The sequence below is a fragment of the Emys orbicularis genome, chromosome 23, assembly GCF_028017835.1.
Source record: "Emys orbicularis isolate rEmyOrb1 chromosome 23, rEmyOrb1.hap1, whole genome shotgun sequence".
Classification (NCBI taxonomy): Eukaryota; Metazoa; Chordata; order Testudines; family Emydidae; genus Emys; species Emys orbicularis.
In genome coordinates, this window is record NC_088705.1 from 16,681,001 (window position 1) to 16,825,179 (window position 144,179).

The following is a 144,179-nucleotide window of genomic DNA, read 5'->3' on the forward strand; positions in this document are numbered from 1 at the left end:
TTTGTGGTTTGAAACTATGTGGAAACATTTGGGAAGATTGCACAATACATGAGGATAACCATAAGTCTTGGTGGGGGGGACACGACTATATTGCCAGGGAAAGGGAATTACTGCTTTAGATGCACCCAAGACACACAAATGTAGAAAGAGTCGACATCTTGCCAATAGCTGGTTTCCCCCTTTTGGTTTTGGCAGCGCTGGAGACATTAATTCTGACAAATTTTGAAAGAATCAGTACTTGGCACTAGTTTCAAAATATTAGTTTACTAATCACTTTTCACACCAGTGCGTCAATTAAATCACGACCGTGTATAGGAACTGAAAGTAGCAGAGAGTTTTTACACTAATCCCAAGGAGTCTCTAGATACATACAGCGTAATCCGACTTCACAGCCACAGACACTGAACAATCTTGAGGGTCTTCTTAGTGAAATGAGCGAGAATTCAGTTTTCTGGAGTTTTGCTTGTGAGGTTATAGGGTTCAGTTCATTGTACGTGAGGAGAATGTCTCCTGCACTGTAAAGCGAGAGGTGTAGGAAGGCTCTTCCCACAGGCAGTGTAGGTCTCCTAGTGCAGTGTTTTTCAGCTTGTGGTCTGCAGACCCCCGGGGGCAGTAGCATTGGAACAGTTTTGGGGGGTGGGGGCTGAATGCCATTGAACGAAACTGTAAACTCTGTATATGATGGAAACCACTTCAATCCGGGGGTGTGGCAGCACCCCTGCTTGGGGGGCTGCAGACTGTCTAAGGGGCCCACAAAAGGTTAGCGTAACCATGGAACAGTGGTTTTCAACCTGTAGTCCACAGACCTCTGGAGGTCCGCAGACTGTATCTAAGATTTCCAAAGGTGTCCACATCTCCATTTGATAAAAAGCTTGAAAACTACTGTCCTAATGGGTAGAGACCAGATTGGGACTCAGGAGATCTGGGTTCTATTCCCGGCTCTGTCACTAGCAAGCTGGGTGACTTTGGGCAAGTCATTTCTCCTCCCTGTGCCTTAGTTTCACCAACTGTAAAATGGGATAATGATGGTGACTTCCTTTGTAAAGTGCTTTGAGATCTACTGATGAAAAATGCTATATAAGAGGTAGTATGTATTGTGACAAAGTTCCTCCTCTATCTTGGTGGGTCCTGCGCTTATTGGCGGATTTTCTTGCCTCAGAGATTCACCATGTGGGTTGGGGAACAGCCCAGAGACCTTCCCCTCTGGAAGAACCCACAGTCCAGGTCAATTGGGAGGTTTGGGGGGAACCTGGGCCCGCCCTCTACTCCGGGTTCCAGCCCAGGGCCCTGTGGACTGCAGCTGTCTATAGTGCCTCCTGTAACAACTGCATGACAGCTACAACTTCCTGGGCTACTTCCCCATGGCCTCCTCCAAACACCTTCCTTAGTCTCACCACAGGACCTTCCTCCTGGTGTCTGATAACGCTTGTGCTCCTCAGTCCTCCAGCAGCACAGCACAACGTCTCACTCTCAGCTCCTTGCGCCTCTTGCTCCCAGCTCCTCACACTCACACCACAAACTGAAGTGAGCTCCTTTTAAAACCCAGGTGCCCTGATTAGCCTGCCTTAATTGATTCTAGCAGCTTCTTCTTAATTGGCTCCAGGTGTCCTAATTAGCCTGCCTGCCTTAACTGGTTCTAGCAGGTTCCTGATTACTCTAGTGCAGCCCCTGCTCTGGTCACTCAGGGAACAGAAAACTACTCATCCAGTGACCAGTATATTTGCCCTCTACCAGACTCCTGTACCCCACTGGTCTGGGTCTGTCACAGTATGTATTTATTGCTGCAGGAGCCTGAATTCAAATCCCAGTTTAGCTCAATAATGGAAATTATTTTAGTGGAGTTTCATAGTCCCAAGTGAGTGTTTGTCCACCACCGAATGGGGCAGCCTTGGCAGAGGGGGATGGGAGTGCACTGATGGAACTATCGAAATGTTCCAGTGCGGGAATAGCAGTGTGTGCTGCCAATCAGGATTGAGATGGATGGGCCAGAACTGCGTATTCGTCTAAGGCTAGGTCTACACTACAGCGGGGGTCCGACCTAAGATACGCAACTTCAGCTACGTGAATACCGTAGCTGAAGTTGCGTATTTTAGGTCGGCTTACCTGGCGGTGAGGACGCGGGAAAGTCGACCGCTGCCGCGCTGCCGCCGACTCCGCTGCCGCCTCCTGCCGAGGTGGATTTCCGGAGTCGACGGCAGAGCGATCAGGGATCGATTTTACTGCGTCTTCACTAGACGCGGTAAGTCGATCCCCGATAGACCGATTGCTACCCGCCGGATCGGCGGGTAGTGAAGACAAAGCCTAAGATGACAAGTCATTCATATTGTGCTCCTAGGACCAAATTAAAGGCAGGTATCTGCCAGTACCTCTCCTAAATCTGTGTTTGGGGGGAGGAAGCCTGAATTCCAGGCTGCATCACCATCACATGACATTCATGGGGCTGTTGATAATTTGTTCCTTTTTCTTCCAATTTTAATGTTTATTTTTAACTTTTTTTAAAAAATGCACTTTTGCAACAATTAGTCTGTGTGACTAAAAAGCTTCTCTGTTTGGAATAGCTGCTCGAGGTTATGAAAAATTTTCGGTTTAGTGTTTACACATGCTGACAAAATGCTAAGTTGCTTTTCTTTATCAGGTGAGACTTCATTTTTTGGCGAGGCGAGAAAGAAAGTTGATGAGCCCGGGTGTAAAACGAATAAAAACTTTCCTTCAACAGCAGGCGTTCCCAAATCATTTCTTAATGGCGATTACATTCTAATAATAGAGGGATTGTCTCCCAAACACCTCTCCTTCCATTGGCAATTATTTGTTGCAGTGTTGTTTTAGCCATGTCACTCCCAGGATATCAGAGAGACAAGATGGGTGAGATAATATATCTTTTATTGGCCCAATGGCTGTTGGTGTCCTGCAGAAGAGCTCTGTGTGAGCTTGAAAGCTTGTTTCTTTCACCAACGGAAGTAGGTCCAGTAAAATATAGTACCTCCCCGACATTGTCTCTCTAATTGGCAATTATGTTGACCATCTCCCCTCTCATTCACTCTCCCATACCATTCCTGTGACAACTACAGGAATTGCTTAAATGGAAAAGGGACTTTACAAAAGCATTTAATCTATGTATCTGTCTATGTACTTGTATGGCCCTCCTCAGTGTAGTATCTCAGTGCCTCACAGTTGTTGATGGATTTTTATGCTTACAACACACATATATTATCTCCATTTTATCACTGGGAACTGAGGCACTTTGTATATTAAATGACTTGCCTGACTTCTCACAGAAAATGTGTAGCTTAGCTGGGAACTCCCGGAATTCCCCAGGTCACTTGAGTTGTAGTCCAGTGCCTGATTTTGACCTCATCTATGTAAATGCAGAGTAACTCCATAGAAGTTACATCAGTGGGAAATTGAGAGGAGAATCAGGCCGATTGCATGTTTCTGGACACTTGTGTTTGTGGCTTTAAAATACATATTGATTTGTCCTTTGTAAAGAATTTGTAAAGAGACCCATAAATGCCCCTTTCATTTTTTGTATGCAGTGCTGCTGTTGCTGTGTTGATCCCTGGATATTAGAGAGACAAGGTGGGTGAGGGAATATCTTTTATTGGACCAGTTGCTCTTCATGAGGGTGACAAGCTTTTGAGCTTACACAGAGCTCTTCTTCAGGTCTGGGAAAGGTACTCAGGCCAGGTCTACACTATAAACTCACATCAGTATAACTATGTTGCTCAGGGGCGTGAAAAATCCACAGTCCTGAGTGATGCATTTATACCAACCTAACCCCCCATGTAGACAGCGCTTTGTCGGCGGCAGAGCTTCTCCTGTCGCCATAGCTGCCGCCTCTCAGGAACGTATCTGAACTATGCCAGCGGGAGAAGCTCTCCCATCATAGAATAACAGAATCATAGAATATCAGGGTTGGAAGAGACCTCAGAAGGTCATCTAGTCCAACCCTCTGCTCAAAGCAGGATCAGCGTCTGGTCGTCTTCACTAAAGTGCTACAGGAGCAGGGCTGCATGAAGACAAGCCCTTAGAGTGTGACAGCTAAATGCAAGATGGAACAGATGGTTTAGCTTAAGTAGTTATGCTCAAATAAATTTGTTAGTCTCTAAGGTGCCACAAGTACTCCTGTTCTTTTTGCGGATACAGACTAACAGGGCTGCTACTCTGAAACTAGATAACACATATTTCAGGTGACCGTTCAAGGTGAAGTGGTCCATTAACACCCCTCCAGTCATAGGAAAGAAAGAAAGTGGGGGAGGGGTTGTAGATTGTTGTAATAAATGTCTCTGTCAGTCCGTGATTTTTAGTGGCTAGCGATGTTATGAATTTAAGCTCCCAGGCTTGCCTTTCTGAAGGTGTTGTGCCGGGTTCCTATGAGGCTGAGGTCAGTATAGAGTGATTACTTTGTGAAAAGTGGTCATCCACAGGTGATGTGGCGTTTTTGTCTTTCATCATGTTCCTATGTGAGTTCATTTGAAAACATAGTGATTGTCTGGTTTCACCCACATTGTTGTCATTGGGGCATTTAGTGCACTGAATGAGGTACACCACATGTTGTGATAGGCATCTGTAGGACCAATAGATCTTGAAAGGCGTGTTGTGGGGAGTGCTGATCATTGTAGCAGTGGAGATATGTCTGCAGGTTTTGCATGTTATTCTGGCAGGATCTGCTGCTACTTTTAGTTGTTGTGTCCTGGTCTGTGGGCAGCTTGCTTCCGATGGCGAGGTTGGAGAGGTTGGGGAGTTATTTGAAGGCTAGAAGACCGGGTTCAGGAAAGATTTCTTTCAGGGTGGCTTATTATAACAATCTGTAACCCACTGACAACCCCCCCCCCAGTTCTTTTCGCCTCCCCCCCTTTTTTTTCCCTTCCTATGACTGGAGAGGTGTTAACGGACAACTTCACCTTGAATGGCCCTTTGAAATATGTATTAATTACTTATGCTAAACAAGCTGTTTCATCTTGTATTTAGCTGAGACTCTGAGAACAAGGCTACACTACAAAATTAAGTCGACCTAAATTACGTTGAGGTACAGCCACCTCAGTGATTGATCCTTGTGTCGGTGGTGCATGTCCTCACCTGGAGCACTTGCACTGATTTAACTGCCAGTGTGGGGCATTGTGGGATGGTTTCTGAAAGGCAGCAACAGCCGATGTAAGCAATGAAGTGTCTACACCGATGTTGAATTGACCTAGGCCAAGTCTACACTAAAAAATTAAGTCGATGTAAGTTATGTTGAATTACAGCCACTGCAGTAATTAAATTTCTTTTGAATGTCCACACTACGCTCCTTGTGTGGGCGGTGCATGTCTCCACCAGGAGCACTTGCACCAATTTAACTGCCAGTGTGGGGCATTGTGGGACCGCTTCTGAAAGGCAGCAGCAGTCGATGTAAGCAATGCAGTGTCTACTTTAACTCTGCATCAACCTAACTACACTGACTTGTCTTTCTCATCAACAGAAGTTGGTCCAATAAAAACTATTACCTCAGCCACCTTGTCTCCCTTGTACTTTCTAACAATTAGCTGTTGCTAAAGAGGGATAAAATCCAACAGAATTTGTAGCCCCCCCGACACGTGGGATGAAGTTTGAAAACTACATTCTAGCAGGACAAATTCATGACTGCAGAGTGCATGTCAGATGGCGCTGAGGTTCAGATGTGCAAAGTGAAATGACTGGCCCCGACCGGCACGTCAAGAAGCCTCCCACTGTGTTGAGCTTCCTGCTAGCATGTGCTGTCGCGGGTGCTTCCTGAGCTAGCGATTCCCACACCTTTGTAATTGAACACCCCAGCTTCGCCTGGCTGGGGCTGAGGGCGCGTTGTGGAGCTTTCATGTGCAGAACCGTTTCCCTCCATTCTCCTCCCTGCCTCCAGCCTTCTCACACTGCCGCTTCTCCTTCTTTCATTTTAAGAGAAACAGAACATGTGGCTGTGGTAAGAAGAACGTGAGAAGCTGCCAAAGCAAAGGGAAATACAGCTAACGGGGGCTGGAAAGGCACCCTTTTGTCTTCACTGTCCACACTCATTTTGTGTACTGGACAATGGATGGGCTCCCCTTGTACGTTTCACTTGGGCTCCCTTGGCATCGGAGGGCATAGTTCCTTCTGTCTCTTGCCCGCTCCTTCATTCAGCTGCATCTGCTCAGGGTGCTGCTGAGTCACCAACAGAGGTTCAGGATTAGGTGAGTTTTTTCTAGTGGGGCGTCTCCAGGGTTCTATGTTCACCCCAGGCTGGCCAATCAGCTCTGACACATCCCAAGCGTCCCTCTGGCAGCAGCCTTCCGGCTAGGAGAACCCTTGGAGTCCTCCCTTCTCCAGCAAAGCAGATGGTGGAGTGGCAGTAGCAGCATTCTTGATTAATGCCCTGTGGAAGAGAGGCTGGGGAAAGGCTGGAAAACCCTCTCCCCCCCGCCCCAGCCAGCTCCTGGAAATCCCTTCCCTCCCAGTGCTGGCACCATGGTGCTGTTGGGAGTGCTGTAAGGGACTCTCTCTTTTGCTGTTTGCACAACAGAACAGCAGGGAGTGGCCTGTGGACTCTGCCCAGTGCTGGCACTAGGGAGTGGATATGACCTGGATGTGAACAGGGTGGTTAGGAGCGTGAAAGGATCCACTGTGACTTTCCTCCACCACTACTTCTGTGAAGCACACAAACATTCTATGTTGCATGCCCTCCCCACTGCAGCACCAGACCCCACCCCTAACTTCTCTCATTAACCTCTGCCTCCCCTGGGTCTCTCAGTGCATCCCATCTTCTCTGGGTCTCTCTCTTAGGGCGCGTCTACACTTACAATAGTGCCCCAGTGCAGCTGCGCTGCTGTTGAGCTTCCATGAAGACGCTACTGTCCCGACAGGAGAGCTTCTCCTGTCAGCGTAATTAATCCACCTCCGCGAGAGGTGGTAGCTGTGTTGATGGCAGAAGCCCTCCTGCCAACACAGCACTGTCTATGCCGGGGGTTAGGTTGGGGTAACTGCGTCGGTCGGGGGTGGATTTTTCACACCCCGAGCAACATACTTATACTGATGTGAGTTTATAGTGTAGACCTGGCCTTAGCCTGTAAGCTACTTTTATGCCATGTATAACACTGAGCACAGTTGTCACCTACCAAGTGAAAAATAATAGTTTGCCGAAAAAAGCGACTTCTGGACCCAGGCAGCTCAGAGATTGCCTCTATGAGCAGGACACAAAAAGATGCGTCGTATTGCCCCAGCCCTTTTTCTGTTGGTAACTGCTGCAGTCACAAATGACAGAGTCTGGCAATACCTGGAGCCATGTATCTCAAACTCCATAAACCATGCCAAGTTTCGGCGCAGCAGAACTATAGAACTTAGATCAAAATTGAGCCTGCTTGGAAGCATGGGCCATGTGTGTGCCACACTCAGCATTATCAATGCACGGTAACACCCTGCTGTTTCAGTCCTGGACCTCCCCCTGACCCCCCGCTGCCTCCCAGTGCTGTTGATGCTGCTCAGTCTTGAGCAATACTGAAGGCTTGTCTACACTTGCCATTTAAAGCGGAAAAAGTCCCATTTTTGTGCAGAAACCGTGGGAGCGTCTAGTTGCCAATGACTTTTTGCGGTGAAACTCAGAAGTTTCACCGCAAACAGAAAACCACCTCCACAGGAGGCGTACAGCTCTTACCGGTGATACTTTTGCGGTGATGTGCAAGTGAAGACATGTTCGTCCTGTTTACAGAGCTTTTAGCCTCCGCAGGATATCCCACTGTGCCTAGGTGACCACTCTGGCCAGCAGCTCTGCTGCTCTGACACCAGGTAAACAGACATCCGCCCCTCCCCCGGTAAAACCCCAGGAACTTTGAAACTCCCCTTCCTGTTTTCTTGGCAAGTGCTCACTTATCATCAGGCCAGGTGACAATGGCTGCTACAGGGAGTAAAGGATTCCCTGCTTGGAGCAATGCTGAGCTACTGAGCTGATCAGTGTTGGGGAGAGGAGGCTGTGCAGGGACCCAGGATGCCCCGCGATCACCCTCCTCCCCTCCCCCCCCCCAAGACCTGTCGTCAAAATGGAGAGAACTGCACTATGTGGGATAGCTGCTCTCAGTGTGCATGTGAACACTCCCTGATGCCTGTGGAAGTAAGTGAATACACAAACCAGCCCTTTTCTTTCACCGGTTCACTATCACCATTGAAACTGACAGCGCAAAAACGCCGCAAGTGTAGACATAGCCTGAGGCACTGCAAGTCATGTCCACGGAGTGCTGATCTGGGCCAGATTTGGTGATGATTTGGGGGTGACCCATCAAACTCATTTTTACTTGTGATATAACCAAGGGTTGGACTTGGATTTCCAAAGGTGAAAGACTAACGCACTCAGCCACTGTAGCACCACACCTGTTCCTGCTGCAAACTTCCTCTGCTCAGGGCTCCCACGAGTCTTCAGTTTGCCTATTTTCAGTTTTATAGTAAAACTAGAAAGCAAAGGGTGAAGGTGGAAAAAATACCTTTCTCCTGTGGCCTCAACCTTCAGCCACTTGGCTCAGTATGGCATTCAATTTAGTGTACATAATAACTCGCCTCTGGACTTTTAAGTGAATAGCTGCCTGTGAGTAGTAGATACTCTTGTATAAATGTGTGCAGCTCCATTAAGAAGGGCAAGCATTAGGATAGACTGAGAACGCAAGTTAAAACCCAGTGGCTTGTGCTATGCAAGTAGCATTGTCGTTAGCAGTCAGACATGGAGGGAGCAAGGTCTCATGATTAAAGCACAGTGTGGTGAGTTCTAAGTGCTGACTCGCTGTGTGACCGTGGGCCCAATCATTCTGTCTCTGTAAAATAGAGACAAGGATAGTTCCCTGTGTGAGAGAGGCTGCTGTGGAGCGTCTTTCATATTTATCAGGTGCTTTGAAATCTTTAGTAGAAGAGCCACTATGTAAGGAAGTAAACAGCATTCCTTTGCTATGGCACAGTATGTGAGGGAGAGACTAGATCTGTGATTTTATTTTCAGGATTTGGCAAACTGAGGCACAGTAGATGCAAGTGGAATAGCACTGGAATGCGTTACCTAGGGAGGTGGTGGAATCTCCTTCCTTGGAGGTTTTTAAGGCCCGGCTTGACAAAGCCCTGGCTGGGATGATTTAGTTGGGAATTGGTCCTGCTTTGAGCAGGGGGTTGGACTAGATGACCTCCTGAGGTCCCTTCCAACCCTGATATTCTATGATTCTATGATTCAAGTCACAGTCTCTGTGCGGTATTGTTTGTGGACCATTATTTAAGAATTAAAATGTGGTATAAAGTTTTATTTCTTTATAAAAATGTGGGAGCTCCTTGAAGGTGCACTTGTAGCAACAGTTGATGCTGTCTTTACATTTTGACTTTAAAAAAAAGCGACCCTCTGTCGACTAGAATCATGCGTTAACAAAAAATTGTTTAAATTAATTTGTAACTTGGAGGAATTTATTTCCTGTGCTGACATCATTTGATTGTTCAGCCTCTCTTTTGGGGATTTCCAATATGAGAGTAAATGCTGGGAGACTGTCAACCTGATCAGACACACCCTGCTATTTCAGTCCCCCGCCCCCTCTCCCCCACCCCCATCCCTGGCCTCCCAATGCTGCAGATGCCGCTCAGCCAGGAGCAATGTTGAGGCACTGCAACTCATGTCTGTAGAGTGCTGATCAGGACAGATTTTGTGTTGATTTTAGTGTGTGTTTAAAAGAGGACGATGTAACCCACCAAACTCATTTTTACTTGTGTTATAACCAAAACGCCAGTGCTGCAGTTCTGAGCTGCCAAATGAGAACCCGTTTCATACAGCTATGTGTTGATTTTATAAATCACTTTTGAAGTTGGTCTCTTTGATTTTATCTCATACTGTTAGGGGTTTTGGAGTATCCTTGGGACCTCCCTGGCAATTTTGTGTGGAACTAGGCTCCTAACCCAGATCCACAGATCCAAAGCATCTTTAGGGCCAAATTTCTAGAGTGGCCTCCCTTTGGTGAGCGCTTACTCCCTAACTACTCACAAGCCTAACTACCCAACTGCAGGCGCAAAGTCCTCTGGCTTGCTCCCACAGTTCGTTCAAGAGTGCAAAAATGTGATTGCAAATTTTGTAAGTGCAAATTTCACCCACAAAAGGGGATGTCAAGCCTTAGCATTTTGAGGACTGAGCATTGGCAGCATGGTTGGGGGACTCAGATCTGTGAAGCTGCAGATCTGGTATACACTGCATCAGCAGAGCAGGATGTGTGTGTGTGGGGGGGGGGTGGAGGGAATGGAATATCTGGAGGTCCAGATTAATGTGCATTGGTAGAACAGTGTGGGAGAAGCCAATGCAGCACTTGTATGCATTGATCCTTATTCAAGACTTAGTTATCATTCACTGCCTTCATTAGCATCTATTGTAATTTAGCTGGAAATTAAAATATAAATAAATAAATAAACAAACGGAGTTCCTATCCTCAGACATTCTACTCAACAGCACAGCGAGTTGTGGTATATTGTAGGCTAGGGACAACTGCCTCATGGTGGCCCAGTATCACATACAACTGCAGTATTATCGGATGACATTTTGTCACTACACTGCCAGCGAAGTGAAAAATCAGTTCTCAGAGCTGTGTGAGTGCTGTATGCTGATTGCCAGAAAAAAATGTTATTAACAGAACCAACACAACTATGGGAGAGGGCCCTGTATTCCATTTTGACTTGGGCATAGTTTATAATTGTATAAACGAAACTCCAGTTGCAGGATGAAATTCCACTTTCTTGAAGACAATTGGTTGTGCAGTACAACTGACGGCACAATTTGAGGGCAGTGGGCATGGGAAGTACGTATTGTGGGCTAGGGGAGGCTATGCCTCTCCAAACAGCCCGGCATGGCCCTGCCCACGCTCTGTCCCAGGCCCCCTCCTGCTTGCCATTCCCCCTTGACCCCAGCCCAGGAAGGCTGCTCGTCTTCCAGCTGGGAAGCGGGCTGGGGCTAGGGCGGCTGCAGCAGGCCTGTGGCCAGGACTTGGGGTGGCTGGGGTCACCCAACACTGGGGGGGCCCCCTGGGTGCTGGAGCCACACTGGCTGGCACTGGGGGGTGGGCTGTCAGTGCTGGGGCTGCCCGCCCTGTGCTCGGGGGGACTGAGGGCACTGGGGCTGAGGGCCACACCGCCTGCCCGGTGCTCGGGGGGGGGCGCACACCACCCACCTGCCTGTGTGGCATTCGGGGGGCTGCACGCTGCCCACCTGCCTGGCGCTCGGGGACTGGAGAGGGGGGCTGGCGGCCGTGGGGAGGGAGGGGGCTCTGGGCTCCGGCAGGAGAAGGGGGTGGGAGAGGAGGGGCCTCTGGTGGAAGGGGCGGGCCCAGCTGGCCTCCCCGAGCCGGCGATTCACCTGCCACTCATGGCAGTGGGTTTGTGAGGTCAGAATTTAGCCTGCAGATAGTCATATTATTGGTGAGGACTGAAATGAACCTCAAATTCCAGAGGGAATTTTTAGTGCTGGTAGTTAGGAAGAAAACATCTCTATATTTGAATGCAGAGCACATTTGGCACCTGGAAATGGACTCCGCTTAATTTACTCTGAGCCAGAGAAGGGCTCAAACAAGCCCTCCTACCCCAGTCTAAGCAGTTTAGGGGAAGAGCTGTGGAATTTGAACCTTTGATTTGAATTGTTGAAATCCAGATCTGAACTGTGAGGCTCATCTCAGCTCTGCTGCACCCACCTAGAGCTGTGCTCTCCCTGATGCCTGCGTGGCTGACGTAAAGAAGCCTGTGATTTCCCGCATGCCGTCACATAGGCAGAAGGGAGAACCTTCATCATGAACATGCATGTCACCATCTTAGTGAACCTGCCGAGTGAGGTTAACCAAGCCACTAAGGACTTCTCCACCCGTTGGGACTGGGTTTGTGTACTATTTCTGTTACCAGGCAAACTGCTCCATCAGGGCACCCGGGGTCAGTCCTGTGCTAACACTGCTGAGATGGCATTTTAGTATATTCATTTAATAATCACAGTGTGTTGTTGTTTTTCAGACTGAATTAAACCCTGAGCAAAAAAAGGAGGCAGCCCATCACAATTAAAGAAAATCAGTTCCACTGTAAGTAATCTCTGTTTTGTTTTAATTATTTAAAGTGGGTATAAGTAGAATATATATTCTGCCCTTCATACTGAAACAGTAGGACTTGTGTTTCTATTTGGTTGGTTGCTTTAGCTCTTTGCTCCAATATTTCTAGAGACATTTGCCAGATAAGCTTACCAAGAATGTAACTAATTCAACATCACGTTAGCTTGTTTAACTTATATTATTGAGTCCAGTTACAAAAAATAATGACAGAAGCTGTGCTAAAGCTGTGCTAATGCTCAGGATCACTGGTAACATTATAATTCCCTCTTGGTCACAAATATTTCTCTTTGAAAGTCTATGGCAGCACATCTTCTGTCACTCAAACTCATGTGCAAGAACTAGTTATCAGGAACATACAATACAGGAAGCAGAGAGTACTGTACTTATGACTCCATATGCTTTATTCATAGCTTGTGTATTGCTTTTGTGTGGAAATATCTTACCATGTTTCACAGGGAAAAAAGAGACAAGGTCCTCTTGCAGTATATTTTGTTATATACGGGGAAAGAACTCATTGACCTTCTGTGAACTTCATTCAGAAGCAAAGATTGTTTGTTATGATTTCTCAGTGGGAATACATATAGCAGAGGCAGAGTTTCCACTGGAAGAACTTCAGACTAAGCAGGATGGATCTTGCTCTAGTGGAAACGCACCCTAATATATGAGAAAATAATTCCTTCTGTAGGGGTGTTCCTGACAGCAGAGTTTTGTCACCTACAGCGTTTTGAAGAACAAGTTTCATTAGGGCTTTCAGTTTAAACTGAAAACAATTTATAAAACAACACAGGTTGCAAGTTTTCAAGAATCACTTTTTCAAAATAAACTTGGGGAGAAAAAAAAAAAACAAAACCCTCCCAAAACAAACCAACCAACCAAAAATAAAACAAAACAAAAATCCTCAAACTCAGCAGAAAATGGTCTGGCTCCTTTAAAGGTACTTTTAATGTAATTCCCATCCCGATCATAAGTCAGCTGTGAGTTACAGCCTATGGCACTCCTCATGCTGTGGGTCTCACCCCAAGTGCACCTTGTCTGTGTATTGGAGTACACACATAAGATGACATTCTCCCCTGTGCTGGGGGCAAGCACCGGGTATAGGCACTACTCAAGTCCTGCTTAAGCCCTATTTTGAAGGCTTGGATGAGTTTTTAGTGGTTTATGGACCTTGTGACTGGCCCTCTGCACGGGGTGAGTTCCAGCCACATGCAGGAATGTAGGATGCAAACAATACATGAGACTGTTTAAAAAAGCATTTATAAGTACTGTATTTTGTAAGGTTTCAGAGTAGCAGCCGTGTTAGTCTGTATCCGCAAAAAGAACAGGAGTACTTGTGGCACCTTAGGGCAGGTCCACACTGGGGCGGGGGATCGATCTAGGAAACGCAACTTCAGCTACGAGAATAGCGTAGCTGAAGTCGACGTTTCCTAGATTGAACTAAATTTACTTACTTCGGGTCCACGCGGCGCAGGCAGGCTCCCCCGTCGACAGCGCTTCCTCCTCTCGGCGAGCAGGAGTTCCGCAGTCGACGGGGGAGCGCTTCGGGGATCGATCTATCGCGTCCAGATGAGACGCGATAAATCGATCCCAGAAGATCGATCTCTACCCGCCGAATCAGGCGGGTAGTGTGGACCAGCCCTTAGAGACTAACAAATTTATTAGAGCATAAGCTTTCGTGGGCTACAGCATCCGAAGAAGTGGGCTGTAGCCCACGAAAGCTTATGCTCTAATAAATTTGTTAGTCTCTAAGGTGCCACAAATACACCTGTTCTTTTTGTATTTTGTAAAAAATTCTGAGTGGAATTCTGGTCCCATTGAAGTCTGTGGGAATTTTGTTACTGACTTCAGCGAGGACAGAACGTCACTCTTTGTGTTTGCCACTGCTAATGAAGCAGCCGATTTCTCTTCAAATATACCTGTTCTTACCTCGAATAAACCTATCTAGGGAGATACAAAGTTCTAATGCAGCCAGGCATTTTTCAGATACGGAAAATGAATAAAAATAACAACCAAAACCCCTAGCTTGAATGTCTGTGTTTCGTATTTCCCCAGAGACATTCAAAAGTAGCTAAGAAGTAGGCGTCATCAGATCAAAGGCTTCTTAAAGTTCTGTTGATGTAGTGGCAATACAGTGTTCTGCTTTGCAGTAGTGTTGGGAAATCACAAAGGGAGTGAAGGGAAATAGACCATGTACCACGGGAGAAAGCAGAGGGGTGAACAGAGAGTTTGGGGCAAATAGAAAAGACTGAGAGGAAAAGAGGGGCTGCTTTTCAAAGAACGAGAGGGGAGAAAATTAATACAAAACAGATTGAATAGTATAGCAAGATCAGGATAAAAAAGAAAATGGCATAGTGATGGACAGTATATGTTGGAGAATGGAAAGAGTTTGGGATAGCAATTTGAAGAAGGGACTAATCAAGAAAATAAATCTGACCTGATTCCCCCTTCCACTGTGGCCACTGGGGTACAAAGCAGCCACATTCTGTCTGGAAGTGGCCAGTGGAGAATTTCCCTTGTGTATGGGAATTCTCTGCTGGTATTAAGTTGTCAGAGTCAGAATATCCACCTCCTGCACCAGCCACCTCCTTTTCTCCTCCAGCATAAGTGCCATGTTGGCAGAAGAAGAGAACATGAGGGAACAGAACTCTGCTACATTTCTTCTCTACTGGCATAATGTAGAGCAGCTCCTCGGCTGCTCTAACTTATCTTAGAGCTAGGGAGTGGAGGGTCAGACAACCAAAACCAGTTCCTGAGAGGCACCCCACACACTACTTTATCCTGTGCCAAGCAGAGTTCAGACACGGGGAAAACCTTGCCCCCTACTTTTAGGTTAATGAAATTTGTTTAATTTATTCTTGCTCCTTTATTTATTGTTCTTTCCCTGGAGAATTATAATTCTAGGGCATGGGGATTGGTTTTAGAGCTTTTTTGTTCTGTTAACATTGCCAACTACTTTGGATACAGTCATTCAGTAACTGAAGAAAAAGGTAGAAAGTATCTTTAATTTCTCCAGAATGCCCACACGTGATGAATTGTCCATTGATTGGTTTTTTTAAATGTTAACTGCCATGCAAAGATCCCAGCAGAAACAGCTGGGCTCTACTTCATTGGAGGAGGCTAGAGATTTTGTTTGAGTTGACACAACGAATCATCTCAAAACCCCTCCCCCAAATCACAAAGGTGTCATTGTCAATAAATAAATAAATGGAGATATCCTATCTCCTAAAACTGGAAGGGACCTTGAAAGGTCATCGAGTCCAGCCCCCTGCCTTCACTAGCAGGACCAAGTACTGATTTTGCCCCAGCTCCCTAAGTGGCCCCCTCAAGGATTGAACTCACAACCCTGGGTTTAGTAGGCCAATGCGCAAACCACTGACCTGTCCCTCCCACACAGAGTTGTGATCATGGAGGCCATAGGAGAAAGCAAAATGCAGACTTCTTTTTGGCCTGTTGCAAAGTGCTGTAGCTGGCAGTTTTTAATGCATGGGGTTGAGCTTGTGGGAGAGAGAGAGAGAGCTCACAGCTTTCTTTAAAAGTCTCTGCTTAGATCCATTTCCAGCAAACTAAAGTAGTAAGAAAAGAAATGCCAGACTGCTTCTGTCTTATCTTACTGGTGTGCTGAGCAAAGAGCACTGATTTTAAACAAAAAGTAACACTATCACTTCATTTACAGGACAGTTTGAAATCTTGTAGCAGCACCATGTTCATGATGCAGAATGTTCACTAAATCAGAGAAATGATGCTGAAGTTGATTCTCTCCATTGGAATCTGGGGACTTGGGTCTGTCACATCCCAAGTTCTCCTTTCACACTCCCATGATCCATCTGTGCACTGTAAATGTAAATATGACTAGAAGCTGGTGGCTAAATTAATGTTCTGTTCCACAGACTACTGCTGGCATGAGGGCACCACAGAGGGGCAGATGTGTCGAAACTACAATGCACTGGTGTAAGTCTAGAAATGACCCCAGAGCAGGGTACTTCTTAAGATTGTGACAAGCGTGAAAAGGACATGCGGTTCATCATCAGTGTTGAGTGTTCCGCCTCAAGCGGACTGGTCCTAGCTGGTGTTAGTCAGACATTTGCTGGGAGCCAGGACCGTTTAAAAAGGTTTCAAAACTATAATGAATTGCTCCTTTTAGCAACAAACTTGTGAATAAAATAAGGCAGCCTCTTTAGCTTGCTGTTGCAAGTCTGCGAGGTGCTCAGCAGATAGTGGAAGGGCATGAAGCTCTAGGACAAATGTGAGCACCTAGCAGAATCCATGTGTAGACGAAAGGAAGGAAGTCTCAAGTGCGGGTTCACAAAGGTCCTGTCTACACTAGAAAGAAAGGTGTTTTGATTTTGTTTAAATGTGCTAGCTTTAAGGGGTGTTTAAAAATGTGCTAGCAGCTAGTGTGGATAGTGTTTGACCCTTTCCAGAACAAGCCAGCTGGTTGTGATGAATGCTAGGATGTGCTACGTTTTTCAGCTCCATTAATTAAAAATGGTAGCTGGCAGGTTTTTAAAATAACACCTTTGTTTTCTAGTTGAGACAGGGTCTCACTCACAGAGACAATGGGATGGTCAAACACAACCATCAGCTAAGCAGCATGTTCCCCTGTTGAGCCTCACTGCTGTTATTTGCAGTAGTGAACTGGGGACTGTGGAGCAGTACTCTCAGTAGCACAGGATGGGGATTCCTTGTACTCCGCATCCAGCTCAGCACCGTTCACCTCATGCTCACGTATAAACACATTTCATCTGGACGGGATCAAGCTCTTAAGTAGCAGCATTTTTATTAAGATGTTTTATTAAAATCAATTGAACCCTCTTCACAGAATCATAGAACTGGAAGGGACCTCGAGAGGTCATCTAGTCCAGTCCCCTGCACTCATGGCAGACTAAGTATTATCTAGACCATCCCTGACAGGTGTTTGTCCAACCTGCTCTTAAAAATCTCCCATGATGGAGATTCCACAACCTCCCTAGGCAATTTATTCCAGTGCTTAGCCTTGAGGCTCACACACAACCATTAGCATGCAAAGGCACACCCAGCAAGGTTACAGGAATGCTCTCCCAGCCACTCAGGAACTGTTTACAGGGCGACACCCGCAAATCCCCCAGCCCCAGCCTTGCACCCCAGAAATGTGTATATTACACTATTCAAGACCGTCTTGATCAGTGTAAGCTCATTAATTAGTTCATAATTTCATCAAAGGAAATTTTCATGCCACAACCTTTGTTAATCTGAGTAGAGATTCCCCCAGACCTTCAACCCAAAACACACTGGTTGAGATAAAATATTAAAACAAGTTTATTAACTATGGAGTGACTGGGATCCCAGGGGAGCCGCACTGAGGTTTCTCAATTAAGGTGAACTGCAAAGAATGGGGCAGACAATCCCCAAAATGGTGGATATTCCAATACTTAGATTTACCAAAACAGCTTCTGTATTACCTTACTGGTTACCCAGAAGCCAACAACATAGTTCCCTTAAAGCAACCCAGCCTCAGGCCTCCACCCAGACACCCAAGTCAAATATGATGAGGATCACTGAAAATCTTATTCATCATATAGGAAAGTTCTACCGGTCCCAACGGATTGGACACATTACCTCCCAAGTTAATTAATATTCCAGTTTTTACCCAAACACATGCTTACAGCCAATTCTTATTAACTAAACTAAAAATTATTAAAAAAGAAAAGAGAGAATATTGGTTAAAAGATCAATATACATGTAGACATGAGCACAGTTCTGATATCAGATTCATAGTAGAGATGATGAGCTTTGTAGTTGCAAAGAGTTCTTTCAGGATTAGTCCATAGGTTATAGTCCAATGTTCATATTCACGGTGATGCAGATAGGAATGGAGATCTCAGTCTTATGACTTAAGCTTCACTACATGAAGCATCAAGCAGATCTGAGCTAAAAAGGATCAGGACCCAAAGGTTTTTATACAGTTTCAGGCCTTCTTTTGACAGCTTGAAGTCCTTAGGCGAACAATAGGCAATCATGGAGACTCTGAAGTAGACCTATTTCCTAAGCATCACCAGTAATTAGCTATAGGGATTAACATAAGGCAATTACCTATTTTCTACCATTCACAGGTGATTTGCTATACATTTCAAAGAGAGATGAATACATTGATATCACTCTGTCTACAGTTCATTTAAATGTTAATATTTCCTTTTGATCTCTGAATTAACAGAATACAGCATAGACAGGGACTGTTTGACTACATTGTTAACGTCTAACAAGATATGAGTACACACATACAATTAGTATCACCTCTAACTTCTAATAATATAGGTTTGCATTTCAAAGTTCTAGCCTATCTGCCATGGAATGGCTCTAATTACCATTTGCATACTTTTCTAACATGTCTCTAAAGGTTGGCTCGGGGTTATTTACCCTGCAGGATGCTTAACCCTTTCTGGCCATGCGTCACACTTTGTGTAAGATTCGTTGCAATTATATAACAGTGGTAGCAACAATGATTTGCATGATCATATTCCAATCAGATAATGTCACATATGGAAAGATAGATTTTAAGTGATTATAAGTGATACAGGCATAAAAAGTCAGAATTGGTTACAAAAGGAAATAAAATGATAGAATCACAATCTAATGCCTAAACTTTACCAAGATAAGTAAAATTTGAAGCAAGCGACTTTCTCACCACACCAGATGCTGCAGGCAGTTTACAGTTCATAGTTCTTAGTTTGCAGGCTGGATCCCCTTACAGCCTGGGACCATTCCTCTAGTTCAATGATGCTTCTTTGTCTTTCAAACGATCTTGCTCTGTGAGTAGAGGTGAGGGGAGGAGAGGTAATTTGTGTGTAAGTGTATTCTCCCTTTTTATACCCCAACTCCTCGTACTGGAAAAATCCTTGCTGTGTCATGGGGTTAGGCAGTCCTATTGCCTACGTGCCTTACAGACAGTCCTTCATATGAATTGCAAATTCTTGCTTGCACCTTCTATGTATGTGCAGCTTGACATTCAAGGCCTTTGTTTATTGTCCTTTGTTACCTCTGAGGGGCTAGTCTGTGGGTCTTTCCCAGACTCACAATATGTTTCAGTAACAAACCTATAGCAAAATCTCATATTTCCATATACAATGTTGATGCACAGATTTTAACAGGACAACGATGTTCAGCAAATTATGACTTTTCAAATGATACCTCACAAGGCATACTTTGTACAAAATATATCATAATGCCATATAAAAGTGGTGAATGTGGGGGTTACGGGTATTATTTTGAGGTACAGTGTGTCACAACATTGTACTTGCCAATTGTTCCTACTTAAGAGACACAATCCCTGTTTCTCACAAGACACTGGCCATCTTCCATTCCATCTCTCTGAGAAGCTCTCCTATTTCAGTAAAGGCTGAATATGTCTTCCCAGACATTCTCTTTAAAAGCTTTTGGTTTGTTGACTGACAGTAGGTTAACAGCGTCTCATATCCAAGTTCACTGTAAGTGCATTGCCCTATATACGCAATTTACCTGATTTACTTCATTTGGAGTTATGGGTGCTGAGCACCTCTGAAAATCAGACTTTTTATTTAGGTGACTAAATTTAGGCACTCAGGTTTGAAAATTGCAGCCTACATATTCAGAATATGCTCTAGATAAGGATATTGCAGATGGGAGAGAACTGTAACTATGCATATGTTTTAAAAAAATGTGATATAATACCGTTAATGTAGTTAACTCCAGTGACTGGAGAGAGTCTCAGAGACATGCTCCAAAACAGCTGTATTATTCCTTAAAGTCCTTTAACATGCTGAAAGCTCACGGAGCTAAGTTCCTCTCTTATACTGACATGTACAGGTATCCATTGCAGGCAGGGCCGGCTCCAGGCACCAGCCGAGCAAGCTCATGCTTGGGGCGGCAGATTCTATGGGGCGGCATTCTGGCCAATCCTAGGGCGGCACGGCCGCTTTTTTTTGTTTGTTTGTTTTGTTTGCCGATCCGGCCGCCCTGTAGGGGGCAGCGGCGCAGAGGAGGGGAGCGCCCTGCTTGGAGCGGGCTGCGCGCTCCGATTGCCCCAGCCGGTGCCAGGTCTGTAGCAAGCCCGGCAGGGCAGCCTGTGTCCTTCCCTCCCCGCCGACCGGAGCGGCGCGGAGCCCTCCCGGCAGGCGGCGAGGCAGTCGGGGCTGCGTGGCGAGCGCCCCGCTGAAGCCCTGGCCGCCCCCCTTCTCTCTCTCCCCCCACTCCCTCCCCCTCCCCCCGCTAGCCGGGGCACATCTGCAGTGCAGGGAGTCCCCCTGCACCCTGGCTCCAGCCGCGCCGCAGGGTTTTTTTTTTTTTCCTGCTTTGCCGCTCTGGCCGCGCTGCAGGTTTTTTTTGTTGTGGTTTTTTTGCTTTGCCGTTCTGGCTGCCCCAATTTTTTTTTTTTTTTTTTTTTGCTTGGGGCGGCAAAAAAGCCAGAGCCGGCCCTGATTGCAGGGTGGTGGAATTCCAAAGATTCTGGGAGTTGCCGTTCACCGTTGCCACGTGCCCCCACACCTGGCAGACAAGTCCATGCACTTAGAAATCAAAAACTTGTGAATTACAGCCAGGTTATAAGAGGAATGGAGAGGCTGAGAGCAGTGGCAATGGCCCTTCAGCAACAGAGGAAGCTAAATATTGGAGTCTGATGAATATGCGAGATGTCTAGGATTATGAAAAGCATTGCAATTATATTGTTTAGGTGCCTAGAGTAATGACAAAAAAACAAGTGAGGTGTCCCCACTATTCTGAATTTTAATCTCACTGTAGTTCTCAAAGATTAAGTGTGAATGACAGTTATGATAATGTATACTGATCTGAGAATGTGGTATACCAGTCAAGGGGTCAGTTTTCAAATGTGGTCATGTAAACAGGACATCGCAAGCCCACACGGGGTTGTTAAAATCAGGGCCGGTTCCAGGCACCAGCGCAGCAAGCGGGTGCTTGGGGCGGCCCAATGGACGGAAGCGGCATGTCCGGGTCTTCGGCGGCGGGTCCCTCAGTCCCTCTCAGAGGGACGGACCGGCCGCCGAATTGCCGCCGAAGAATGAAGCGGTGCAGGAGAGCAGACGCCGATTGCGTCTTTTTTTTTTCTCTCTTCGCCGCTTGGGGCGGCAAAAAAGCTGGAGCCGGCCCTGGTTAAAATGGTAGGCCCATAAATCTAGCATTTACGCGCACAGTGCCAACGTGAGCAACCCCATATTTGAGATATGGGCATCCGACAGGAGCAGCACTAAAATAGGACTCCCTGTCATTATCTATTAGGGAAAAAAAATGATAAACTCAGGGAGCTTACTTAAAGGGACACAGTCAATTTAAGAAAATATTCTGTATGGTTTTTTTTTACATACTGTTATAACTAGTGACACCTAAGATTATTGCAGCATTAAGAAACTTAGAAGGAGAGAGATTGTTCTCTGTTTTTCAGTGTGTTTACTTGGTGCATTTGGTAATACTTTGTATGTACTTAGTTCCATGGTTTTCTTTGTATAGTCCATTAAATTAGGTAGGAAAATGTGATTGTAAAACTATAAAAATTGGCAGGGGGTGAGGGAGAAGTCAAGCAGGTGTGAGATCTGAAATTACTTTTAACTCATTTTTTTTAAATACTGTGACTAGATTTCAAGTTGTTTGTATCCCTCTAGCTTTAGTTATTGTTACAGTGCCTGGGTATGCATGTATTGAAAAGAGAGTAGATCCCTGAGTTTTCACAGCAGTAATATTTAGGTTTGCATTTTCACTAAAAATGTTTAAAATGGTAAGAATTAGTTGAACTATTATGAATTTTCTTTTGTATAGAATGTTGTTATCCTCTATAAAAATATAACAGTATTTAATTGGTGAAATATGAATGCTGCAGTAATTTGTGTGTTTGTTTTTCTGTCTTGGTTGTTGTAATTACAGAAATGTGGAGAATACTTTTTCAAGGCCTTTGAACTCAAAAGTGGAAGAGCAGGAAGACACGGGGAACACACACCATTCAGTGTTATTTTCCTTGCAAAGGAAAACGATGATTATGAGATGAGCACTAAAGTCTCAAGTTTTCAAAGGTTTGCATAACAAACAAGAGACACATTGTGGGTTGCTTCTTGACTTTGAAGGCTTGCCACTGTCAACTGAAATAAAATGGCAAGATTTAAAGCCTTAACCAAGTTCACAAGGAAAACATTTGGACTAAAAGTTTTGGAAAGTTTTCTCTCTTTGAAGTAGTTTGTCATGCGTTACCAATGTGAACTTTATTGACCCTGAAATTTTTTTTTGAATCAAATAGCAACTAGTGATACTTTAGTAAAATCTTATATCAACAACCATCTCTTGGTAGCTCCAGCTTCATAGCAAATGCAGGCAAAGCAGGGAATCTACAGAGGAGACCTTTATTATTCATAAATGAAGCCTGCCAAAACCTGCCCAAAATAGCATTCAAAGACCCTTTTAAGGTCATGGATCCTGAACAAAGCCAGAAAAGCACAAAAAAGGCTGAGGAAAGTCCCAGAAAGAGGCTTACCAAAGGAGAGGCTTTCCAATCCAGTATTTCATCTGCCTCTGTGTATCAGGGCAGCTCTGCTTCTTCGCAAGCAACCCCTCTTCGTGATATCATATCACAGCAGCACTTTTCTAGCTCCTTGCCAATTCCAAGAGAGGAATCTCAGGAGAAAACTGGACATCAGAAGCAACCCAAGCATTCCTCTTTTGAGCACTCTCCCCACGTTTCACAGCTTCAGCAGCATCCACTATCACCAGCATTTATGTCTCCTGGAAAACCAGAGCAGATCCTTGAAGGGCCCACATGGCAGCTAGTCGATCCAGTAAGACCGGGTCCTTCTGGCTCTTTTTCATCACCTGGGCTTCATTCTCATCACAGCCAGCTCATACCTTCCCATTCACCAATCCTTCCTGGAGAGGACATGCCATCCGTTCAAAAAGTCTATATCCCTCGACCTTCCCAAGTTTCCTTAAAACAAACTGAGGAAGTGCACAAGAAGGAGAAGAAACCTCAGAAGCCAGGCAAATACATTTGTCAGTACTGCAGTAGGCCTTGTGCAAAGCCAAGTGTCCTCCAGAAACATATCAGATCACACACAGGTGAGCGGCCATACCCTTGCATTCCATGTGGCTTTTCTTTTAAGACTAAAAGCAATTTGTATAAACACAGGAAGTCTCATGCTCATAGAATAAAAGCGGGGCTGGCCTCAGGAATTGGAGCAGAGATGTATCCTTCCAGTTTGGAAATGGAAAGGATCGGTGGGGAGGAATTTGAAGAACCTACTGAAGGAGAAAGCACAGATTCAGAAGAGGAGACAAGTGCAATGTCAGGTCATTCAGTAGAACTATCACCCAGGCGACAGCACACCCTGTTATCTAGTAGTTTGCATAGTCTAGGAAGCCAAGGTTCCAGCCACGACCGGTGTTCATTATCCCATTCCAGTATGTCTCAGTCTCTTGAGGACAACACGCAGTTTGTGGAGCCTTCATCTGATCATGCTTTGAGCCACAAATCAGAAGATACACATACTATAAAACAGAAGCTTGCACTCCGATTAAGTGAAAGGAAGAAAGTGATAGATGAGCAGGCATTCCTTAGCCCTGGCAGTAAAGGAAGTACAGAGTCAGGCTACTTCTCGCGATCAGAAAGTGCAGAACAACAGATCAGCCCGCCAAATACAAATGCAAAATCTTACGCAGAAATTATTTTTGGGAAATGTGGGAGAATTGGGCAAAGGACAGCAATGTTAGCTGCAACCACAACCCAGGGGTTTCCGCACGTGTCCACTGAAGATAAACCTAGCATGGTACCATTGTCTGTGCCTAGAACACAGGTTATTGAACACATCACTAAGCTAATTACAATTAATGAAGCTGTTGTAGATACCAGTGAAATAGATAGCGTGAAGCCTAGAAGAAGTTCGTTATCTAGACGTAGCAGCATTGAATCTCCAAAGTCTGGTGTATATAGAGAACCATTTCAGTTTGACAGCAAGTCTGGTTCCAGTAGCCAGTTGAATGCATCAAAATCATTGACATCCCACGGTGAAAAAATTAAGCCTGAACAATCATTGTTATCACTTCAGCAATCCCACAGTGCCACAGAGACAGTGCCTCTCCTAAGAAGCCACTCAATGCCTTCTGCTGCCTGCACTATAAGCTCCCCTCAGACCTTTAGAGGTAGTTATTCATTTGATGACCACATCATGGAATCTGATGTCATAAGCCGCAGTCAAGTGTTTTCTTCACATCCTCGAATGCTAAAACGACAACCAGCTATTGAGCTACCTTTGGGAATGGAATATGGTTCAGAGGAGGTTAGCTCAGTAAGCAAAGAAACCATTTCCAAACCTGCCGAAGAACAAGAAATCAAGGAAAGTGATCTGACCAGAAAGTCAAGGAAGGGTCCAAAAGTTAAAGGGTTCATTTATGAGTGTAATATCTGTGGTGCTCGATACAAGAAAAGGGATAATTATGAAGCGCATAAGAAATATTACTGTTCGGAACTTCAGATCTCGAAGCCTCGTTCTTCCAGTTCCCATACCTCTGCAGATGCTGAGAAAAGTCTTGTGGATCCTGATACATGGCCGCAGATGATGCATTACAAGCTGGGGACCGGTTTAGAGCTTACTCCACTCAGAAAAAGACGAAAAGAGAAGAGCCTTGGTGATGACGAGGACCCTCCAGCTTTTGAGTTGCCTGAAACTCCCTCATCCAGCATGAGGCCAGTAAGTCAGTTTACTAACCCAGCATCATCGGATGTTGCTTTGAACTTACCCCGTGAGTCCATTAAGTCACCAGCCGATACAGGTAAAGCCATGCCGCTCACCGAAGTCAGTGCTGGCTTTCACTCCAGAACTACAAAGCCAGCTTCTAGTACAGAAAGCAAAGAGAGAAGAAAAACTTCAAAAGAGATCTCTGTCATCCAGCATACAAGTTCCTTCGAGAAGTCTGACTCTATAGAACAGCTGAGCAGCTTGGAAGCAGAAGAAAAACCTATATCACAGTATTCATCTCAGCCAGCAATGCAGCACAGTAGGCCATCTCATTCCCTGCAGCCAAAGCTGGTACGCCAACCCAACATCCAGGTCCCTGAGATTCTTGTCACTGAAGAGCCCGATAGACCTGAAACCGAGCCTGAGCCACCTCCTAAAGAGCCAGAAAAAACTGAGGAATTTCAGTGGCCTCAGAGAAGCCAAACTCTCTCCCAGCTTCCTGCTGAGAAACTCCCACCAAAAAAGAAAAGGCTGCGGCTGGCAGAAATGGCTCAGTCTTCTGGAGAGTCCAGTTTTGAGTCTGTCTCCCTGACGAGAAGTCCAAGTCAGGAAAGTAGTATATCCCATGGCTCCAGCCATTCCATTTCATTTGATCGTGAAGAATACAGTAAATCCGAGGCTGTCAGCCAGCCCTCCGAATCCCATACTAAACCCCTTGGCATTGGCTCACATATGTTAATGGTACCGAGCCACCATCATCATTCCAGGGAAATGCGAAGATCTGCTTCTGAGCAGACCCCTAATGTGTCTCATCCTTCTCAGATGTCGGAGCCCCGTAGTAAATCATTTGACTATGGGAGCTTGTCGTCCTCTTCTGCTTCAACACCTGGCCCTTCACTTTCCTCGGCTCCACAGGAGAGGAGGAAGTGCTTTCTGGTTAGGCAAGCATCTCTCACCAGGCATCCAGAGCATGAGACAGACTCAGCCCCAAAAGGAAGGCAAGAGACAGAAGAACCATTGCCTTCTTCCAGTAAATCTCCTGTCACCAGTTTGCCCCATCAGCCTACATCTTCGTCGTCCTCATCCTCACATGGAGATAAGAGTCAGCCAAAAGATAGCCCTCAGCATGTGTACAGCCAGCCATACTCTGAGGCTCTGCAGGTGTTTCATCATCCAATGCCACAACTAGCCCTGCATGAAAAACAGCGTATGTCCCCACAAGTATCTCTCTTCCCTTTCCAGCACCTTCTGCCGCAGCCGGGACAGTCTGCAGAGCTCTTCTCCACTCATACGATGTCCGACATCCTCTCTGCTCAATTTCCTATGCCACAGATTCCTCCCTCTATATTTCAGACACCACCACTTCCTCTCCAGCAGGCTCTTCTCCACCCAGGCCAGCTTCACGTTGTCCCTCCGTTAATGTCACATCCAGCAGAAGTACCATTCAGGCAGCACTCTTCATTCTTACCTGTCCATTACCCGGGCTCCTCACCACTCCCTTCTGCATTTTTTCTACCTCTACAGTCTCCGTTTGCTCTCCAGTTGCCGGGTGAGGTTGGTGGCCATTTACCGCAGATCAAATCCAGTGTCTCTCCACCAGCAGGGGCCTCCAGCCTTTCTCCATGCACAGAATACAGCTCCGACAGCAGGTTACATCCTTTGACCTGCACAGCCAGCCCTTCAGCCTCAGTCTCCACATCTCAGCTGATGGTTCCTACATGTCCGGATCCTATGGTATCACTTGTAGTCCCCGTTCGCATTCAGACTAACATGCCAACCTATGGGAGTGCAATGTATACTACTCTTTCTCAAATCCTAGTCACTCAGTCCCAGTGTAGTCCATCTTCTATTGTCCTTCCAAAGTTTGATGATCGCCAACCCAAGGGTGCCCTGGTGTGCAGCTCTGATGTTCATGGAATAGGCTTCGATTTGGCACAGATGATCACAGAGGATCAAAGAAGCATCTTCCAGACTCCGTATCTGAGAGTGCCATTGCCATTACCAGAAAGGAAGGGCTATATGCCACTCACCTCCCCATCAGAAAGTGTCCTGGGATTGGAAGGGGGCTCATCAACAGTTGGTGGAAGCAAGCGGATGCTCTCTCCAGCTGGTAGCCTGGAGCTGACGATGGAAACACAGCAGCAGAAAAGAGTGAAAGAGGAGGAAGTCTCTGAAGTGGAAGAAAAGTTGGAAGTGGTGAAGCCACCCAGTGCAATAGAGGAGGGGAAAAAGCAGGATAGATCTCACTTTCTGGCAGAGAGCCAAGGCCGGCTTGAGGTTGAAACTCCACCTAATTTGTCCTCTGAGCAATCCGAGCCAAAGGAAATCCCAAGTACTATGCCACCAGCCTTGCCATATTCAGGTGCTTTGAGCTTTGAGGCACTGGAGGAATACACACCACAAGCTGGCAAGCAGTTCCGAAGCAAGACACCTTTGCAGACAGTAAAGAAGGAAGACTCCAAAGAGCTGGCGGAACACCCCTTACCAAATCCTCCGAGCCCAGCACCTCATTCTGATGTCACACAAAGTGCAATGAAGTCTCGAGAAGGTACAGATCTGAAGAAGGTATTTCAGTTCCCCAGTCTCCACACAACTACTAATGTCAGTTGGTGCTATTTAAACTACATAAAGCCAAATCACATCCAGCAAGTCGACCGAAGGTCCTCAGTGTATGCCAGCTGGTGCATTAGCTTGTATAATCCCAACCTCCCAGGTATATCCACTAAAGCAGCCCTCTCACTCCTGAGATCCAAGCAGAAGGTGTGCAAAGAAATCTATACCATGGCTACAGCTCCACGTCCAGAGACAGGCAGGCTTGTCCCGTCCAGCTCCAGGAAGCCAAAAATGACGGAGGTAAGAAAAGTGTTGCTTTTCTCCTATCTGTGTGTATGGGGGTGGGGGGGGCAGAAATGCAGGGAGGGGAGGTGTTAATTTAGTAGGGGCTCCTTGTGCATCCCTTTCTCACGCTGGTGAGTGCTTACCCTCAGCGGGAGTGCATAAGGACACAAAAGACACTATTGGCCAAAAGACATTGGCAAATCTGCTTTATGGCAGGATATTATATAGTTCAGTGTCTACTTGTCTGGTAATCAGCAGAGCAGTACGTGATCGCCTCCTTACTTTGAATTACCAGTACTGAGCACAAAAGATGACACTTACATTTGCCTTGATATTTCAATTTAAAAAAATTATAAAAGTTCTCATAATTTTTGTTTTGTTTTGTGCAATGTTAATAAAAAATAAACTAGTAGGGATGTTTTAAGTAATGGGATTCCATCTGTAAGTCTACCTACCTATCCCAGAGTCATCACCATGGTATCTGAACAGTCAAAAGTACTCAGGGCAAGTTTACAAAGATATTTAGGAACGTAAAGATGCAGATAGGCAGGTCGTGGGATTTAGTAAAGCACCTAAACAGCTTGGGCACTTAACTCCCATTGAAAAATCAATGGGAGTTAAGCACTTAACTCACTTTGCAGCTTATATGCCACTAGGTGCCTAACTGCATCTTTAAGGGCCTAAATACTTTTGTAAAATTGACCCTAAACCCCGAAAAGGGTTAAAAGAAGTAAGACAAACCTGTTTTATATTCTTAACCATCCATGCCACAGTCATGCAAGCTGCTTCACACAGGCAGAGCCCTGCGACTGCAGAGCTCCACTAAAGTCACTGGGATGCCATGTGGGCCTATGGGTCTGGGAGAAGCTATTGGGTACCACGCAGTGCTTTCCCCTTCATTTTGGTGGTGGGGAGGGGAGGGAGGATTCCAGAGCACAGCACATACTGTTTTCAGTTCATAGGGAACTATACAAATCCCTAATCCAGGTCATGATTATGCAGATTAGCAAACAGAATTGCTCTGAAGTTTTTGCAATTTGATACTCATTTCAACCCAATTTGTATTGCCGGATTGTTCATTTTATTTCTGAATCGCAAAATGAACCCTGAAGATTGAATTTATTGTCATGTCAGCTGCAATTGCTGCTTATAAATATGTCTTAAAATACACATAGTTACCATACACAAATACACATAGTTACCATATTTCTCTTCAGCAGTTCCATCAATCTCCTGCAGAAACCCCCAAGACATGATTTCAAGGAGCTAGGAGACACATACTATGTGTGTTATAATAACAATACTTTACCCTTATGCTGCATCCTTCATCCCAAAAGTCTCAAAGTGTATTACCAACTATGAGCCTCATTCTGAGAAATGCTGAGCCACCCGCCCGCCAATTGACTTTGTCATGGGCTGTGGGTGCTCACACGTACACAGAGTAGTGCTTTTAGGCTGTGCTGGGGAAGATGACCTAAACTTCAGGTTTAAAATATCTGGTTTCCCTGTAATCATAGGTTAGCATCTAGACAGGGATGACACAACTCTCAATCCTCAAGACAGAGATATTTCATTACATACAGTTTCCCCCAAATGGATTAAAGATCTTTTTGCCAAAACCGTAAAAAGAAAGCCCCGGTGGATATTAAAGTGGTCATGATGCATTTTGCAAGAGTAGGGGATTTGTCCTGGTGTATCTACAAAATTCACCTCCCCACACTGTTGTGCTCTCTCTTATATATCTGTCTCCTACTCCAAAGCCACTACCATTTACTGGTGGTATATGTATATATTTGTAAAATGTTTCATGATGAAAGGTGCTGTGTATGTGTAAAATATAGTTTTAAGTTTACTGTATTCAGCTGTGACACACTAAATTGGGATGGCTGCTTTATTGATGTGTCTTCTAAGAAAATGGTTTTCCTTAGTTTATATTAGTAACTGCTGCTTAAATGGGATCGTATTAGCACAAATCATGTTTCATTCAATGGAGGAAAAAAAGTGATTTTTAGTCAAATGTTCAGTAGGAGTGACATTCTAAAGCCTGCTCATTTACATGTTATTGAGAAAGATTCCCAGGGACAGTTTCCTGGCTACCCAGGAAGCTGTGGTCAACAATAGCTGGGTTCCAATGGCCTCAGTCAAGGGGCTGAAAGTTCAGGCTTCAGTCCGCACCTTTGTAATTATTTTCCTTAAAAATCCTCTTTCTATAACTATACATTGTCAGTTAATACAATAGAAACGTTCATATAAGCCATAGTCTTTAATACAATAGGACATACCGGTAGTTACCAGTAAGCTGTAGTACATTGCATACAGTCTTCAGACTTGGCTTGATTTTTCAGTCCCAGGGAGATTTACCAAGCAGGTCAAGTTTGAAGCAAGAGTAGACTGCTCTGCAAATAGCTGCCTGGCTAACTAAATTGCTTAGTGAACATGCACACTTGGTAAATGATGCAATTGTATAATAGTAAAATAGCAACTGTATAATTTATTTTACATCTGTCTAGGGCCTTCCATCTGTCCATTTATATCTGACCCTTTCAAAAACATTGAGATATCAAGCCTAACCCTACATCTGTGATGGCATATATTATTACTGTTCTTTTACAAATGGTGAAACTGGGACATAGAAAAAGTTAAGGTGAAAAGTTGCAGAAAAGTTTCATTAACTTTGGATGTTCAAATCATGACATCTAAGGTTTGGTTTTCAAGGGTGCCGATCATCTGTGCTCCCACTGACTTCATTCAGAGTTGTAGGTTCTCAGCAGCCTACAATCCCCGCAAAAAATCCCCACAGCTGTGTGTCTCAGAGCCTGGGTTAACTGACTTGGGCTTGTGCTGCGGGTCTAAAAATAGTAATGTAGACATTTGGGCTTGGACTGGATCCTGGGCTCTGAGACCCTCGGCTTTCAGAACTCAGGCACCAGCCCAAGCCCGAACATCTACATTGCTATTTTTAGCCCCACAGCACAGACCCTATGAGCCTAAGTCTGTTGACACAGGCTCTGAGACTCACTGCTTTGGGGATTTTTTTGCTGTGTAGACGTACGCTGAGTGTCTCAAGCCAGATTCCCAAAATTAGTGGAAAATTTTGAAAACTTTGCCCTAAGTGATTTGCCAAGTGTCATATCACTAATCTGTGGTAGATCTTCCTTCCTTTAGTAATCAGATTGTAGTTTGCAATAACATACAGTAGTAAAACTTCTCACAAGCCACTCCCAACCTTCCCCCAAGAAGTGAACTGTTGATCATCTGGGACACAGTTTAATGCTATGGATGATACATTGAGCATCTAATGGCAATATCTACAAAATGAAATCACTCTGTACTGCTGTGTACACAGAGTAAATGTAATTCAGGTGAAAGCTAACTTGCCTTGCACTTTCAAACCTTTGTGGATGATGTGAAAGAAAATGTTTTGTTAACTCATAACTTTGTAATGTCACCAAATGTAATGTCATGCAGAGCTCCTTGCAGGAGCATAACGAGGTCCAGATGCAGAGTCTTGCTCTTCTTAGAATAGATTGAGTCACATAGCACAGAACATAATGATTTACAGTCATGCTAGATGGCATGTCACTGTGTGACTGTCTTTATGATTGGGTCTATGACAAAGCAAAGAGCCTCATGCTTAGCAGTGGGAGGAAGAGAAAACTTCACTTTTAGAACCTCTCGGGGGAGAGGGAGAAACAGTTTTTGTTGGCATTATATTTGTGGCGGTGGGGGTGCTAAGCCCCGGCTAGCTTTGTTCTTCCTGAAAGGAAGTCACCCAAGAGCTTTCAGTAACCATCGGTTCATACAAAGTTTAGAGGGCGAAAATCTAGATTTCTGAAGAAAGATACCAAAGCTGAGGCCAAACTCCTACATTTTAAAACTATTTCCTTTCTAGGAATTCATACACTGTCTGAATCTATCAGAGAGAGTGTATGGATATATAGGAGATCATCTCTAACCGCTGGAGCAATGCACTGGGAACCTGGTCTCCTGGTTTCTATTCCCGACTGCCACTGACTCACTGAGTGACCCTGGACAAGACACTTCACTTGTCTATGCCTCAGTTTTCAGATTTGTAAAATGAAGATAACTGTATAGACCCACCTTACAAGAGGGATGTAATTCTTAAATATTTGTTAATGATTATAGTTTTTATAATAATATATGTAAATTGTTATTAATTTACATGGTGCTTTAACACATTCCCCACCCTTAAAAGTTCAGTCTAAATAAGACATATCAAACAGAGGACAAGATCCAGAATTAGAGATCATGTTTGAAAATGTAAGTCCTACTTACTAGGTACAGTCATCATAGTCAGCACCACATGTGGTAGGTTGCCTTCTCTATCAGAGGGAACCCAGTGTATATGGTCTGTGTGTTTGTTAGAGCCATTTGAAATGTAATAAATGATTGTTTTGCTCTTTTGGGGAGGTAGGTTCATTTGCCTTCACTCCTTTCCAATGAAGGTCGAAAAGATTTAACTAGAGCTGAGAAGGAAGAGGATAAAAGAGGCAAATCAGAAGAAGAGGCTCCCATATCCAAAAGAGGGGAGCCAGCCAGGATCAAGATCTTTGAAGGAGGGTAAGTATCTCATTTTGTTTTCAGACTTTTATTACAGCCTGTTGCATAAGAGCTATCAGTAAAAACAAAGTCAAGTCAGTAAAGGTGTCTGGTGGATATCAGCAGGGGCTGGCCAGGTATAGATCGACATGAGCAGTTCCCTTTTACTTTTCTACAGCCACCTTAAACTAAACACCCTTGAGATTTATATATAATTCAGGCTGGATTCAGTTTCTTTCCTGAGTTGGTCTTCAAGTTAGCAAGCACTTCATTAGCACCGCTCTGCAGGTGGTTCAGTTGAGACAGCTGAAGAGTGCAGATATTTCCTGCAGCTGTCTCTGTGGAGGAGATGATGGACTGCACCATATTTCCTAGTTCTTTTCAGAGTCTTCAGCTCAAAATAAAGTTCTCATTAGTTGTTTTACCTGTATGATGAAGGAATTGGAATGATCTTTTCTGATCCTGGGGTTTTTTTGCTGGGGAGTTGAAAGGATAGATTGCATAGGCTTAGCAAACTGGTCAATTGACCCATCAAATAATGTCAGTTGACTACTTATGTATTATTTGGCCATCATGAAATGTTGTCAAATATTCCAAGAATGTCCTGATATAAGCAACAGCCTATCTTTTGTATGGTGTCATTCTTTCATTTTTTTAGAACTTCATTGTTTTGCATTTTTCTGAGTTAAAGTACCTTGGTTAAGTAACTTACTTTTTGTAATTACGCATAAGTATCTAATGCTAAGTCTACTGGCGACCATAATGTCTTGCTCTTTTTTGTTACTTTTGTTACTGTACTAATAATACTGTACTAATTAATGCTTTAAAATATTTGACAATTTTTCACATTATTTCACAATATTTGACTGGCCAATTGACCAATTGTTTTTACACAGGTCAAATGCCCAACAGTAGGATTGCTTTATATATACTTGTTTGGGCTCCCTCCCAATTCTCTGATTTAGCTACCAAAGTAGTTCCAACCAAAAGCTCTACATTTGCTCTATAATCTGTTCTTACTTCATGGTAATTCATCACACTCTCTTGCACTCGCTTAATATTTCTGATTATCTTTTGAAAAATAAAAATCAGTTAACAAGTAATACATCAATGGGATACAATTAAGAATCCTACATCCTATGTATTTCAAAGGGGGCAAAAAAAACTTCAGAAGCTTGTAGCAGGATAGGTCGGTCCTGCTGGGAGATGGTGAGTCCTCTTGGTTTTGTCTGGTTGGAAAAGACTTTGTTGTGTCAGGGGTGTGGTTTTCTCTTTTCTATTACCTGTGTAAATTTGTTTTTCTTTTCAAATGTTGAATTAGCATACAATCAAAATATGTAAACCAAAAGAGGGCTTAATGAAAGTCTGCCATTAGGTTCAGTCTAAGCAATCCCTCTCTTGCTTAGATGTATGCCCTCAAATTTACAAGTCAACTCCGCTTGCATAGATGTAGGCAATGGCATTGAGAGTTAGATCTATGCAGAGAAGTATAGAAGAGCAAACAAATAATAACATCTCATCTTGAACTCTGTGGCTAGCAACTCAGTATTTATTAGCTAGCACCCTTCAGAATAAGTGAGTTCCCAGGATTTAGGAGGCAGGCTTGGGAATGGGAGCAAAGCCACACTTGGAAGACACTGTGCAAATACTCTTGTTTAGGCAGGTTGGTGTTACTTCTGTGTAGCGAATGAATTTCCCATGGACAAATGATCCTTGCATTTTATTGTCTTTAAACACATGAAGCACCTCCATTACCCTCATATTGGTTCCTCTTGGAACTAGGAATCTCAGAGGGAAACTCATATTCTGGGAGTTAGATACCTTGTCATCTGTGATCATGTAGGAGGACAATCTGATGTGGCTGAAATTCACCTTACTTTACACAAATCAGCACAGGAGTCTCTCTCCCAGAGTGGCCCATTTTAAGAGAATTCTGCTCTAAACAGTAGGGAAATGAACTGTAGGTGTCCCACTCAGGGCTTAACTGAAAAACCTATGTTCCCCAGTACTGAGCAAAATCCAGTCTCTTAACTACATTTTATTAAACTTTACACCCTTTAACTCTTTTTAACATGCTCTGTGTGTAACATAACATCAATGAATGTATTACTCATCCTGAAATAACCTTACATTTTATTTCAAAACAGCAGTAGAATTGACCAAAAAAAGCCATACTTCTGTATATAGAAGAGAAGATGACAGCTGCTTACTGCCACGCATAATCACTGATGCAGCACATCAGAAATGGGTGCTAAAATATTACCTCCAAATTATAGAGTAAAGGCTCCACTCAGAGCTCTGATTGTCAGCACAGGGAAGGTGGTTCACCAGAGATACTATGGGAACACTTAGTGATCAATGTCTTATCATATCAATGCAGCTATTGATATGGAACGATTTAGCCCGTAACACACTTTACATTCTTGCTTGGCAAAGTGACTCTTCTCAGGACACTTTCTACCAGTGAAGTGACCAGCCTTCAGAGGGTTCCACAGGGACTGCAGTACTTTATAAGTGGTTTCATACTCAGCCTGCTGGGAATATTTTTCAGAATTTGGTTACCCACTCCCCCAAAGAAGTTATCTAATTGTGTTTTTTTCATAGGGACAATACCCTCTTTCCCTTATTTTCCCCTTCGTCTCTTTGACTCACCCTGGTCCTGTAGTATTGGCCAGACCCATCCTACCAACCAACTATGGTTGGTCGCAGATCTTTTGGGAGCCTTTTAATGCTTCTTGTGGGTCAGCCAGAGAGAGTCACTGCAAAGCAATTCAAGACGCTACTCCCGCAAAAGCTCAGCTTGCTGCATCTCTCTCACTCCAGCTCCTTCTTTCTCTCTCTCCGGCTCTTTCTTCGGACTCCTCTTTCATTCCCACTGCTGCTAGCTTCACTCACCGCCCTCCATACTGCTATTACGCTTTGGCTTCTCCATTCAACTTCTCCCACAAGTACCTCATTTACAATGCTGCCGATACCAGCTGCTGTCCAGCCTGCTAACAGGGGAATAAGAGCTATACCTCAAGATTCCCATTGCACCCATTAGCCAATCTTAAAGGACAAGAGTGATGATCCTTACAGTGAATCTGTGAGAGTCTACAGATGTGCCCACGTTTGACTGTCAGACCTGCCCCACTGTCACTCATTTTAAAACATGTAGTGTTGAAGCCATACTTTAAAATATCTCTCTGGCAGTTCTGAGAGGCTGATGTCTGGTTTTGTTGTGTTTTACCCTCAGGGGACTTTTTAAACAGAGATGGTCCTGACCTGGAGCTCCAGATCCAAATGCTCTTGAACTACCGAGAAGTTCTGATTCAGAACCCAATTTTTGTTGATGCTGAACATTGCCCTGAAGGTTTCATTCATGACTGTATTCAAAATCCAGAGTTAAGAGACAGAAATGTTCCCATCTGGATCACAGCAGCATGGTGGTAACCAAAAAGTGCCTGTGTGAAATGTTTTGGGTCTCAGGCCCATCCTCTAATAAGTAGCTCTTCATATCACCACAAGGCTATTAATTGGACCCCTGTTGGCTGTCTCAGCAGACAAGATAAGAACTAAGTGAGCCACAGAGTCTGGGCTATGGCAGTGATTTTTAAATGAACCTAAGGGAGCAAAGCGCCCAACTCCCATTGAATTTTGTGGGATTTAGGCATCTAACTCCCTTAGGCTCCTTTGAAATCCCAGTCTATGTTTTCACCATGTCAGGGTTCAGGTCTATTTGGGAGTCTGAGCGAAACTTGTGTGGTTCTGCCTGTACTTTACCTGGAGATGAACAAAGGACTTGTCCCCAGAGCTGTCAATCAGAACTTTCAAACCAGAACTAATTCCACTTCAGAGAACAAACTCCAAAACCGAAACCCATTTGGCCAGTAGTTTCAGCAGCTGGATTTCACTCTTAATGCTGAAAATTCTTAAGAATTTATATACAACCATGAATCTGCAATTGCACCAAACTTTCATCCAACACACACGAACCTATCCTATGAAGGGCCTTACTGTAAAACAACTGGTGTCATTCATTTTTGTTAGCTCAGAGACTGCCACTGTGTGTATTTAGCTCTCTTAATACAGTGTCTCTCGAGTGGTCATTGCATGAAAAGACCATGCCACAGCTGATACTTCTTCCAGAGATAATAAAAACACCCACATGGTGTTTGACTGAGGGACATTGAAGTGATTTTGAACAATGAAAATGATCTTTAAAGGTCAAGTGGACCAATGCTAGTTTGGGAGCAGTGTCATGATTCCTCGGTGATTCTGTATCATCTTCATCAGTATACTTCAGTGTTTCAGGGGTGTCATCCCCATTTTGAAATCTTACATCATGAAATTGTAGATTGATATTGACTAGGTTTGAAAGAGGGGAGTCTGTCATGGTAGAAGAAACCTGGCCTGCTTACTATGCATTAGTGTTTCCAAGATGAAATCTAATATTCTGGGGAGTAGTTACAGTCAATATATGTTCTATTGTTTCATGGCCAACCCCTCTGCGCTTTCACAATACTGCATCAATTTGTTCATTGCACTGGGGAAGGTAATGCTAAGATCTAAGCAGGTTGTCACTGATAGTTTCACTTATGCTTCTACAAGACTATCACGTACAATTGGTACTTCATAAAAGGGGAAGGCAGGGGTGCATTCTCCAGAAAGCAGACACAAATGTCCTGGCTTGTCTGTTGTTGTTAATGGTAAAACTTCATTTTTCTTTGTAGGAGGAGATGCTTGTTACGACTTTGGGCTGAATTCTCCTCTCATTCACGCCTCTTTTAAAACAGTAAAACTCCATTGACTCCACTGTAGTTACTCCAGATTTACACCAGCATGTGTGTGTAACTCCACCAGTTTGACCAGTTTCTAGTCTCATTTACTCTGGTTTTACACCAGTGTAATTTCATTGACTTCAGTTGAATTGCTTCTGATTTACACTGGTGTGAGTGAAAGAAGAATCGCCCTAATCACATTTCATTTTTGCACCTCTTTGGTTGTAAGGGCAATGTTGTCTGGTTTCGTTTTGCATTAGAGACTTGTGGTTGATTTGGGGGGAGTCAGAGCAATATTCAGGCCCTTACTAGGATCACTCTTCTTCTTGTTCTAATTCCTTCATCCAGCCTCCTTAGTAAAACTTCGCCACTGATGGCTGTAGTGTCATCAACCCTAAAGTCCTTTGAATCAAGGTTATGATTTCAATGTAAAAACACCATCCCACCCGGCGCTGCCTTGAGCAGACTAAATGTCTAATTGAAAGAATTCAAAACCCATTGCCTTGTCTTTCTAGTACAGTACAAATAATCAGAGGACTAGATGAGATCTAGGGTTGAACTACAAGATACTCTGCCTTGTAGTGCTGTTTTCCAGACCCCATGCTGCAAGCTTGTAGATGGGATTGTAACTGAAGTGGTTCACACATCTGCCTAACCCAGCCTGCTTGATCTGAGAAAGTTTCCTTTCAGTCTAGGGGAAATGTAGAATCCTTGGGGCTGTTTCTTCAACATCACTACTAATTAATGTATACATGTTTAAAAAATCTTTTTTGGAGCACATTAGCTGCCTCCAACTGCTTTTTCCCCTGTGATTTCTCACCTTGGTGGACAACCTAGAATCTGTGGTTGGCTTCTCCTTGATGATCTCATCCCCTTTCTATGACAGGCTGCGGAAGTTGCAGTTCCAGACACTGGCTGACACTCCTCATGGAAAATCCCTGGCACAACAATGCAAATGTTTCACTACCCCAGAGAAACTCTCTTCTTTAAGCAAGCAAAGTTTCGCAACGTGCAACTCCAAACGGAACCCAATTCACTAGGTTTCCTTTGCTACGTAGGTGAGCTCAAGGAATTCGCCAGTTTTATTTTTAAAGTAATTTTTCCCAGAGACATTGGCTTGAGCACATAATGAGCCATGTAGCAGCTAAGGAGGACTTTGACACGGCTGACGTCAGCATAACACACAGAAATGCTATTGTGGCGGGGGGAATTCATATCTGCATGGGAGAGAATGTTGCTAATTCTCATTCCTTCCTCTGCAAACCTGCTCAGTCTCTCATACGCACCACTTCTCAGCACAGCTTTGTGGTGAGGTACTGTATCTCTCTGAAGCACTTATAGTGTTAAATGTTAATGTGTTTGTCGTGCATACACTCTTTACAATTACAGCTGGAGGAATTCCTATTATAATATTTTGCTTTTCAAATATTAAAGGAAGTGGCTTCCCTAGCTTTCACCATTGTGGGGGCACTTCACCAGGGAAGGGAGTGGTCCCTGCGATCAGAGAGCTCAACAGAACATCACGTTAGCTTTTCAATTAGCCGTTGTACAGCCAAAATGATCAGTGTCGTTAATTTGGGGTGCCTCCAGTTGTTGAGTGCTGGACCCCTGACTTTCAGAGGTGCAGAGTTGCACAGCTCTGAAACTGTGGAAACACAGCACCTGTGAAAATCAGGCCCTAACTGTTTCAGGTTGGCACTTGAGACATAGCTGGTGCACAGATATTAATCCTGCTTCTTTTAAGGCAGTTTTTTTTAAAAAAAGAAGTTTGCGCTGTGCTTGCCACTTAAAAAGAGAAAAGAAAAGAAAAAATGTGTTGGGGCAGGGCTTGACCCAAGTCTCTAAAATCTGGACATTTCTGTCTATTAAGCATTTACTTTAAAATGTGGGGAGTGGGAGCATTTTGATCTTTGGAGCTAGAAGGGGTGAGATTTTCAAAACGATGCAGGGGACATAGTTGCAAAATCCCTACTGGACTTCATAGGGGATGTGCATCAAAATGCCCATGAAAACCCCAGCCATTATGTGTAAGTGTTTTTGTGGGGGGTTGGGTTTTGTTTTTATTACTAATTTCAAAAAATCATATCAGTCCAAAATGTTGGAAACTCTGCAACAACCCTAGCACAGCCTCCATTTCTCTGTTGCAAGAATTCTCCCATACCCCCCTTTTTAATAAATGAATTGAAGTTTGGATGTATTCTCAAGAATCATGGTGCCCAGATCCTCCCCTATGAGTAATGATGGGATGGAGGGTGAAGAGCTGTATGCTACATTTGGTGGGAGGAGACAAAACATTATTGCTCAGACTCATTCAGAAATGATAAGGCCGCTTCTGAGCACCATAAATTTACACTATGCTTTACCGAATATAAGCAAGGCATGTTCTCTGCTCAAAGAGCTTCCAGTCCAGACAAGACAAGACACGGGGCAACGGTTCTGGCAAGGGGAGAGTCTGAGTTACTAATGCTGAGAGGAATGGAGGCAGGATTGTTTCAAGAGGTAGATTTGCAGGTGGGGAGAGAAGGCACTTGGTGGATGAATTCAGGAAGACTCTTCTAGGAATAGGAATCAGCCTGGTAGAAGGCAGGAAGTAAAGTGCGAGAGGAAAAGGAAGAGAAGAGATCTGGAAGAGAGGAGGGGTACAGAGAAATAAGAGAAGAGCTGTGACTTGTTTGGAAACCAGCTCTGTACATCTCCGTGTATGTCTGTTTGTTGTAAGTAGCTGGCTGGATTTGTCAGATGAGAATTACTTTGTCTTGGAGAGCTAACGGTTTCCCTTTCCAGTAAGAGCGTGGGATAGCTCTCGCTGTAACACAGTGCCGCTTACCAAACCTGCCACCCAACAGATGGTGTCTGCATGCCACGAGCGCTTGTGTAAGAAGTAACCTCAGGTTATTAGCTTTTAAAATAGGTTGTTAATATCTGATGGCAGTAACTTCATTGCATAAGTGTTTCCATACTCCAAAGTCCTATAATTTTCTGTCAGAGCTTGGAGCTGGAATGAAGTCTGCATTTTCCTTGCATGATGGACATTCCCAGTCATTCTGTAAGTGAATGCCGTTAAACAGCTGGGAATTGACACCGTTTTCAGTAGGCTTCTTAGCATCAAAGCAGGTGGATGCCCAAGTACACGTGTGCATGAGTACACACATACACAGGAGTGTCATTCATGACTTGAGTGCTGTGATGCCTGACACTTCCTCCATCTTCTCCTCCGGGCTATGAGAGTGAATAATGTCCTCATGTGCTGATGGCTGACAGTGCCAAGGCAGGCTTTCCTTCAATACCCCCTGTGTTTTCACTGAGCAGTTCCTGCACAGGCATATTCTAGAGACAGTGCACTCTAGTGGTTAGAACAGATAGCTAAGTATTGGGAATCTTGGATTGTGCCCAAGACACACTGTGACCTTGGGAAGTCACTTTCCCCTCTGAACTTCGATTTCCTTGTCTGTAAACTGGGGGTGATAATGCTTACCTACGTTGTGAGGCTTCATTCTTCAATGTCTTTGAAAGGGCTTAATGTTCTTTGATGAGGACTGTTTTCTCCCTCTTTTCTGTTCTGAATATCCACTCACTTAACTTGTCAAATTGGATTCACTCTGCTGTGTATTCCTGTTTCCCCAGGAAATTAGACAAATGCAGAAGAATTTAGACTGGGTTATTGTCTGATTTTATTTTTTTTAATGCAGTAACAATGTCTCCGTTGTACGGCCAGTCTGCCTGCCTGCCACATCCTCTCTGGCAAAAACTTCAAAGTGCAGCTCACTGTTAATTTTCCACAAGCATCTATTGAGAAATATCATGTACCGTTTCCTGCCCAACCTGGCGAGAGAAGCTCACCTTCTCTGCAGTGATTTCTCTCCTCCTGAGCGGTGACTCTGACACAGTCACTTCAGCAGTCTATACTGGCGGCTTCTGGGAATTTCCTGGTGATCCACTGGTGGTGGGACAGGAGGCTAAGCAGTAGTCTGTCTAATAAGGGCAGTCCATGGAGGATTACACTCAGCTCCTCATGAGATTTTGCCCTTTAGAAGCCCCATAAAAGTGAGCTGGGGTATTTGCTTTGGGTTAAAATGAGGGGAAATAAAAGACTGAACAGGCCATGAGTATTGAGCCGGGGAGAGCCCCCAGGTCATTGTTCAGGCACTATGGATGGATGGAGCCAGTAAGCTTGCATTGCTAACAGCTCTGATGTTCCCGATCAGGGGATAAATAGAGGGCTTGGGCTCCGGGGCTGTCAGTCACCTGTCTCCAGCGCTAAGTTAATTAAATTAATTAAAACAGTCCAAATAAAATGTGTGCATATGTTGTTCCAGTTACTCAGTGTGTGTTTATGGTAACACCCCCTATGTACTAGTGCAGTCCACATGGATAAGAAGGAGCAGTCCCTGCCCCATGTGCTCACAGCTGAAGGACAGAGAGATCGCCAGGGAGACAGAGATGAGGGAGAGTAGGACAACAGCATACTTCTTTCCTTTCTTCTCATGTAATATACAGGTCAGCTCAGTTCACTATAAGCAGCATGGCAGAGAGGGTCTTCAAAGGAGGCCCCAAGATGGACAACAGAGAGTCCTTGCACAAAGGTCACACCAGGCCTATGGAGTCAGAAAGTGGGCATGCAAGTGTTTGTGTGAGGAGCTGCCAACCGGGCAGTGGAGTGGGGGCTGAGAGATACACCCTCGAGCTGAGGGATCCACCCCATCCATTCTTTATCCCGTCACTCAGCTCCAGTGACTGCTCAAAACACAATCTGATCCAGAACAAAAGATTTAATCTTCTGGATATGGGAAAGATAGAGAGTGTTCCCTCACATGAAAGGTTCTCCAGGTTCTACTCCATCTTCATAGTACAGAAGTACATAGGGGCTATCAGAGCCATTCTTGACCTCAAAAGGCTCAGTAGAATATGAAAATGAGGTTTTGGATAGAGACCCTGACTTCTACAGTGTCATTGCTGTCCTCAGGGAACTTCTTGACTTCAGTAGATGTAGCAGACGCATATCTCCCTATCCCTATCAGACTGTGCTGTCACAGACTTCTGAGGTTTACCTCCAGCAGGAAATGTTATCAGTACTGAATACTCATGTTCGACCTGTCCTCGGTCCCGAGGGTTAGTGATAGTGATAATAATCAGACGGAGGTAGCAGGGAATTTACCTGTGCTCCTTCCTGGATGACATCCTGTTCAGAGCTGTGTTGTGATCAGCTGCACACAGGGCCATGTCTCAGATGTTGAATTTCCTCAGGCACATGGCTTCATCATCAGTGCCAAGAAGAATTCTCTGGTGCCATCCAGGAATTTATTTTCTGGAGGCCTACCATAGGATGGCGCCTCCAACTGCTAGGAGTCCTTGTGTCATGCATAGGGATCACTCCATGGCACAATCACACATCAGATGCCTTCAAGTTTTCATACTAAAGGTTTGAGACCACTCCCTGGTACACATGAAAGATCAAGTTTGGGTTCCAGGACAGGTGTTCAACTTCTTACAATGGTGGTCAACCCATTACAATGTCCACAAAGGCATCCCAAGCTGTCTTCCATATACTTTAACCCTCACAACCAATGCCAGCCTGGAGGGCTGGGGAGCTTACTTGGGGACCCAAACAGCCCAGGGCCTCTGGACTTATGAGGAAAAGCCTTACAGCATAAACCTCAGATACCACAGTGATGAGTGCTGGCTGGCTGGCTAAATAGACTCATAGACTTTAAGACCATCATGATCTAGTCCAAAGGTTCCCCAACTTTTCTTACTGTGTACCCCCTTTCAGATCTACCAGCGTACCCCTACCAGAATACAGGTTTTATATTTTAATCCTTTTAATGCCCAAGCATTGTACAAAACATACAAATTATAGTACACATAAACACACAATCATACAATACTACAATAATAATAATACATCTCATTTACGGTTTTAGTTTTAATGTACGCTTACTTTTGACCAACTTAAACAATAGCTTAATAGTACCACTCACCATTAATGTGACGGAGAAGGTTGTTTGTCCATGCACAGGCACATAGTGTTTGGAGTGATAGGTGATCGTTTGAGTCATAAGTTGTTTTCTATACAAAGGTGCTGACAATACTTTGATTACATTCCAGTGAGTGATGAAAATCCATCTTCACACAGGTAAGTTGTAGCAAACGGCGTCAAAACCTGGACAGCCCTGTCTGACAATTTGGCAAACTGCTCGCATTTGTATTCAAAACTCGGCCAACTCAACTTTTGTTGGAACTCAGTCTTGATTCTGCCATCAGTTGAGATATCCAGGAGATTTTCTTGTTCTTTTATTGACAAATTTTGTGATGTGGGTACTGCAGAAAATTTTGTGAAAGTATAGCGGACCCATCTGTTTGCATTTCCCATTGAGGGAAAGTACCACGTAATTGCCTCGCCAGTTCAGTGAGATATTGCTTGATGTCACCTTTAACACTGTCCTGCAACTGTAGTTCATTCAGTGTCAGGAATTCATGCATGTTTGGGAAAATGTCAGTGTTGTTTTCCTCCACACAGTGAGCCCAGAATTCCAGCTTTTTTATCATTGACTCATTTTTGTCCTGGACATTCAGCCCTTGAAGTCCTAGAGAATATATCTGACAAGTATCCCAGCCATGAGGGCCAGTCTGTGTCCTGCAGACAGTGAAAGAGAGGGAATGGATAGCCTGTAAAGAATACCTTGACCTTGGCATGAAGTTCAGAGAAATGTGCCAAGACCTTGTCCCATGACAGCCATCGAACTTCGGTGTGGAGCAATAGATTGACGTGCTCACTTCCCATCTCATTAGAGAGTGGAAAAGAGTGGAATAGAGTGGAAAAGATTCTGGAATTCAAGGGTTGAGCTTTTATAAAGTTTACCATCTTCATAACATTATCCAGCACCTTCTTCAAGTTGGTGGGCAAGTGCTTCCCTATGTATACTGCAATGCATGGGCAGCACGTGAACCCCCCCCCCTTCAGGGAGGCTAGCCTCCCGGCCCCACCCTTTCCACCCGAGGCCCACCCATACCCCAACTCTTCCACCCCCTTTTCTCACAAGAGCCCCCCATCCCCCACCGTGGCCTGAGCTGAGCCTCTGCCGGCTTCGGGGAGAGGAGGAACCAGGGTGGGGCCACGGCCACGGCTCCATAATATCTGTGAGAGTAAGGGGGAGACATTTATGGAGGGGTGGGCGGTTGAGGCAAATTGCCTGGCGGCCAATTTTGAACAGCCAGACACCAGGGCGATTAGAAGAGCACAGCTAGGCGTGCTGCACATCCGAGAGGCTTTGAAAACCAGTTTCATGACTGGCCAGGCTACAGTGTGACAGTTGTGTGTGTTTCTCCTTGACGCAAACCCGCCCCCTTTGTTGATTTTAATTCCCTGTAAGCCATCCACCCTCCCCCCTTTGATCACAGCTGGCAAAGGAAATAAAGTAACTATTGTTTTGAAACAATGCATTCTTTCTTTATTAATTAAAAAAAAAGTGAGATAACTGACAAGGTAGCCCGGGTGGGGTGGGGTGGGGTGGGGTGGGGTGGGGGAGGAGGGAAGGACAAGGCCACATTGCTTATTGTAGCCACACTACAAATCAAAACTGTTTGAATGACCCAGACACCGCATTCTTGGGCGTCTGGGTGAGGAGGATATGGAACTTGGGGAGGAGGGCAGGCGGTTGTACAGTGGATGCAGGGGGGGGTCTGTGCTCTTGTTGGCTTTCCTGCAGTTCCACCAGACGCCTCATCATGTCCGTTTGCTCCCCCATTAGCCTCAGCATCACCTCCTGCTTCTGCTCATGGCGCTCACTTAATGCTTTCCTGGCCTCTTCCACTGAATGCCTCTGACTGATCCACCTAAGCTCTGCCAAGTAAGAAAAAACCCACCACATACCCCCTCCCCCAAACTGCCCTTACCAACTCCCATGCAACCCCCATCCCCCTGTTTACAGCTTTGTTTGCTGGCTCCTGTGCTGCTGCTCCCATACCACTGGCCAGTTGGGTGGCTGCCTGTAGACAAAACAATCCCACTTAACAGTACAGTTTTCTGCAGTCTTCACCACAGGATCCCCTTTGCAGCTGATTGTGCTAATTGTTTGAGTTTCTACTCTTGGGGACTTTAGCAGATGTAATTAACTGGATTGTGTCCTTTGTATGGTGCAGGAGAGCAGTTCAGTAGAAGGGAACAGCTGATGTCTGTGCTGCTTGTAGAGGTTTATTTACTAATTTTGCCAGGAAAGACAAGTTGAGATTACATAAGCTTTTCTTCAAAAGGGACTCAGGCAAGATAGCGATAGTCTGAAATGTGCAGCTCATCAAATCTTTTTTTTTTGATGTTTAGATGACTGCAAAATACTTTTTTTTTTTAAAGGAGCAGTAGATGCAAAGTGAATTAGCGGGAACACAACGTATAAGTTAGAGGTGATCAATAAGATGCTCCAATTGTCTTTATCTTAAATGGACTGACCCTTAATACAAATTAGTGAATTACCATACAGAAAATGGAATATCAAAATCTCCAAGATTTTACCTAGTTTTTTACCTTCTACCTAATTAGGTTCTATAGCATTAAAAAAAACAACCAGACAAACAAATGCTTAAAATCGATGCTCTCTCTTAAAAAGAAACAGGTGGTTTCCTCCCAACACCATGAAGATGGAAGATGCCGCTCTGTATACCCACGTTTGTTATTTATCGTTCATTAAGGATTGGCAGTATGCATGGTGCTGTGTGCAACAAAGATAAAAGCTAGCTCTGCCCAAAGGGTTTACAGTCTTCAAGACTGACATGGATGAGGCAAGAGGAGACCCAGAGATGTTAACGTAGAATGGTGAATTTCTTTTATTGTTGCGGATTAGTGTTTTCAGGAGGGATTGGAATTGGAAGAGGAGGGGAAAATGTCTGGAATGTGCTGATCCTAGAGGACAAATTGGGCTACAAGGTAAAAGGAACAGAGAGAGGAGAGAGAGAGAGAGAACCAAGGGCTGTTTTGAGTCTATTATCACTGGAGTGACAGATGACAGAACAAGGAGCAATGGTCTCAAGTTGCAGTGGGGGAGATCTAGGTTGGATATTAGGAAACACTATTTCACTAGGAGGGTGGTGAAGCACTGGAATGGGTTACCTAGGGAGGTGTTGGAATCTCCTTCCTTAGAGGTTTTTAAGGTCAGGCTTGACAAAGCCCTGGCTGGGATGATTTAGTTGGGGATTGGTCCTGCTTTGAGCAGGGGGTTGGACTAGATGACCTCCTGAGGTCCCTTCCAACCCTGATATTCTATCATTCTCTGATTCTAAACGAGGCTATTGGGGAATAGGACAAGTAATGAGATCCAAAATGTTGGTGGAGCACGATTGCACAACACCTTGAAGGTGAGCACAAGAAAATTATAATTGATACGGTACATTGGTACTGCATTGAAAAATGCAGAGTACACATTGATCATGTGCTTCATTGACTACTCAAAAGCATTTGATACCATCTGACATGAGTGTCTTTGGAGGATACTGGCAGACATGGGAAGTGGTGCTGGAACCAGAGGTGCTGGGGGTGCTGCCGCAGCCCCTGGCTTGAAGTAGTAATAACAAACACCAGATATGTGGTTTCCATCATCAGCACCCCCACTATAAAAATTGTTCCAGTACCCGTAGACATGGAGATTCCAAAGTTTCTCATTGAACTCATTGCAAGTCTCTGCCACCACCAACAGACCATGGTGTAAACAGCAGTAGGTGACAGGGAGTGGTTTTCCACTGGGCAGGGTATGAAACAAGGGTGTATTTTGTCCCCAAACCTCTTTAACATATATGCAGAATTCATTCTGAGACAAGCCTTGGAAGGTTTCGACAAAGTGGAAGGAGCTAGGCTCTCCATTCATTGGACACCTCTTCATCGACCTCAGATATGCTGCTGATGAAACGCCCTTTATACAACCATTGATGCAGTGCAACAAATGTTGGTGTCTGTAAGAACAGGGAGTGAGTAATATGGACTATTCTCGAATGCAACAAGACGAGTGATATGAGTGGACATCACAATTAACAGGCAAGCTGTAGAGGTAGTAGATTAATTTAATTATCTGGGATCATACATAGCCAACCAAGAAGCCTGTTCCAAAGGAATCAGAATATGACCAGGGATAACTCACGCCACTATGCCTCCCTTAAGAAAGCATAGAAGAACTGTGGCATCTCAAAATGTACAAAGGGCAACTGGTGAAAAGCCTACTATGTGCCATAGTGATTTATGGATGTGAATTCTGAGATGTTAATGTGGCTGACAAGAAAAAAAACAAGCAATTGAAATGTGCTGCTGGCGAAGACTCTTGCATATCTCCTGGACAGAAAAAAAGATGAATACCTATATTAGAAATATTATTGAAGAGAAGTAGACCCTGATGTTGAAAACCAACAAACACAAACTTATGTACTTTGGTCACATTCAGTGTAGAGACAGAAATAATCCTGAGAAATTTATTTGGGAAGGAATGGTGGGGAGTCATCATATTAGGGGAGAACCAGCAATGAGTTGGATGGGTGGTGTGCGGCAGATCATTGGAAGATCAGCTGCAGAGTGCTTGAAGTTAGCAATGGATCATGATGTCTTTAGAAAATTGTTACAATGTCACTAATATTCAAACACAGATAAATTGATTTACTTACTCATTTAATGTGGGTAAGAGGATGCCGGTAGATGGATTCAAATAGAAAAGAGGTCTACTCAGATGCGTCAGATCATTTTAGCAGCTATGTTTTGTAGGGACTGAAGGAGAGAAATGTGGGAATTCTGGGGAGAGAAAGGTTGCAATAATCGAGGTGGGAGATGACCACACCTTGGAATAGCATTTTAGCTGTAAGAACAGAAAATAAGTGTGTGTGTTTTGCTATAGTACGGAGGAAGAAGTGGCAGGAGAAGTGACAGCCTGAATGTGAAGGGAAAAGGAGAACGAGGAGTCAAAGATGACCTCAAGATAGAATGATGGTGTGTTCATAGTAATGGCAACCAAACAGACACCTACAAATGCTGAGTTAACGGGGGGGGGGGGGGGGGCGGGTGTATTTTCTATTCCGTACATGCCCTCAGCTTTGTAAGAATAAACGTTCTTTCCAGTTCAATAAAAACTAATAGACTAGTTGGATACTCTCCCTTGTCAGGTCTTCCAAAGCTACAAATGTAAAAAAAGCCTTATTAAATACTTAAATATGTCTGTGATCACTCAGGCTGTCTTCCTACATTTCTAGATTCACAGACTTGATAGATTGTGTCTTATTCTGAGTCTATTCAATAAGAGCCAAGTGTCTGGAATGACAAGGTCTTCATGTTTGCAGACTGCTTCATGGGCTCATTGCAAACATTGGGATTATAGGCTTTTCACGTTATCGATTCAATGACATGATCTTTACAATCAATTCAGCAGAAAATTTTAGAAGGCAAATGTCTTTACCAGGTTTATTTAGGATTAGCCAACTCCTAACATCTGCACATCTAGGCAGCCTGTTCTATATAGAAGTGTAATTTATAGGAACCCTTTAATAGATTCTGAGTACTGTGCAATCAGTTAGAAACCTGACATCCAACTAGACAGTCCCAGACCCAACCGGCTGTTACTCAATCCATAGTCCAGTAAATTCTCTGGTAAATAGGAAGAAGAGGACTTTGAAAATGTAATTGTGAACTGGATTTTGTGGGACTTCTTCCTCTAGCCTTTTGTCTTTATAAGAATGGAAAAATTACTAATGAAATGACGCATCTGTTCTCAAGGCAAATGTTAACATGATTGCTTGTTTTTTTAATCTTTCAAAATCTGATACTTGATTTTAGAATCTGTAAAGAAAATTGAAAATTGAAGAGTCCCAGTGATGAGATGTGATGTGAAATTCTGGGGAACAATCCTGCATTACTGAGGCAGTAGGAGACTGAGATAAAATGTAATTTAGGAGCCTAAGTGCCATTTTCAGAAATTGGTTTAGGCACGTAGGAGCCTAACTCCAATAGAAAGTCAATGAAACTTTGGCTCCTAATTCACTTCAGTCCTTTTGAAAATGCTACACATTTTGATTAGTTCCGTTCCTGGTAGAGGCACTCATATACTCCAGTGGCAGAACATGGGAAATGAACATACTAATTGTAATGAGGAGGGCTAAGAGCAGATTGACTGAACAGTTATAGGCAACTCCATTACTTCCTGAAGGAGTAAGAACTGAGAGAGACAGGAGTCTACTCATTTTTTATTTATTTTTTTAAATTTAAAACTTTGGGAAATACTCTGGATATGGGTTAACTTTCTATTTTCCTGTTTCTGTTTGGGAAATGTCTTCATTTACTACATCTCACTGCTCTTCCATAGCTTTCTGTAGAAATTCTTCTCAGTAGATGACAACCCATATTCTGATTCAGAAATTAGCACTATACAGTATCAACAGGGCATGTGATAAATGGATTGAAAACGTGATAAATGGATTAAGAACTAGCCAATTGACAGATCTCAAGAAGTACTGATCAATGGGGAGCCTTCATCAAACGGGAATATTGCTTAGTGGGGTTCCCAACACTATTCAATATTTTTATCAATGATGTGGAAGTAAATCTAAAATCACTGCTGGTAAAATTTGCGGATGTCATTGATTGTTGGAGTGGTAAATGATGACAGGACGGTCATAGAGAGCGATCTGGATCACTTGGTAACCTGGGACCATTCAAGCAAATTGAATTTTAAGACCACCAAATGCAAAGTTATACACCTAGGAAAAAGGAATGCAGGCCAAACCTTTAGTAGTGGGAGGGGAAGGAGGCTGTATCCTGGAAAGCAGCATCTCTGAGAAGGATTTAGGAGTCAGAGTGGACAGGAAACTCAATATGAGCTTCCTTTGTGATCTATTGCAAAAAGGGGTAATGTGATCCTTGGATGTATTTAATGGGGAGTAGCGAGGTAATTTTACCTCAGTATATGGCGTTGTTGAGACCAATACTGGAATACGGTGTCCAGTTCTGGTTTCTGCTTTTCAAAAAGGTTGTTGAAAAATTGGAGAGGGTCCAGAAAAGAGCCACAAAAATTATTCAAGGACTGGGGAGAACAACTTACAGTGAGAAACTTAAAGAAATCAGTCTGTTTATCTTATCATAAAGAAGATTGAGAAATGACAGCGTGTAAGTACCTTCAGGGGAGAAAATACTGGGTACTAAAGGGCTCTGTAGTCTAGCAGAGAAAAACAGAACCAAAACCAGTGGCAGTAAGATGAAGCCAGTCCAATTCAACTTAGAAATTAGGCACACATTTTTAACAGCGAGAATGGAACAAACTGCCAAGGGAAGTAGTGGATTCTTCATTTCTTGTGGACTTCTAATCCTGACTGGATTTGATACACTTTCTGGATGATACACTTTAGCCAAACAAAAGTTATGCTTCAGTCAAACACAAGTTATAGAGCCCATTACAGGGATAACTGGGTGAAATGTAATGGCCAGTGATATACAGAAGGTCAGACTAGATGATCTAATGGTTCTTTCTGGCTTAAAACTCTATGAATCTGCTCCGAGGGGATTATTATTCCTCTTTCCTCAGCAGTGGAATGGTGCCATGTTCACAGTGTTGTGCTGAAGACGATGTTTCTACAGCGACCTCAAGAGATCCTGTGCTCACTGTCTATGGTGAGAAATCTTTACCAGTGAGGAGGATCTTGCATCATGTTCTAAAATGGGTCACTTTGTGTTAGTCTGATTTACCCTGGTATTTCATTCCACAGACAAACTCTCAACTGAGACTTGCCTCATCCTTGGTTTGGTTAGTTGCATGGTGCTCTGGCACAGATGTTTGGTGGGTCATGGATGGAGATGCAGTCACTGATGGAGCTGAGTCATTTGATGACTTTGAACATCAAGTCAAACAAAGGCCTTGAATTGGCAGAGAAAGTGGCCTGGGAGGCAGTAGAGGGATCAAAGCACAGCAGTGTGCTTGCAGTGGTTTGTCCTACTGAGGATGTGGGCTGTCCTGTTGGACGTTCTGCATTAGTTTCACCTTCGACTGCAGATACAATGAAATACATTAATTGGGACTAGAGATGACAGATGCATGGATAATTGTGCCCAGGATTGTATCGTATGGGGTAAAGTATCCTAGGAAGAAAGCATTCTTACTGCTCTCCCGCCCTGATCATCCAGGGTTAGTGATAAGTTCAGAAGGACCATGAGACTTTGTGCCACTTTCACAAACTGGCAGCAGGAGGGGAGGTCATCAGGCTTCAGTGGAAGGTTGGAGGCCAGTGCCCTGGCTAGTTCATCTAATCTTATAGACAGGTTCTGGAAGGACAGCACATAACTATGTGTGCAAATGCATAATTCTGCACATAGTGCTATAGTTTTGTGGATATGCCACAGGGCGGGGCTCCCTCACCCTGGATTCCTTGGTGCAAACACTCCTCACGCATTCCTTTGGCAAGTTCAACACCATTTGCTTTATTTAAAATGTGCAATAACAGTACAAATTCCCCACAGCACAAGGCTCTTACCTTCTCCCTTGGCACAGTGGGAGAGGGAGGAGAGAGATCACCTCCCTGAGATCCTGGGCTTCTGTGGCCCTTCTTCCAACCTACCCCTCTTCCCTTTCCTGTCTCTCCTTTAGCTGTCCTCAGCAGATGAGCTGTGCCACACTGTAAATTGGTTAATCGTTCAATCCTTAACCATTTATCTCCATAATTTGCCCCATGAGAGGACGCTTACCAAGTGTCCAGAGTGGTGAGTCAGCTGTTGTCTGCTCATACCACTGTCACCGGGTACAAACGGAGGTCTATGGATGTAACAAGGACAGCTGCTAACTTTCCAGGCAGAGGTTGGTGCCATCCTCTCAAAACATTACTCAAGGCACAGTCCTAAAACTGCCCAACTACATAGAGAATCTGTGGGCAAACATTTTGCTGTAAATTACCCAGTTTCCATACACTCTTCTGATTGGCTTTTTCTGACATGATTGACCTGCTTTGTGTGACTTTTGGCTTGGTTAACAGCACAGGAGCTGAGTGTTCAAAGCACAGATCTTTCTTGCAGATGTTCAGATCAGCTGTTAAACCGGCGGTTTCCAATGTTTGTGAATTTCTTGCCATCCTTATTTAAACAAACTATTTAATAGCTGGGATCATGTGGTTTTTCAAGGTTGCAAGAGACTGAGCACTTATGCCTCTCTTCTGAGGTTCAGCTGTATTGATTCCAAGCCCTTAGAAAGCTTGAGCGGGATTTCCAAGCCATGGATTATTTGGAAAGTCATTTGGCCGCAAGATGCCAGAGCCGCCCATTTCCATAACTTGGTTTGGAATCTTCCCCTAAACCTTTGCCTAAAATGTGACTTGAACCAGGGCTGTCAGTGCTAAAAACACAGGCCTCTACCCACCTGTAGGAGAGCTGCTTTAGTGGTAAGAAATTAGCAGGCTGTATGGTTGTTAGCATTAGCCATTATTGGGAGACAGACACAATCACCTGCACTAGTGACTGTTTTGGGTACCATGGTGGCAGGGGCATTAGGAAGCTGGAAAAAATAAACAAAAGTGGAGCTTCATACGCATAATTCAAAGGTGTGGCTTTTGTTGCCAGAAGCAATGTGATTGGTTGGAAAGAGCATGTCAGATTTTACCCAAGATTTGTGAAGGGATAAAGGTGGCTGGGGGCTGGGGGGGGGGGGGGGGAGAATGTGTTCTGGCTAGTGACTCACTGATGAACTCCCATTTCCTCAATACTGGAGCAGATATTAGTGGTTTTATGCTCACCTTTACCATTGACTTGCTCCAGGCCCAATTTCCTTCTTGTAGAAAAGAGAACAATGCTCAAGATTGCAAAGAAAATGGTGACCATAACAGTATAGACCATCACAAAACTACTATGTGTTTTTATTGTGTATGTGAGCACAAGACAAATAAAAACTAATAATGATATTTACTCAATTTGTAAAGCACTTTGAGTTCTATAGATAAACACACTATGTGACTGCTAAGTATCTCTTACTACTACTGCCACTACTAATTTGTTGCTAACTATGAGTAAGACTCAAATGTTGACTCTTGGGTGCGCAGGTGGGCACTTACGTAAGGTTCTGCAGCACCCATGGAAGTCAGTCAGAGATGTGCGTGCGTGGCACCTTTGAAAATCAGGTCTCTTATGTAGGTGCTTTCATGCAGATTCTGTTTGCTCAGATTAGGCGCCCAAGAATGATAATGGTGGCCTAACTACACCGTTCCGCCATTGAAATCCATGGCAGCATGTGGTATTGCTTATACACTGCAAATAAACTGCATCACGGTAGGGCTCACTGCAAGTATTAAAACAAAAGCTTACTACAGTAAAAACAACTAGGAGTCCTTGTGACACCTTAGAGACTAACAGATTTATTTGGGAGTAAGCTTTCGTGGGCTAGAACCCACTTCATCAGATGCATGAAGTGAAAAATACAGGAGCAGGTATAAATACATGAAAGGGTGGGGGTTGCTTTACCAAGTGTGAGGTCAGTCTAACGAGATAAATCAATTAACAGCAGGATAACAAGGGAGGAAAAATAATTTCTGAAGTGGTAAGAGAGTAGCCCATTACAGACAGTTGACAAGAAGGTGAGAGTAACAGTAGGGAGAAATTAGTATTGGGGAAATTAAGTTTAGGTTTTATAATGACCCAACCACTCCCAGTCTTTATTCAGGCCTAATCTGATGGTATCCAGTTTGCAAATTAATTCCAGTTCAGATTCACATTGGAGTCTGTTTTTGAAGTTTTTTTGTTAAAGAATTGCCACTTTTAGGTCTGTTATTGAGTGACCAGAGAGATTGAAGTGTTCTCCTACTGGTTTTTGAATGTTATGATTCCTGATGTCAGATTTGTGTCCATTTATTCTTTTGCGTAGAGACTGTCCGGTTTGGCCAATGTACATGGCAGAGGGGCATTGCTGGCACATGATGGCATATATCACATTGGTAGATGTGCAGGTGAATGAGCCCCGGATGATGTGGCTGATGTGGTTAGGTCCTTTGATGGTGTCCCTTAAATAGATATGTGGACAGAGTTGGCACCGGGGTTTGTAGCAGGGTTTGGTTCCTGGGTTGGTGTTTTTGTTGTGTGGTGTATAATTGCTGGTGAGTATTTGCTTCAGGTTGGGGGGCTGTCTGTAGGCAAGGACTGGCCTGTCTCCCGAGGTCTGTGAGAGTGAGGGATTGTCCTTCAGGATAGGTTGTAGATCCTTGATGATGCGCTGGAGAGGTTTTAGTTGGGGACTGTAGGTGACGACTATTGGCGTTCTGTTACTTTCTTTGTTGGGCTTGTCTTGTAGTAGGTGACTTCTCGGTACCCTTCTGGCTCTGCCAGTCTGTTTCTTCACTTCACCAGGTGGATATTGCAGTTTTAAGAACGCTTGATAGAGATTCTGTAGGTGTTTGTCTCTGTCTGAGGGATCGGAGCAAATGCGGTTGTATCTTAGAGCTTGGCTGTAGACAATGGATCGTGTGATGTGGTCTGGATGAAAGCTGGAGGCATGTAGGTAAGCATAGCGGTCAGTAGGTTTCCGGTATAGGGTGGTGTTTATGTGACCATCGCTTATTAGCACTGTAGTGTCTAGGAAGTGGACCTCTTGTGTGGACTGGTCCAGGCTGAGGTTGATGGTAGGGTGGAAATCGTTGAAAACTTGGTGGAATTCCTCAAGGGCCTCCTTCTCATGGGTCCAGATGATGAAGATGTCATCAATGTAGCGCAAGTAGAGTAAGGGCATAAGGGGACGAGAGCTGAGGAAGCATTGTTCTAAGTCAGCCATAATAATGTTGGCATACTGTGGGGCCATGCGGGTACCCGTAGCAGTCCCGCTGACTTGAAGGTATACATTTCCCCAAATCTGAAATAGTTGTGGATGAGGACAAAGTCACAAAGTTCAGCCACCAGGTTTGCCGTGATGGTATGCTATTCCTGATGGCCTGTAGTCCATCTTTGTGTGGAATGTTGGTGTAGAGGGCTTCTACATCCATAGTGGCTAGGATGGTGTTTTCTTTCCTAAACTTAATTTCCCCAATACTAATTTCTCCCTACTCTCCCTACTAATTTCCACCTTCTTGTCAACTGTCTGTAATGGGCCACTCTCTTACCACTTCAAAAGTTATTTTCCCTCCCTTGTTATCCTGCTGTTAATTGATTTATCTCGTTAGACTGACCACACACTTGGTAAAGCAACCCCCATCCTTTCATGTATTTATACCTGCTCCTGTAATTTTCACTTCATGCATCTGATGAAGTGGGTTCTAGCCCACAAAAGCTTATGCCCAAATAAATGTGTTAGTCTCTAAGGTGCCACAAGGACTCCTTGTTGGTTTTGCTGATACAGACTAATACGGCTGCTACTCTGAAACCTACTACAGTAAATGTACTGTACTGGTGAGAACAGTACATTTCTCCCTGAAGGGGAGTGTCCAGATGTCAGCATTATACTTAACTTTACTCACACAAGTAGACCCACTGACTTCAATGGGATTACTCACAGTGGAAAATTGAAGCATGTGCATAAGTGTTCGCAGAGTCAGGGCCTAACACAGCACTGGAGCAACCGTCAGAGCTGTGATGTGGCAGGGAGGAAATCATGGTGAAAAAATTACAGGATGCACGTGTGGAAAATGCTTTTTTTCTGGTGCAGAAACATAGGCACGTTAGTGTAGTTCCAGCTGTAAATCAATCATATTTTTATATAAAAAGGCTTAAATTCTCCTCAGCTGAATTACGATTATTACTTTTGGGGAGTTCTATTGTTTATCACTTGGTATAAGAGTGACTTAAAATAATTTCTAATTTCTGACGCCATTCTTGGGAAAGAGACGACACAGCCCTCCCTTTTCTGCATGATCCCCAAAATGCTGGAGTACATGAGAAACAGCAGGAAGAACAGCTGGTTGTTTTTTCACAGACATTCTCTGTGGCCTTCCTGCTTGCTCTTAAAAACTATGAGTCATGAGTCTAGACTATCAGATCGCTGTAGTGCCAACGGTCACATCTGGCGTGATGGGTTCATGAACAGTGGCTTTAATCATGTGGCTTCCAAGTCCACAGCAGACAGTACTGTCAAGGGAATTCCCAGCTGGATAGCAGTGCCACCAGTATCTCTGGTTGCTGGCAGCATTCTACTAGTGAATGTTTGACTCGGAGGAAGGCAGATGAGTGGTCTTGTGGGATTAGCGTCTCCTCGTCTTCAGGCAATAGCACATCTTCAACAAAATCCCATTTAGAAGCAGGCCCAAGTGTCCCTACTTAAGATGTGCACACACTGCAGACACAGAGAGGAGTTTCTCTGCATTCCCCCAGGCCTGGCAGAAGGGCTTCAATGTGGTTTCCCTTCAAGTGCGCTGTCATAGCAAGGCCTGGGATGGTTTGTTTTTCTGGAGGGGGGGAAAAGTCTTAGATATTTTTTTTGATTCAGCAAAATCCAGTATGATGAATCAGAGAATGACTGAAGTGGCATGAACCTCCTTACCCAAATGAACGGATCAATGGTGCTCACAGAGGCTTCTCAAATCAGATTTTTTTCACTATACAGTCCCAGTAAGGGTCCTGTTTCTGTTTGGGTATGTGAGTATTTCCCCTGCACAGTTTTGTTTTAATCAAACCCAGCAACTTCATAGTAACAAACAAGGGCCTGGATGTAATGAAGGAAGAGGAGAACAAACGTATTTTAGTTTCAAGCTGCCACAGGGTTCTTATAGAAAATATAATGGGGGATGTGACCGTAAAAATAATGAAAAATACTTTGAATCTAGTGCTCTTAAAATACATTATTCTTCATCTGGAATAGGACTTGGACACATAATTTCTGGATATACCCACAAATGTGCTGCTAATTACAGATGTACAGACAGGGGGAGGGATAGCTCAGTGGTTTGAGCATTGGCCTGGTAAACCCAGGGTTGTGAGCTCAATCCCTGAGGGGTCTACTTAGGAATCTGGGGCAAAATCAGTACTTGGTCCTGCTAGTGAAGGCAGGGGACTGGACTTGATGACCTTTCAAGGTCCCTTCCAGTTCTAGGAGATAGGATATCTCCATTAATTTTATATTTTTTTTATATATTTTATTATTTGTGAGTGAAAATTTTATCCTACAAAACCAGAGACTGCTTTTCAAAAATCAAGTCCTTAATGTTCAGCCATTTCAAATGCTTTCTGATTTTTGTGGCAGGATGTGCTGTTATGTTTGACAGGGTCTTGGGTACATGTACAGTACATGGAGGGACAATTTGTAGAACAGGGATTTTCAGAGATGTTCAGTCAGCAGATATATTTTAAAATAAAATACTTTGTCCTGAAGTGTTAATGCAAAGAACATTTCTTTAAGGATATGGGAAATGGCCTTTACTTTCCTTGACAAATATTCTTCATGCAAGCAATTCTCATAGACTCTGCACGTGGCCTTTACTAAGGGACGTGCTGCTGATTGCCGGTAGCTGTGTCATTAGACTGCAGTTCACAGTGAACCAGGAAACTAACACCTCTCCTCAAAGCTGGGATCAGCTCTATAAAATGGTTTTCTAGACAGTGAAAACTGATGGAGGATGAGATGGGGTAGGAAGACTTTATTCAAGAGGAAGCTCAGAACTGTAGTAGGAGATCTGAGCTTCACCCCTAGGCCAATCTTGTTAAGGATGTTACTTAAGATGTGCAATGTTGCCCATTCTAGATATAAAATAATCCTATTTACAAAGGGGAGAGACTTTCAAGTGAGTGCATCTAATCTCAAGTGTGAGGCGCCTCTGTGAGATTAAAATCTCTCTTTTGGTCAGACTGTACTTCACATGCTAAAGTGTGTGTTTAATAAAAAGGACTTGACACTTGTAGCTCCAGGTTCTCCTTTCACTTACAATAGTTTTACACCAGTGTAATTCCATTGATTTCAGTAGTTACTCCTGAGTTACACCCATATACAAAGGAAGAATTAGGCCCTTATTTTAGCCATACATTTCATCCCTCAAATAGTGAAGGAAAATTGTGAATGTCCTAGTGATCCAAAAGCCTTCAGGATTAAAGTGACCAGGAAATTGGTGTGAAATGGAAGTTAGAAAAATAAGGTTTCCAAACTAAAATCCTGGCCTGTGTCTCTGACATCTCTTTGTGGATGTCACACTGTCAGTTCCAGAGCTCTTATCCTCCTCCAAGCCCTCCCCACCATCTCCTTTTCTCAGTCACTGTGGACAATACCACCATCCTGCCTGTCATCTTCGAATCAGATGTCTCTCTAGGTCCACCCAGCTATGCTATGTCTAAGTTGTGCAGATCCTTTCTGTATAACATCTCTAAGATATGGCCTTTCCTTTCCAGCCACACAGCCATAACTCTTGTCCAGGCTCTTTTCTCTCACCATCTCACAGAATTTAGTTTGCATAAAAGTTGCTGGACTGACAGCGCTGGGGCATGGAGTCACTCATTGCCCTGCCAATGTTCATCAGCAGTGACCTAGGAGAACACCTATAGGGGTGAAGAGTGGTGTCCAGTCAGCACACATCAGTGATGGTAGTGGGTTTGTGATAATGATACTTGACCATTAAGAACTGAACTGAGACTGCCAGCTCATTTCCTATGAACAGCCAAGGGCATCAGAGGGTAGCAGCTTTCAGTGACTCCCAACCTGGGCTGAATTTTGAATCAGGGACCTAAGCGAAAGGCTCTGAATTCAATTATCAAACCTCTGAGCCATTGCGGGCATTTTTTCTGGTTTAACCCCCCCCCCCCCCAACCCCAACCTTACATCACTTGGAAGAGCTGGAAAGTTTTCTCCGTGTGTTATCGCCATGAGATTTCCATGGGAAACCTTCCAAGAGGAACATTTCACAGTCCTTGTCAAGCCACAGGGGAGGTAGCCAGACCCAAAGCATTTTCCATTCGTAATGAGGGAGTCATTCTTCTCCTTCCACCCACTCAGCATTCTTTGGAGACAAATTCCTGCTGCCGGTGTTCCTCTGCATAAGAGCTTTAGGATTGCATCCCTGCCTTGTTAGCTTCCCAGCTGCTTTGTGGCTTGTGTCTCTGATCTCACCCGCAGGCGTGGCATAGTGTCTGGGAACTGACAGACAAGCATGATCCCGCGGCTCTCTCAGGAATGCCCTGGGGAGAGGGTAGTCAGCATATCTTAGAGAAGAGGGTTTTTTCCAGCTATATGGGTGAGACCTGCATGGGATATGTGTGTTAAATAGCAATCTTGTGAGAACCATTAGCTGTAGCACTGGAGTTTACAAAAACATTTTGATGTCATGTCTGAAGTTGTTACAAAACTACTAAAACTAAATATAAAACTAAAATCTGTGGAATTGGTTTCTAAAATTAGCAGCCTGTAAATTAAAATACCTATGGCTAAAGAATCTTTTGGGACTTTTAATAGCTCTTTCTTAGGACATGCACAGAAACTCATTATGCTGCATGAAGGTGTTTTACAGTGTCTTTATTATTATTAATTATTATTATTATTTTATTTATTATTATTTATTATACAGTGAAACTTCTCTACAGCAGCCACAGAAGACACCGACTGAAAGTAGTTGCCTAGTAAGAAAAGGGCCTTTCAAGTTCAGTTGGAGAAAAGTGACTGAAAAAATGTCATTACAGGATTTCCAGGTTTATTCTCAGTAATTTCAGTATCTGATAATAAATAATGATCATGGCCATTTCCTATATAGCACTTTTCATCAGTGAATCTGAAAGCACTGCACAGTCTTTACTGTATTTATCGGCACCACACTGCTAGGAGGTAGGGCATTGCTACTATCCCTGTTTTGCAGTTGCAGAACAGGGAGACCAAGAAACTTGCCTAAGGTTATATGGGAAACCCAAAGCAGAGCAGGGAGTTGATCCCAGGTCTCATATAGCCTAAGATCATGCGCTACCCGCTGGACTATCCTTCTGCTATGTCGTGTATGCTGTTTCCAAGTAAAAAGATGAGGATTTGAACTGTAGCATCCAGCAAACGTAATCTGGGATCTGCTTTCCTTCTCACATATCATCACCTGTAATAAATGCTCTGCCCTTTGTGATACTTGTGCTGTCCGATTGCCTTCAATAGGTTTGCACAAGTGACTGGAACTTCCTGAGCAATTGCGTTGATGTGCAGGAAGAAACAGAATCCAGCTCCCTCTCCCTGAGTTGTGCTTGCTTTGCAGGAGTAAGGCAAAGAGGGCAGTAATAACCCTTCATAGTAGCTCAGATCAGAAGTTCTGACTCTGAATATGCGTGGGGAGGCAGATGTGCTGAGTGAGAAGGAGCCATTTTCACATAGTCACTCCACAGAGTAGAACCACACTAACTACAGGTCAAACAAAAACGTCCTGGAAATCTTGGACCTTGAAAGTGGTTGCTTAAGACAGGATGACTATGGGAGGGGATTCTTGGGGCACGTTTCACTTGATACATATGAAAAAATGGTAATTAATGAACTTCATAAAATGATCTTGACTAAAGGAGAAAGCTATTAGCTGGCAAATAAATATTTAGATCATTGATGCCTTTGTTATGTCCTACTGGGCCAAATTCATGGCTGGTGCAGCTCCAGTGACTTATCTAGAATTACACCAAGTTCAATTCAAGGTTCAATTCCGCTCTCAATGAAGTCAATGAGAGTGCTTTCATGGAGAGGTGGATCAGTCCCTAATTTGGCCCATGCCCCATAAGTCTCACATTTTGAACTCTTTGTATAAAACTCAGCCTACTTTCTAATAACACTCCAGGGTGTGCAGATTTAGTGGCATCTGTCCATTGCTTACACTCTGCCTTCCACTCATAACTAGAGCATAGCAAATAACTGGCCTCCCATGGCCCATTATACCCGCCACCCATGGGGTTACAATTATTACTTGTATAATTCAAGATGGGTGAAAAGGAATGAAAGTCTGATGTGATAACTCCAGAATAAAGCTCATGCTATTTGACCTTCCAGGACTTCAAGACATCATGGTAGCATGAACACCCTTGGGTATTTTGTCAGTAACATTCAGGGCTCTAGAGGAGGGGCAAAGCACTCAGGTACGCAGACCCTATGCTGACAGGTGCAGTATTAGAATAGAATAGAATAGAATAGACAGTGCTACTCATTGTGCATTTGGGTGTAGGGTAAAACTTGTTCTCCAGCTTGGCTTGCTATGGCATTTGTATATTAGCACATTATCTTTGGGGTTTTTAAGCCTTGTGCTTATTTACATTTTTTATACACCCAGAAGTTTTCTGGCTTGGGATACTGTAGAAATAAAGCTGGGCTATTATATAATTATTATTTTATTTATTAAGGGCTTTGATTATGGAGTTGGGCCCCATTTAGGGAAGCATCAGATTCTGTGGAACAAGCATATTCCACTCAATGTTCCGAAAATCAACAGTCCACAGAGCCAAGGTGTATAATTTAGAACAGTTAGCTGACAAGAAAATCCCACGATCATGCTAGCATGGAAAGGGATTGAAACATCATGAGGTCAGTAGTGGGTTAGCCCAGGGAAATGCATGGTGCATTGATACACTGTGTAGGATAAGAAAGCTAGATGAAAAGTCAACACAACTTTTGTATAGGGAAATCATGCCTCACCAATCTATTAGAATTCTTTGTGGGGGTCAACAAACATGCAGACAAGGGTGATCCAGAGGTTATAGTGTACTTGGACTTTCAAAAAGCCTTTGACAAGATGCCTAATCAAAGGCTCTGAAGCAAAATAGGCAGTCATGGGATCAGAGGGAAGGTTCTCTCATGGATCTGTAACTGGTTAAAAGATAAGAAACAAAGGGTAGCAATACATGATCAGTTTTCACAGTGGAGAGGTAAATAGTGGGGTTCCCAAGGATCAGTACTGGGACCAGTGCAGTTCAACATATTCATAAATGATTTGGAAAAAAAGGGTAAACAGTGAGATGGCAAAGTTTGAAGATGATACAAAATGACACAAGATAATTAAGTCCAAAGCTGACTGCGAAGAATTACAAAGGGATCTCACAAAATGGGATGACTGGTCCACAAAATGGAGATGAAATTCAATGTTGATAAGTGTAAAGAAAGGCACTTTGGAAAACATAATTCCAAATATAAATACAAAATGATGGGGTATAAATTAGCTGTTACCACTCAAGAAAGGAATAGTTCTCTGAAAACATCCGCTCAATGTGCAGCGCAGTCAAAAAAGCAAACAGAATGTTAGGAACCACTAGGAAAAGAATATATAATGAAACAGAAAATATAATAATGCCTCTATATAAATCCATGGTATGCCCACACCTTGAATACTGCATGCAGTTTCGGTTGCTCCGTCTCAAAAAAGATATATTGGAATTGGAAAAAGTGCAGAGAAAGGCAAGAAAAATGCTTAGGGGTATGGAACAGCTTCCACATGAGGAGAGATTAAAAATACTGGGACTGTTCATTTTAGAAAAGAGATGACTAAGGGGGGATATGATAGAGGTCTATTAAATTATGAATGTTGTGGAGAAAATGAATAAGGAAGTGTTATTTACCTCTTCACATAACACAAGAACCAGGAGTCACCCAATGAAATTAATAGGCAGCAGGTTTAAAACAAACATAAGGAAGTACTTCTTCACACAACGAACAGTCAAGCTGTGGAATGCATTGCCTGGAAGGCCAAATGGAAGGCCAAAAGTATAACTGTGTTCAAAAAAGAGTTAGATAACTTCATGGAGGATAGGTCTATCATTGGCTATTAGCCAAGATGGTCAGGTCCGTAACCCTGTGTTTTGGGTTTCATAGAATCATAGAATATCAGAATCTTTCCCAAAGCTCCCCCATGAGTTTGAAACAGATCAAAAACACCACAAGAATCATAGAATATCAGGGTTGGAAGGGACCTCAGGAGGTCATCTAGTCCAACCCCCTGCTCAAAGCAGGACCAATTTCCAACTAAATCATCCCAGCCAGGGCTTTGTCAAGCCTGACCTTAAAAACCTCTAAGGAAGGAGATTCCAACACCTCCCTAGGTAACCCATTCCAGTGCTTCACCACCCTCCTAGTGAAAAAGTTTTTCCTAATATTCAACCTAAACCTCCCCCACTGCAACTTGAGACCATTACTCCTTGTTTTGTCATCTGCTACCACTGAGAACAGTCTAGATCCATCCTCTTTGGAACCCCCTTTCAGGTAGTTGAAAGCAGCTATCAAATTCCCCCTCATTCTTCTCTTCTGCAGACTAAATAATCCCAGTTCCCTCAACTTCTCCTCATAAGTCATGTACTCCAGCCCTCTAATAATTTTTGTTGCCCTCCACTGGACTCTTTCCAATTTTTCCACATCCTTCTTGTAGTGTGGGGCCCAAAACTGGACACAGTACTCCAGATGAGGCCTCACCAATGCCAAATAGAGGGGAATGATCACATCCCTCAATCTGCTGGCAATGCTCCTACTTATACAGCCCCAAATGCCGTTAGCCTTCTTGGCAACAAGGGCACACTGTTGACTCATATCCAGCTTCTCATCCATTGTAACAAAACCAGCCCCAGGACCGACCCTTGGGGCACTCCGCTTGATACCAGCTGCCAGCTCATAGACTCATAGACTCATAGACTTTAAGGTCAGAAGGGACCAATATGGTCATCTAGTCTGACCTCCCGCATGTTGCAGGCCACAAAAGCTGACCCACCCACAACAGAATCTTCCAGCCTGCGACCCCTGCCCTATGCTGCGGAGGAAGGCGAAAAACCTCCAGGGCCTCTGCCAATCTACCCTGGAGGAAAATTCCTTCCCGACCCCAAATATGGCGATCAGCAGAACCCCGAGCATACAGGCAAGATTCTACAGCCGGACCCTCATTTTACCCACGATGGCACGTTAATGCCTAATTGACTAAAATCACGTTATCCCTTCAAACCATTCCCTCCATAAACTTATCAAGCCTAATCTTGAAGCCAGAAAGGTCTAGACATGGAGCCATTGATCACTACCCATTGAACCTGATGATCTAGCCAGCTTTCTATCCACCTTATAGTCCATTCATCCAGCCCATACTTCTTTAACTTGCTTGCAAGAATACTGTCCTTAAACCTCTGATGGACAGAAGCTGGGAATGGGTGACGGGATGGATCACTTGATGAATTACTTTGGTCTGTTATTTCCCTCTGAAGCATCTGGTATTGGCCACTGTCAGAGACAGGATACTGGGCTAGATGGACCATTGGTCTGCCCAGTATTATGGCCATTCTTATATTTTTACTCAAAGTCCGGTGGTTCCAGTTCCATTCACACCTCCATCTCTCTCAGCTCTTCCTAAAATAGCTGCAAACTGCTGTCCCCTAGGTACAGGGCCATTTCCCCCATAAATACACCACTGTTCTCTAAACAGTTCCCTGACTTCTGCTTCCTTTCTGAGTGGGGTTGGCAAGAGGGTTGTCTGGACTCTGCTGTGAGGACGTTTGGAAGTCAAATATTTGTCTTGAAGAAGTTATTCCATAATGTGCAGCATATCGGGTTCACTTCCAAAATTCTTTAAAATTAAGGTGCTTCCTGTTTCTTCAAATGTAACTGGGTCTCCATTTGAATGGGGTTTGCATTATTGTAAATGGCAATCAGTCTGATACTTCATGTGTATAGTGCCAATAGTTTATGGATGCGTATTCATGTCACTGGTTTGAAGGACCAAATGAAATTCAATATTTCCCCACAGGACCCTTGCTGGAGCCTTCCGCACTATGGGAAAGCGTGTTTGGGTTTGTATTGCTAAGTAACATATGGCTGGAAATCACTGGCTTAGCGGCGTGCCAAAAAACATCTAGTGAATGTCATCTTCCTCCCAAACCCACACACCTACATAATCAGCTGGGCTAAACAACCCACTTTAATCCAGACTAAAAAGGGAGAGAAAGTGGCCTGTATTTCCCCAAAGGGTAATCATCTCAGTCAGATAATAATCCCTAGGGAGGAGGTGGACAAAGGGAAAGGGAAGCATTCTTTTCATCAGACAATGCTCTTGTCTTCCTGGGTTCTGCCGATGTCATTCTGAAATTAATTTCTGATTGGGAGGCAGGAGTGAGGGGTTTGGAGATCATGCTAACCCCCTCCCTACACGCACAGCCTTTCAAAGCTTATGTGGTTGGGAAGAAGGACCAGAGTTCAGGAGGCTGGGAGAGGAAGACAGACCTGACAAAGCAGACTGATTCACCAGTGGAAGGGGGTTGGTTTGCAGCATTTATTGTGTCTAATTTCTGTGGGGGGTGTCAATTTCCTCGTATTTCACCTACGGACATTTGTATGGCAACAAAATTATCATTAACCCTAAGAACGGCCATACTGGGTCAGACCAAACGTCCATCAAGCCCAGTATCCTGTCCTCTGACAGTGGCCAATGGCAGGTGCCCCAAAGTGAATGAACAGACAGGTTATCATCAAGTGATCCATCCCGTCACCCGATCCCAGCTTCTGGCAAACGCAGGCTAGGAACACCATTCCAACCCTGTTGCTTAATATTGTGGGTGGAGCTGGTTTCAGTTGCCTAATACTTTCCATTATAAAGGATTCTTGCAACCTTTTTCTGAGAAATTCTTACACCTCCATTGTTTGCAGCAGGCCTTTGAAGTTTGCAAAGGGAAAGCCCGGGGGTTGGAAAAGTGCCTTTTCTTTGTCCCATGAAATGACATGGAGGTTTTGCTGAAATACGAACTTCTGAAAATCACCATTTTTCTTCTCTCAATTCCATTGCTCGGTGAAATTTGGGCACCTTGCCAAAACAATAACTAAACACGAACGTTCTAACAGGCCAGCTACAAACTGCATCCAAGCAGCAGCAGGCGGCTCTGAGTTGGGGCCTATGGGAATAAATAGCTTCTCCTTCAGCCAGTTAAAGTAGTTCTGTAGCGCAAGTAGCAGAAGCTGTAGCTCTGGCTGCAGTGCTGAAGGTTCAGCGTTCACCCGTTGCTGATGGTGTATGATTTAGGGGGGTCGTTACAGTTGGGCATAAGGGAATTTGTTTTTACCCTTTTTCTTTAAAAAAAAAAGCTTAGGAAATTGCATACAAAAAGTATGGTGAAAGGACATTATTTAGAATGCAAAATCAAGCAGATGAAAATTAAGGTTGCACAGGCAACCTTAAATCTAGCATTTCCTAACCTTTGAATGCTTGAATTTGCAACCTAAATAAAGTTATTCTAACATGGTATTTTTATATGTTATATATATTAAGGCTTGTAAATAGAGCACAGAACTTGGAGTCAAGACTCCTGGATTTTATTTCCAATTCTGCCAGTGATTCAGTGTAATTTTGGGCAAGTAATTTCCACTCTCCATGTCTCAGTGCCTTCATCTGACAGAAGGTGCTGCTTCCTTAGCTTTGTAAAGTGCTTTGAGATCTATGGCTGAAAAGCACCATAGGAGTTTCTAAGTATTACATGCATTTGGGAATCAGCAGAGGTTAAATTATTTGGCTCTGTTGACTTAATGGTTCTTAATATTATTAGGCATCTTTATTTCATTTACTTAATCTCTGTTCACATTGTAGCTGTTTTGCTCATCTTTTCTTTGTACCTGAAGAGCCATTTGTGTCATCTATTGAAGTGTAGATTGTAAACGTGAAGAATATGAGAGAGCAGGTGGGAAATTTTCCAAGGGAATGTTTTCGTCAGAATCATCGAATGCAGTGCGTTCCACAGAAATGTGTCACATTTGACAAATCTTTCGAAGGAAACTGGAAACGTTTTTCCTGCCAGCTCAGCTGCCCACCGGTCAACCTCCTGGGAGGCAGGGGAGTATATTTAGTTTCAGAAATACTGAAAGGTTCCTGCAGAGGGATTGTTTGATGTTTCTGAAATGAAATTTTGTGAAATTTCAGATTTGCAAAAATTGTAGAGATTTGGCTTTTTTGTCCTGATTCAGGACAATTTTTTCCCCAGAAACCTTGACTTTTTTCACAGAAGTGAAATTCACTTACCAGGCCTGATCTAAGATTGATTTATTTGTAGTGAGTTGAAGCACAGGAAGCTGTGTATCAGGTGTGGTGCTGGACTATAGCATACATTACTATGACAGCAGCCTCTGGAGTCAATGGTTACTGATGTTGTCCCATGAAAGAAACATTAAACTTTTAGAACCTTGATTCACGCTAGGTAACTGGATTGTGTGTGATACCCATGTAAGAAATAACTATCTCAAAGCAAGGTTACTATGAGAAATTAACTTCACTTTCACAAGGTTACAAGTTTGATGGTAAAAGTAATAGTGTTGACATAGTATCAGAGGGGTAGCCGTGTTAGTCTGAATCTGTAAAAAGCAACAGAGGGTCCTGTGGCACCTTTAAGACTAACAGAAGTAGTCTTAAAGGTGCCACAGGACCCTCTGTTGCTTTTTAGTGTTGACATAATCTACTTAGACTTCTGTAAGGTATTTGACTTAGTGCAACACAGTATTTTGATTAAAAAACTAGAATGATATAAAATTAACATGGCACACGTTAAATGGATCATAAACTAGCTAACTGATAGGTCTCAAAATGTAACTGTAAATAGGGATTTGTCATCTAGCGGGTCAGTTTCCAGTGGGGTCCCACAGGAAATGGTTCTTGGCTCTATGCTATTTAACATCTTATTAATTAACTGGAAGAAAACATAAAATCACTGATAAAGTTTGCAGATGACATAAAAATTGCAGGAGTGGTAAATAATGAAGAGGGCAGGTCACTGATTCACAGTGATCTTCTAGATCACCTGGTAAACTTGACGCAAGCAAACAATATGCATTTTAAGATGTCTAAAGGTAAATGTGTACATGTGGGAACAAAGAATGTCGGCCATAGTTACAGGGTATGGGACTCTATCCAGTGACTCTGAAAAAGACTTGGGGGTCATGGTGGAGAATCAGCTGAACATGAGCTCCCAGTGTGATGCTGTGGCCAAAAGAGCACATGCGATCCTGGGATGCATAAACGGGGAATCTTGAGTAAGAGTAGTGCAATTATTCGATTTCTGTATTTGGCACTGCGGTGGCTGCTGCTGGAATACTGTGTACAGTTGTGGAGCCCACAATTCACAAAGGATGATGATAAATTGGAGAGGGTTCAGAGAGGAGCCATGAGAATGATTCAAGTGTTAGAAAACCTGCCTTGTAGTGATAAACTCCAGGAGCTCAGTCTGTTTAGCTTAACAAAAAGAAGGTTAAGGGGTGACTTGATTACAGTCTATAAGTACCTACATGGGAACAGATATTTAATAATGGGCTTTTCAGTCTAGCAGAGAAAGGTATAACACAATCCAATGGCTGGAAGTTGAAGTTAGATAACTTCAAACTGGAAGGAAGGCATACATTTTTGCTTACAGTTTTGTTATAGCTGTGTTGGTCCAAGGATATTAGAGAGACAAGGTGGGTGAGGGAATATCTTTTATTGGACCAACTTCTGTTGGTGAAAGAGTCAACTGTGAGAGTAATTAATCATTGTAACAATTTACCGTGGATCGTGGTGGATGTTATTCTGAAAGTTCTGTTCCAGGAACTATTTGGGGGAAGTTCTATAGTCTGTACTATACAGGAGGTCAAAGTAAATGATCACAATGATCTGTTGGAATCTATGAAGAACAATGAATTTTTTAAGGGCTAGTGAAAATTTTGCTTCCCAAATGAAAACATTAGCAAGCAGTGAAAGAACTAATTAGGAGTGTGTAAAGACTGAACCCAAGAGTCAATAAACAGCAGAGACAATATTTGTTTGAAATAAATGTGGAGATCATTATAACATGAGGATGTTCAACACAAAGGGTTTAGTGTTGTGTATGCAGTAAAAGCAACCATTTAGCAAAAGTGTATTGCTCTTGGCACAAATAGCAAAGAAATACAAAACCAAACACAGTCATGGACCTTAAGATCATGGTCCAAACTATGACAGTGATACAGAAACACAGGGTTCTACAACAGATTGTAAATATGCCCAATGGTCTGTGATGGGATGTTAGATGGGGTGGGATCTGAGTTACTACAGGGAATTCTTTCCTGGGTGCTGGCTGGTGAGTCTTGCCCACATGCTCAGGGTTTAATTGATCACCATATTTGGGGTCGGGAAGGAATTTTCCTCCAGGGCAGATTGGCAGAGGCCCTGGAGGTTTTTCGCCTTCCTCTGCAGCGTGGGGCACAGGTCACTTGCTGGAAGATTCTCTGCACCTTGAGGTCTTTAAACCATGATTTGAGGACTTCAATAACTCAGGCATAGGTTAGGGGTTTGTTACAGGAGTGGGTGGGTGAGATTCTGTGACCTGCATGGTGCAGGAGGTCAGACTAGATGATCATAATGGTTCCTTCTGACCTTAAAGTCTATGAGTCTATGAGATTGTGAGACTGGAAATAAAATGAAAAAAAGTGAATTTCAAAAGACACTGGAGCTATTTATCATGTAATCACAGCAAGCATAGTTGGAGGATTAGTGGCAGAAGATGTTAATGTAGAAACGTAAGGTTGTTTTATATAGTAGACACATACGAGATTATGTGACAGATGACATTCAGTAGAGTATGAAATAGCAAAACAGGAAGTCCCGTGTATGCTTGAATGGAAGAGCAGTCTGCAGATGACCAAATGGGTGCACAACTTGTAATTGACCAGGATCCAAAACATTTTCTGAAAGAATTTGATGTGGTGTTTAATGGACTGGGATTCAGTCAGGATATGGTACATCACATTAATATTGACTCAGAGTGTCTCCCAAACTACAGGCACACGTAAAATGCCATTAGCACAGAAAGAGAAATCAAAACGTGAATGATAAAATTAGATGTTATTGAGAGAATTCAGAACCTGAATGAGTGGGCTAACAGCATGGTTACTATAATACAACCAAACATGCTAAGGATTGGTACAGATCCAGAAGATTTGAATAAGGCCATCAAACAGAAGTGCTATCCCATGACATTCAACCCTATAGGAGGAATAAAAGCCTCCTGAATGGAGACATCCACAAGCTCCAGACAGTGGATCAATCTCAGCAGCTGAAGAACCTACTGCAGAAGGAACTGTTTTCAAGACAGGAAGTATCAAATGGTTTTCCTTGTCAGTCAAAAGCCACTGAGGGTCAGATACTGAGGATCATCTCATCTCTTGTGGGTGGGGGATGTCACCCCACCTGTCCTGGCCTCCATCCTAGACTGTCTCTATGTACAGTTTATCAGTTGGTTGTGCTAGTTTGTGGTGGTTATTTTTGTCTAATATTTTATTTTATTTGTGTTTGATTTTTCAAAAAGGAAAGGTGAAGCTGTAACAGCACTCCTGGAATCAGTGGATACTGACACTATCATACTTTTGTAACACTGACCCAAGTCAGCTTATTGGTGCCAGGAAATAAAGTTAAATCCTCAGCTAGCTTTTGTGCAGCATCCATTTAGTACAATGAATCCTCAAAGTAAAGGAGTGTATTGGGAGGGCAGGGGAAGCAGTGGTGTCTGTGTGTCACTCTAGGATCTCCAAATTACATCATTTTCCTTGTTATTATTTATAGACCTCAGTGCCAACTTGGGTTGCGTCGGTGTTCAGATCACGTGTATTCTGCAGTAGTTGTTGCATTTCTGTATATCGTCTTTTGGACATAGGGATAGACTGTTTCTCCAAAAAGAGAACAAAAGACAATAGTGGGACAAAGTAGTACTGTAGTACTTCTCTGCTCTTGCAGTGGTGTTTAACTGAAAGGAGGTCCAGAGGGAGACTGTTTAACCTGTACACAAAAGCAATATTCAGTCCTTCTCAGCTGCAGCGTGCTCTGTGTAGGAGACTGAAGCTGGAGCTGCCTTGTAGTGAGTATAATGTCAGGTTTGCAGTGTGGTTTGAGCTCTGAGGAAGTTTTTATACCATAGGGCCAGATCCTCATCTGGTGTAAATTGGCGTAGTGCCACTGAAGCTATGCTGAACTGGACTGCGTTGCTTGTGATGACAATTAAATGACATCAGTGGTGACAGAGACCAGACCTGGTACCTCTGCTGAAATATGTCCCCAAGATGCGGTCCCTAGGATGGACAGTTCACCTTATAGAAGGAAAATATCTTTATCTTAGACTTTGCTTGCTGTGCCGTCCGTTAGTGTTGGATAGTTTTGTGGTCAAGGTAGCAGACTGGGAGTCAGGACTCCTGGGTTCTCTTTCAGGCACTGCCACTGACTCGCTGTGAGACGTTGGGCAAATCACTTTCTGTGTTCCAGTTTCCCAGTCTGTAAAATGAAGATAATAGAACCTACCTCACCCTGGACTCTGAAGCCAGATTCACTGAGTAACATTATGCCCTGACTTGAAGGTCATTGCTTTTAATGGAGTTGCATTGGGTGTCGTCAGGGGAGAATCTGGGCAATCCCATTGCTGTTTATTAAGTGCTTTGAGATCTTTGGATAGAGTATAAGTGGAAAAGATTCTTATGACTGATATTATTCATGGGAACCTCTCTTGTCCAGGGCTAATAGGGTAGCAGCGTAACCTCTTGTCCTCTTTCAAATGCCCATGAAGGTTTCCCAAACAGCATTTCAGCTTTATCTGTTTCTTTTTCCTGCATATCCCAGACATGGGAAGGAGCAACTTATTGAGTCATAGGCTATTTGAGGGTCTGTCAGTGATGTAGTAATAACAGCAAACAAAACAGCTATAGCAAGCATCACAAAAGGGTCAGGTGCCAGAATTACACTGAGGATCAAGGAATGTTCACTGAAGCATAATAGTCAGAGGTGGAAAAGAACTGTAAGGTAAATCTAGTCCATTCCTGCTGTCCCATTTGGGAAACTGCCCTATAGTCTGTTTGCTAGTGGTTTGTCCACTCCGGCTCATATTAACTTAGGCAGTGGGGCGTCACTACCTTTTCTGGAGAGATTACTTAAAATTCTAAGGCCTGGCCTACTCTCAAAAATGTAGTATAATGGTATAGCTACCAGTGAACCTTCCTAGTGTTGATGTGGCTTATACTGCATCTATTGCCAGTATCGCTTATACTAGTTCCCCAAGTGAAATAAGCGATACTTGCAAAAGCACTTTTATGCCATTATAACTTCATCTACACTAGGGCTTTTGCTGGTGTAGAAACGTTGCAAAAAAATCACTCCCCAACCAACGTTACTCTACTGGCAAATATTTCCAGTGCAGACCCTGCCTAAGGGCTTCTTTATACACTTTTCAGTTTGAAACCAGTATCGATACGTGGTACAAGCCCCTAATGTGGATGCAGCTAGACTGGCATGAAGGTGCTTCTACTAGTAAAGCTTATTTCCATAAATGTACAGGAATGAGCTATACCTGTTTAAGGCACCTTTATACCATTGTGACTGTGCCCACACTAAGGGCTGGACTACTTAAATCAGTACAAAAACTGTGTAGAACACACCAAGTAGCTGTCACTGCCCGGAGTTTTAGCTGTTATTCAGCCTAAATTTTCCCTTTCGTAGTTTCACCCCATAATTTCAAAGCCCCCCCTCCCCAAATAACTTCTCTCCATCGTTAGCATCCATGAAATATTTTGAGACAGTTAACATCTGCCCACTCATCTTGCTGGCATTGAGCCATGCTAAGCAGATCTAGTTGTGTTAATCTTTCCTCACCGCTCAGTCCCCACTACCCCCAATAAATATTTTTCTCTGAACTTCCTCCAGTTTGTCTACGTTGTTCTGGCCATGAAGTGCAAAGAGCTAAACACAGAATCGCAGGTGTGATTAGACCGAGAGAGACTACCTGCTCCTGGATGTGGTGTCTTGGTGCATACACCCCCAAATCACACCGGTTTGGTGCATACACCCCCAAATCACACCGGTTTGGTGCATACACCCCCAAATCACACCGGTTTTGGTGCATACACCCCCAAATCACACTGGTTTTGGTGCCCTATCACATTGCTCACTGGCTCAAGCTGCTGCTGTGGCTTTTTGAAGCAAACACAGCCGCAGCTAGTGTCATCTCTAATTTGTTTATTTTTGCTGGCGTGCTGGGCAAGCATTAATCTGCTTTTAGAACAATGTCCTAACCACTGCTAGTATCAGTTCTGGCCTACACCCACTCAGCCAGTCAGCGGTGCCAGCGTCATTCTGACAGCAGCTGAAGGAGTCTGTGACCATGTAGACTGCAGTGTAGTGATGCTCTCATCCGCCTGCCGTTTCACATCCAAAGAAAGGAGGGACATTACTGCAGGTGATCTGCCTGTGGGACACAAATCAAGGCTATTGTAAACTGCAGGCAGTAGCTTTTCCTTATCTCACAGCCATCTTCCACAGCAGTTTCTTTGCAGTGCCCTCAAACTCCTACCCTTTCTACTCTGCTCAAGCCCAAGAGAAAATGAGCTGCTTACATTTCTTTTTAAAGTTGTCTTTAGAGATTTTCAAACTCATGGTTTACAGGTTGCAATATGGTAGACCAGCTGTTCTCAAACTTTAGCAACCCAAGGACCCCATTTTGATTTTAAAAATTTTGTGGACCCCGAAGCCAGCTTGTAATTTTCCTCGGGGGTGCTCAACCACCACTCAGCCCTAGGCCCCACCCCCACTCCACTCCTTCCCCCAAGGCCTCACCCCCGCCCCACCTCTTCCCACCCCTGACCCTCCTCTTTCCGCCCCTCCCCCAAGCACGCCCCCTCCCTACTCCTCCCCCTCCCTCTCAGCACCTCCTGCATGCCACTGAACAGCTGTTCTGCGGCGTGCAGAAGGTGCTGGGAGGGAGGAGAAGGAGTTGACCAGTGGGTCCAGTGGCCCCAGGCATGCTCATGAACCCCCTGAATTACCCTCGCGGATCCCCAGGGGTCCATAGACCCCAGTTTAAGAACCGCTGCAGTAGACAACAAAGATGAGAAATCTAGAGCGAATTCTGTTTAATGGGAGCTATTAGTCCGTCAGCAACCATAATTGTCAACTAATGCCAGTTTCTAAACTGGCAGAAATGACTTCATGTGTTTTCACTATGTCAGGAGCAGTGTGACTGGCTAACAATGCTGCTGACTAATTAATGAGAATCCCATTACATGGAAGCATAGAGGAGGCCCAGAAGTCAAGGATTCTACAGAAATTCTAATATTTCCCTGCTTTCAGTACACTTCTCCTCCTAAATTGTTGCATAGAGTTGTTCTGCCCTATTAAACAGCGATTACCTTCAACCTTAGAGGTGGCTGCATTTCAATGGTGAATAAAGCAATTCCTCTGTAGAGTGCTTTGGGAGCCTTCAGGATGAAAATGCAATCTACAATTAATATCACTGAGTGTAGAAATAATAATATCTGGCACGTATATAGCACTTAACATCTTCAAATCTCTGAGCATACATTGATTAGTCACTATTAGCTGATTTTAAATACTAATAACTGTGTCTTTAGCTGGGTAGCTGTCATTGTTGTTTCCATTTGTTAGTACTATCCTGCTATTACTTTTTAATGCTTTCAAACAGTGCCAGTGTAATATTTATTGTGGCAGCCTAATATAAGGACAGGATCTTCTTTTAAAATGTATTTACATGCTTTCCCCTGTCATGAATAGCAAATTAATGTGAAATGTCAATGCATCAAAAAGATAGCAACGCATAGAAAACAATACTGTTTGCTAAGGGCCATTAGCTGAGAAGCTCCTAAATAATGTTGTGAAATTAATACTAATAGCACTAGTGATTATACTGTGTCTTTCTCTCCAGTCTTAGTTGTTTGCATGAGAAATGTTTTAGAGGGTTAAGGGCCTCAAAAGCAGTTGTATGCATGTGGAAAGGTTTTCTTTCCTGGGCTTGGCCTGACATCTTCATGGATGGCGTAGTATCAGATATAGCAATAACCATCATTGCCATATGTAAATAGCCGTTGACATCTTTAATGTGCTAACAGCATGTTCAGTAATGAATGAAGACAGGGCCCAGTCCTGCATGCCTCACTCGATGAAGTAATCCTACTGCTTCTGTGGCATGACTCACGGGTGAGGTCAGCAGGACCTCGTCTTTTATATGACGGTGTCAGACCGTCACAGGTAACCCTGTGTGGTGATGTCATCCCAGTTAGAATTCTGCTGCAAAACCTGGGGAATAGCTTTTTCCCCCCTCCCTCTGTGTCTTCACTTTTTACCAGGTGTCTGAAACAACAGTAAGGCCTGATCAGGGCCGGCTCCAGGCACCAGCCCACCAAGCATGTGCTTGGGGCGGCACCTGGAGGGGGGCGGCGCGGCGCTCTGGCCCGAGAGCGGAGCCGCGGCGGGCTCGCCGCCCTCCCCCCGGCGCTCTGGCCGCTGGGGAGAGTGGAGCCCTGGCCGGGCTCTCCACCCTCCCCCCGGCGCTCTGGCCGCCGGGGAGAGCGGAGCCGCGGCGGGCTCTCCGCCCTCCTCCCGGCACTCCAGCCGGTCGGGGAGAGCGGGGCCCCGGCCGGGCTCTCCGCCCTCCTCCCGGCGCTCCGGCCGCCAGCGGAGCCGCGGCGGGCTCGCCGCCCTCCCCTGCCGCGCTCCCCGCCGAGGCGGGGGGCGGTGGGAGGCTTTTTTGCCTGGGGCGGCAAAAAAGCCAGAGCCAGCCCTGGGCCTGATCAAGCAGTCAGGGTGGGGAGGGATGGTCAGGGAAGCTTGATCAAGAGGCCCAAGTGGAAATCAAATAAATTAGCTTTCAATAAACGCCAGTTTGCTAGTCATAAAGATTCTTTTCTCTGCCAACACAGGGGTTCTGGGATGACTTCTCCTAAGATACAGGCCATTCTTTAAGCCTCTCCAAGTGAGGCTACATGGTCTAAAATGGGTTTATCTTCCTGGCAATTGTGTTTTTGGGGGGTGAGGTGCACCCATATGGGCCACTCTGGTCAAAGGCAGCAGCTATGTTTAATGATCTCATAGTTGTTTTCTAACAGGACTCAGCTAAAGCAGGATCATCAATGAAATATTCAGTGTCCAATAGATTGTTTTCACTTGGGCCTTAGCAACTACAGAACTATCTACCAAGGGAACACAATAAACCCTTCTCTTTTTTATTTCTCCTGAGCTGGCTAGTACCTGTCCTGAAAAAGGTTAGAGTTCCCCCCCAGGGAGCTGAGCCTCAAAGTCTGAGCAACACTTGTGATGGCATATTTAGCCTAGCCAGTACTAACCGTATCTCTAAATGCCCTGTTAGTAGCAGTTAATAGTGTAAAACCTGACCCATGGCAGCTGAAGTAGAAAGTAAATTCATCTGAAGATATGGTCAGACCATCTTAATCTACTGCAGTTTGCAGCTATGTTTCATTTCATGGAATCATAGAAGTTAGAGATGGCAGAGACCTTTTATATCATCCAGTCCATCTACTCGCTCAATGCATAATTGTTCCCTGTTGGATATTCACTAGTGTCTTGACTTGTCTATCTTAAATATCCTGAGCTGTGGTGCTTCCACCACTTCCCTTCAGAGCCCATATTTGCAACCGAATGGATCTAATTTTAACCCAGGTCTCCTGACTCCCAGTCGCGTACTCTGTCTCCCAGTCCAGGCTACCCCCTTTAAATAGATAAACCAAACCCTGTATTTGGAATGAATTAAGCACTGAATAACGCCAGAGACCAGCACCTGTTATATGTTACCAAAGGAAGATGAAGTTACATAGACTTTGAGAATGCAGTTCTATGTATTCTCAGTACATAAAAAGCTCATAGAACGGCCACTGCAGAATTGAGAGACGTGTGTTGTTTTTCCAAGTGATTACATTGTCATTTGTGCAGAAGAGGCACCATCAAGGGCAGCAAGGTCTAAAATTAGACCTGTCCGATTTTATGTGGTCTGCAGATACATGTGCGCCCGTCTTGCCATCTCTCCATTCTGTCTTGGTGGGCAGATGGGACTGAAACGTATAAGGAACCTGATCACCAGAGAGCAAGCTGTATTTTTAATGTTGTAACCCTGTCTGACATCAAATTAAAGGGCAAATCCTTCCCTGTCCTTTGCTTCTACAGAGAGCCCCAGATACAGTGATAGCAGTGCAGTGTGCTGTGGCTAGGGGTAGGAGCATGGAATTCAGTGGATACACCAGCCTCCCCCACCCCCACCCCCATAATGTGTGTGTGTGCATACAATTTTTGCAGACGCTCCTGAACATTGAAGCTGCACTAATGTCTGTGACACAACCTGTGGGGAAATTTAATTTCCCTCAATCCCTGTGGGAATCCCCTTAGCTAAAACCAGCCTTGTGATCGTTAGAGGGCCTAACTGCAATCAGGCTCCAGTTGTTCTTGGCGCTATATTAACACATAATAGAAGACAATTCCTGCCCCAAAGAGCTTACAGTCTAAATAGACAAGACAGGAAAAGGGTGGGCGAAAGGAAATACTGTTCCCACTTTACAGATGGACTTGAGGTTTGCTGGTGAGTGGCCCAGATGGGATGATGGGATTGTTTTGGTGTTGCATGCTTTTTCAGTGGCTAGTGCTTGATTCAGGACCCAGTGAAAATTTGTAATAATACATTTATAATAGACTTTCTTTTTGGGCTAGGTCCAATTTGTCTGACTTCAGTCCTGTTCATCTGAGATATTTGCCCCTTGAGGTTTGATTGGAGATCAGGGAGTAGTGTCTACAACACACATATTTCAATATTATAGGAGGGAACTGTGAGTCAGGAGTCCAAGTTCCCATACGCAGCTCAGCCACTGACTTGCTGTGCCCAATTTCCCACCTTGTAAAACTGGGATTATAAAAGGAGATAGTGAGGCTTACTTGGTTATGAACTGATTTGAACTCCTAGTTGACAGCTGTCTGGAAATGCCATGAAATATATTTCTTAATGTTTTGTACTATAATAATACTTAGCAATGCATTTATTAAAGATCTGGAAATGGGGTTAATCAGGAGGCAAAATTTGCAGATGGCACAACATTAAACAGGTTAGTCAAGACCGGAGAAAACTGTGAGCAACTTCAGAGGAGCAAAAGTCAGGTTAATGGGCAGCATGATGACAGGTGGAATGTAGTGCTGATAAATGCTAAGTAGTGCATATTGGAGGCAATAATTTGAACTACTCATTCACCTTACTGGGTTACCTGAGCATCATTGTGGGCAACTCAGTGATGATCTCTGCTCAGTCTACAGTAATATTCAAAAAACAAACAAAATGAAAGGCAACAAATTCAAAACTGATAAAGGAAATACTATTTCACCCAGTGCACAATTAATCTGTGGAACTCATTGCCACAAAACATCATGAAGACCAAAAAGCTTAGCAGTATTAAAAAAGGAATTACACATTTATATGGCTAACAAACACATCCAGAGCTATAATAGTAAATATTACAAATTAAACAAGAATTGCAACAGGGATATAAATCCTCATGCTTTAAGGTAGCAACCAATCTCCAAGAGCGTTAGGAGGAAACTTTCTCTGCGAACAGATTGTCCCATAACTGCCCATTGCAGGGTTTCTAGCAGCCTTCCTTGAAACATCTCGGGCCTGTGTTATGCTGGAGGTCAGAGGAGATGGTCTTAATGGTCCTTCTGGTGTTAAAATCTATGAGTCTGGCACTTGCCACTACTGCTGAAAGGATACTGGCCTAGGTGTCCCAGCTATGGCAATTCCTGTGTTCGGAATCATATCTGTAGTAGCCACGTGAAGTCTAACATGTGCATGTTTCTCAAGCAAGGGTTACTTTCTAAAATGCAATAATAAGCTCATCCTTCATCTTTCATTTTGTTGCTTTAAAGGGGCCCTTTCCAAGCTTAGACTGACCAAACAATGGTCATTTAGCCTCACAGGTTTCAAACCCTTTCAACATGGTGTGGAAACCATGGCACCATCGGAGATTTCAGTTGCTTACTGTAGGATTATGAGTTCCAAAGCGCTCTGGAAAAGAAGCACAAACTTGCTGACACAAACTTAAACTGTGAGTAGTGGAGGAGTCTGGTTACAGTAAATGCTACGGAGCAGGAAGGTCCCTTGTTGAGGGTAAACCCTTAAGTGAAGTGGCCTGTCATTGATTTGTCTGTCTGATGCAAATTATGTGAACATAGACCCACAAAGAAAGGCAGCAGTAGCCTCCTAGTGTGGTAATTACCGCCACAAACATGTCACTCTCTCGCTAGCAGTTACAGGGCATTTTCAGCAGCCATCTCCGCTTTTATGGCACACTTCATTTGGATTGGTTGGTTTTGGTTTTGTTTAGGGTTCTCTGTTTCTCTGGCCCCCGTCAAGACGTACTAAATGAGCGGGACAGGAAGCCCTTCCTTCTAGGCGGACTCAGCCTCAGTGAGTGTCAGATAAGCTGCAATGTCTAATTTCAGATCAAATTGTGTGTCACTTTGTCCAGGAGAAGTCAGCCACTGATATCATTCACGAGGCTAACAAAGGGGCTGCTGGACACAAAGGAACAGAGAGTCCTGTGGCAGCTTTAAGACTAACAGATGTATTGGAGCATAAGCTTTCGTGGGTGAATGCCCACTTCGTCAGATGCATGGACACAAAGGAGTTACTCAAACAGCTCTATGTGAGAGCGTGATTAAGGATAGCACAAGTACATGGCTGATAAAGGAGCAATTTTGTTTTTGAAATGGCAATATGATTATTACACAATATTACACAGAATAATGACAAAAAGAATTGAATAGCAGGAGGGAGCATGGAAAATGGTTAAAGCAGGGGACGGGGAATCCGGACTCCCAGCTCTTCCACTGAATCACTGAGTGAATGAACAAGAGCCATTGGACAGCTTTGTCTATTGCTTTTGGATGCCTTAGTTTGGGGTTATGTAAAAGTACAGATTTATCAAACCTCTTATACGGATCTGAAACATGGACGTTGCTTAAACAGGAGGCTGGAGACATTTCATATGCATTGTCAGCAGCGACTACTGGGCATAAGATGGTTTGATTTTATTGAGAACTGGTCTTGAGAGGATTGAAGTCGTCATCAGTCATCGCTGGCTGGCACTTTTTGGTCATGTAGTCCCCTTCACAGATAAAGTCCCCTCACCTGAAGCTCTGAAGATCAGACTTGAGGTCAGGAGGAGACATTGCCCAGCCACAGACAGGCAGTGTTCACATGGTCATCCGGGATTAATTATGACTGCACCAGGTCAGTAATAATCCTGTGCAGCTTTTAGATGTCTGAAATAAAGTCGTACAATTTGGCCATTGACATTTGGCGCGACGGACCCTCGCTGTCTCAGCATTTTGTTAGTTTTAGGTATCTAACTGGAGACACTTAGGTATGCTGGGCACCCAAAATTAGTAGATACTCTCCAGATACTGGCTTCACATAGGCCAATGCTCGGTACCCCTCGCAAAATAGCTAAAGTATACTGATTGCCCTAATATCTTCAGCGTTGCCTTTGTAAGTAGATGGCATTACCCCAGTAGTCCTTATGCCAGCGGTATCTCAAATAGACCTCTAATATCATGATATCATTCATTGCTTATCAAAGAATCTGTAAAGATGTAGTGGCACGTTATGTGCCTGTGTCACAGGGAGGTAGTGAGAATATCGGTACATGTTCATAAGGTGCTGCTATTTCAAAGCATGTCAGATGGCAACTCCTCCTCAGCCCTGTTTTGAATAAGCAACCGTGACATTTCCAAGTATCCCCAATCTTCCCCACTTCCTGTAAAAAAAAAAAGGAGATCATCGATTATCATGAAACCATGTGTTTGACAATGTTTCAGTGTACTGCACAGCTCCTTCTAAGGAGAAAGGATGCAGGACGGACAGAATTACTCTGTCGTGACCTGAAAAGAAATTCTGCTTTATGTTAAGAAACGTCACTGCTTACCATTTTTTTACTGGTAACTTTTAGATGACTGTGCCTGGGAGTACTGGTATTCTCAATATTCGAGGCTAGACTGGATTTTCTGTGGACACCCATTTTTTCTCTGGCTTCCTCTGTTTTTGTTCCCTGGATCTACCTAAGGCTGTGTCTACACTGAAATTGCTACAGCAACACAGCTGCAGAGCTGCAGTTACACCGTTGTAGCGCTTCAGCATAGATATTCACAACGGCAACAGGAGGGGGTTCTCCTTTCACTGTAGTTAATCCACTTCTACAACAGGCGGTAGCTGGATTGAGAGAAGAATTCTTCTGTCACCCTGGTGCTGTGTACATGGAGGGTTATATTGGCTTTACTATGTGTCTTAGAGGTGTGATTTTTCACATTCCCTGAGCGACATAGCTCAGTCAACCTAACTTTTTAGTGTAAACCTGTCCCTAAGTGCTTGTCTACATGGGGACATCGAGGAAAGTTAATTCAAATTAAATAAAGGTGTGAATTCGAAGTGGATTAGTTAAACTGCATTGTGTGAACACATTCATTCAGAATTAAAGTGGCCTTAATTTGGTTAATTTTAAAGTGAATTAAACTAAACCAAATTAAGGCCACTTTAATTCTGAATAACAGCATTCACACAGGCATTTGATGTGGTTTAGCTGATCCACTTCTAAGGTCACACCTTTAGTTAATTTGGATTAATTTTCCTGAACCTCCCCATGTAGACAAGCCCTAAATTACTTCTATGGCCACTCATTGATGTATCTGAGCATCTCACTATCTTTTAAACATATTTATGTTCAGAACACTCCTATGAGGTAGGGAAGTATTGTTATCCCCATTTTACAGGTGAAAAACTGAGTCAGGAAAGACTACGTGATTTATCCAAGATCTCACAGGAAGTCTATAGCAGTGCAGGGAATTAAACCTAGGTCTCGTGATTTCAAAGATAGCACCCTAGCCACTGAACCAACATTGTCAGACCGCTTCAGTACTCAGCTCTGAATTCCTCTGGGTTTCTATAGTACAAATATTTTGTAAGGTTAATCACACCTTCATTTATCTAAGCACCCAAGCTACTCGTGACAAAGTAGCTCCATGCTGCCATTCCTGCTCCATTCCTCTTCAATGCTGATGACATTTTCCCCTTTGTAGTTTTGACGTTAGTCTTTGTTGACCAAGATATTAAAAAGTGAGTAGTGGTTTGGGGTGATTCAATCTGTGGGTTCCCCACTTGAGACTCTTTAAGGAGCCCTGGTTTTCAGAGAGTGGATGCTCTGCGTTTTCTGAAAATCAGACCTTTTCAAGGTGCCTCAATGGGACACCCAAAAATTGAGGCAGCCAAAATCACTAGTCACTTTTAAAATCTTGGTCTATTATTATTGTATTTATCTGATGAGATCAATTTGATGTTTCTCTGCTCGTCTTCCATTTGCTGAACTGCAAGAGGCAGGTGACTTCTGTGACTCTCACAAATATTACTCATACCCACCTCACAATAACTGTCCCATTGTGCTAATGGGTGGACTGAAGGTACATGACTTTATAATAAGAAGGAAGGATCTACAATCTAATACTTCAGGCAAACATTGTTCCTCACTCTGAGCCAGTGGGGAAGGAACCTGGGGCCTTGAAGCCTAATTTTCTGTGCTAGCACAATGTGTTACAGAATTCGATTTTTCTTGTCTCTGATATATTTTGGATAAGTTTTGTCCCCAAATCCCAGCTAGAATTCTGCGCATGGGCCACAGGTTTCAGAGTGGCACCTTGGTAACTTTCAAGTTGGATTTTAAAGTTATCCCTTTGAAAATTTAACTGTGGTTTATCTGGGATATAGGTGATCATCGAAGAGAAGCTATTTTAGATGGTATAGTAGCAAGTCATGCATATTTTTGGATATGTCTGAAGAAGCGGCTGACAGCGATACAGCTCACAGTTTTCGGGAAGATGAGATAGATTGTGAGGCAAATAATTGGATTATGGTCAACTCCCCCAGTTTGCCTGGGTTTGAGAGTGGGGAGGGCACTAGGAAGTTCAGATCACCCTGTAGCTCTATCAGATATTTTGCTAATTGCCTCAATGGACATGAGGGAAGGGCAGCTGTAGATTATTAAACCTTATTCCAGAGGGAGAGGCGTTTGACTCAAATGGGCTTAAGAGCTGGAACATATTTTGTGTTTAGCCTAATTATTCATAGCTGGTGACTCTGGGTAAATTGCCAATTCAGCCTTTCACCTCTGGTGTCAATAACGTGCTGAATTAATTTAGGAAAGTTATTACTTCTTTTGAGGTGGGAATCTTTTTTTTTTTATCATGACACCTGTTGCTCATAGGTACAAATCAAACGAAGAGTATGTGTATGTGCGAGGCCGCGGAAGAGGGAAGTATGTATGTGAGGAATGTGGAATTCGCTGCAAGAAACCCAGCATGCTGAAGAAACACATTCGCACGCACACAGACGTCAGGCCATACGTCTGCAAGTACTGTAACTTTGCATTTAAAACCAAAGGTAAGAGACAGTCAGCTCCTAGCTCCTCTTCTTAGTGTATTGACTTACTGATCAAACCTACGTGGGGACACTAGTAACAGGGAAGGAAGGGCCTTCCTTGATTCTGGAAAACCCTAGGATTTGGTGGGGCGGTGGCAAGAGAAATCTGTAATTGGCTGAAATTGTATGAACTGAACAATGCTGTGTTATGCTCGAATGCATCCTGCTGAGTCCCTGCAGAAAGCAATAGCCTCACTGAAGAGTTCACCGGCAGCAAAGCAGCTGTGCTATGATCCAGTCTGTGTTTCTAAAGAAAAAGGTCCTGAAGCAGGTTCCAATAGTGACTGGCGACCATTGCAAATGATTTAATTGAACAGCATCTGGCTGTGTAGGGAAACACCTCCGATTTGGGGTTCAAACACAGTCTCCTCACTTGGTTGATAATCTCTGGGTGGCTCTTCATGCTAGTGCTCTCAAAGACAATATTTGTGCTGTGTATTATCCTCTGTCCCCCTTGCATGTGGCTGCAGCAGAATATGCATCATCTCAAATCAGTTCTTCCCAGAAGATCATGCTTTCTAACAGGAAGCTTGCTATTGATGCACATGAGGATTTGCAACATTTCCCGCCCCTAACACACCCATCGCTAACCTTCCCCAGCAAACACACCCATCGATGTCTTAATTCACACGATCAACTGTAATCCATCATGTGTGCTCTGGGAAAGTGACAGCACAGGAATGTTCCGCCAGATGTGTAAAAATCCCTAGCTCAACAGCTTCACCATGTGACTGGAAGCAATGCAAGCACACAGAGTAAAATTCTCAATGGGCCTAAGTGACTTAGGTGCTTAAATACCATGAAATGCCAATGGGTTGTAGGCACTTGTATCATTTAAGTGCTTTTGAACATTTTACCCATAGCCACCTCTTCTGAAAGAGATTGTAAATTTTGCATGGGTTCTGTTTCTTTAATTGTGGCATGAGAGAACAATCAGTGACCTTTCAAAGCCATTGTAAATAACTGTATAATCACATTGTAAATAACCCAGAAAGCTGGACCACACTTCTAAGAAATCCCCACACTTGGTCAACCAAGCAATGTTTGGGACACAATCAAGCACAGTTAACTGATTATGCAAATGGGCTCTCTGCTCCAGGGGGCACTTGATTCATCAAGTCCTCAAATATTGAAATAGACTGAGTGGACAATACCCAGTGCTGGTGGCTTTGCTTGTCCACTCAGCTGAAGATAGTAGGTTGGTAATCACTGGAAATGTGGCAGCACTGGGGAAATAATGAATTTGAACCTAAATTCTCCTTTCAATGCACATAGCAGATCTAAGTTCCTGCTTTCCCCATGCCCCTGGAGCTCCTAGGTTTATCTTCAGACTCATTTCTCCTTTCTTTTTCTACTTATTCATTGCCTTCTTTCTCTTTTCCTCTTGCTTTGTTCCTCTCCTCTGAGGTTTTCCCTGGAGATGGGAGAAGTCTCTTTAGCTGCTTTCCTTTCTTGCCTCCTACTTAATTTCTGTCAGGCTTTTCTTTGGTATGCTGGAAGCAAACCATTGTTCTTACCATCTCTCCAGCTGCTTTCTCTTCCCACAACTATGCCATCCTGAAACATAGAAGCCTTCAGTATACATTATGACAGTAGCCTTTTGGAAAGGGGCTGTCGCCTAAAAGGTCTTTCCCCCTTCAAAAAAACCTCTTCAGCTTCAGCAAGAAACCATTGAGAGGGAGGAAGTCAGCATGGAGGAAAACAAATGCTAGGGTTTAAAGGCAAAACTATTGTATCTCCCTTCAGTTACATGAATGCATAGATCATAAATTGGAGTGGTCAGAACTCTTGTGGATCTGCAGGCTTGTGAAATGTAGTTTGTGTTGATAACCTCAAAATTGCTTGAAAATTGATTCCTTGCTGGAAGTGGGGTTAGAGTGAGAAAGCTGGGTATGTAAAATGGACATCTTTTTACTCAGTATAACTGCTCCCTATGCATCTCTGAGTCACAGCTGCTTGCTTTACTGATGCAGACATGCAGGATTCAACACAATTACAGGAGAGCCTGAACATGGACCAGCAACATGATCATTGGCTAAACTCCATTTGAGGAAGCTTTGTGACTGGTGACAAGTCCAAGGCACAAAGTACCCAGCTTGACTCTCAGATCCCAGAGGGAGTTTCCAGGACTGGTGGTTACAAAGCTCATCTTTAATACTTCTAAACTGAGTGCATTTGGGTCCTGATTTCACAAATAACCTCTCTGTTCTTTGGTGTGGTTTTGTAACTGCAATTAATTGCAGAGTGCAAGCTACCTGGGTGCACCTGCAAAAATGCAGGTTGAGTAGAAGCCCTTTTAAAAACCAGTTCTCTAGGTGTACTTTTAACCTTCAGTATAAAACACAAGAGGGGTATCTATAGAGCTGTCTTCAATTCAGCTATTGTAGGTCTTCTCAGCATGATCCAATGCTCTAAACATTCAAGTAGGCTGAAAGCATTTCAAGTTTACTTATTTTTATAAGGATCACTGGCTTGCTAAAAATCCTATTTAAAAAAAAAAAAGCTTTATTTGTGTTACAGAAATTAGTAGCAATTATTCAGAGTGGAACATTTCTTAATATGCTTTTCACTATTTATCACATTTGTTTACCTTTTGCATTTCTTTCAGTGTGGACAATGCTGTAATATTTGGGTGGCAAAAGCTGCAGGGAAATGTTTTTTTGGCAATCATCGATCCAAACTGGATCCTGGTATACACGTATGAGATCTAATCAGGTGCCTGATAAACACACCAAGACCTTCAACATGTACGCCTAGGCAAGAATATGGAGTAGTGGAGGCTGCCCTAGATCTACCATCCCCCTTTAGAACATTGAGACAGAGTCCGAAGGCCAGACCGAGTCCAGACATTCAGTGCCTCAATGGTTGTAGCTTCTGCCAGAGAACAACAGCTTAGAGCTGCTGCTGACTGCCTAACGCCTCAGTGAGGGTGCGTTTCTGTCAGGGTGATGTCCCTTAGTCTTACTCCAACCAAGGAATACCCACAGGGCAGTGGGGGCTAGGGTTTTGAAACGCACCCTATAGTCACCTTACTCTGAAGGTTGGTTCTGGGTGTGATCGTAAACTGCATCTGACTGGAGGGCCTGGTCGCAATGTGATGGGGCTACTGGTGGCGGGGTAGCTCCTATAAAATACCACAATGTTGCAACCTTCAGAGAAATGTTTATTAGTTTAAGAAAATAATCTTGGAGGTTTTATTTTTTAATTCATGGAAACATTTTGTTTGAAAATATGGACTGTAAAGGTTTATTTCAGAAAGCCAAACTTCTGGATCAGGTTTAAATGTGTGCCTTTTAATATGGTGCCTTTACCTACAGTCTTATGGGCAGTTAGTATCACTGTATTAACAATCCCCAAATAAAAGCATTGCCAGGGCCTTTGTGGAGGTTAACAGGCTTCTTGCCAGGCAGCCGATGAGAAGAAATTGCTCTCAAATGATTGTCTGTCTTGGGAGGGTGAGGTAAAGCCTTTTCCTCTGACTACTGGTTTCCTGATGGATTTGGAGGATGGGGGAGCTACAACTGTTTTCTTCTTGTCACCTGTATCAAAACCGCATCTTTGTTAGGCTAGAAACTGCCCCCTTGTTCACCTTTTGACCTTTTCTAGGCCATAGATTAGTGTTGGATCTTTTATTTTTGCCCAGTACAGATAGAATTCCATTCCATGCCCATTTTTTGCTCTTGTTCACCAATCACACTAGCCTCTCACATTCTGATTGGCTGAGCTTCCTAAACTGTCTGAATAAACCACATTGAACAACTTACTGTGGTCCATGCCACTACATTTGCCTACTTTTATGGTGGTTACAAGGGACAAAGAAATTTCTATTAAAGTAAAATATGCTCAGGTAACGGACCTGTTGATGGAAGATATTAATTTGATAGTCTAGTCCAGTCACAGTTTCCAGACACCAGACTACTTCATGTCCTGAGACATATTATTCCTTTAATTCATTAGACTGCAATTCCTTAAATCAGAGTGTGACAGTTATTGAAGTTATTGAACATATTAATATATTAAATGCAAAAAAAAATTAAATGCAATTTATGGTTGTACAGTTTATTATTGCTGGCTAAAAGCTCAGGAAGAATTAACTGGTATTATAATAGATATATAGATTTAAAAGATGTCATAACGCCTTTATGTGCTGAGACATTTTCTAAACATTTGGAAAAAAGTTTAGAAAGTGACTGAGCCATTTCAGAATGTTCTCAGGCAACCCTTCAATACCAGTGGGGCTGAAACAATTTTTAGGGTGGGGGTACTGAAGGCGGAAACCATGTATTTGGGTCGTTATTACTACTTCAAGCCAGAGGTGCAGCAGCACCCCCAGCACCCTCGTTGCAGCACCTACCCCTCTTCCCCCCGCAGTAATGCACCAAGTTCCGTTGGTGGGAAGATAAAGAGAATCTTCAGGAAATGTCTCTATATTTTCTAGTGCAATTGGATGTGTCAATGGCACTGGAAATCAGAAAATATCCCGACAGTCCATGAATGAATTTCAGTAGCATGTCATCAGTGAGAGACTGTTGTGTAGACTGAGAAATGGGGAGAAAACACTGGTATTAAGGAGAATAGCAGAACAAGAAATAATGTCTGGAAGTTAAAGCCAGATACATTCAAATTAGAGACAAGGCACATGTTTTTAACCGTAAGGGTATTTAACCATTGGAACAAGCTACCCAGGCAAGTGATGGATTCTCCATCTCTTGAAGTCTTCAGATCAAGACTGAATGCCTCCCTGGAACATATGCTTTAGTCAAAAACAAGTTATTGGGCTCAGTGCAGGAGTAACTGGATGAAATTCTATAGCCTGTGTTATATACAAGGCCAGTCTAGATAATCCAATGGTCCCTTCTGGCCTGAAAAGCTATGAATATGTACAATTTGTTAGTCTCTAAAATGCCACAAGTACTCCTCGTTCGTTTTTTTAATAATAACAATGTTTTTTTTTAATGAAATTCTTGTCTAGATACAGTGGTATAAAATAGACTGTTCCTTTTCTTGTATTCCAAGTGAGTGAAATTCATCTCTGTGCAGAGACTAGATCAAGGCCAATTCATCACATAAGTGCCACTAAAGTCCTTTTCTGAGGGCTTACATGGGGTTTAGGTGGTATACTTATTGCTTATTGATGATCCTCTGCATAGAGGTGGATCTCATTCTTTGTCTGTAAAAAGGGAGTCCTTCTGGCTGTAGCAGAGTTGTTGTGATATTCCTTGTACACTCTCTTCAGTAATGTTAAAATAATGTAAAGTCCAGGGGAAGTGGTTATGATCCCTGTCGCAGTTGCACCTTGACTTTGCACACTCAGCATTTTTCATGGTGCACGTTTAACAAAAGAAGGAGAAAATGTGACATAGGTGCAGTGTGACCAAGTGAAAGTTGCTCTAGAACTCTTAACTTTTCCATTACCTACTTTTTGTTTTAATTCTGCAACCTGACTGGGGCATTAATGAAGTTTACTGAATTTAATTTCCCTGATGGATTTTAAAGAAGAAATGGCTTCCAACCCCTCTAAACTGCTTTAAGGATTTAAGGAGGCACAAGTGTTCTGTCTTAAGGCAGCACAAGCACTTAAGCTGCTTTAGGTCCTAAATAAGACCCTATAACAGCACAAGAGCTAAGAATATACAATGACAATTAGGCATTTCTGAAAGCACATGTGCAGAATATCTCTGTGTTGGGATTGCTCTGTCAGACTCAGATTTAGCAAGATTTTGCTGCTTCAACGTTTTCAGTGGTTCATTATTTTATTTGGAGCTGGCCAATTTATTTCCAACCTAAGAATACTCTTGAGAAAACTCCTCACTGCGGACAACTTACCTGCCTAATTTTCAGTGTAATCGTTATACTATCCAATATAAATATCTTTCTCTATTACTCTCTCTCTCATGCCCACGCCTTCATATTTATTTTTTCGGTCTTTCCAAGGAAGCCATGGTAAGTTGATTCAGTTAGTAGCCAGTGCTTGGCTGGGCACCAAATAGCTATGAATCCCTCCTCCTGCGGTTCTTTCTCAGCTTTTACTTACTCATTACTCAGGCAATCACCTGTTGATTTCAGTGGGAATTTGCCTGCGTAAGGACCTCAGAATTTGATTCTTTTAGCATTAGTTCAGGGGGTCTAAAAACACCAACAAATTTCCAGAAGAACTTTGAAAAACAAAGTCATATTATTCTGCCAATTGCTCTAAAAATAATGGTCCAGTTTCTCATTGGTGTAAATCGGCATAGCTCTGTTGACATGCATGGAGCCATGCTAATTTACATCAGCTGGGCCAGTGAGGGGCATCCACATTTTGTCAGATGACAGGAGAAATCTTTCTCTTCTGTTCCCCATCCTCTCTCCAGGCTACTAGTTCAGACTTCTAGCGATAAGAAGGTATTTTTCAAGGAATGAAGTACCACCGTTATGATAGGGCAGCATTGTACCTACTAACGTCTGATAAGCCAAACAGGAAGAACTGCCGTACCAAACCTGCTACTGAACAGGGACGGGATTCCGCATCCTATCCGGCCTCAACATATTCAGAAGCAAGTCAATTAGATGAGGCCCTTTTGACCTTCCCTCCATGGGCTACGTGTTCAGAAATTGATGCTGGAATTGCACCTGCCCAAGCTGCGCTCACACCTCAATTGCAAGTGGAGGCCACATAACTGTGCACACACATTGCCCATTTCTTGCACAAATGTGGGATTTGCACACACATCTTTGCAGGCGCAGCTTAAGCACCAGTGTGTGAAAATATGGTCCTGTCTGACAAAAGAAGGATGAAGAGACTGAAAAGAAAGGGAAGAAGAAAAGAAGAAGGAAACACAGCATGTAAAACGCTACTTTGGTTCATTTCTATTTGATGTGAAGTTGATTTTTTTTTTTTGTTGGTATAAAAAGAGTCTTAGCACTGGCCAGATAGGGTCCTGGTGCTTAGTGCACCTCCCGGTCTAAGGTCAGCTCACACTATAAAGCTTTGGCGGCATAGCTGTGTCAGTCAGGGTGTATGAGAAAAATACACCTCCTAGCTGACATACCTACGCCAGCAAAATCTTTAGTGTAGACACAGCTATGCTCACAGAAGAGCGCTTCTGTCAGCACATCTAACGTTCCCGGAGGTGTTACTGTGCTGGCAGAAGATCTCCCTCTGTCAGAATAGGTTGCATCTGCTGTCCTAGCTCTGCCAGCAAAGCGTTTGTAATGTAGACAAGGCCTTAGTCGCACCGCTGGCTTGTCATCGTAGTGTGCGTGGCTGAGTGGGGTATGGCTTTCACATTGCTCCAAGGCAATTGCCTCCAGCCGATCAAGGAAGAGGGCTTCTGCAGTCCTCTTCAGCTAGAAGTATGTTGCCTGGGGTTTAACTGGGTTAAAAACAGATAAAATAAGGTGGTGGGGCCAATGCTGCAGGCTGTAGAAGAGACACATTAGGTTCTGTGTGATATCATATTTGCTTTTATCCCCTAAAAACAGCAAAGAGAAACGTCTCTGACTGAACTATGAATAGCTATGTATCTATGCCAACACTTTCAAGGGTGATTTTCAAATGTGATGAGCACCTGCACTCACAGTGAAGTTATTGAGGATCTGGCTAAATGACCAGCTATGAGACCAATGCAGGGGTAGGCAGAGTGCAGCCTACAGACCAGATTTCAATCTGAGAAGTGGTTTCTCTCCGTGGACCCGGTCTCCCTTGGCTGCACCTCCGTATTAAAGCTAGAAAGGCTGCACTCTGCTCTAGCTGATGCAAATGAAGTGCAGCTTTCAGGCTCCTGGCTAACAGTCATTGCGACTCTTGGTTGGGCAAAGGTCGGTGTCCCTGTAGTACAGTGTATGCACCACAGGGAATCATTTTGTGAGCCAGTGTGGGGAGCATGGTAGGAGGGAAATGCTCGGCAGACTTTGTTAGTCTAGCTCTTCCTCCCAGCCCACAGTTAGCGTTGCAGTAGAATTCCCGGGGTACCGCACGCTGCAGCATAACTCACAAACCTCTGAACACACAGTACATTTAAGCTGATTCATTTCCTGTGTAAAGTCTCACCAGAAGGAATCAGATTAGGGTTATTGCGATGGTAATTGAGCATAGATGGGTCATTTGTGTCAGCTGGAGTGAGGTGCAATAATTTACTGAAGGTAGCAGCAGGGTTTCATTTACTGAGGAGTGTTGTCACTGCTGACATTTTGTTATAATTAGTTAGAATGGGCCAAATTACACAATCCCTTCTTATCCTGAACTCCACGGCCTTGGCATTGCAGGCTCTGGCCAACAGGAAAGCCTGTGCCATGTCATCTTGTTATGATGAAGTTGGAGAGCTCAGCTAGATACGATTGAGTCATGCTGGGAACTCACCGACCCTTGAAGGACTTGCAGCAAGGGCATACATTTCTTCTCCTTACCAATCGGCTCAGTCCACGGAGGAGAGAGGTGAAGGGAGAAGCGTAAAGAAGAGAAAAGAGGGGCAATTTTCTTCTTTACTCCTCCCATCATTTCTCTTGCTCTTCTCCTCTTTCCCAGATGCATGTTCCACACACCCCTAGGCTCCCTTCTCCTGGGTTTCCCTTTTCTATAAGTAGGAATAAAAACTGTTCCATTAGCCTGCTGGGAGAGACAGTTGTGGTTTTTGCAGAATTATAGAAAATAGTGACAGAAAAGACCTATAAGGCCATCTACTCCATTCCTTTGCCATTCTTTTGTAGCTGTGCCTACATCATATCTTGTAGCACTTTCTTCAGGCTTGTTATAAATGTTGCAGTGTGACCATGCCCCTGCAGAGGATACCCCACAGCCTAACAGATCTCACTGTTCACTTCTCCTGATACTCAGCCTCAATATACTTTTTCTTAATCATATTTCTCACCACTAAGTACCAGTGCAAAAATGGTTTAGAGCTTTAGTCTGTGAAGTGTCATGTTTTGGGGTAAGTGTCCTCCTTGCTTGGCCACTCAGCACATTCCAGAACATCCCAGCAGCCCCCCCAGCTGAGACACCTGGGGGTCATTGAACAAGTGTTCACCTTTCTTTACTGCTCAGATTCTTCTCAGGCAGTTTCAGCACATGAGCATCTCTCTGATTTACAGTTCTCAGACTCATTGGGAGTTAATCGGTTACCTGGGCTAATTACTCGAGCTGATGGAAAATCTTCTGACAACGCAGTTTTCCATTGGAAAATGCTGACTGGATGGAAGCGAAATGTTCCACGCGAACAGGTTGATTTGTCGAAATTTTCAATGGAAAGCAGCAGCCAGGCATTTCCTGCCAGCTCCCGCTATTCCGGCTGGGCTGCCCAGCTCCCTGGGATCCCTTGCTTCCAGCAACCCCTCTTGACATTTTTTTTTTCCTGAATGGAAATTCTGTTTCCCAGGCAGCTCTGCTATTATTTACAGTTGTATCCAAATGTTACATCACAGGCAGACAAAGCCCAACATAGTTCAGCTGGATTTTTTTACTCTTGGTTTTTTCCTTCAGCTTCCTCCCTGGACCCTTGTTTTCTTGTCTCCACCCCTCCTTGGTCACTGTTAACGGTGTGTCTCCTGTCTGGAGACAAAGTGCTGCCTCCTATGTTCTGGGACCAGCTCGGATGGATTGCTGGGCTGAGCTGTTATGCCAAGGGGTCACCTGTCTTTTCCTATTTTTCCTGCTCCTTTTTGGCGCTGTAACATTGCAGCAGTGCGCATGCTGGGGAGTATCCGTGCAAAGTATGTGCCCTCCAGGTGTTCTAGGTTGCATGATGGCCCAGTTACTCTGAAGTCTCAGGTTTGGCACCTCCTCTCTCTCATCCCAGCCAGCAGTGAAGCAATTAAACAGAAAATCTATCCCTATGCTGCAGGGTGGCTGACTGCCTGGGATAAAGGCTTCTGCAGAGAGAGCACCTTAAACTGAAACCGCAGCTAGGTCTAAGTGAAGTTGTCAACTTGTTACTCATCCCCTTGCCAGGGGAAAGAAAGACTATTGATCAAGGTGTGTGTTCTGTTTCCTTTCAGGGAATCTGACTAAACATATGAAGTCAAAGGCCCACAGCAAAAAATGTCAGGAGATGGGCGTGTTGGTGTCTTCACTGGTGGAGCTGGAAGCTGAAGAAGGTACAGATTCTCTAAACTGTGGGGCTCTCCCACTGCTGCTTGGAAAGTGCATGGTATTTAGATAGCAGAATGTCCATTCACATGAATGGAGCGTCCAGGTGCTCCAGGTACCCTGGGCACTGCTGGAAGGGAGCTTTGGCTGACCAGACCTGATTTGGCTGCAGTTTGTATAGATTGTCCCACATCTGCCTCTGGGGGTGGGGGTTGTGCCTTCCTTGGAACTATGTGGTGCTGGCCACAGTCAGAGACAGGGCACAGGTATAGATGAACCACTGATTCAGTGTGGTGCTTCCTATGCTCATTCGAAGTGAGTACTGAGTGAGTGCCGCAGGACAGTGTCTGTGCACACTGTGGGGCTATACAAGTGAGATAGTGCAAGGGGGCACTTGGCTGCTGCAAAGTCAATCTCTTGGATGAGACATAAATAAATGTCCTGCTCTCTGGCCATGTAAGTTCCTCCAATGCTTTTCAGAAGAGCAGAGGTGTTAAGGAGCAGTAGCCTGGCTGACTTGTGATGGGTTCCCCCAGATGCCACCTGGAACTGGGGTACCACTGAGCCCCTTGGCCCACCAGCCTGGCTCCCTCTCACACTGTACTGCTGTAACAAGCTGCAAAGCCCTCCAAGCTTGCACTTTCACCAGCATTCACACAGGTAGGGACACACCCAGCTGCAGTTACATGCAGGCTCTCTAACCACCAGCCTCCCAGCCTAGGACCCCAGAGCAGCACTATACTGCCCTGGTCAAATCTGGCCAGTATATGGGTTTAACACCCGGTCCGCCGCTCCCTCAATGTGAAGAGGACCGTGCACGCTTGTGGTAACCAAGCTGAGATTTTCCCCAGACACCTTAGTCAAACGCACACTGGTTTGGATTAAAACATAAAATAAGTTTATTAACTACAAAAGATAGATTTTAAGTGATTATAAGGGATAGCAAACAGATCAAAGCAGATTACCTAGTAAATAAGCGAAACCGCAAAATGATCTTAACATACTAGATAGGTAGGATATGAATTAGCAAATTCTCATCCTGAGAGATAAACAGGCTGGCAGATTCTTAAGGCACAAGCTGCCTTTGCTTTGCAGCTTGGGTTTCCCAGGTTTTCGTACACAGGCTACAAATCCCTTTAGCCTGGGACCATCACTTCCCCCAGTTCAGTCTTTGTTCCTCAGGTGTTTCCAGATATGTTGCTGGAGGGAGAGTGAGGTACCATCATGATGTCATTTCCCCCTTTTATATCTTCTTCCCACTTGCTGGAAAGCTCTTTTGCTGTGACCTGGGCCAAACAGTTCCCATTGTGTAGTGCTGTCTCTGAGAGGTTTCTATTGTACACAGTTCCTGAGGTAATCCCTGTGCTTGTGTGCATTTCCTCAGTACGCCATTAACATTGTTTGGTCTTTTTACTGTCGTACCTGAAAGGCTACTTGTGGGTGTTTTCAATCTCACAACATGTTTCAGTAACACATACATAGCCAAACTTCATAACTTCTCATACAATGATAGCACATACAATCCAATGAGATATTAATGTCTAGCAGATCAGGACTTTTAGAATGTTACCTCACAAGGCGCACTTTGTACAAAACATATCCTAATTATATGACAATAGTGAATAAGGGGGTGCCAGGGTGTCACAACCTTAAATTCCCCTCACAGCTTCAGCTGGCTAGAGCATTCTGCACTGCTAAACAGACGCTGCTCTGCTCGTGGGCTGTGGAGTGCAAGGCCAGAAGGTTTGCCCAGATCAAAGTGTGACCTCCTGTAGCTGCATCGTGCTGCTGGGTGAAGTGACCCCTGTGAATATAGCATGTGAAGCCTGATGTGAGAGCCTTTGTGAGATGCACTCTTTAAATATCCGATCATACGATCCAGATTATCCCTTCCTCGTGAAAGGGGCTCCAGGGGAAGGAAATCTCCATGAGGAGCCCCTTGCCCACATCATCCCATCAGGGGCATTGATTTTGCTCCAGTGGAAAAGCATGTGTGACCTACCTCCAAATCTGAAGTCCCCCCGGGATTCATGCTGGCTGTGACCCCTGGTGGCCCCCGTGTAGCATGGTTCCCACAGCCTCCTTGTGACTACCCCCATGAGCCTCCAAGGCAAAAATACAGCCTAGGGCTTTGTTTCCAGGTGGATCCCCAGGGTGCTGGAGAGAGCATGATGAGCATCTCCTGATCCCACCCACAGCCGACCCTGTTCTCCTGTGTGGCAAGGTCAGGGGGGGAGGGGGGGAGTGCCCTTATCGCAGGGGAGGTGGAGATTTGCATGCAGAGAGAAGGTCCTTTCCATGTGTGTATCCAGGGGGCACAATCTGGGCCAGTAATGACAGTATCTAGGGCATCTCTCAGCAGTGAAGCAGACTTAAAACTTCATGGTGTTGTCAGATATTAGCCGGGTTACTCTGTATATTTAAAAAATCTATTTACCCTCAATCCTGTGCTTAGTTCTTTCCCCTACGCGCACACACAAACCCTGTGTAAAGGGCCTGTGAATTCAAGAGCCTCTCGTGTTCCTCTGAACCACCTAAGCTTCTTTAGTACAGCAGGGTCTCCCTTGCTCCATGGTGTCTGTAGCTGAGTTTCACTGACATCGGCCCAATAAGCAGGTTTCTTCCCTGTGTGTCTGAGGAGCATCAGAGCAGTGGGCTGCAGCCCTGAAAACTACGGCCTTCTGTTTGAAGCATGAGTAGGGCTGCAGATTTGTCATGGTGGTGAAAATGTCACGGATACTGTGAGGTTTGCCCAGGACTTCTCTTTGTGTCCCTGATTTTAATAAACTCACCTCACAGCAGCAGCTCCCGTTCCTGCGACTGGGCCCAGCTCCCCACTCTGGGTGTTGTGACCTGGCACCTGGGGTCACAATGCCGCTCATTCAAATTTGGCCCGGACACCCCTCTGTCATGACAGGGGGGTGTAATGTGCCAAACCTGAGTGTCCTGGAGAGGGAGCTGGGTCCAGACTGAGGGACAGGACCCACAGCTGCAGGTGAGTGTGGGCTCATTCTCCATCACCCCTTCTGGGGGCAGCACCCAACCCCTCCCGAGGACCGGCCTAGGGTAGGACCCATCCATCCAGGCCCCCCAGAGGTAGGACCCACCTCCCCAGGGCCTCCCTTCCCCTGGGGGCAGGACCCAATTCCCCCATCCTCTCGGGACTCCAACCCCTCAGGGGCAGGGGGAAATGACGCTCCCATGGCTTTACACATCGTTTCCCCCTAAACCCTTTTACTACATTTACTGTGACAGCTCTGAAATGTCGAGGGCAAGGTGAGAGATCTCCAAGAGGGGAGCAGAAAGAACTAGGGAAAGTCTAACGTACACTTAGCCGTGTGAGCTACAGAAGGATATTTTACCCAAGTGATTGGAGGCTGAGCTCCGACAGCTGCTGAGGGTTAGATTACGAGCTCTTTGGGAGCCGTTAGATGTTTTTATGATTGTTTTTCTGTTTCCTTTAGTGAGGCTCTCGGTAGCCTGGGCTGGAGGCTCAGTGCAGGGATGAGTGTGAAGAAGCCTTCAGGGATGGCAGATGTCTCGGAGTGCCGGTGGGATTTTGGGATTGTTGTCAGTGGGTCATTTGTATAGACAGTAAATATAGTTTAAATACAGAGGGGGAGAAATCATACGCATCTCCCTTCCACTGTGGGGTTTGCCCCGATGGAGCACAGAGCTTCAGTACAGTCTGCTAGGTTAGCATGACGTTCTCCATTCACAAGGCTTTGCAGAGCTGATGGGACACCGCTGACCTCTTCCTGCTGCCCACCCACTAACCTCCATCGCCAGAGCAGCTCTTGCAACTGCGTTTAGCATTTCTCCTTCCCCTTCTAATGCCCCCTCCCAGCCTGAGCCAGTCTGATTCCCCCGGCCTTGCCACAGCCCACAAGGGTTTGTTGACAATGGCTTAACATGAGCCTTATAAAACACATGGTGCTACTGTTATTTTTACTAAGCCCTGGTCAACTGAACAAGCTCTGGAGACGTTGCTGTGAGCCAGTGGAATGTTAACTCAGCAGGAACAACAAATAGTGCTTATTCTCACTGAGCTCCCCAGAAGTCAGGTCCCTCAGAAGCTTTATTGGGAAGAGGGTGGGTTCCCGGGGCACAGAGAGCGTCACATGCGATGCTTCCCATTTCATAGGTCATTTCATAGGTAATGAACAGGCACTGAGCACATTTCTCCACAAGCCTGTGTTGGAAACAGGAGTTGTTCCCTGAAGATAGAGCCTTGCAGTCTACCCCCGTGCAGGCTAAAGCTCTCCTTTAGCTAACCTAGGGAGGTAACCCTTGCAGAGTTTGTCCTTAGGCCATGTCTACACAGGGACACTCAGGAAAGTTCATCCGCAGGACCGGCAGACTGCCCGCAGGCATGCCGCCGAAGGCTCCCTGACTGCTGCCCTCACGGCAACCTGCAGGCCGCCCCCCGCACCCTCTTTACACCCCCTTTACAGCTTGCTGAGTCACTTCCCTAAACCAGCAGAGTTCAGTTTGCAGCAGGCTCATGGTGGCCAATACTTTACTTTACTGTCCGGCTTGGAAATTTACTCAAAGTCAGAAGCTGTCATTGGAAGATCTAGAAATTGAGCCCTCTGGGGAGCCCAGTCTTCACAAAGGCACCACATGAATGTTAATTAGGGTTGCCAACTTGGTAATATTTAAAAACCAGACACTCCAGCAGGTGTGCCAGAACCCGCCTGCTCCCCCCCCCCGAGGCCCTGCCCCGCCTCCTCCCCCAAGGCTCCGCCCCATCCACTCCTCTTTTCTCCTCTCCCCCGTCACTCGCTGTTTTTTTCCTCCCACCTTGCCCCCGGCCCAGGTCAGGAGGGACTCACCTGCTTTGCCAGGGCTGTGAGATGCAGCCGCCCGACGCAGGTAGGGGGCAGCCCCGGCTGAGTAGGGGCTGGCGCAAGTGATGACCCGTCACCTCCCCACCTGCAGTAACTGGACTTCGGGTGTCTGGGCACCAGGCCACCCTCACCCTTGCGGGGATGTGGGCTGAAGTCTTCTGTGTTTGGTGAAGATACCGTTTTAATAAGGCCCTGGGTTGAATTTACACCAGTGTGAATTCCACTGGTTCCCATGATGTTTTAGAGCAGAAGTAGGCCCATCCTGAGGAATCTGCTAACAATGGTGATAATACATACTGTACAACGGTTTAAATTCATGTCTGCTCATTTTTAAACTAGCACTCAGGATACCACGTTCACATCTCTGTATGTTCATGGGGAACTGGTCGACTTTGTTAAATTGTTACTGTACAGATATTTTCATGGGGCAAAGGTTTAGTGCAAAAGAGTCTAGCTCTATAGGACGTGGCTCAAAGCTCTGCACAGACCTTCGTGAATCACAGCACCCTTGACGGTAGGTGTGTCCATGACCTTCACCCTTCACGAGGCCACACAGAAAGAAGGCATCACAATTAGGATTAGGAGTTCCTAGCTCTGCATCCCATGCGCAAGGCACTCAACCACTCTACACCTTGTGTGCCAGACTCTGATCCCAGTTACACAGGTGTAAATCCATTGTAAGTCCACTAGTTTCAGTGGGTTGACACAGGGGTACCAAGGATCAGATTCGGTCTCTCTATATACACAGAGGACTCAATTCCCCAGGGATCACCGGTTTCACCTGTGATAGGAGACCCACGTGCAGGCAGACAAGTGGCAAGCAGTGGGGGGAGGGAGCATTTTAAGAGGTTTTTTGAGAGAATCGTTTTAATAAATGTGATGAGGTTTGTTAATGTGGTTTAAAGTGAAACACAGCCCCATTACTCCTAAGGAGGGAAGCTGCTGGTTTCCCCCCATACCAAGGTGGTCTATAGGCAGAGGAAGCACAATGGTTTTTTATCCCCTTGCTGCTGCTGCAGGTTACATTGCCGAAACGGATGCTTTTCTTTCCTTTAAATCTGACTATGCTTTAGACTTTTGTCCTGCTCTTAAAAGCAGCCTTTCGTTCATGCCGAGGCATTCTTTGTTTGGCGGGGGCAGTGCCAGAGTTCAGAGTGGGGGGAGCAGGTCCAGGAAAAAAAACCCAGTCTAGGATTTGCCAGTGATAGTCCCAGGGGAAAAGTGTTAGTGCGCTGTTAGCCTGCGGAAGTCTGCTCCAGTGTCAGATTGCTGGAGGTTTCCTTCAGTCTGTTAACTCACTTAGAATAATTGATTAACTGATGGCTTCTTAAAATCTCCCCCTGCTGTTATACTACCTGTAGGTGATTCTTACTCAGATCAAAGCTTGATAGCAGAGGAGACAGTTACTACTGAAATTTTGGTTGCACGACACTCTGAAAGCACAAGGATTATTTTAAACCTTTTCATTATAGTAAATTAGAACTAATGAATCATATTAATTGTGTGAAGCTTTTAAAAACCTGCAAATCAGAAATCCTATTTGTGCAGCAGATAATTGTAGGCTGCAAAGGCCAGAACTGCGAGAGCTCAATTCAGTCATTCAAGGGAATGCTTTCAGTAATTATTTCATTCAGTCATTCATTGCTCCGATCATAGAGGGTTAATAGTAATGTATTGTGAGCAGCACAGTGTGTGAGCTGTTCTAAAGCCATTCAAGGCTGCAAGCTGAAAGGACTATTCTGCTTAGGAAAAGGAACGCACTAAGCAGACGAGAAGGCTGCATTTGTCTCCGCCTTTCGTCTCATTTTTAAAAAATACCATTAAACCAAAAACCCTGCTAAAAATCGGCCTTTCCCCCAGAGGTCACCTGGGAGAATGCTTAGCAGACGTTTGGAGTGAGTGTCAGCTGGGAGCCTCTTCTCCCCTCATTAAATCATGTGTCCATGCCTGTTTGTGAATGAGCACACAGTTCCTGGACACCTGCTAAGCTCGGCGAGGGAAAGGACCTGCCTAGACTCAGGAAAGCACAGGGGTAGGAATCCATTAGCTTTCCGAATGGAATCCTCCTCCATTTGTTGATGTTGGCTGCATTGCTGCTGGCTGGAATGTGGAGCTGTCTGGACGTTATTGCATTATGCAGACAATCCATGTAATTTTAGAATTACAAAAAATATACAGTCTCCGCTTCCTCCCATTTGTGTTTGTATAAAGGGGACAGGGAAAGAATGTGTAAAGGTGAAAATGGGAAGGCTTGGTGTCAGAGCAACTCAGGGGTTTTTTTCTTTGGTAAAAGCAAACAATTCCTGGGCTTTTGCCCAAGTTTAACGCATTCTGCGTCATGACTAAAGAGACCTGAGGCTCAGAAATGCAGCATCTAGCATCCTTGCAAAGGGCTAGAAAATCATGGACGATCCTGTAAGTGCTGGGGGATGGACAGATGGATGGAAGAGGAGGAAGGATGCAGAGAAGTCTTAACACTTGCCTCCACATGAAATTTAAAGATCATAGCTCTATCCCACATCCCAGATTTTCTCACGATCACATAGCTTCCATTGCGTGCAGGGCAGTGAGTCGGAAAGAGCATTTTTCTGTGTAGTCAGAGACTGTCTTTCTCTTCTTTTAGAGGGAGATCAGTACAGAACCATTCAAGGGCTGGCCCATCCAATTGCCCATCCATTTCCACTTGCAATGAGCTATTCTAGGAAGACTCTTTGCACTCTCTTTGCCATCCATTCCTAAAACTGGCTGTGTTTATTTCTGTTCTGTGGGTTTATTTCTATTTAAGGGACAGGAGAAATAGAGGACTTTTCCCATTACATAAAAGGAGACTCTGGGTCCGATCCTCTGCTCTTTCACACGAATTTTACCCTGGTGTAATTCGACGAGCAATACAGAGTGGAGAATCAAGCCCATATGCTCTAGGCATCCACTGATATGTGTCACTGCCCAGACACATTGTCATAAAATGCCCTTCCAGCTTTTCCCTCTGCCATTCTCTGGCCCACTGAGTTCGGAGGATCAGATTTCTCTTGTGAAATGCTCCGGCCTTTGGCTGAGTTTGAAGCTTTCTTTCTGCACAGTGGGAACATGTCAGGAGGGCGCAGCAAAATCCACTTGGGCTCCCCCAAATTTCACTCATTCGGATAGTTCCTGTGTGGCAAATGTGGACTACTCCACCACATGGAAATGGATTAGCTTTACCCTAGCTTTGTACTGCTGAGCGTGCTGTGCTCACCGGATACTGTCAGTGTCTGTCTATTATTCTGTCACTGCCAGGAAACCAAACAGCCCAGCGCGAAGATTCCTAGGGACTGGAAGCTAACAGCGGGGTGCACTTTGGCCACCACTGTCTGCCAGTTCTAAGCTTGCCCGTAGCGTAAAGTCATTAGAGTAGAGGAAGTAACTAACTCCTAGATCTGGCTGTGAAATGTTTTCCCTTTCAGGGCAAGAAATACACATGGTTCTGACTGGAGCTGGTTGAACTATTCATTTAGAATAATACTTGTAATGAATTTAGCTCCTTTCAGGATTAGCAAATAATCCACAGCCAGATCCTGATTTCAGCTAACACGTTCATTACCCCTCGTGTCTCACCATGTAATGGCCAGCCTCATGGTTGTGAGCTGTTCACTTTGACTATTCACTACACATATTGTGTGACTGGTCACCTAAGTCACATGGTAATGTTTCTGCTTTCTGACTGGACAGCTGAAACTTTTTAAATAACAGAAGAACCAATGATGCACTTTTCAGTATGATTTTTTAGGATGAATAATCATCTGTGCTAAAATGCGTGCCCTTTTTCACTGCACCTGAGAGTTGCTGAATACTTACAAACAACAGATCAGAGCCCACAACTCACAGTAACCTGAACTGGGGTCTTTTATCCATGGATCAGAGCGGCTTCTTATTGTTTGGCCAGCTCTAGCGGTGACAACCCACCTGCTGTGGTCAGGAGTGGTCTGGCCTGACCTTTCGCTCTGCTTAGCTCTCCAGCTGCTCTGACTGGTTGGTGGAGGGCAGCATTAAATGAAATGCTGTTTCAGTTAACATCGATTTGATCAGGTGAGAAACAGGGTGTCCTCATCTGAACCTAGTGGAAAAGGAGTCCAGGAATCCTGCAGTTAGTCAGTTCACACAGGTGTCTGTGAAATTGCTGGGAACTAACCACAGAGAGACCTACTGAAGATAGTCAGCAAACATGGACTAGCAAAGAGACACTGATTTTCTTCACGTAGCCTGGCACACAAAGAGCCTGAGAAACTGAGAATGTTAATATTCAAATAGCCTAGAGCTTGTCCTAGGAAAGTCCTGCTTGGGTTGTATTTGGGTTGAGCAATAGTGACATCCAGTGGCTGTTCCTAGGGATCTCTTCGAAAACAGCTCCTGTCTCCTGCCAACATGTTTTACTGCCATGGCCCAGAGATGAAAACTTTCTTAGCAGAGGGCAGCAGGAATTTAGAAGCATAGTGACACTAAGTCCCAGATTTAGGTACCGGTGGTATTCACAAGACCCCCTTAGCTGCCACCGAGCCCCGGAGGTGCCTAAACTTCCTTGGAGCCTACGTTTTTGCAGCGAAAGTTCCCAAGGCACCTGTGTCTCTGCCGCTGGACATGTGCATTGCTGCTTCACTTTGGGCACCCAGACACTAAGCTCCTGTGCGGTGCATGGACCAGAGGAAGATAGGTGCTCCTGCGCCTAACTTGCCTGCACGGCCCACTATTGTAGACATGCACAGAGCATGCCTAACTTCACACAAAATGGGGGGACAGGGTTTGGGGGGGGAGGAGAGGTCCAGTGGTTAGGGTACTCAGCTGGGATGTGGGAGACCCCTGGTTCAAGTCTCCCCTCTGCCCGATGAGGAAAAGGAATTTGAAGAGGGTTCTGCCATCTCTCTCATAGCCACTGGACTGTGGGATATGCTGGTGCGGATCAGAGAAAGCAAAAGCAGGCATGAGAATGACTCTGTAGCCTGCTGGGTAGAGCTCTCACCTGGAGCCAGTGCTCAGATAACTCTCTGTGTATTCAAAGTGGAACCGCTTCAACAGGGCCGGCTCCAGGCACCAGCTTAGCAAGCAGGTGCTTGGGGCGGCCAATTCAAAGGGGTGGCACTCCATCCGGTATCGGGGCGGCACGTCCGGGTCTTCGGCGGAAATTCGGCAGCGGGTCCCTCATTCCCTCTCTTCCTCTTTGCGCTGCCGCCGAACTGCCGCCGAAGAGGAAGAGAGAGAGGACCCGCCGCCGAACTGCCGCAGAAGAAGCGGCACGGTTGAGCTGCCGCCGAACTGCCGCCGAAGAGGAGGAGAGAGAGGACCCGCTGCCAAAGTGCCGCCGCTTTTTTTTCTTTTTTTTTTTTTTGCCGCTTGGGGCGGCAGAAAAGCTGGAGCCGGCCCTGCGCTTCAATAGAAGATAGTGAGGCTGACACACATGTGAATATTCCTGCTCAGTTCCTTCTCCCCCTAACAACTGGGCTAGAAGTTATGAGGAAGGTGTTACCCCTCTTCCCCCCAGAATCTTGCAAGAAATTCCTGAGGTGCCTGACTCAGGGGAAGGGCTTACAGTTGAGAATCCCAAGCAGAGGAATGCACCTTCCTCCAGCCCAGAGTTAGATGCCAAACTCCCCTCTCATTGGCTAGCTTAGAATCATAGAATATCAGGGTTAGAAGGGACCTCAGAAGGTCATCTAGTCCAACCCCCTGCTCAAAGCAGGACCAATCCCCTGACAGATTTTTACCCCAGTTCCCTAAGTGGCCCCCTCAAGGGCTGAACTCACAACCCTGAGTTTAGCAGGCCAATGCTCTAACCACTGAGCTATCCCTCCCCCCTTAGGTGGCTCCCTGCCTAGCATGCTGGCTTTGGTGGATCCTAGTCTTAGGCACCTATCTGCCTCCCTTCCTCGTACAGGAAGCTTGAGCACCTAACTCAGGCTTTGTGAATCCTGGTGATTTTCTAGGTGTCTAAGTTCCATTGTGACTGTAGCCCCATGACAGTTAGAACGTGCGCTTTATCCAGCACCTCTCACACGCTCCGTGCTATTAATGTAGTTATTTTATTGGTATTGGCAGCAGCATCTAGGTGTCAGGTTAAGGACCAGAGCCTTATGCTGCTAGGCATTCGACAGAGATGTAGAAACGGCCTCCGCCAGACAGCTCACCGTCTAAGTTATGACTAGAACTGGGCAAAAAACGGGGAGGGGAAAATTCACAGACTTTTTTTACAGTTTTTCCCCTGGTTTTTGTTTGTTTGGGAAGGGGCAATTCTGATGTTTGAAATGTTGACAGAATTAAAAAAAAAAATCCACCCAGCTCTAGTTATGTCCACAGGCAACTGCTGGGAGTGAGGAGATGAGTGAGATAAGCATTTGGTAGAGATGTGTCAGATTTCCACCTGCCTAGCCACTGCCAGCTGCTAGAGCTTTGTAGGCATCATGGCAGAGAAAAGTCTTGAAGAGGGACTTAAAGGAAGAGAAAGTCATGGCTTTGTGGCTCTTATCAGCGAGCTTTTCCCATTTCTAATGGGAGGCACGGGAGAATGCCTGGAGGTGTTTGAGGGAGCAGCAGACGTGATGGCTGCTGGCCGAGCAGAGGCTGGGGTCAGTGTTATGCCAAAATAACAGGTCACTGAGCTATGGAGGGGCTAAATTGTGAAGGGGCCTTAAAGCGAATGGGTTGTGTTTGAGGTGGTGGGGGACAGCCAGCAGAGGAATGCAAATGATGGGAGGCTGGTCCAAGCAATGAGCCAGAAAGGTGATTTGAGCAGCAGCCTTTTGAATGAACGACGGGGGGTGAGGACTGCAGACATCAAGGTCAGAGAGGAAGAGGTTGCAAGCATCAGACACAAGATGATAAGGGTTTGGCCAGCAAAAATATCCCTTTTTCATCTAGTCCACTCAGAGCTCCTTTGAGCACTCAGAGTTTAACACAGAAGTTGATTATTTCAATATATTTGTGTCTATTTTGCATGCTTGATGGATTTTTTCCCATTTTGTTTTTTTCCAGGAACCAGTGAAGACCTATTCCAAGATTCCGAAGGGAGGGAGGGATCCGAGCCTATTGAGGAACACCAGTTTTCAGACTTAGAGGAATCTGACGATGACGATGACAATGAAGATGATGAAGATGAGGAGGAAGAGGAGAGCCAAGATGAGCCACCTTTAAAGTTTTCAGAAGCGAAACATACCTCCCTTCCAATGCACTCTTCGGGCAGCTCTCCATCTGCTCCAGAGGAATGCACCGGGGCAGCATTGTCTTTAACACAAGATATTGTCTCCAGCAGCCAGCAAGTAGGCAGGGGCCACCAGACCACCTCCTCAGGGCTGGAAACACAATGGTCAGCAGACAGTAGTGAAGTTGCTGTTTGCCACAGCTTCTTGAGTCTCCATAGGCCAGCTTTGACCTCCAGTGAACATTTGGCTTCTGCTGAAAGGGAATCTGTCACAAAGCAGCACATGTTCTTAGCTATGGACCTGTCAACCTCAAAAGACACCTCCCCAAGAAAGAAATGGTCTCCAGGCAAGGACCCTGGTGGTGGTGGCGGCGGCAGCAGGCCAATGCTAGCTAGAAAGCACTTGTTAACCAAAAATGAAACTTCACCTAAACGTTTCTCGCCAACTGGAGAAATGTCTTCGCTACGGTGCCTGTCTCCAGGGAGAGGGATGTCACCGTGTCAGCGCATGTCGCCAAGAAGGGAGGCATCTCCGCTGAGATGTGTGTCACCAAGGCTTGAGCTGTCACCCGGAAGGCACCCTTCCCCAAGAAGAGAGTTATCCCCAAGAACGTACCTCCCACCAGAGAGGGGGGTCTCCCCTGTGAGGCATTTGTCTCCCAGCAAAGAGATGTCGTCAGTCAGATATTTATCACTGAAGAAAATGTTGCCTCCAGTCTGTTCAGAGTCACTTTCTAGATATCCATCCCCAGGGAAAGAGGACTTGCCTTGTAGTAGCAAATCAGCTGCAGATGACCAAGTTCAAAGCTCATTAAAAGTCCAGCATGGAATATTAGCGTCAATGCCTCTACCTCACAGGTTCCTTGGCAAAAGTGCAGAGCTATATGAGTCCAAGTTGGTAAGCTCCAATTCTTCTTCTGTGTTCATATTTTCTATTCATCTTTGTAAATCCTTTGATTTTCTTTCATGAAAAGTAAAGGTGAAAGGTCTTGTCGCTGTTACTAATCCCATCTAGACTTCCAGCCAGCTCCGTTACGTTAACTGTTGAGAAACATTTATTTGGGCTTTTCATCTCACTCGATTTCTCAGACCAACTAGGTATTTTCCCCATTGGGTCAAAAAAACAATTAATTCTTCCTCTGCTGGACACATCACATCCTACATGTAAAGGATGTTAGTGTGTTTCTCCCATACATATAGATTAATTAGGTCATGCGGTTTGTAGAGAAATCTCCCACCTCCACTGCTACTGCCATCTCTCCACAGAAAGTCTGTAAGTGCCTGGATCTCCTCTAAGGGCTTGTCTACGTGGTGTGTTAGTCTGAACTGCAGAGGGGTAAATTGTAGTGTGCAGTAGTGTGTTGCACACTAACAGGCCATATAGACCCTGCTGGCTCAGACTAAAAATTTCCTAGTTTGAAACTGTACGATGTGAATGCATAGAATATCAGGGTTGGAAGGGACCTCAGGAGGTCATCTAGTCCAATCCCCTGCTCAAAGCAGGACCAATCCCCAATTTTTGCTCCAGATCCCTAAATGGTCCCCTTAAGGATTGAATTCACAACTCTGGGTTTAGCAGGCTAATGCTCAAAACCACTGAGCTATCCCTCCCCCCCTAAATAAGCCCTTGTGTGAACAAGCCCTAAGTTATACTGGTGTAAATCAGGCGTAACCCCACTGAAGTCAATCAGTGCAGCTACGTTGCTGTGAAACTGATGTGAGCCTGAGGAGAGTGTTCTGGGGATAGAGAGCCCTTACAGAACTTCTGCCATAGTAACTCTCCTGGGATTCCTCATAGAAACCATATAGCTCAGTGCGTGTTTTTCCTTGTCGGTGGTTTTTCCCTATCAGGGATGTGGCACTGATTTCCCTCGGAGTTTGTTTGTTTTATTCTTTTCCTTTATAACTTCAAACACTATCCCCTGGGTTAGGCCCTGACTTTCACCTACCTTACAGCTATTTCAGTCCGCTGTGAAATAATCTCCTGTGATGGATCCTCATGCTGAAGAAAGCAGACATACAATTATTATATAACTTATACACACAGACCCCGAATGGGACACTGGATTCTAAACCTCCCTGTCTCTCTGTTTGCAAGTTCACGATCACCCTTGGAAATCTTAGAATCCAGGACAGCAGAGGTAGCTCTCCAGCCAGCAGCGAGCCTAAGCAAATTGACAAACCTGATTCCCAGACTGTAATGACATAATTGACTATGTCATTAATGATGCTTTGGGCAAACAAGGAGGTAAATAATCCAGTCCCGTTGAAGAGTGGTTATAATCAGAAAAGTGACCCCTTCTTAGTCCATTTGTCTGCTCTTTGGGCAGCCCCCGGTCTCCTCTGCTCGCTTTACTGACACATTTCAGAGTAGCAGCCGTGTTAGTCTGTATCCTCAAGAAGAAGTTGTAGCCCACGAAAGCTTATGCTCTAATAAATTTGTTAGTCTCTAAGGTGCCACAAGTACTCCTGTTATTTTTACTGACACAGAAGTTTTCACTCCCGCTAGACTTACAGCACCAGAGCAGCTATGAGAGATTGAGTTGGAGCCTATTCTGCTTCACCCGTCATCACTGAGATTGTCAGCTGAGTTTTCACTGCAGAATCTTTATTCCTGATGATGATGCAGGAGGCAGAAAGATCAGAGCTGGATTTTCCAATCCAAGGTGGTGTTTGCAGGGACATCAATTAGAAAAACAGATTCTTGACTTATAAAGGAATGGCGTTTGATCTGGAGTCCCGGAGAGAGAGTAACCAGGGAGCTCTATTGTGTCATTTCTCCCAGGGTTATGATTACAATATTTTTTATTAGAGTCCAACCTAGAGGCCCAGGAAACAATCAGTGTCCATTGTGTTAGGTTCTGAACAACCATATACCAAGCCGTGGTCCCTGCCCTGAAAGGCTTCCATTACGAGTTCCCTGCTGTTTGCTGGGCAGGCAGAGGCTGGAATTGCTGCCTAATGTCATTCAACCTTCTCTGAAATCCAAAGAGTTTCCCCATATGTAGGACTTGAGTGGATGTAAAGAAACACGAAGCAAAAGGCCCTTCCACTTAAGTCCTTTTGCCGCACAGACTGGGCCAAGATACTAAAGCAACTGGTTTGGAATTGTTGTCTGCCGGTGTCTGATATCCATACTCTTGCTTTGGTATGTTTATTTTTAGGGATAAGCAAGTGAGAGTGGAGGCTGTAGGGCAGGAGCATCCATAGATCTGAGGGAACAGATGCTGCACAAAGCCACAGAGCAGAGCATTTTTCCATTGCCTACAGCTAGCACTGTGTGCTCTTTCCTGCACCATCTGGATTTTTGGACGGTCATGCCTTGGAGTATGCAGCAGCAGAGTGCTGCAGAAAGACAGTTCAACCAGGCAGAGCTATTAAATAGGGAAGCAATCAGTGAGATACATTGACCCAGCCTGTAGGGTCACAATATAAAGCACAGTATAGCATGGCCTGATTTCAACGTGCCTTTGTTAGGAAAACATCATCCCCCTGGTGGTCGGTGACCTCAGTAGTGAGCTGCCCCTCTCAGGTCACCTACAGTCTGAGATCCCAGGTGTGACTGACACTTAGAAATAAGGGGAAGTGAAGGTTCAGTGACTGCTCTAGTCTTTAGGAAGGAAGGAAGGAAGGATTCGTAGAATCATAGGAAGTGATCTAAAAACCATTTTAGACTAGCCAGTGCAGGATTAGATCAGCCTATTTAAACAGGGTGAAATTCTCCCCCGTGCAAGGCTTGGTACAAGGTCCGACACACCACTTAAACCCTTCAAATAGGGCTTAATTTAAGCATAAGTGGTGTGGAAAACCACTTCCCCTCTTTGGCTGTTGCACAGACCACCTCCTCCTTCTCTTTGTGTTCTCCTAAGGTACGTCTACACACAGGGCCAGCTCCAGCATTTCTGCCGCCCCAAGCAATCGGCGGCGGCAGTTCAGCGGCAGGTCCTTTGCTCCTAGAGGGAGTGAGGGACCTGCCACCCCCGAATTGCCGCAGGTGTCGCCCCTCTCCCTTGGCCGCCCCAAGCACCTGCTTGTTAAGCTGGTGCCTGGAGCCGGCCCTGTCTACACAGCAAAGAAAAACTCTTGGCTGGTCCATGCCAGCTGACTCATGCTCATGGGGCTTGGGCTGCGGGGCTGTTTCACTGCTGTGTAGACATTCTGGCTCGGCCTGGAGCCCGGGCTCTAGGACCCTTCAAGAGTCCCAGCCAGAGCCCGTCTCTGTTTTTTCTTTGTTGTGTAAACAGGCCCCAAATGACCCGTGCAACTCTGGCAATAGCTTACATTGGAGAAGGGATCTCAGGCAAGTGTTTGGGATTTAACTGCCTGCAGTATGGTAAATATTTTGTCTATTTACACTGACTGCTTTTGCTATCACTTTCCCTTTTGCCTCCAATCTCTTCTCAGAGAACCAGCATCATGGGAGCAGCTGGTTCTCTACAGACCATAACTGGGAGCGTGTGCCCTGCAGTAAATTCTCAAATTCTGCGTTCAGCCCAATTTTAAGGCTCATCTGTTGAGCATTCCACCACTTCCTCTTGGAGGTCCTGTGTGGTTAGCTGTAATAATCCCCTTGGTAATCCATTTGTGTGTAGCCCATTTCTGGACATGACATAGGTCAGAAAACTATGTGAAACCTAGAGATGGATTGATGAACAGGCAAAAAATAACATGATAGGGTCTTTAACCATTGATTATTAGGGACATGCAGATTAGTTCCTATAAAACAAGACTTGACCCTGTCCATCACTCAGAACTCAAACTCAGTCCAAAACACTGCTTTGTACTTAGAAATTGTTAGGGTTTAAGGTTTCTTTTTAAAAAAATGTCACTCTACTGCTCTTCACAGTGCCAGGCAAAAGCAGAAGAACTAGAATATAGGAAAAATCATGGAGCAGGTCCTCAAGGAATCAATTATGAAACACTTAGAGGAGAGGAAAGTGATCAGGAACAGTCAGCATGGATTCACCAAGGGGAAGTCGTGCCTGACTAACCTAATTGCCTTCTATGACGAGATAACTGGCTCTGTGGATGAGGGGAAAGCAGTGGACGTGTTATTCCTTGACTTTAGCAAAGCTTTTGATACGGTCTCCCACAGTATTCTTGCCACCAAGTTAAAGAAGTATGGGCTGGATGAATAGACTGTAAGGTGGATAGAAAGCTGGCTAGATCGTCGGGCTCAACGGGTAGTGATCAATGGCTCCATGTCTAGTTGGCAGCCGGTTTCAAGCGGAGTGCCCCAAGGGTCGGTCCTAGGGCCGGTTTTGTTTAATATCTTTATTAATGATCTGGAGGATGGTGTGGACTGCACTCTCAGCAAGTTTGCAGATGACACTAAACTGGGAGGCGTGGTAGATACACTGGAGGGTAGGAATCGGATACAGAGGGACCTAGACAAATTAGAGGATTGGGCCAAAAAAAACCTGATGAGGTTCAACAAGGACAAGTGCAGAGTCCTGCACTTAGGACGGAAGAATCCTATGCACTGCTACAGACTAGGGGCCGAATGGCTAGGTAGCAGTTCTGCAGAAAAGGACCTAGGGATCACAGTGGACGAGAAGCTGGATATGAGTCAACAGTGTGCTCTTGTTGCCAAGAAGGCTAACGGCATTTTGGGCTGTATAAGTAGGGGCATTGCCAGCAGATCGAGGAATGTGATCGTTCCCCTTTATTCGACATTGGTGAGCCCTCATCTGGAGTACTGTGTCCAGTTTTGGGCCCCACACTACAAGAAGGATGTGGAAAAATTGGAAAGAGTCCAGCAGAGGGCAACAAAAATGATTAGGGGTCTGGAGCACATGACTTATGAGGAGAGGCTGAGGGAACTGGGATTGTTTAGTCTCCAGAAGAGAAGAGTGAGGGGGGATTTGATAGCTGCTTTCAACTACCTGAAGGGGGATTCCAAAGAGGATGGAGCTCGGCTGTTCTCAGTGGTGGCAGATGACAGAACAAGGAGCAATGGTCTCAAGTTGCAGTGTGGGAGGTCTAGGTTGGATATTAGGAAACACTATTTCACTAGGAGGGTGGTGAAGCACTGGAATGCCTTACCTAGGGAGGTGGTGGAATCTCCTTCCTTGGAGGTTTTTAAGGCCCGGCTTGACAAAGCCCTGGCTGGGCTGATTTAGTTGGAAATTGGTCCTGCTTTGAGCAGGGGGTTGGACTAGATGACCTCCTGAGGTCCCTTCCAACCCTGATATTCTATGATTCTTGTGATGTTTTTGATCTGTTTCAAACTCATGGGGGAGCTTTGGGAAAGATTCTGACATAGAGATGGGCCTGAATCAAAACCCTAGATCTGTACCCCACCAGCCTTTGTGAATGGTTGAGTCCAGAACCAAATTTCATGACTCAGGCCCATCTCTATTTCCTTTACATTCCAATAGAACGGTAATAAAGCCAGTCAGTTGTTGCTCGTACTGTAGACTGCTGATCCTAGGAGCTATAACCCTCACTGACTCAGCTCTTTTTTCTCTCTCAAATGCAGAAGATAGAACCTCGAAGTCCAGCATGTTCACCTGGCATCACACAGCCTATCTGCTCCAGACCCTTGCAAGCATCCCATGAACTACATGTCCATGCTCCGAGCCGAGGGGAAGAGAATGTCTTCAGCCATCTTCCGTTGCATTCACAGCAGCTAACAAGGACTCCATATCCTATGATTCCAATTGGGGGCATCCAGATGGTCCAGGCCAGGCCAAGTACCCATCCCAGTTTGATGCCCAATTCAGTTGTGTCACTGCAAGCAGGATATTTTTCACCTGGTGGCAATGGCAGCAGCAGCAGCTTTACAGAATTCAGCCAGGCTGAGGAAAGGGGCAAGGAACCACAGGTCCCACAAGAATCTTCATCCGTATCCCCAGCTGCGAAGGTTTCTAAATACACACTGTCCCCACAGCTTAAAGGCAGCGGCTGCTTAGAAGAGAAAATGAGGACTAGTGAGCATCAGCAAAAGACAGAACAGGAGGAATACAGGGTAAAAAAGTACGCTGAGCCCAGCCCCTCAGAGCAAGAAGGCTGCTCAGCTCCCACCGACTGTCCGAGCACAAATTATGAGCACTCTCCAAAGGCTTCAACAAGCGGGGAAGAACCCTTGAAAAAACCGGGCAAGAAGCAATGTGGCAGCTCAAGCACTTACTTTGAATCATCCTGCACTTTCATCTCAGATTTCCCCACACAGACGTTGGACAGAAGCAGCAGCACCGGCTGCTTGTCGGAGCCCTCATTGAGCCATTCACACTCCCACCAGTTCTCCATTAGGAGAAGGAACCTCTCGGGAGAGCCAAGTCACCAAGGGGGAACCCATAGGAAGAGCAGCCCACACTTAGAACGCACACGGTTCAGTCAAACTCAAAGGCAGGTGGATGAGAATACAGGAAGTACTTAAGCCTCCATTCATCTCTTCCACCTCTAGGCTTCCTATGTAAATCAACAGACATTTTCAACACTATTTCCTTTAGTATAATCATCGCTATAAGAAGCACTCCTAGTGTATGACCAAACCCATGGAAGATTCTTGGTTTTCTTTGTCCCAGTCTGGTATTATCTCCACATGTATGCAGTTACTTGTGCCTTTTTCTATACCTTTCGTTGCTTGAAATGTACAAAAATGTTTGAGGCTGTGAATATTTTTTTAGAGTTTTTTGGAAAGGGGTTTGTTAGACCTTGTCTTTTTTGCCATTTAGGTGTGTGTTCATATATCCTCGAGAGATGCAGAAAGGAAAAGGTTAAGCATTTTAAGCGGGAAGAAGATGCACTGAAAACAAAAACAAAAAATCTTTTTTAATATTGATTAAATGATTAAAAAAACAAACCCTTTCTCCTGTGTACAGACGTTTATGATTCATATTTATTACCTGCTTTATTTAATTCTTGGCAAAGTGCTTTTTTTTTTCTTGCATCACTCTGGTTGCCTATCTTTGTGCTTTAAACAGTTGCGACTGCTTTACATTTGAAAATGTGTTTACCCTGAATTGTAAATGAAACTAGCACTTATTTTAGAATGGGAGGCCCATTAGCAATGAATGCAAAGGTCACTCCAAAAAGAAGAAAAAATCTCAAACGCACCTCCCTTCTGCAGGACCCATAAAAGCACTTTTTAAAAAAGCGACAAAAGGGTTCTTCGAAGATTTAACTGCAAGAAAACAAGGATGTATCGAATGTAGAACCAGTTCTGGGAATGGCGTTTAATGGTTTTTAAAAGGGCCATTCGTAGGCTTGCTTTAATAGTGACATTCCGGGGCTGGCTGCTCTTATGGGGCTCAGTCTGGTAGTGGTGCCGCTTGCACTGCAAGAGTGAGCGTCATGCCCGTGTCACCCTGAAGCCCCGTTTTCTGGGGTATAGAAGCCCTCTGTCACCATTCTCTCCTGGGTTCAAAATGAAAATAAAATCCAGCCTTGCAAACAATTTCTGGCCATACTTTTATTTATATTTGTACAGCCCCTGCCTTCCCAAATAATTCCAATGAGCCCTTTTTAAGGAAAAAGTTATAGGGATGCAATAAATAGCTCATGTGCTCTTTTATTTGCACACCTATGGCTTTGTAACCCACAGCTGGCTCCAGGGCGTATTTTATTTTATTTACTTATTTAAATGAAGTGTTGCAGACACCTAGCCTACATTGTGTGGAGGGGCCTTTTTGGTATTTCATAGACAGAGGTTCGGATGACTGAGTGGATAATGTATGAAAATTGGCCTGTTATGCATGCATAGTGACTTTTTTCATAGCATATTTTTAAATATGACCATCTCTAGCAGAGCAATGGCCTCTACTGCCAATAGATGTGATACCAAATACGGAGAGACGTGATGGAGCCATTCTGCTCTGTTGTGTTAACACACTTTTTAAAATACAAACGTTCAATGCATATTTCCCCTAATAGACAGCAGGCTCTTTACTGCTTCAGAGGGCTTTCCAGTCAATGGAATCTGTACAAACACTTTTTTTAAAGAAAACAAACAAACAAAAAGATAGAAATATTTAACCAATGGGCCAGTTCCTTTCTTCTTTCAGAGCTGGTCCAGTTTATCGGGTACATAATACACTTTTTAAAATAATAATAAATCAAATATAATCCTGAATGAGGACATATTACCTTGCCAGACTTGATGAGCTATGTTCTGCTCCCGACTGACGGGTGAATAATATGAGGTGTTTTTAATAAACTTCTGTGATATTTTTTCTTTTGGTGTAAAGGGAATTAAGTTCAAAAGAAGATCCCATGGACATAACATTAAGATTGTGACACCAACTAAACCAGTGTTCACTGGACCCCTCCATTCCTGACTAGCACTTTTACCTCATTTTCCTTTTCCCCGACCGCCCCACTGCATAACTCTGACCCCCAATCCTCCAGTCAGACCCAAGCACATCTCACTGCAGGATTGTGGCCCGTGGCCCAACTCAGCAAACCATCTCTGTTCAGGAAAACATGGTTATGTCCCATTCATTTTAGTGGGAATTAAGCACATGTTTAAATGCTGTGATGAGCAGGGATGGACTGTGGAATCAGGACCCGTGCATGAGCATCATTTGAACCCATCCCTTCCCTCCACAATGATACAGCTTTGAATTTCCTGGCCATGGCTGCTTCTCTCTTTTCTTTCCCCTTGTCACATTCTTAACATTATTTCAAGGTAGCTTTATGTATTTAATTGTTTTTTTTATAATTGAAATTGTACATAAAGAGAAATAATGCAGTGGTTGTACACAGCATCTGGTTACATTGAGTGCATGTGACCTTAACTTTGGGCTAGATCAAATTTGCTTGGCTTTATTTTTTAACTATATTTTAACCCTTGACCTGTCAGCACATTGGAAAGAGCTTGTTTTTTTTTCTGTCACTTCTGAGGGAAAAACACAATTCCCTCAATATCTTAGCTTGTTGCTTTTGTTGTTTTTCTTCTTTTGGTCGTGTGCAGGAGTAATCTGTACTCCCTATGCGTGTATGTACATGTGTGAACACAGGCACCATTGTAAATTCTAGGGGAGTACAGGCAGAAATTCCCAGACCGCAGGCCTGCCCTGGATTCCCAGTGTGGCAAATCTCCCGTAGTTTTCGGGGAGAAGCTAGGATTGGGGTGGAATTCTGCCTCATGCTCCCTCTACTGGGTGCAGCAGGTGCCTATGGCAGGTCAGAATTAGCCACCTAGGATCAGAAAAAGAAAAACAACATCGATATGTGTGAGCAAAATGCTCATGTTAGTTTGGCTCCAAAACTCCAAGGGAAACAGTGCCCCCCACCAAAGCATGATGGTCTCTTGGTTTGAGCACAGGTTTAGAGGACAGAAATTCCCAAACTCTGAACCCAGCTCTGCCATTAAATCATAGGGTGACCTTGAGCAAAACACTCAACTCCTCTGGATCATATTCTGACAAGGTGTAAACAGGTGCAACACCATTGATTTAAGTGGAGTTGCACCTGTTTACATCAGGTCCCAATTACCGAGCATCGTACTCTCCACCTTGTGCACTCCCAGGAGTAAGTGCTGTGCTCGCTGGGAAGTGTTTGCAGGCTTGAACTCTTACTATGGCTTTGTGTCTATTCCTCCATCAGTAAATAGGGGAGCATCAATCCTGATTTACCTTTGGAGGGGAGGAATCAGTTAATATGTGCACAAGCACTTTGTATCCCATGCTACAAAAGAGATGAATAATACAAATAAATTAAAAAACAGGTGGAAAAGTTTTTTTTTTTAAAGTCCCTGAATTTCATCTATGCCCAAGGTTCCTGGCTGTGGTCCAGGAAGCACCAGTGATCTGTGGAGTACTGGATGTTGACCCACAGAGAGCTGGCTTTTCACGTGGCTCCAGTTATCCTTTTATCTAGCTGCTGAATGTTCCCCTAATGTTCCCTTTCCATGGAAGCCATTGCTTGGGGTGCTACTCAATGGCAAATGGGTCTGGCTGTGTCCATGAGAGAATCTGTCAGTGAAAGACCCATCTTATGAAATAATTTGACTCTCCCTGCTCTCAATGGACTCAGTCATGCAATGTGTCGAGCACTCTGCCTTGGTCCAATAAAGCAAAGCACTTAAGCATGTGCTTAACATTAAGCATGCAAATAGTCACATTTACTTCAATGTACTTAAAGGTAAAGCACATATTGAACTTCTTTCCTGGATCAGGACTGGAGTGCTCAACATCTTTCAGGATTGAGCCCTATCGGTATCTGCTCCCAGACACATCCTGCAGTCTCGCAGCAGATCATTGTCAGCCCAAATTATTTATAAATGGTCAGTTTATTGCTAGATACCCAAGAAGTACAACAGGAAACTCTTAAACCTAGTGATGCAGTAGCTGTGGCTTTATTGCTTACAACTGGGGGATGTGTGTTCATCACCTGTTCTTACAGGGCAACGTTTTCAGACATAGGTCCCTGAAGTTAGGCTCCTAAAGCCATAGTTAGACACCTAGACAAAAGGGATCTGCTATTCAGCGATGCTAAGTGCTCACAAATCCTGCTGAAATCGACAGGAGTTGCAGCTCTAGTAATCAGACCACCTTTACTGCGATGCCAAATCTGGGTGTAGGGGAAGATTGTCACAGACCCAAATAGCAGTTCGGCCTTGTAACGCCCAGTAAAAGTTAATGGGAGTAAAGGCCCTGATCCTCAAAGGTATTTTGGGGCCTAACTCCCATTAAATTCAATGAGAGTTTGACCCAGAGCCTCAAAGGTATTTCAGCATCTCAGAGCCCTACTTGCCTTTGAATGACCTCCCAAAGGAGCCAAATTTTAGGCATCGAGACTATAATTTGATCATATTTTTGTATTTAATTTCCCTCGACCCCTTCTTGAAAAGCCGCAAAAAAAACCCTGTTTTAATTAAATTCCTTTTGTCCCTTCTAATTTGTTTTTCTTTTAAATCCTCAAAAACAGCATCTAAACAAAATACATTGACACACAAAACTGTGTAATTATAACTATTTTTACTCGAGGTGTGTGTACAATTTGATCTAGCCCTTTTACTTGTTCTTACACCAGTCTTTCTCGTTTCCTGACTTGGTTTCATCATGCGGGTCTTCTTTTTTTAAAAGAATTCCATCTATCGCACAGTATTTACAAATAAAAACATTGTAAATTATTCACACACACAAATCAGTCCTGATGGCATAAAACCAATTTGTTTTCATTACTGAACTATGATGGCACTTAAGATCACTTTAGTAAATGTAATGTAAAAAATAATAATAATGTGTACGCAAATTTAATATACATGGTCTCATGTAAGATACATATTTGCCTTTTTTTCTAAAAGATGTATGTATTCTGTAAGTGGAATAGTCTGTAGAAAGTTTCTATATGTTCTTAAAAATGGCAATACATTCCAAAAAAGGTACTGTAAATATATGTACAGTGTACAATGTAATTTGGTAGTTTTGCCTGTAATTTTATTTTAACTCCAGTTTCTACATTTGCATCTTGCAATGTCTGTATGGTTATATCAGTGCAAAAAAAAAAAAAAGGAAAAAAAATGCAGGTAAAAAGCACAGAGTCTGATGTAAAAAAACAAGAAGAAAAAAAAAGGAAAAAAATACTCAGTATTTGATGTTTGTGACCCTTATTGTAAATGACATCTGTACTGTGAATGAGAAGTTTTTACAAGTATAATATTGCCTTTACTACAGCTCAAGACTGTCTGCTCAGTCTGAGCATATTTTTAAAAAAATAGCATGTTGGAATAAATTTTAAAGTCCCAACATATCACTACTTATGTGACTGGCAGTTCTTAATTTTTTACTTTTATTTTATACATTCATAGACTTGGGCTCCAGAATCACTGAGCCAAATTCTGGATAAAGGGCCTTGCATAGACATACACACAGGACAAAGAGATTGCCATTGAAACTCCCCACAGCAGCTAGCAACTTCACAGTCGTCTTTTTCAGTATTTCCCACTCAAAATGTAGGAAATGCTGCAGCAAAGTGAACATGCTGCAGCGTGTTAAATGCTAGGGTGAAATCCCTATTGAAGTTAATGGCAAATTCAATGGGGCCAGGATTCCACCCTATTTCAGTGGCAGCAGTAGTCTGAACAGGATGAACTCTGCATGAATATTTATTGGCTTTGATTTTTCAAATATGTCCATCCAATGCTCTAGGGGCCTTTGGAAATAGAACAGATTTGTTTTTAACTTAAGTACATTATTTCTCCCTTCCAAAAACATACACGTTGTTCGGAACCCATTAATCAGCCACAAGTTTCTCACCCACCCACCCAATATTTCCTTCTTCAAAAAAAAACCCCTGTAACTTGTCTGTGCACAGCCCTCGGGCGGAGTCTGTTCCCACTAGGGGTAATTTAAGCAGGGGGCTGCATCTACTAGAACCCAATGCCTGGTCCTACTGACTTCATATGTACGTATATGTGCAGGCCATGGCCCGCTAGGCCCTTTGTTGGATCTGTTGCTGAGGGCTCTGCAGAGCACCCAACCAGAGTATGGAGGCCTGCTTTCCCCCCCCCCCCCCCCCCCCCCCGTTATGTTGCTGGTGAGACTGTGCACAGCACACAGTCAGGCACACAGAAAATCACCAAGTTCCCCCTTGCCAAGGGCCAAGGCAGGCTCGATTCCCACAGATCATTGCCAAAGGCTTTGTTTAAGCCTCCGTGTAACCCATCTGTGGGAAACTGTTTCACAGTCAGATCGACTGTTTGCTTCAGAAACCCTCCTTGATGTCCCATTGCTCATTTTTATGATGTCACATGGAGTCATCGCTCCTCAGACCACCCCAGACAGGCTTTCCCCCTCCTGGGCTTTGCTGCCCTTCTGCTATTGAAGGCGTGTATCGGAGCCCGCCCCTCCCCCTTAGCTGTAGGGTAGCCAAGTTACAAAGCTTTAGGGTTCCATCCAGCTGTAATTGGCCTGCGAGGCGGAGTGCCAGACACAGCTGTCAGCCAGGGAGATTAAGAGAGGCCTTTGGGGCCTGAACATCAACCCCTCTGTCTAGTCAAACTGCCAGTGGGGGAGGAGTCGCCCAAGCCACCACCCAGCGCCAGGGCCACACTGGTATTTTTAGTCTGTCTGCCCTGCTGGGAGGCTGGCTGCCTGCCGCAGTGGAGCCAGACCCTGCCTGGCTAGATAAGAGGAATCAGGATGCACTTTGGTCTCCCCCAGTCATGCATGAAAATTCTGATTGGGCCAGTTTGCAGGTTAGTGCAAGAGGAGCTAGGAGACAGGATGGTATGTTTATAGAGATATAGATCTTTTTTTGCCCAAGGCCATGCAACCCAGGGGGTATCCGCCAGGGAAGCCAGCTGCTTATCTAACTGTAAGAGTCCATTTCAGGAATGATTGGCTTCCCAGATCATTGCTTTCTGAATGCATGAATGCATTGGCCCTAATGTTAGCTACTCTGGACAAAAGAGCTGAGGGATGGGGTGGGAGGGCTTGGCTGTTCTTGGGTTGGATTCTTATATGCAAGTAATTTATTTGGGAGGGGGAGGGAAGGGGGTTTCTCACGCCTCACTCCTCTCCTTGGAAGCCTGCCCCACTTCTCTGCAAGTACTCCTGCTTCCATGTATTCCCCATCTGTTCTGCACTCCAGCATTAACCCAGATGGCTCGCGTGCTGTGTATTTGGGGGCACGTAGTGATGACTGGGCCCGTTTGTGGTGGGGGAGAACAGGTTGGTTCTACTGCAGATTCTTCCCTGTGAGTTGATTTATTGGAAGGCAGTTTTGCCTAGTAGATAGCGCACTGTACTGGGACTCAGGAACCATGTTCCAGGCTCTGCCATGGGCTTGCTGGGTGACCTTGGACAAGTCGTTCAGTTTCCCCAGCTGTACAATAGGGATAATACTGACCTCCTTGGTAAAGTGCTTTGAGCTCTACTGACAAAAAGCGCTAGGTAAGAGCTAGGGATCATTATTACTACAGAGAAGACGCTTGGCTTCATGAGCTCAGAGGCAGCAGGTAAGTGCAGGGTTCACGTGTGTTTGGGAATCATTTCTGGCATCCAACAGCCTGGGGTTTATGGAGCTTACGCAGGAACGTACCTCAGCTTCAGCATCTGGATGCTCGCTGTGCTCTCCCTATGCCCAGCTCACCTGCACAGCCCCATGCAGGATCCATGCCACAGCAGGCAGTACATGTGGGTCCAGTGATTCAGTCTGGTCCCCCCTTCCCCATGTAGTCCCACTGACACCAGGGAGTCTAGTGAGAGCTAGGGCTATGGTGCAGATCCTCAGAGGTATTTAGCTATATCACTGCCAATGGGACTTAGGCACCTATATATTTTTGCGGATCCAAGCTTATATATGTCAGTCAGGATTGCAGGAGGATTGGACCCTCCGTTAGCCCACTGACACCTGTTATTTTCCTTTGTGGTAGTGCAGGATGGAGAGTTTGTCCGGCTACCCTGCCAGCTCAGTAGATGGAAAAGTCATTTCCCCCTTCAGTTTCACCAGTGCTTAAAAACAGAGACACGGCAGCCAGGGCTGTCTGGAGAAAGCTGCAGCTAAATCCTGGTAATCTCTCAAACCTGGAACCAATTTGGTTTACATGAATCTCCAGAGTGGCTCAAATTAATCGGGTGTCCCACAACATGCCTGACCCCTCAGTCTTTAATTTCTAGACACAGAAACTAGACATTTCCTCCCCTGTGAAGCCAAATGTACCATCAAAATATGAAGACTCCTGGCTAATATTACAGCCCAGGGCCTCTTGGGAAACTTGGTTACCAATCAGCATGAGAAGGAACGGCTGTTATGACATCGTAGGAAGTTCTAAATCAACGCTGCTCGCTGAGACTCTAACCTTTCCTTGGGTCTTTTCAATCACTCAAGTATTAAGGTGACTTGGTGGCTTTCTCCCCCTAACGATTATTGTACCTCCTACAGCCACCTAGCCGCTGACCCCTCAATTCTGCAGAACAAGGCGCTCCTGTATCGTAGACACTGCAACCAAAACACAGCCTCAGCAAACTGTAGGTGAAATGAGGCCTGAAACCTGGCGCGCTTTGTGACCACAGTACTGAATGAGCCGCTCCAGCCAGTGTTCAAGCGTAAGAAAAGGGAGCGAAAGCCAAGACAGGGCAACATTCGAGCTTTCTTCTTTCCGGCATACCTACTGTTCTCTCGCATCACGCACCTCCTGAAGGTGGAGTGCTCTAAAGTCCCATACGTCGTCCTGCTCTAGCATCCCCCCCGCAGGGAAGCTAGGCTCAAACAGACTGAACTGCTAAAGACCCCAACCTCGAAGAAAGGGGATAACCCGGCAGCAGTGGCTGTAGCTGAGCCTCTGACAGAGAGAGACACTGGGGCTCCGTCTCCCCTACACAGCGCTGGCGGGGGCGTGTAATGTACATGTGGCGCCTCGCTGCAGGACATGTAGGCTGCGGTCACACTGCGGCATGTGGCTACACATGTCAGTGAAAACCTCTGACATTGGGGCGGCAGCAGGGAAAAGATTCTGCAGCTTCCCGCTGCCAGAGTCCTTCTCTAGCATGGGGAAAGGCTCCAGCAAGGGGGAGCTGGCAGAGCCTCTCCCCGCTGCCGCGTCTTTCCAGGACAGGGAAGCTCGGCTTCGGCGAGCAGACAGCCATGTAGGGATGTACTTGCATACATCCCCGCCCACTTAAAAGTGTCTGGGCCAGGCTGCCCTCCTCACCAGTGCCACGGCCTATGAGACTTGGAGCAAGTGTAAAGACCTTGGAGAGAGCATTTCGCCCCCTGTCCTCCGCCCCCCCTCCCCGTTCCCTGGCCTCCCTGATTGGTGCCACTGGCTACCGCTAGCAAAGACCATTCATGGCTCGCTCAGTATGAAAAGGTGGGCTGACAGAGACATGAAGGAGTGCAAGAAGGTGCTTGAAGAAATGTGTGTAGAGCTAACCCTCTTGGTTGCAGTGAAAAACTTGGCAGCGTGACCTGAGTGCATCCTAAAGGCTCATGAACCAGAAGGCCAAGCAACAGAATGGAAAATGTATTTAAAAAGAAACCCATAATCACATGATTGTTAAGCCAATCTCATGGTTTTTTGGGGCAGGGGCCTGACTCGTGGTTTTTGAATGCTTCAGGTTGGCCATGCGGTTAGTCCGTGGAGACTCTTCCCATCTTTGGTGGGTATGTGCCTGAGGTAAGCATGTCTGCTTAGCAACACTTCCACCGTGCAAGCAGTGCAGGAGACAAGCAGTGGGGAGAGGAAGGAAGATATTGTGGTTAAGGTGCTGACCTGGGAGTTCTTGGTTACATGCCTTGTTCTATCACTGACTTCCCAAGAATTTTATTAGAATAAGAAAAAGAGTATAATCCCTAAATCAACCATGTGTGTGTCTGCTTTACCGTATAGTTTCTGCCTAGCATTGCCCCTAGCCCCCTTCATGCCTGGTTTCGTACTACAATGTTCAAGAAATAGTACCCATCTCCTTGCACATCTGGACATTTTCAAGGCACAAATTGTGAATGACAAATGTAGCAAGAGACAAGGTAGGTGAGGTAATAGCTTTTATTGGATCAGTGTCTACAAGCTTTCGAGCTACACAGAGTTCTTCTTCAGGTGCGGAAGGAAATCATTGTCTGAGCTAAATAGAAGTTGGGGCAGATGGTTAACCACAAAGGTAATGCATGATGTGGGTGGACAGGTGAGGGTTAGATGGTTTATGCATAAGGGGGTTGAAGTGGGCAATTAAGGGTAGCAGGCAGTGTAGTGTGCGTGTGTTACAAAGTGTTGTAATGAGCCATAAACACCAATGTCCCTGTGGAGTCCATGGTTTTTGGTGTCTAGTTGAGTTATGAATTTAAGTTCCCAGGCTTGCCTTTTGAAGGTGTTGTGCAGGTTTCATTTGAGGACAAGTATTGAAAGATCAGATGTGGAGTGATCGCTCTGTGAAAAGTGTTTGCTCACAGGTAATAGGTTGTTTTTGTCTCTCACCATTTTCCTATGTGAGTTCACTCAAGAACGTAGTGATTGTCCCGTTTCACCCACACAGTTGCTATTGGGGCATTTGATGCACTGTGTTGTGCTAGACACATGTAGGACCCATGGGTCTTGTGTGTTCTGGGGAATACTGGTCATCATAGCAGTGGAGATATGTCTGCAGGGTTTGAATCTGTTGTTCTGGCAGCATCTGGTGCCCCTTTGAGTTGGTGTGTCCAGGTCTGTAATTGTTTAATTATATCCCACATGGGGTCCAGTGTGGAGTAGTAGGTCACATGTTGCAATGCAGTATTGCCAGTTCAAACCCTTTAAGTCATGTCAGACCCCCCAAAATCATGAGATTGGCTTAAAAACCAGGAGATTAAAAATGTGTGGGGTTCTTTGTACTTGCCTTTAGTGTCCTGACATTTTCCAGTTTTTTTTCCACAACAAGAGCTAGACATTGACTATTTTTTAACAAAAGCTGAAATTCTCACATAGTCACCTGACTCCAGGAGCTGGGGCTTTAAGAAAAACACCAAATATCATGAGACTCACCAGCTGACCATATTACAATAGGGAAAATGAATGAGTTTTAGTGACAGCTGCTAGGCACCTTTATAATCAGAATGGAGCTGTGGACCCAGCCCATGGGAAATCCCACCTCAAGGGGTCTGACGGGCAGCAGCCTCATGGCTCCTGATTGGCTCCCCTTCCTATATAAACCCAAGGGCATTCCGTGAAGTGTCTGGGAAATAGTGTGCATCTTCTGTCATTGTTATGGCCGTTCCTGCTCTTGAATGGCTGGCTTCCTCCTTGGCTTGGTTTGGATTTCGCCTTCTGATCCAGACTCTGAAACCTGACTTGGACCCTGATATTGACCCTATGGGTGACAAAGCTGAGATCTGAGGCAGATGAAGGAGGGAATTAGTGAGGATATGAGAGGAAAGGGATGGAGTATCTCCTAGGCTTGTATACAGAGATGTCAATCGGGGCTGAAGAGGACTCAGATTTCAAGGCCACAAAGGACCATTCTGATCATCTTGTCTGATCTCCTGTATAGCACAGGCCAGAGAACTGCCCCAAAACAACCCCTAGAGCAGAGCTTGGAGAAAAACATCCAATCTGGATTTAAAGATGGAGTGATGGAGAATCTACCACCCTCGGTAAGTTGTTCAAATGACTCATTTCTCTCACTGTTAAAACGTATGCCTTATTTCCCATCTGAATTTATCTAGCTTCAGCTTCCAGCCATTGGATCATGTTACACCTTTCTATGCTGGATTGAATAGCCCTTTATCAAATATTTGTTCCCCCTGTAGGTACCTATAGACAGTAATCAAATCACCCCTTAACCTTCTCTTTCTTAAGTTAGATTGAGCTCCTTGAGTCTATCACTACAAGGCAGGTTTTCTAACCCTTTAATCATTCTCGTGACTCTTCTCTGACCCCTCTCCAGTTTATCAACATCCTCTTGAGTTGTGGATACCAGAACTGAACACGGGATTCTAGCAGCGGTCACACCAGTGCCAAATACAGAGGTAAAATAGCCTCTCTACTCCTACTTGATATTCCCCTGCTTATGCATCCAAGGATCACATTAGCCCTTTTGGCCACAGGGTCGCACTGGGAGCTCATGTTCAGCTGATTATCCACCATGACTCCCAAATCTTTTCCAGAGCCCTCCACCTGGTAAGTATGGCTACATTCTTTGTTCCTTGATGTATACATTTACATTTAACTATATTCAAACAGTTTGTGTCCAGCTTACCAAGCAATCCAGATCACTCTGTATCAGGGACCTGTCCTCTTCATTATTTACTCCTCCCCTAATCTTTGTGTTGTCCACAAACTTTATCAGTGATAAAATTATGTTTTCTTTCAGGTCATTGATAAAATGTTAAATAGTGTAAGGCCAAGAACTGATCCCTGCAGGACCCCAATGGAAACACACCTGCTCAATGATGATTCCCTGTTCACAGTTACATTTTGAGATCTATCAGTTAGCCAGTTTTTATATGCATTTAGTATTGCCATATTAACATTGTATTGTTCTAGTTATTTTAATCAGAACGTCATGTGGTACCAAGTCGAAAGCCTTACAGAACTCTAACTACCTCAGCACTGTTACTTTTATCAATCAGACTTGGAATCTCCTCAGAAAACGATATCCATGTTTCATCAGCACTGAGAGACACAGCAGGCAGACAGAATTGTAGGAAAGAGATCCTTGCAGAGCATGCAGAAAGCCCAGAGTTATATGCAGAGAGGCCTGTGTGTGTCTGGTAGCAGCCTTGCCAGAAACTTGCATGGCTGAGACTCGTGATGTCCCACCAAGCCAGGTCCGCCCGATGCTCGGCCTGCTTTTTCCAGTCCCACCCCTCATGCCACAAGGGAGCTATTAAGCAAGAAACGTGTCAAGCTGCTTTGGTGTTAGCAATGGGGCAGGAGAAAATGGGCCAGGCATCAAGAGGGACCTGGCTTGGTGGGACATCACGGCTTGGTGGGACACCAAGGGGCTCAGTTCTGTCTGTGCACTCTGCTGATGGTGGCTCTCAGCCCCTCCTTAACCGTGGTGTATGCAGAGTCCCCAGATGACTCTATTACTGCTTGCACCAGCCCCTGTGCCTGAATCCATCCTGCTGCTGCTGAGAGTGGACAAGCAGCCTCTGTCCGCATCACCACACAAGGAAGTGTCTTCTCCATGGGCAAGTCCAGTCCCACGCAGGGGAGGCAGCCCGTGTATAGAACAGGGGGCAGGAGGGAGCTCCTCTTGCATCTAAACCTCTTCCAAAGGCTAGAGTCGGGAATCAGTTTGGCTGAGTCTCATCTCGCCCATGTCAAGTCGTTCTCCACTCCCCAGAATCCCATTGCTGGCAAGGCCAGCAATGGACCAGGACTGGCACATGGAAGCAGAGCTCTGAGCGTGAGAACCCAGGGCTGGAACACCACGGGGTGCTGCAGGCCAACAGTCAGGGTCTTCAGCGGAGTTCTGTGGGGGGAGTCCAGGACTGGAATAGCAGATCAGGACTGAGGGGCATTGTCAGAGTTGTGGGCAGGGGAAATGCAGGACTGGAACAGCAGGGGGATGCCCAGCAATCCTGACTTGCCGCCGCAGAAATATGTATGAGGGCTGGAATAGGACCAGGGGCCGTGTGTGTTAGGAATTAGTAGCATTGGCATTGCCTTGCTCTAACCATTAGACCACCTTGCCTTCTAATGCATCCCCATTGTTTCTCTTTTCTTTGAATGACTGGATGCTCCCGCCGTCGTCAGTTTTGTAACCGTAACCAGCAGAGTCAGTGGATCATGGTCCCTGTCATGTTAAACTGTATTGCCTGGCCCTGTCACCTGTCCTCGTTTATACCTCGATGCGGGGAAGATTTCTGATGGTACAGGGCTCTGCAATCGTGCAGACTGAGGCAGAATGAGATCCAATGGCTGGAAGTTGCAGATAGAGAAATTCAGCCTGAAAATAAGGTGCAAATTTTTAACAGTGAGAGTAATTAACCCTTGGAGCAACTTGCCAAGGGCGGCAGTGGCTTCTCCATCACTCAGAGTCTTGACGGTTGGATGTCACTCTCTAAAAGAACTTCTGGCTGAGCTAGAGCAGATCTGGGCTCGATGCTGGAACTACAGGGTGAAATATTCTGGCCTTTCCTATGCAGGTCAGACTAGGTGTTAAAATGCTCCTTTCTGGCTTTACAGTCTGTGACGCTCCCATGTGCCAACTGCTGGTAAACGCAGAAGAAAGTTTGAGTATCTCAGGGAACATCTCCACTGCAAAGAGAAAAGACCCAAAAGATCCAGGGCAGGGAGTCTCTTAGCCGGGGTCACCTGACTTGGGCTCACAGGGCTTGTGCTATGGGGCTAAAGGTAGCAGTCTAGATACTCGGGCTGGAGCCAGGGCTCTGAAACCCGGTGGGAGGGAGGGGTCTCAGAGCTTGGGCTCCAGCTCGAGCCTGAACATCTATGCTGATATTTTCATCTTCGTAGCGTGAGCCTCACGAAGCCAAGCCAGTTGAGCCAGGCTCTGAGAATCGCTGCTGCGGTGGGTTTTTTCCAATCTAGATATCCTCAGTGACCACAGCAACAACGTTGACCCTGTTTCAAGCAGGGCTATGTGAGGCCATCCAGCTTGTTTCTCGCAGACACTGTGACCCCTGCAGGGGTGCCGGAAGAATGTGTTTCCGTTAGCCACTCTCGCTGGCCTGATCACAGTAGAGCCTGTTGGGCTCTAGCTAACTCCTTGCTGCCGTTGACCATGCTTGAATCCATAATATGCAGCTTAATCATAGAAGACCATAAAAGACCTCAGGAGGTCATCTAGTCCAACCCCCTGCTCAAAGCAGGGCCAATCCCCAACTAAATCATCCCAGCCAGGGCTTTGTCAGGCCGGGCTTTAAAAACCTCTAAGGAAGGAGATTCCACCACCTCCCTAGGGAACCCATTCCAGTGCTTCACCACACTCCTAGGGAAAAAGTTTTTCCTAATATCCAACCTAGACCTCCCCCACTGCAACTTCAGACCATTGCTCCTTGTTCTGTTACAAGTTCTGTTACAACAACTGAGAAGATGCTTCCGTTTAGGCATGAGTATGGATGTGCCTGCGTGTGCATGTGCAGCTGGGTGTGCACAGTTGTGTGTGTGTGTGTGTACATCTCAGCTCTGTGGGTATGTGCACGTGTCTCTTGGTTCGGGGGCAGGTGGTGTATCCTCACCAGATGGAGGGTTCATTTGCCTTTCAGCAGTCGGTAGCTAGTTCAATACGTCCAGCCTTATGGCCAGGTGCCCAGGTGCCACCCTCTGCTAATCGACAGAGCAGGTAGAGCACAGGCAGAGCAAGCCTGCTCCCCACACACCAGCAGGGAGTGTTTGTGTTAGCGCTCGCTGCCTGGCATGCCCACACATCTCGCTAGCACATAGGAACTGTGAGCTCTTGATGACTGAGATGCAGCAAAGCTCCATCCTGACAGCTCAGCTCAGTCAGTGAGCGCCACCTGCTGGAGCTCTGCAGTCATGCTGACCAAATTAAATGTCCATGGGAACTGTAGCACCGTAACAGCTGTTTGCTAGGAAATCAGCTGATAAATAACAGCAGTGTTTTCCCCAAGACATTTGCCCAGGGGTAGCCTTAAAGACCCTGCTCATTTGCCACCTCCATATTTATTCCTTTTCCTGAGGATGGTGCTAAAGATGCCTCCCAGGGGTTCTCTCGGGAAGTGACTTTCCAACCTGAGCCACCTCCTTCAAATCTCCGCTCATATATTTTGATTGAGCACAAGGCTGACTCCAACCTAAGGGCCCAAAGACATGGTGACATGGAGTTTCTCCTCCTGGGGGCGAATACTCATCCCTCTGTCCCACACAGAGCAGATGAGTGGGGTGGAGTGGGACTGCCCGTCAACTTAACAGTCTCACTTAAATGATATTAGAGACAAGGAGGGCGAGGTAAGATCTTTTACTGGACCAACTTCTGCAGGTGAAAGAGACATGCTCGGAAGCTTGTACAGAGCTCTTCTGTACCACCACTGTGCTGATGCTGTATAATGAGAGCCCATGACATCATCAGCATGCCACGTGCCACTGTATGTTACAGTGAACAACACAATCAGAGACACGTGTGGTATGAGGGAGGCACGTCTCTCCCATATTCCACTTCCTGATCCTAGCACATGAGCCGACCGTTTCTCCCCACAAAAAGCCAGGAGGGAAAGGAACCCCAGGAGGGTTATGCTGGAGGGTTTATTTGGTGTGGGTTCCTTCTTCTCTTGGGCTTGTTTTGTCGTCACGTCCAGTGGGTGAGAGGGACAAGTGGGCCCAGCCTTGTGTTACTGTATCATCCCATGGGTTGGAGTAGTGAGTGTAGGGCTGGTTGGAAGTACAGCATCCAGAGACCTAGAGAGCAAAGCCCCCTGTACAGACACAGCAGGGGGGCCGTAGCAGGGCAAGATAAACAGCCCCCTGTTGTGCCACAACTGTGTTCTGGAGGCACCTCATGGGGACGTCAATCCATCTAAGATACTTGTATGGGCCCCCATTACTGTAGGATCTGAGCGAGTCAGGAGCCCCCCCGGGGGGGGGGCAGTGCTATTGTCCACATTTTACATGAGGGAAACTGAGGCCCAGATCCACAAAGAGGACTTCGCAGTTGCAGTGCATAGCCTAACTTTCAGGTGCCCTGCCACGTTGTGAAATCCATAGTCCCGAGTTACGCACCCAGTACAATGCCTGGGGGGAGAGAGGCACCTAAGAATGGGACTCACAAAGGCAGCAAGCTAGGCAGGGACCTGCCTAAGCTAGCCGGTGGGAGATGCCAAGGAGAATGGCCAGGCCTAAGCTCACCCCTCTGCTCGGGACTCAAAGCCGTGAACCTGCTCCTGGAGTTAGGTGCCTAAATCCTTTTGTTCAGAAAGCTAAGCAGGAGCTGATGCCCCCCCAACCATAGCCCTGTAGTTAGAACACTCCCCTGGAATATGCAGGTTCAAGCCCCGACTCTACCTGATATGGAGCAGGGATTAGAACCCGGGTCTCCCATCTCCTGGGGCGTGCCCTGGCTCAGGTTTCTCTCCAAGGCTCCTGTTGGAGCTGTTCCACTTTGCACAACTCATTGTCCCTGGGCCAGAGACAGCACATGAGACTGATTCTATATCCCAGGAGTTAAAAGTACTCGCTGGAGAGGGGAGAGTTCTGGGTTCAAATCAAGGAGAGTGGGTATTTGAAGGGGAGTCTCCCACACCCTGGTGACTGCTCTAACCTGTGGGCTAAAGAGCTAATGGGGGGCTACGCCTGCTGTGACGTGGTTTGGCATGAGGCTCGCTCTAGTTGGTGTGCTGAGAGCACATCTATCGCATTAGCCAGTAGAGGGAGAGGAATGACTGGTCTGAGGATCAGAGCACGTCTGGACTCAGTCTGCTTTGCTCATGTCCACAGGTCGAAATTTAGGTGCCTACTGGGTTAAGCGACCGGCTAGCAGGGGCTTTGAGGCTCTAAATTTTGGACTTTGCCCCAGATTTTTGAAGGCATTTTGGCATTGCTGCATTCAGCATTAATGCCTAACTGAAATAAGTGCCTAATTCTCATTTTCAAAAGGGATTTAGGCACTGAGGAGCCAAAATCTCATAGGTGATGGTATTTAGATTCTGAAGTGCTTAGATCTCGTTGAAAATGAGATTTAGTCTCCTAAATCAGTTAGGTGAGCACAGCAACTCTGAAATAGCTTTGGAAATCCGGGTCTTAGAAATCGAAATCCCTCATGGATCTAGCACTAAGTGACTTGCCCAAGATCACACTGGAAGCTTGTAGCAGAGCAGGGGTTTGACTCCCCTGGTGTAGGCTGATGTCAGAGCTACTGAACATCTGTCTTCCTTTCCACCATTGGTCCTTGGCCTCTCGCTGCGGGGGCCAAGAATGTTGCTAGCTGGGGTGGGGTTTTGCTGACATGGACGCTGCCCACTGGAACTGGCCACCTCGTTTCCCATAAGCCACTGGCTGGGTGCATGCCCCTCCCAGCCCAGGGTTCAGTCACTCCTGTGGTTCCCAGTGTGCAGCGGTGCACGCTCCCTGCCAGAGCGCGGGCGGGCGGCTCACTCTGCATCTCATTCCAGCTGAGGTCTGCGAGCTTCCTGCTGGCAGCAGCTGCCATCTTGCTGGAGATTGGCCTGGGACGCCACTCGCTGGGGGAGCCATGAGGAGAGTTTCCTCATTGCTCCAGTTCAGCTGCCCACCTTGCCCCCTTGGTCCCTGACTCTCCGCCGATCCCTGGCAACCCAGCCTCCACCCTCTGCTCCTTTGTCAGCCCTTAAAGGAAGGGAGGCCTAGCGCTGAAAGGTGACCTTGAGGTCTTGACCCCTACACCCCCCTGCTCCTCCCGTCAAAGGGGAGTGGCTACCACCACCTGGGCCTCGACGGCTCCCTGGCCAGACATCACGGAGCAGACAGATGCTTTTACAATCCCTCTCCAGACCTTGTCTGCATTTGGCCTGTTTATACTGTAAGCGCCTCATGTCTGTTGAGCACCGGGCACGTTTTTGGTGCCCTTGTCACTGTAATATTACAGACGAGCTTGCCCCGCCCCAGGGGTGAAAGTAACTTAAAGGACTTACCGGTACGCCGGAGTCCTGAGCAGGGGGCATGGCTTCGACCGGAAGAGGCGGGGCCTTTAAATAGCCGGGCTCTTTAAATCAAGATTTAAAGGCCCAGGGACGATTTAAAGGGCCCGGGGCTCCAGCCACCACTACCGCAGCAGAGCTCTTGGCCCTTTAAATCACCGCCGGAGCCCTGCCGCCGCTACGCCAGGGCTCCGACACCGGGGCTCGGGAGTCGATTTAAAGGGCCCGGGGCTCCGGCCACTGCAGGGAGCCCCGGGCCCTTTAAATTGTCAGCCTGGGGAAGCCAGTCTGGTCCGGCAAGGCGTACTGGCTCTTGCAGACCATACCGGCTTACTTTCACCTCTGCCCCGCCCTCACGCGGAACGATTCCTTGCTGGCGCGCGCAGCACTGCTCTGCACTCTGTGTGCTGCCTGCGGAAGGTGGCTCTGGCTTTTCCGTCGCTGCCTGCCTGATGCACGGATGGGATTACAGCGCTGAGAAGTGGGGAGCGGCTTGCTGATGGGTGGTATTAACATGAGCTTGCAAGACTGAACCATGAAAAGATTGGCTTAGCGGGTGTGTGTTGTATCAAGCAGGCAAGGTATTAACAAACTTCAACAGGACTTTATTTTTAAAGTGGAAACCTTTACGAAGCTGCTGCTGCACCCTCTGTAACTCTCACTCTGCCTCCTCAACTCCTCCCCCCTCCTTCCTGTTTCCTGTCCTTTCAGACTCCCAACAGCCAGTGCTCCCAGTTCTAATAATTACAAGCAACAGCTAAACACTACAGTGTGGCACCAGTTCCCACTGGAGTGCGGCCCTGCTCCTCGCAGCGCGGCAGCAGGCAGATGCGTTGCCCTGTGAGTTAGTGTTAAGAGAAATTAATGATAGTTCTGTGGGACTCTTGTCTCTTTAACTGAATTTCCTCAGGAAGCTCTCAGTCAAGCTATGGAAGTTACACTCCTGCCACCAAAGCTGCCATGTGGTCAAACGACCATTTCACACAGGTACTTGTGAGCTCAGTCAGCATCATGATTGTCATCATCTCTGCATTGCAGATGGGGAAACTGAGGCAGAGAGAGGCACAGGGATGGGCCCAAAGTGTCATGGTGCATCAATGTCAGAGCTGGGAAAGAACCCAGGAATCCTTAACCCCAGGTTCCACTGCCTCCCAGAGACGGCACTAGATCCTAGGAGGCCTCATTTGCAGTCCACTGCTGTGATCACTAGTAACACAGAAGTGGCACGCCGGTGACATAGGACTGTCATGAAAAGGGGTGTTCCCCCGTTCCTGATCCACTGGAGAGCAAGGCACGCAAGGGGTTCAGCGATGGGTTTGCATAAAGGTCCTAGTGTCTGGTTAAGATTTGGGATGAAAAATTAGGCTGGTTCTTATTTGGCTCAAATCCATTCACCCAGCCATGCGCAGGGTTTGATGAGGAGACAGGCATTTCTGGTGCATCAATTCCTTCCTCCCCCCTTAGTGTGACTGTGCTGCATCTGGTACCGAGCAATATTACTCCTGAAAACCCTCCGCCCAAACTCCCCCCGCCTGGTCCTTCCATTCCCCATGAGCAACCGCAGCCCCTTCCATATGTGCCAACCTCCTATGCCACCCTCCCACCACTCCATGCCAGCTCTGACTCAGCCTTGGCCAGACCTGCTCACATGAGTCACTCTCCCCTGCTGATGGACAGCCCGGGAACCAGCAGGTCATACTGGGAGAACAGGCCAGTGGATGGAGGAGTTCCTTGAATGGAGAGACGCACGATGCGTTGGGAGAGAAGGCGAGATCCTGTAGCTCCAGTCCGGTTCTGCTAGGGCCCCTCCCTGAAACAGCCTGTGTCCATGTGTGTCTAGCCCCTGGGATCCAGGCAGTTCCCAAAGGACAGCCACCTCCGAATTAACTAGTCTCCCAAGGATTCAAGGGGGTTGTGCTCACCCCAGTCTTTGGATTAGTGCAATAATGTTAAACACATGGCAAGATGGGCCACATCTCTGCCGTCTCAGCGGCCCAGTCCAGATGGCCCTTATAATTCAGATGGGCCAATGGTTAAGGCAGTGACGTGGGAGTCAGGCTTCCTTGGTCTTTATTCCTGTTCTTCCTGAATGCCTCACTTGGACACCTCACTTCCGGTCTCTGGGCCTTGGCTTCCCTGCTCTAATTGAAGGTGATAATACCACTGACCTGGTGATTGTTCCTTCAGATGGTTCGAAAGCACCACATGACCCTTGGCTAGGGGAGGTGCCACAGAAGGGCAAAGTGTTGGTATCGCCAGCAGTAGCTGGGAGTGAATCGCCAGTTTATTTATCTGGGACCAGACTTGGTGTTCTGTGACAGCAACACTTCCGAGCAGAGTGCTGACAACTGGCCTTTGCCCTTGGGGAGTGCGCCATCACCAGCTCCCCTCCATGACACTAGAGCCCTGAATTCCCTGTGGCTTGTCCTGCTTCCTATGTGATGGACTGCTAAGATGTGGGAACACATGATGCTGCTCAGAGTGATGGGTGTCTATGGACCGCCATCTAGTGGCGATTTATTTTACTGTTCCGATTTCTCAAAAGTCAACGTACAGTATGTTTTTAAACAGGCACAATACCTTGTGCATCTGTGCACGCTGTGTATGTAAGAGTGAGAGAACAAAATAAATAACGTGCGTGCTGTTGAATCAGTAATCTCCGAGACGCCCCTTTCCACTCTGTCCTTGCATAATCCACTGATGCTTCTCTGTCTGATTCCGACGGGGAGCACCTGAGGGCAGGGACCTTGTCCCTTCACTTGTCTGTAAAGGCCCATGCATGTCAATGGTGCTATAGAGACACCAAATATATACTACAGCGCTTAGATACCACGGTGATGAGAACTATTGACATGCCTATGAAGGTGTGTGAATGTGTGTGGGTGGATGGGTGTGCACAGGAATGCATGGCTGTGTGTGAGGGTGTGTGTAGACAGGATTATGTCAGCGTATGTGAGGGGGTGTGTATGAGTGTCTGCATGTGTGCACTTGAATGAGTGTGAATGCCTGGTGTGTGTGCACACATGGATGTAACTGTGTGTGTTCCCTCATTCCATGTGGAACTCCCAGTCCAAGGAAAGGGAAGACTCTGTCCTTCATTGCATGGGAATAGTTTCAGTTCCTTCCACCCATTCTCAGCCTCGCCAGCATCAAGCCCAAGAGACATGTGCAACCAGCACAGCAGACGTCTGTCCTCAGGGGTGATGTGCTGCTGCCTTCCTGGAAATGTGGTTCCTTTCAGAGCCATGGCAGTGGCTGTTATAGTGTAGTGTTCCCAGGCTCTCCTGGGAGTCTCCATCCTGAGTGTGGGGAGAACGTTGCTGATGGAATCTGCTTAGCAAAGGCACGGTTGGAACATTTCAGGGGAAGGAAGTAATCAAGCACCTGGGAGTCAGAGATGGATAGAGCAAGCCTGTGGGGATCCCGACATGGAGACAGGTTGAAGGGTGGGGGAGAGCCCTCTCCATTCAGACTCCTTCATTCATCAGCATGGAAGCCAAATTGTGTTATTTTCAGGGTTTCACAGCGATTCCTGCCCTGGCCTCCTTTAAACGCCTCACCCTCTGACTTGGCCACTCACCCACACTCCTTCCTAGGCCATGGCTCATTGTGTCCCTCTTTCTGAACCAGCCACCTACAGCCCAACACTTCCCATTGCTGGGGTGGTTTCAAACCTGTACCTAAATTTGCATCTTGGATTCTCTGCTCTCTGGTGACCAAGGTGGATAGTCAGGGGATGTTCCTTCAACTGGCTAGAGGGCAGTGCTGGAGAGTGACCACAAATGAGAGATCCTTTCTTCAGCATGCTCCTCCCAGCGCAAGATCGGATCCCTTAGGTGAGCTGGCCTCAAGATGGACCGGTGCTGGGACTTTCCAGCATTAGCAGCCCATGAAGGTAGCACATCCTTCCAGTCAGGAGATCAGTTGATCCAATCATTTCTAGCCTTGGGGGCATTCACAAATGGCTTGACTGTTTGCTGTTGGTGTTGTGTGACTGGTCTCCTCAGTCACCAGGGATTGCTTCTGCTCCCTGGCTGACGTGTTTCAATGGGGAAATACCTTGTGAGAGTGAGGCACTTTCCAGGATGAATTTTCAGATTCATTCTAAAATGTCTGATGCTTTCTGGATTTGGGAGAGTTTTCCTGGGTGCCCAAAGCCTCGTGACTAACAAATGAGACTTGGTACAAGTCACAGCTAATGGAACTCAGCACCTTTAGGTGTGAAAGCAGTTGCAAAGTAGTGTTCTCTTCAGTCTACTGAAATTTCTTCTTTACTAGTCTCTACAAGGCAAACTGCAGGTGGCCCAAGCTATAGAATGACTCAAACTGAGAGAATGCAGTCACACACATACCATGTTACTGACCGCAGGGCACATCCTTTCCCTGAGTTATATGCACCATCAGCACCAACCAGAGCCCAGGAGTTAAACAACTTAGCTATGCAGATAGATGAATCCACCTCTGCCAAATCTCTATTATTCCCCTTTCAAGACATTAACACCTACATCTGTTTTCACTGAATTGGAATAAAATCCTCTTTAGATGATGAAGCAAAGTGATACCAATGACAATTTGCATTGAAGAGGCCAGATTATCAACTGGTTCAGTTAAGTCACTGATTGGGAAAATTGAGAGCTGACTCCAGGGATATCATATCTTTCATCAAAGGATCTCAAAGTGTTTAAAGCATTAATAAATCAAACCTGACAACACGCGAGTATTGCATGCACAACCTCCTGTGTGTATCTGTTACAATGCAGCCTTTAATCGAACCATACACTATCTCCCAAGTAGCACAATAGACCAGTTTTCTGGTTGGGAGATACTTTAGCAAATTAAGATGGTATGTTAGAGGTATGGCTTTTATTTTTAAGTGAAAGGAGTTGATGCCACTGTGACTAACATATGCTGGATAAAGAGCTGTTGCTCTGTGCGTATTGAAAGTGAGCCCTTGGTGTGGAGCTAGCTGACAAGCCATCGGACGCTCTCCAAAGTGGGAGTTTTGTGATAATGCTAGTTTCTGTCTGGCAGAAGGATTTAAAAAATGGAGTTGAACCCAGGTTTTGGAAATTTAATTAAAAAATGGAAAACATTATAGTTGGGGCTCAATCCTCAGATACTAGGGGGTTTAACATCTGCTACCCATTGTCGCTCCAGTGAAATCTGTCAGCCTGCCAAATCCCAGGGGGCCTTACTCAGAATTTACTCATTCCTCACACACTGAAATCAATAGGAATTTTGCCCAAGGTAGGTCTGAGTAAAACATTGAGGATTTGATCTATCCTATCTACCTAGTCTTCTTACCATACCCATCGCCAAGCCATCTCAGTGGAACCTCATCCGATCATAAATACACCTAGGGTTGCCAATTTTGGTTGGACGAATTCCTGGAGGTTTCATCACATAACACAATCTTTAAGTAAAGATTAAACTTTAATTCTTGGAGACTCCAGGACAATCCTGGAGGGTTGACAACCCTAAATACACCCTGTAGTGTTTGCAGCATCAGACATGTAGTATGGCTGTGTGGCAATATCTGTCAGCCTAAACAGCAGCTTGTGTCTTGAAATGGTTCTTAATGTTAGTTCCTTGCGAAGGGTGAAGGCCTGGGGTCCATCTAGCTAAATAGCTTAGTTTTGGAGGCAGCGAACCTTTTCATTGTTCAAACTGGGATTAATAATCTCCTAAAAAGGGGCTTTCTGATGCTTCCTGATTTCAGCTGGCCTGGGAGTCCCATGGCAATTGCCCCCCCGTTGTATTGCACAATTTTGCCTTCTGTCCAGAATCTCCCTGGGCAGCACAAATTAAAAAAAAAAAAAAGGAACAAAATAAACACTTCCTTCAAACCTTAGGGCATCTCAGACCCAGTCTGGGGTTCAGCTCCTGCTTGAGGGCAAGGATTATTCTCACCCAAAAGGGATGACCTGGGCCTTGAAAAATCTAGCCCAGTTTTGATCTTGGTCTCATTTGCTGTATTGCATCCCTAGATGGTGATTTGGCCCTGGAAAATCCTCCCAGCGGGTCCAACTGACGTGTTTACTCTCTTGGCCAGCTTGTAACTTTGCACAAGCAACTCCTGCTGGCTGTTCCCTTTTACGGGAAGAAAGGAGCAGTGCTTTTAAGAGTCTAATTCATTCCACCTGAGCTCCTCTTCTCAATGAAGCCGGTGTTAATGATACCATTAACTTGTGCAGGTAGGGAGAAGCTAGCCACATACTCCAGGTGTGACTCACCACCAGCCAATCACAGCCATTGTTTTGGTCTCGCCAACCATGCCTTAAAAGGCTGTCACCTGGGATTACTGTGCCTGCTCTTAAAACACAGACCTGACATGACATGGGAGCCTGATGCCACCAACACACTAATAAAGGCATTTAGGGTGAACTATCATCACCCCTGCCAAAGACAGCAGCAGGGGCATGGAGGTGAGAAATGCCTCCGGGGCTCTCTCACCACAGGGGGCCCTTAGCCATTCAAATGGCCCATGCTTGTCTCCCTAGGCTAGCTGGGCTGAAGAGGTGGAGGTTAGGGCTAGGTTGGATTCGGGTTTGAGGCTGAATCAGGCTACTGGGCAGGTCCAGATTGGACAGTACCAGCACTTGGCATGTTGTTCTTCTGAAGTGTATTTCAGCCTGTTCTTCAGAGATTTTGGCTCACAGCCAAGCTGGAATCAAAAGAGGCCCAGAGTCAAATCTGTTAATGATCCAGATCCAGGGATCTGAATCAGACTCCCCCGCTCCAACTTCTGCGCATGTTGCACTCCATTGCCATGGTATTGGTTGTAGGCTAAGGGCTATGACTCGGGTGCTGATTGGTTCTGCTGCTATGTGGTGTTATCAGAACAAAGGCTTGGTTTGCTTTGCCCCTACAGGGATGGTACATGATGTGCATCCCCCTTCACACTGGGACTCTTCTCCTACGACTAGTCACTCCATGGAAAACAGGGTGTGAAATGGCCCCAACCCACTCCCCACCTCCTTGACTGAAAATGAAATCCACCAAGAGGGAGTATTAAAATCAGTGGGTCTGACTTGCCATTCACAGTTGTTTTATACCCCATTGCTTTCCCCCTTGCATTGTCATTTACTGTGTGAGTGCAAAAGAGATTTAAAATGCCATCACCACCGCATGGGAGTGTTTGGCATGCCCTTTGCACAGATGCAGATGACAGCACAAGGCAGTGGGGAATCACGTCAGTGGCATGCTTCTTAACTGACACTGGTGTGAGTGACTGGGCCATCAGCCCCAGAGGGTCTGTGTGTCTGGACTTCACCTGCATTTATTGCACACGATACGCTTGCTTCAAGTTCCAGCTTCTGTTGCATTTCGTGCCCCTAAAAAGCACAGAACTAAATGAAAGGAAGAGAAAATGGACCCGCTGGCTTGCTTGGTTCAGGGAGGAGCTTTTTCAGCTGGCCAAAGGGAAATCTGCAGTGTAGCTGTAGCCATGTTGGGTCCCTGGAGATTAGAGAAACATGGTGGGGGAGGTAATATTGTTTAGTGGACCAACTTCTGCTGGTGAGCGAGACAAGCTTTTGAGCTACCCTGAGCTCTTCTTCAGATCCAGGAAAGGTACTCTGAGCATCACAGCTAAATGCAAGATGGAACGGAGTGTTTAGCATACGTAGCTAGCACATATTCTAAAGGACTGTGGTAACACCTCTGCAGTCATAGGACAAAAAGAGGCAGTTGGGGTTACAGATAGTTGTAAGAAACCATAAATCCAGTGTCTCTGTTCAGTCCATGACTTTTAGTGTGTAGCAGAGTTATGAATTTACACTCCCAGGCTTGTCTTTTGAAAGTGTTGTGCAGGTTTCCTTTGAAGCTGAGAACTGAGCGGTGAAATATAGAGGGATCACTTTGTGAAAAGTGTTCACCCACAGGTGATGGGGTGTTTTTGTCTTTTTCCTTTTCCTGGGTGAGTTCATTTGAGAGTGCAGTGATTGTCTGGTTTCACCCACCTCGTTGATTTGGGGGCATTTAGTGCACTGGATGAGGTACACCATGTGTTGTGATAAGCATGTGTAGGATCCATGGATCTTGAAAGGTGGGTGGTGTTGATCGAAGGGAAATTGTTCATTGCCAATCGATAGCCTTAGTAGTATTTTGTGTGCAGTGTTGTTGGTCCCAGGATATTAGCGAGACAAGGTGGCTGAGGTGATATCTTTTATTGGACCAACTGCTGGTGGTAGTATTTTGGTATTTCCTTTTCTGGTCCCAGCCTGCAGAGTGCAGAGAAATGGAAAAGAACAGGAAAATTTAACCAAACCTCTGGGAACTTCAGTAAGAGGCTTGGGGTTGATTTGAGGTGTGGACAAAGGTTCAGGTCAGTTATCAGAGGGGTAGGCGTGTTAGTCTGAATCTGTAAAAAGCAACAGAGGGTCCTGTGGCACCTTTAAGACTAACAGAAGTATTGGGAGCATAAGCTTTCGTGAGTAAGAACCTCACTTCTTCAGATGCAAGACTTGCATCTGAAGAAGTGAGGTTCTTACCCACGAAAGCTTATGCTCCCAATACTTCTGTTAGTCTTAAAGGTGCCACAGGACCCTCTGTTGCTTTGTTCAGGTCAGTTGTTATTTTATCCAATGCATTGTGCCCAACCTAAATTCTTACCATGCCAGTTACCCCACCCGAGACACAAACAGACACAGAGAGAACTCCGGTGAGGTGCATCGACATGAATGATGAAGGTTGGCTACCTAGCTTCTCTCCCTCAAGGACTTGTTTGGAGCTCTGCTGTGCTGGGAATGATTTGGGGGGCATCTAATTGCTTGCAATATCCGGGATTTTTCACCCGTGTCAGGGTCATCTCCCTGCTGCAGAACAGTGAGCTCAGTTGGGCAGCGTTCTGCCCCTCCCGCAGTGGGACTTACATCACTGTGATAGAGCAAGCAAACAAATTGCATTTCAAAGAGAGGTGAACGTGACGGGAGCGATACTTCACATGCCACTCGATTTGCTCACCATGGGGAAATGAAGTAGGCGCTATATATAGACATAAGATTACTAATAACTGGCACGGGGAAACCTTCAACATTTCCATTCGCTTCGTTTGCACCTCCCACAAACATGCCAAAAGCAAGCTGCCTTGGCCAGCTGCCAGCTTGCTGCCACTTGAGTCAGTTTCTCCAAACCAGAGCCTCCAGTGCCACCTGTAATACCCAATGTCGCACATGCTTAGGGCCAGAGTCTGAACTCAGTTTCCTGAGGGTGAATCTATTGATGCCAATGGAATTACTCCAGATTTACGTCAGTGTAACCGAGATCAGAGTCTGGCATGTTTGCTCTTCCAGCTGATACCTGCGACCCAGAGTACTCACGCTGAGCAGGCACTTGGCATGGGGTGACATCAGTTGCCCTTGATTTCACTGCTTCATATGCTAATAAAACTGGCCACCCTGCACCTTGTTTGATGAAAAGTGGACCCCCTCCGAACCCATCTGTCCGTTAATTAAACAATTAGAGCAATGCACATGTCAAAAGTGGGAACAGGTTCATAAGAAAGCCTGGGCTTTTGCAGGCATCTTGTGTGTGGCTGTCGTTTTCCTGCAATATCAGAATAAATATTTTTTATTTATTTACTTATTCATATATTGTTAAATTGCTGCGTTGTAGGTGCAAAGCACCTGAGCAACAGCCCTAGAGACAGGAGTACATTGCATAGCTGGCACATTCATTGGCCGTGCAAGTTTAACCCACACACCCGCCTCCCAAAGGGAGTTCACCCTGACCTGGAGAGACAGCCTCTGAACAGGTGAGGGGGAGTCCCGTCTCCAATGGCCTGTTCAGCCCTTGACCTTGCTTCTGAGATGCACAAAGGAGGCCAATTAGTGATAGTTGTGGTGGGATTTGTGCTGCCCATGGTCAACTGGCATGAGACCCGCCAATCAGGGAGCAGCAGCCAGATGGCAGTGACCTTTGGTCCCTAGTAACCTGGCTAGAATTATAGCTGGTGATCTAGACACGAAAGACCCAGAGGACTGGCCACAGAGAGAGTCCTTAACAATGCTGGCATTTCCCTGATCAGCTTCAAGGAGAGGGGGACCCCAGGGGAAGCATCAACAAGCAGAACAAGGAGCAATGGTCTCAAGTTGCAGTGGGGGAGGTCTAGGTTGGATATTAGGAAAAACTTTTTTACTAGGAGGGTGGTGAAGCACTGGAATGGGTTCCCTAGGGAGGTGGTGGAATCTCCTTCCTTAGAGGTTTTTAAGGTCAGGCTTGACAAAGCCCTGGCTGGGATGATTTAGTTGGGGATTGGTCCTGCTTTGAGCAGGGGGTGGGACTAGATGACCTCCTGAGGTCCCTTCCAACCCTGATATTCTATGGTTCCCTCACCCCTGCTTTGCAGACAGAGGCAGTGATAGGTTTATGGGGGCAGGAAGGTAGCAAAGGGGATATTTGCTTCGGCCGTGCACAGTTACAGCTAGGAAGGCTGCATTCTATGAAGTGGTAGGAAGTGAGGAGTGGTGGCAACAGACTCCTGGTGTGACCTTGGGCATCTTATTTGGTTTAAATGGGAGTTAGGAGCTGTGTCTCTGGGCTTCAGTTCCGCACCTGTACAGTGGGGATGATAGCTCTGTCCTGCTTCCCAAGGATGTGTGCGGGGAAATACAGTAAGGACTGTCAGGTGCTCAGATACTATGGTGTTGAAGGCCACCTAAGTACCTTAGCAAGAGATGAAAAGAGATGGGGGTGTATGGGGAGGGGCGGATGGAGAGATAGATAGCAAGCTTTCCTCCAAAGATGTTGCAGCCTTGACTTGGATTAAATCTTTTGGCTCTTGCAGTGTGGAAGGGAGATTTGTAGACATGTGACGTGCAATGACGCTTTTTGGGCCCTTCCTCTGCCAGAGACATGTGGATTGGTTTCATGACCTGGGCTCAGAGTAAGTTGTGAGATGGGAAGCCCTGTGCTAGCTATCTCTGAATGATGCACTCCCCTGACTTTATTGAGGCCTATTATAGTTGTTGTTAACACCTCCATGAGCCAGTTTCAGTGAAGCAGCCCCCAGGAGTAATTGAGGTCTGTCCCTTTAAACCGCTACACAGAAGGGGCTCCAGAAGTGCTGTTGAAGTCTGAGCAGTGCCGACAAGGGGCTGTACAATGCCAACTTGGTGCCCCCAGCTGAGGGGTAGCTGCATGGGCTAGCTAGAATCCAACCAATCAGGTACAGTGGACTGCAGCTGAGGCAAGAGAACCATGGCAGGTCATGAAAAGTAATTTCCCCCCCAGCCCATAATTTCCCCCAGTGATTCCTGCAGCTAGCCCAATGCCTTGTGGTTGAGCTAGAGTGTATCTTTCTGAAAGACATCCACTCTCGATGAAAAGACTCCAAGTGACGGAGAATCTGCCATATCCCTTGGTTGGCTGTTGCGGTGGTTAACAGCCCTCAGTTAAAAAAACGGCACCTTATTTCCAGATGTAGGCATGTGCTCACTGTAACTTACCTTAATGGCCTTACTTGGGGATTGAGTTCAATGTGAGCCAACGTATGGCTGAGTAAAGTTCTTCTGCTGACCCACTGAGGGGGAGAACTGGGGTGAGCGAGGGGAGGCCAAAGCGTTGCTTAAGGCTGAGCTGAAACATGTCCAAAGAAGGTGTGAGGCTGGAAACCAGTCCAAGGAGTGCTGGGAGGGGCCTTGGGGTTGAACTTTACCCTCCTTGGCTTGTTCCCAGTAATTTCCCATCACAGATAATGGTGGAATACTTTGGTTTTCAGGTGCAGCTCACACATTTCAGCCCTTCCCAGTGGCTCACACGTCCACACATGACTGGCCAGAGCAGGGTGTACAGTGTGCCGATCGGTATCTCCACAAGGCGCATTGTTGGAGGAACAACGTGTGACTGCGTTCCAGAAACCGCTCCCAAAGGGGTGCTGCAAATGGCTCTAAGGGATCAAATGGACACAGCGCTCTGAATCTCCACTGGGCTCCTGCCCCCTCCAGACTTCCCCCTGGGGACTGATCTTTATCTTCCTTCGCTTCCTTCGCTGCAGCTGCCGTTCTCAGCTTCTCACAACCCCAAGCACCAGTCAGAGTCACGCTCGGGCTGCTTCTGTTCATCAGCCTGAAAGGAATTTCCCCCTACTCTGATTCAGTGAGCTGAAGATCAATGATGATATGGCGATCCCATTGGTACTGCACATCCCGGGTCACTGCCTGCTGGTGGGCCTGGAAGGGATATGGAGGCAATGGGGAAGGGCCAGCCATCATTCCCATTGGAAAGCCGTGGACACAGCAAACCTAAGGCATGTGCACAGTACAGGTCAGTAAGCACAGTAGGACCCTGAACAGAGCCAATGCTGGAGCTATATGATACAAGGCAATGTGGGAGAAGGCATGGAGAACCGGTTGATGCACAGGCTTGGGAGTGCAGAGATCTGGATTCCAGTCCTGAGCAGCACTGACAAGAGATACAATTATATCAGGGCTCCAAGCTCAAGCCCCCTCCTGCCATAACATCTGTGTAAATAAATAAATGGGAGTGGGTGGGGTCCCAATGACATGATGTGCCAAGGCCCCACATTTCTCCTGATGATCCTGGTCCTGATTCTGCTACTGCCTTGCCTTGCACTCACATTAGCTTCCACGGGGCCAGGGCTTGGCCCTTTAATGTCATAGCGCCTCTTCTTTGCCATCTGTAAGGAGGGTGATGACACTTACCGCTTGTGCAGTCATGGCATGAGACTAGCCCATCAGTGCTTTGAGATCCTGCGCTGGCTGGCACTAAGTGTTAGTATTAGATGTTAGTTAGGCTGTGGGGAATGGTATGAAAGGATTGTATTAGGCAGACAGAAATGCAGAGCACGTTTGCCCCCTACTAAGCACCAGGAAGGCTACTGCGATGGCAGGTGTCCCTGATTCGCCACTTAGAGGCAGCGCTGACAGTTGTTCAGAGCACAGGATGGGAAGCCAGTGACTACTCCTGGGGTCTTATCCTGACTCTGCCACTGGTCACTGTGTGGGCTTGGGCAAGTCACCTAACTTCTCTGCTTTCTCCCCATCTGTAAAAGAGGGCTGATAATATTTACTGACCTACCTAGCTGGGATTTTGTGGGGTTAACTTAGGCACCGTGCTTTGAAGATGGAAAGCACTGTATTAGTGCTAGGCATTATCCTT

At 45.3% G+C, this 144,179-nt stretch overlaps 1 protein-coding gene across 1 annotated transcript; it reads left to right on the forward strand.

The window, feature by feature from the left end:
* Nucleotides 1-22,480: 22,480 nt before the first annotated feature.
* On the forward strand, nt 22,481-112,482 carry HIVEP3 (HIVEP zinc finger 3). Its single transcript, XM_065421749.1, has 6 exons — nt 22,481-27,592; nt 32,013-32,158; nt 82,809-82,984; nt 92,996-93,094; nt 104,936-105,999; nt 111,583-112,482. The coding sequence occupies exons 1-6, from the start codon at nt 22,481-22,483 to the stop codon at nt 112,480-112,482; spliced, it is 7,497 nt and encodes a 2,498-aa protein (XP_065277821.1).
* Nucleotides 112,483-144,179: the final 31,697 nt, after the last annotated feature.

Excerpts from the sequence above, each read along its gene's own strand:
- HIVEP3 (XM_065421749.1), top strand. The coding sequence starts at position 22,481 with ATGGATCCTGAACAAAGCCAGAAAAGCACAAAAAAGGCTGAGGAAAGT. Across the intron at positions 93,095-104,935 it reads GGAGCTGGAAGCTGAAGAAG|GAACCAGTGAAGACCTATTC; the intron begins GTACAGATTCTC and ends GTTTTTTTCCAG. Across the intron at positions 106,000-111,582 it reads AGCTATATGAGTCCAAGTTG|AAGATAGAACCTCGAAGTCC; the intron begins GTAAGCTCCAAT and ends TCTCAAATGCAG.